The sequence below is a fragment of the Sus scrofa genome, chromosome 7 (assembly GCF_054392235.1).
Source record: "Sus scrofa isolate SSC_HxYL_T2T_F1_AM1 chromosome 7, Sscrofa_HxYL_maternal_Yorkshire_Landrace_v2.0, whole genome shotgun sequence".
Taxonomy (NCBI): Eukaryota; Metazoa; Chordata; class Mammalia; order Artiodactyla; family Suidae; genus Sus; species Sus scrofa.
Genome location: NC_139389.1, coordinates 131297121 through 131437457, shown reverse-complemented (window position 1 = coordinate 131437457; position 140337 = coordinate 131297121). Strand labels below are relative to the sequence as shown.

Below are 140337 nucleotides of genomic sequence, written 5' to 3'. Positions count from 1 at the left end.
GCACAGGGCCCAGCGGCAGGGGAGGGGGGGGGAAGCAGGGAGCCCAGCGAGAGGCGGCCTGGGGTGGGGGTGGGGGAGTGACAGAAGCAGCAGACAGTGGAGGGCAAAGCTCGGAAAGACACGAAATCCCCCGGCCTCTTCCTCTGCCCGCCCCCCCATCCTCAACTGGGGTTTCCCATTGGCTGGACCCAACAGGAAGGGAGGGCAGGGGCAGGACAGACGGAGAGGATCGGAGAAGGGATGGGGGGTGGGGGGTGGTGCCTGGAGGGTGGTCTGCGGAGTTGGTCACCTACCCTCCCGCTGGCTCTGCGCCCTGGCTGCCAATGCCAGAGCGCCAGGAAAAGCCCTGTCCCCTATCCACAACATTCCTGGTAGTTCAGGAAGCCTCTAGAAAGAGAGAGCCCCTTGCCTGCCAGCATCTGGCGAGGGGGGTGGGGGGTGTTGTGTGAGGACCCTGCCAAGCTGGGAGCAGCCCTTGGGAAGCCAGGCCCCAGCCCGGTTGCAAATGCAGCGATGATGGAATCCCGAGCTCAGAGCGGGTGGGGAGGCGAGGCCGGTTGCGTCCCCTGAGATCGGAGGCCTGCGTGGTGCAGTCTCTTGGGCCCCAGGTAGAAGGCACCTCTCACATGCCTGTCTCGAGGATTAAGATGAGTAATAAAACACTGATCCTGTGTTTACAGTGAGCTATGGGCAGTTTTCAATGCTGTTAATTTATTCATAAACATGCACAAACACCTGTCATGCAATAGGAGTCAGTTTTTCCAGCGTGATCCTTGCCATCCGGTGATGCTTTATGTGCTAAGGATGACCCCAGACAGCCTGTACCATCTAAAGGGAAAGAGCCCCCGTCCCCATCTGGACCCTCACCTGTGCCGCGGCTGCCCTGCCCGGCCCCCAAAGAGACCCTGTTTCATGGACAACATCAAGGGCCCTCTTGCTCAGCAGCCATGGGCTCTGAGGCTCCCAGGGTGGGGCTGACTGGCCCAGGGCCTGCCAGCCTGCAGGCACAGCCAAGCTGACCCCCTCCGTCCTGGGCTTCCCTTCGCCCGATGGCTCGGTTCCCGCCGTGTGACCAGCACAGCTGTCGTTTCTGGGGCCAGTGGTGGACTCTGGATGATCATTTACAGACCTAGAGGGGGAGATAAGGCTGGCATTGGTGCCAGTTTATGTGCCCTTTATGGGTCATAAAGAGATGGCACCGCCGGGGGCCGCATTCCTGTGCCAGCCTCCCCCTCACTGTCTCTCTCTGCCTACCTTTTATTGTCCACTCTTATCTTTCTCCCTCCCCAGGCCCCACCCTGGTGCAGATCCCAAGACCATAACCTTCTTCAAACTGCTGCTGGCTTTGCCTGACCTTCTGCCCCAGGCACTGAAGGTAACTTTATTAGCAGGGCTGGTGAGGGCTTGGCTGGGGCCAGAGAGGGGGCAATTCTACCAGCACAGCAGGGACCCAGAGCTGCCCTGCTTTGTGGAGAAAGGGATTAAGGAATCCGATCCAGACTACCACCATCCTGTTTAACTGCAGTGTATTTTCCCCTGTCCTCAGCCCCTGCCCCTCGAAGGCAGGGGTGGGAGTTGAATTCCATCCCTTTCTCTCCCTGCGTAACAACAGCTCCCTGACGACAACAGCGCTGATCAGAGAGAGAGCAAGGCCACTGATAGCGACAGGTGCCCCCATGTCGCCAGGGGCCATTAGGGACTATTTAGTCTCTGTTTTTATGCCTGAAAATGGATTCAGACCCTGGTTCTTTTTTCTTTCCTTCCTTCCTTCTCTCCTCTTTCTTTCTCCTCCTCCTCTTCTTTTTTTGTTTTTATTTTTGTTTTTTACATGTGCACTCATGGTTTATGGAGGTTCCCAGGCTAGGGGGTCAAATCAGAGCTACAGCTGCTGGCCTACATCGCAACCATAGCAACGCCAGATCTGAGCCACGTCTGTGACCTACACCACAGCCCAAGGCAACACTGGATCCTTAACCCACTGAGTGAGGTCTGGGATGGAACTCACGCCTTTGTGGATCCTAATTGGGTTTGTTACACCTGAGCCATGATGGGAACTCCAGACCCTGGTTCTGGGTCCACACCTTCTCATGATGGTGACAAGAGGGGTTACCCATGGATGTGGGCAGCCACCCTCAGTCCCAGAGGAAGTAAGAGGACATGGAATCAAATACTTCAAGCAGAACCCACTCCTCCTTCACTAGGGGACCGAGCCTCTGGGTCTTCACCTGCCAGTGGAGTCATGATCCCTACCTCACAGCCTCCATGAGTGGGATCGTGTTTGCTGAGAGGGCTGCCCATGTTTAGTGGAGCGGAAAGGGGACAGCTTCCGAGTCGAGAGACTTGGGTTCAGATCTCGGTGTCGCCATTGGGCAAGTCCACCTCTCCGCGGTCCAGTTTCCTATCTGCCAAATAGGGACAGGGAAGCCCACGTCTTCAGTGTTGTGAGAATTGAAGTCAATGATGTCCTTGGAGGTGGTAAACTCTCGGCAATGGCAGCAGATGGTACTGATGCTCAGAGGAGAGGCTGGTGTCCCCATTTCACAGGCGAGGAAACTGGGGCTCCAGGAGGATGCTCAGATACATGGTGGAGCTCGGTCAGCACCAGCCCTGTCCAATGCACACAAATTGGACTGACCCCTCCCTCCTTGACTGAACCCAGGAGAAGTGCTTACTTCTGGAGCTGGCCCAGCCGTCCTCGCAGTTTGGCTACAGGCTAGGGGTGACCATGACCAGTGTGGCATCTGCTGTCTTTCCCTGCATCTGCAGTGACAAGCCGACAGCTGTTCCCAGGGGGTCGTGCATCCCGTTGCCAGCAAGGGAGAGATGTTGATGACATCCTGGGGCCTAGGCCTGGGGCTAGGCCTGATCTCCCGGCATCCGGACCAGCTCTGTGGGCTTGGGGCATTGGGAGGGCACAGCGAGGGTTGGGGGGTGAGCTGGCTCCCTCCAGTCTTGGATCCCTGGAATCACTCGACTCTGGTGCCCAACCCATGTTTGTTTTGTCTTTCTGGGTTTCAGCCCTTTGGCCAGCGGGAGGTTAAAGATTACTGAGGCAGCTGACAATAAAAGTGCCCGGCGCACTGGCCTTTGACCGTCCATTAGAAGGTGGTGGGATCACATTCTACACAACCGTCAACGGCGAAAGTGGCGAGGGTGTGGGCGAGGGGCACGCCCTTCTTGTATTAATATTAAGAGGACAGTCGCTCTTGCCTGGGCAATCGGGCCAAGTTTCTCTTTCATCTGAAGCCAGGGCCACAATGTGGCATTGTTCTCTGTCTCAAAGGCCACCGTGTGGCCCCAGAGTGGACCCAGATGGACTCCACCTGGCAGAGTAAACACCCACCCAGGGGCAGCTGCTGGCAGTGAGGACAGGAGCTTTTTTCTTCTCCTGGAGGAGAAATTTTCAAGTGAACCTGGAAATCAGGGACCTCACGATATTCCTAAACTCCCCTTCTGGGCCTCAGTTTCCTCATCTGGACCTGGTGGCTAGCACACACGCCACATCCCAAGTTCCTAATCCTTTCTGTGTCCTGGAGCTGGGGAAGCAGAAGGACCCCTGTCTCAGGAACATTTTTTTTCCTTTTCTTTTTTTTTTTTAGGGTCGCCCCCACTGCATATGGAAGTTCCCAGGCTAGGGGTCAGATCTAAGCTGCAGCTGCCCACAGCCACAGCCACACCAGATCCAAGCCGTGTCTGTGACCTACATCACAGCTCATGGTAATACCAGATCCTTAACCCACTGAGCGAAGCTAGGGATGGAACCTGCATCCTCATGGATGCTAGTCAGATTCATTTCTGCTGAGCCATAATGGGAACTTCCTTTTTTTTTTTTTTTTTTTTTTGTCTTTTTTCCTTTTCTAGGGCCACTCCCACGGCATATGGAGGTTCCCAGGCTAGGGGTCTAATCGGAGCTGTAGCTGCCGGCCTACGCCAGAGCCACAGCAATGTGGGATCAGAGCCGTGTCTGTGACCTACACCACAGCTCACGGCAATGCCAGATCCTTAACCCACTGATCGAGGCCAGGGATCAAACCTGCAACTTCATGGTTCCTAGTCAGGTTCGTTAACCACTAAGCCACGATGGGAACTCCGGAACTCCCTTTTTAAAAATTTTGAAATAATGACTTACAAGAAATTGCAAAAACAGGGAGGAGGAGGGAGTGAGATGGACGGGGCGTTTGGGGTTCATAGATGCAAACTGTTCCATTTATTATTATTTTTTTGTCTTTTTGCCATTTCTTGGGCCGCTCCCTCGGCATATGGAGGTTCCCAGGCTAGGGGTGGAATCAGAGCTGTAGCTGCCAGCCTACGCCAGAGTCACAGCAACGCGGGCTCTGAGCTGCGTCTGCAACCTACACCACAGCTCACAGCAACACCGGATCCTTAACCCATGAGCAAGGGCAGGGATGGAACCCACAACCTCACGGTTCCTAGGCGGATTCGTTAACCACTGCGCCATGACGGGAACTCCAAACTATTCCATTTAGAACGGATAAGCAATGAGGTCCTGCTGTCCAGCACAGGGAACTCTATCCAGTCTCTTGGGATAGACTGTGATGGAAGATAATAGGAGAAAAAGAATGTATGTATAGGTATGACTGGGTCCCTTTGCTGTATAGCAGAAATTGGCATAACATTGTAAATCCACCATACTTTAATAAAAAAATTAAAAGAAAAGAAATGGCAAAAACAAGAGCTATCCCATTTACCCATCACACAGCTTCCTCCAGGCGTGAAATGGAGGAATTCTGTCCGTTATCAGAACCAGGAAATTTGCTGAACTAGGCTGCAAACCTGAACTCAGATCTCACCACATTTGCACATGCTGGGCTTTCGGGCTTGGTTTTGTGTGTGATCCTGTGACATTTTATCACATGAATAGATTCATATCGACACATCAGAGTCAAGATGCAGGACTCTTCCTTTACGGCAAAGGAACCTCCTGGGCTGCCCCTTTATGGTCCTGCCCACACAGCCTTCCTCCCCGCTCCCTCCATCAATTTCTTCTCCCTCTTGTAAAAACAGTAGCGGCCAACACGCTCCAGATACTGATCAAGCACATTCCCACGCTCTAAAGAGGTGAAAACAGAGGCTCAGAGAGCTTGGGTAATTGTCTGAGGTCACTTAACAAATATCTGAAGGGGTGCTGCCTGCATCTGGGTCTTCCCCCTTTGGCTTCACCCACAAACCTCGCAGTATCCAGAAAAAATGCCTTGGATGCGAGCTGGGAAACCTGGGCTCATTTTCCATCTCCTGGCAGCTGTGTGATTTGGAGCATGTTCTTAACCTCTCTGGGCCTGGACGTCTGTGCTTAGAAGATGAGGGAAAGAAAGTGTGACAAGCTCACCGTGCCAAGGATGCCTGCGGGGTGAACCTGGAGAGGTGGGGACTTGCACTTTGGTGGAAACCTACTCATCTCCATCGTGTGTGTGGGGCGGGGGGGGGGGGGCGCTGGTGGTGGTGGGGATTCAGAGCCAAAGAATCTTGGAAAATCTCAGCATCCCCTTGTGCACACACAAAACACACATACAACACACACACACACACACACACACACACACACACACACACACACACACACACGATGCTTGATGGCCAGGTGGTCCCCACTTTTCCGTCATCTCACATGTCCCTTGACAGCCCGTGCACCTGGCCCCAGGTGCTGACAGTGAGAGGCCTCTGGAAGAAGAGCAGGTGGAGATGATATCTGGAAAATTTCTGTGCTACCAGTTGCCTGAGGAAATTGGTGGAAAACTGGCTGCATTTAGTCTACAAATGGTTGAATAAATAAATGAACGAGGGAACCAATATCCTCTAAGTAACACTGCGCAGAGTGTTCTGAATTCGTTGAAATCCTTTTGATTGCAAATGACAGAATTCCAACTCACCTTGGCTGAAGAGGTGGAAAAGAGTTCCTGTGAAGAGACTCCCTCCAGGGCAGGGTGCCGGTGACTTCAGGACACCTGGAGATGGGGGCTGGGACAACACTGTGGCTGGCTCTCTCCCCCCGCCCCCACATCTCCCTCTTTCTCCCCATCTTTTAGTCCTGGATCCCCCTCTGCATGCTGCCTTTGTGTGAGCAGAACAGACCAGGGAGGAATTTATGACCCCGGAGAGTTCTCGAATCATACTCTTCCAGCTAGTGCCTTGAGAGCAAAGACAACGCTTCTCCACTGGGTCCATCCAGGAGACGTTTGGGGAAGGACCCAACTGACCTTGCATCCCCCGACCGTGTCTGGACCTGACCAGTAGGCTCAGCCTGGATTGTGAGCTCATCCTATTGGCTACGGGAGGGGATCTGATCTCCAAACACCTAACTGAAGAGACGCTGGGCTGAAAAAGACAGCAACAAGGTGAAACTTGTCAGGAAAGTGGCTGGATGGGCAGGGAATGGCTTGGGAACATCCTGAGAAGCTCTTCAAGGACAAGACAGGAAATCAGGGGCAGTCAGTACGTCGCCACGGACAGCACGGGTCATTCAGGACCATCGAATGCATGCCTGGAAATGTTTATTGAAATTATTTAACTTTCCATCCACGTAAGTAGCTACAAACAAGTCCAGACGAAACTAGCAAAGACATATGATATGGCCACAATTCAAAGAGGTCAGGCCAACAGGCTTCCTTCATTCACTCCATCACGCACCCATTCATTCATCAAATGTTTGTTGAGTGCCTGGGATGTGCTGGGTGTCGGCTGTAGACTGACGAATGACACTGTTTCCCCAGTGTGCCTGATGGCGTCGCTCACAAACCTGCGAGGATGCCCCAGGGTAGAGTGGGAACTGCTCATCCCGGCCCTTGAGGCATCGCCCATCCAGCCCCAGCCTTGCTGTCTAACCGCAGTCTCACTGTCCTCAGGACAGACCCCCTTTGCAGGCCTCCGTGCTTCTGGTCACACTGCTGGCTCTGCCTGGAGTGCCCTCCGCTGGTCGCTGCCTCATCCCATCTGAAGCCCCCTCAAGGCTGGCTCCTATGCCGCCTCGTCTCTGAAGCTTGTGTCTCCACAGTCTCTGCTTGTAGGGGGGCAGGGTCACGGCACTGAGGTGCTGAGGATGAGTGGGGAACACAGAGGGTCCGTGTGGCCCAGAGCGACGGTCTTTCTTCCGCGTTGGATTCACTTGGAGCTGTGGCCTGTGTGTCCTCACTGCTTTCTCAGGCACTTGACTTTGGTTTCTTGCAACAGAATCATTGGTTTACTGATTATATTAAAACCCATTAGCTCATTGGGTTTTCCTGATAATCCCAGGAGGCACAGCTAGTAATCACTTTTGAAGACAGGAAAACTAAGGCCCAGGAATGTCCATTTCAGGCAACACTGGACCACGTAGACAATTCTCTTACTGGAAACAACTGAAAATCTTGGATGGCAAAAAAATCTTAGAAGTTCCTGTTGTGGCTCACTGGTAACGAACCCAACTGGTATCCACAAGGATAAAGGTTCAATCCCTGGCTCTGCTCAGTGGGTTAAGGATCTGGCATTACCATGAGCTGTGGTGGAGGTTGCAGATGCCGCTGGGACCTGGCGTTGCTACGGCTGTGGTGTAGGCCAGGAACTGTAACTCCAATTTGACCCCTAGCCTGGAAACTTCTGTATGCTGCAGGTGCGACCCTAGAAAGCAAAAAAAAAAAGAAAAAAAAATTAGATTTTGGAGTTCTGTCATGGTGCAGCAGAAATGAATCTGACTAGGAACTATGAGGTTGCAGTTTGCTCCCTGGCCTCACTCAGTGGGTTAAGGATCTGGCATTGCCATGAGCTGTGGTGTAGGTCACAGCTATTACTGCTGGCAGCTGTAGCTCCGATCCGACCCCTAGCCTGGGAACCTCTACATGCTGTGGGTGTGGCCCTAAAAAGACAAAAACCCAAAACCAAAAAAAAAAAAAAGAAAGAAAAATCAAGGCCTCTTCCTAAGACTGTGAAGAAAAATGCCTGTCTTAGACTGTGGGGCTGGGTGAGAGAAAAACAATGAAGCTTCCTCTGCGAATCTGAAACCAAGGAGAGTTTGTAGCCCAAATTCGCACAACGTAGGAGTCCAAAGAACTTCAAGCTGAGACTTCAGCTTCAAGTGGCCTCATGCTGGTAGTGATTCCAGGTACCTGACAGAACTGAACAGACATTCTCTCAGGAGGAATTGACTCTCATCCCGGGCTTTATAAACGTCCCCTAATTCCATGGAAAATGAGAAACGTCAATGTAAAAACCACTAGACAGACAATGCAACAGGAGAGAGAGTCTTGCAACAACTTTAGATATTAGTTTTCTATAAAGAATGCACACAATTATGTTTAACGTATTTAAGAAAGAAGAAGAAGTTTCAAATGTGTAGGAAGCAAGTAGACTAGGAAAATGAAGTCCTAGAAATGTAAAAAATAGTAAGAATTGAAGTTTAAAACTCAGTGGACAGATTTAATAACAGTTCAGAAAAAGCTTAATTAATGTCTGAAAAAGAAAAAAAAAACGTAATTTATTCACTTTGCTGTACACCTGAAATATTGTAAATCAACTATATTTTCAATGAAAAAGAATGAATACATTTGAAGAAAAAAATAAGGAATTTGTTATCTTTTTAGGTCTGCACTTGTGGCATATGGAGCTTCCCAGGCTAGGGGTTGAATTGGGGCTGTAGCTGCTGGCCTACACCACAGCCACAGCAACTTCGGATCTGAGCCAAGTCTGCAACCTACACCACAGCTCACAGCAACACCAGATCCTTAATCCACTGAGCAAGGCCAGGAATCAAACTTGCATCCTCATGAATGCTAATCAGATTCTTTTCTGCTGAGCCATGATGGGAACTTCTGGAAGCAGATTTTCTTTTTTCTTTTATAAGAAAAGAAAGATAATACATTAAGGAGGGGACAGGCTAATGGTTGACTTCTCAACAGAAACAGTAGAAGTCAGAAACAATGGAATGGTATCCTAAATATGCAGAGAAAAACAACAACAACGTGGAATTCTATACCCAGTAAAAGTATCTTCTAATAATGGGGATTAAATACAGGTTTTATTTAAGATAAACACTACCAGAAAATATGCCACCAGCAGCACTTCACTAAAAGAATTCTAAAGAATATATGTTAAGTAGATGGAAAATGATTCCAGGTGAAAGTGAGGGGCATGAAGGAAAGAACTAAGAAAGGGATAAAATGTGGGTAACAAATTGTTTTATATGGAGTCTGTCAAATGAAAGGAGCAACTTCCATGTAAAAATCACTAGACAGACAGGGCAACAGGAAAGAGAGAGAGAGGAGGGGAGAGAGAGAGAGAGGAAGCAAAATCAGATGCTGGCTATTCTGTCTCAGCAACAACTTAAATATTAGTTTTATGTAACGAATGCACAAAATCATGTTCAATGTATTTAAGAAAGACGCACCTGGTGTGTGCGCACTGAGTAGCTGCTCGGAAATGGTTGTCGCGTTGGTGATGGTGACAATGAGGAGGGGAGCGCAGGTTGCAGGAGGGTTTTACAGAAAGAGTGTAGGATTAATAGCAGCACAACTTAGGTCTGATTATTATACCTCCGTTTATTATCCGAATCAGTTGGAGAAAACATGTTTGAGAAAAACTCTCTGTAGTTTTGTAACATATGAGATAGGGATAAAAAATAGTGCTCCTAGGAGTTCCCGTCGTGGCGCAGTGGTTAACGAATCCCACTAGGAACCATGAGGTCGCGGGTTCGGTCCCTGCCCTTGCTCAGTGGGTCAAGGTTCCGGCGTTGCCGTGAGCTGTGGTGTAGGTTGCAGACACGGCTCGGATCCCGCGATCCCGCGTTGCTGTGGCTCTGGCATAGGCTGGAGGCTACAGCTCCGATTCAACCCCTGGCCTGGGAACCTCCATATGCCGCGGGAGAGGCCCAGTAAATGGCAAAAAAGACAAAAAAAAAAAAAAAAAAAAAAAAATAGTGCTCCTAGGGTTTTGGGGAGTAATTAGAGAATGCATATAAAACGTTAATCGCAGGGTTTGGCCCATGGTTGAAGTGTTGACCTCACTTTGAATCTCAATGGCTCAATGCATGGAAGTAGACAGATAAGTTTAAGGAGGGTGGGTAGGGAACCGATCACGTTTACATGTTAATAACAAGAGCTACCCCTGATTAAGCATCTGCTGTATACCTGGCACCACGCCATGACCTTTGTGTACATTTTCCTACTGCATCCTTACTGCGTGGCATGCTTAGTGTATTGAACACCTAAAGCCAATGATTTTTAACACTTTTCCTTCTCAGTATAGCACAACTAGTTTTAACAATGATCATACAGTAATCAGTAATAGTTGTTATGTTTTTATTTCCTTCTAAAAAATTAACAATTAAAAAAAGAAATACCGGGCGTTCCCATTGTGGCTCAACTGTAACGAACCTGACTAGTAACCATAAGGATGCAGTTTTAATCCCTGGCCTTGTTCAGGGGGTTAAGGATCCAGTGTTGCCATGAGCCGTGGTGTAGGTCGGAGACATAGCTCAGATCTGATGTTGCTGTGGCTGTGAGGTTGGCTGGCAGGTGCAGCTCTGATTCGACCCCTAGCCTGAGAACTTCCATGTGCCCCACATGCTGCCCAAAAAGACAAAAAGAAAAAAAAAAGAGAGAGAGAGAGAGAAAGAAAAAAAGAAATACCCATGTTAACTGTACTTAAATTCAGTAAAATATTTTATTTATGAACTAAAATTTGCACATGTCAAGCAAAAATTCCCACACCTCTCATTTTGCAAGCTTGCACAATTTCCAGCCATTATGAACTTGCTTTCCAAATGATCGCATGGAATTGAGTTCATTTGGGTGCATGCCAGTTAGCGGAAGTTCTTCAAATTCACTTCCATGTAGGATACAATATTTGATAAAAAGGTAAATAATAAAATGTGCTAATTTTGAAACTTGCCTGCCTATTCTTAAAACTCAGATGTACTGGCAGCAATTATTTAGAACGTAGATCCACAAAAGATTTTTTTCTAGGAGGAATATTTTATTACTAGCATTACTGAGCAAGGCCAGTGCATGATGTTAATAAAAAGCAAAAGCAACTCTTACTTAGTTTTATTATTGTTTTAAAATTAGGTATAGTCAATTGTCTGCAAACGGCAGGGCCTACTCTCATGGGGTCGTATACTTGATATTCCACGATATGCCAGTGACTTAGGTATTTCCTTAGAAAATTTTCATGCTTGGTTGGGACTCTCATTTTCGAATGTCAAATTGATTGTATCTCTGGCTTCATTCAAAACTATCAGTTTAACATCTATTTTTCTGTATCTATCCATCCATCTAAAATGTATGGGTATGTGTGTAAACATACAGCAGTTAAACGCATAATAAATAGATCATCCTAAAATTTACTATCATGTTTTATGGTACCTTTTTTTTTTTTTTTTTTTTTTTTTTTTTTTTTGTTATTTTCCCTTAAGGTGTCTTGAGGAGATGTTCAAATTAGTACATGTAGGGAAAGCTACCTCATTAAAAAAGGGTTACATGGCATTTTGCAGTGTGGAGGCACCATCATTTTAAAAGTAATTTAAAAATTGCAGTGGAACATACAGAGAACATACAGGCCTAATGGTATAAATTAACGAATTTCTGAAAAGCCAACCTGTTTGGGTAGCCGTCACATATATCAAGAAATAGAAAATTATCAGCACCCCAGCAGCCCCGTCATATCCACACGTTCAATGCTTTTCCTCACATGTCCCCCTCCATCCAGACGTCTGTCGCCATGGCTTATTTTGCTTGTTTTTTGAGCTTCCTGTGAAAGGACTCAGACAGGACGAAGCTGTTTGTATCTGGCTTCATGAGATTCATCCATAGCGACGCATATTTGAGGGGTTCCTTTCTTTTCTTATTGTTCTGTAGTATTCCATTTTAGGACCACACCACCGCTTATGCATCCGTTCTACTACGGACAGGCCCCAGGGTTGCTCCTAGTCGGGCGCTAAAATGAGTAAGGTGGCTCTGTGCCATCGCCAGCCTGTCTTTCGGTGCCCGCAGATTCCCATGTCCGTTGGGACTGGAGGAGAAGGAGCCCGACGTTCAGCTGGTCAACATTCTTGGCTTTTGCCCAACCTTGGGGGGAGGCAGTCAGTCTTTTTCCCATCAGGTATGTTAGCTATGGCGTTTTTGTTTGGTTTTGTCTTTTGTTTTTGTAGATACCCTTTATCAGGATAAGGAAGCTTCCTTTCCATTTGTGGTTTGATGAGTTTTTAATCATGAACGCGTGCTGAAATTATTCAAGTGCTTTTTCTGCATCCACTCAGATGATCATGTTCCTTCCCCATTTTTTTCTATTAAAATGGTACATGACATTGCTTGATTTTCAATTTTTTTTTCCCTGTCTTTTTGCCTTTTTCTAGGGCTGCTCCCGCGGCACATGGAGCTTCCCAGGCTAGGGGTCGAATTGGAGCTGCAGCCGCCGGCCTACGCCGGAGCCACAGCAATGCAGGATCCGAGCCGAGTCTGCGACCTACACCACAGCTCACAGCAACACTGGATCCTCAACCCACTGAGCACGGCCAGGGTTCGAACCCACAACCTCATGGTTCCTAGTCGGATTTGTTAACCACTGAGCCGTGATGGGAACTCCCCGATTTTCAAATCTTAAATTGACGTCTCATCGCTGGGATAAACTCTACTTGGTTATGATATATTATTATTTTTATATATTGCTAGAATTGATGGCTAATATTTATTAAGAAATCTGTTCAGTTTTTATAAGGGATTTGGTTTATAATTTCCTTTTCTCTAATGTCTTTATTGTAATGATTTTGTAACAAGGCCTCAGAAAATGAACTAGGGAGTATTTCTTCCTTCTCTATTTTCTGAAAGAGTTTATGTGGGACTGGTATTATTTATTTTTTAAATGTTTGATAGAAATCACCAGTGAAGTCATATTTGCCTGGCATTATTTTGTGTGTGTGTGTGTGTGAGAGAGAGAGAGAGAGAGAGGATTTTAAAATTACACATTCAATTTCTTTAATAGTTATTGGGTTATTTTTTTTCTTGTTCTTTTTGAGTTAGTGTTGGTAATGCGTGTCTTTCAAAAATTTATTTCACCCAGATTGTTGAACCTATTGGCATGAAGTTATTTACGGCATTTTGGTAAGAATTCGAGTGTTCCATTTTTGTGAGGGAAGTTAATGTATGGACCCAGCTCTTAAAATGTCACAGGAGTTGGTCGTGAATATCTCTAATTTCACATTCATGACATCACACCAAGAGCTTGAAAGCAGCAGTTATTGTGACAGTATTTACAATCTGGATAATTACTTTTTGCACACTTTTTGGATGTTCTCAGAATCAGAAGAGCCTGGCATAGGGGTTGAAGGGCATAGGCTCTCAGACAGATTCCTGGTTTTGAATTCTGGGCCTTTACCTTGTTAAAAACACATGTTCCAGAGTTCCTGTTGTGGCACAGTGGAAACAAATCCAGCTAGTATCCATGAGGATGCAGGTTCGATCCCTGGCCTCACTCAGTGAGTCGGGGATTTGGTGTTGCCGTGAGCTGTGGTGTAGCTCAGACCTGGAGTTGCTATGGCTGTGGCATAGGCCAGCAGCTGCAGCTCCAATTCGACCCCTAGGCTGGGAACTTCCATATGCCATGGGTGCAGCCCTAAAAAGCAAAAACCAAACAGCCAAGTTCCAGGACTCCACCTATGGAATCCCAGGTGAGCCTTATGATCCAGCAAATTTGAGCACAACAGCTCTAAAACAGAAGCGGAAAGTATGATGATAAATTGACCAGAGTTGCTAAAGCAAACAGCTGATTACAAATTTTCTGGGGAGGTAGCGAGGGAGGAGGGAAGGGGTATCTTTTCTGCCACCTTAATGCCCTTGGCTCCTATTGCCACTTTCCCAAGCTGTTCCCAAACTTTCTTGTGCTAGAAATCAGGTGTCCTTGGATCTCCTTCGCCCTCCAGTCCTGCCTACGAGGAAAAGCAGTGAATACACTCAGTGTATCTGGGGAGGTTTGACTCCGGGGTCCTGGGATTGTGGCTGCATCCTGGTGGGCTCTGGAGGCTGCTGGGATTAAGGACAACCACGTCTCAGGCATTTCTCCCGGGGCCACACCCACGGTGGTCTCCCTCCTACGGGGGTGGGAATAGACTCACTAAAGCCAAGGTGGGTGAACAGCTCAACAGAGCAAATTCCAGGGACAGGCTGCGGAGGGTACGCTCTTCAGTTTTTCCATTCATGTTTGCCTTCAAATATGAATCTTGAGGCCACACAAACTCTGCTTTTAGGCCAGCTTAACATTCATCCCCTCCCCCCACTAATTCATTCAACAAATATATATTTAAACACCACTCTGGGCAAAGGATGCATTTGAAGGTTTGTTGTTAAAATTCTGTGGCCATCACTGTCTTCGCTGCTGAGAACACAGCAGTGAACAAAATAGACCCAACTTTCTGCCCTCATGAGCTTATGTTCTGGTAAGTGAAGGAAGACAACAAAATTAGTAAAATTTGCTGCAGTGACATGTATACCTGCTCCCAAGGAAAATAAAGCACAAGGAGGAGATAGAAAGCGCCAGAAATGGTATTCCATGTACTCCATCAACTAACTATTTAACATAATTTCAGACTGACAGAAAAGTTGCAAGAATAGCACATAGAATTTTCCAACATTTCATCCAGCTCCTCACATGCTAATATTTTATTGCAGTTACTTTCTCTCTCTCTTCCTGTCTCTCGCTATCTCTACTTCTCTCTCCCTCTCATTTTTCTCTCTCTCCTGAATTATTTATTTCTTTTTTTTTGTCTTTTTGCCATTTCTTGGGCCGCTCTCATGGCACATGGAGGTTCGCAGGCTAGGGGTCGAATCAGAGCTGTAGCCACCGGCCTACGCCACAGCCACAGCAACGCGGGATCCAAGCCACGTCTGCGACCTACACCACAGCTCACGGCAACGCCGGATCCTTAACCCACTGAGCAAGGCCTGGGATCGAACCTGCAGCCTCATGGTTCCTAGTCGGATTCGTTAACCACTGTGCCACGACAGGAACGCCTCTCCTGAATTATTTAAGAGTAAGATGTTGATATATTACCTCTTTCTTTCTAAATATTTCAGGGTCTGTACTTCCTAAAAACAAGGAGTTCTCTTATATAACCAGAGTCCAGTCATCAAAGTCAGGAAAGTGATGTTTGTGCCAAGCTCTCATCTAAACCATTGTCCTTATTTATCTCGCCATTTGTCCCAAGAATGTTCTTTATACTAGAAGGAAACCCAAGGTCATCTGTTGGATGCATTTGTCTTGCCTTTTCAGTCTGTCTCCTAATTCATGACACTGACACTCTTGGGGAGCACAGGCCATTGTATTTTAGAATGATTTTTACTCTCTGCTTTTATTCTACTAATAGAATGGCTTATTATGATAATGATTATTAGTATTAGCAAGCGGTGATTTTCTAATGATGTTATTCCTTCTACCTATGTTAGTTGACTTTCTACTGGAAGGAAGAGTCTCCTCATCTATTTATGCCAGGATGAAGTCCTCGAGTCTTACTTTATGCCACAGGCTGTAATCATTTGCTGGCATTGTTTATTTCAATGCTTGCCTTGTCCGAGATTGACCCCGTGGAAGCCCTTTAGATCTGGCTCCTGTACCTTTGACGTGTCTCCATCATTTTTTGAAGGGTTTCCTTGCTTTTCGTTATGAGGCGATATTCCAAGTGCATCTTGCGCTTTCCCTGCCGCAGCCCTGGAATCAGCCGTCGGTTCCTTCGGTGGAGAGTCGGGGGGTCTTGTCTTGCTATGTGCTCATTGTTACTCAGTTCTGCTATCAGATAGAGCTGGGATTATTATTATTATTATTATTTTTTTCCTGGCCACCCTGAAGCATAGGGAGTTCCTGGGCCAGGGATCCGATCTCCAGCTTCAGCAACGCTGGATCCTTCAACCCACTGTGCTGGGCCGGATATCGAATCTGTATCCCGGTGCTGCAGAGATGATGCTGATCGCATTGCACCACAGCGGGAATGCCAAGAGCTGGGACATTTTGCACACACACACACACACACACACACACACACACACACACACACACACACGCACACACACACACACACACACGCACAGGCGTTTATATTTATTTCTGTATTTAGCTACCTATTCATGTGTTAAAAACTACACATTGACACGGATATAACCCCAATATCCAACAAAGCCTCACAGTCCCTTTTCTTCCCCTCTTTCCGCATTTGTAAATCTCTTCTCAACAGTGGGAAGCCTGGCTCCTATTACCAACAATTTATTCACTTATCGGTCCCATCCTAGAAGGTGCAGAGAGTAGTTTCAGAATTGCTAGCCCTGTTCATCTGCAAAAAGGAAGGCTACCAGTTAGAATTCATGTTTGTTTAAAGTTTCTTTTTTTTTAAATAATGATTTTTATTTTTTCCATTATAGCTGGTTTACCGTGTTCTGTCAATTTTCTACTGTACAGCGAGGTGACCCAGTCACACATACAGGTGTACATTCTTTTTTCTCACGTTATCCTGCTCCATCCTGAGTGACTAGATACAGTTCCCAGTGCCATACAGCAGGATCTCATGGCTTATCCACTCCAAAGGCAAGTGTTTGCATCTATTAAAGTTTCTTTTTTTCTATTGTCTGAGGGCAGATAATGCAAATCCTGTGTCACTTAGCTCTTTCCCTTCAGTGTGGTTATGCCATTTGAAATATGGCTTTTATTCGGTTTCTAATTTAGATGCCCTCCCCCCCCTTATTGAGTTTCTTCTTTTTTTTTTTTTTTTTCTGAGAACATGAAAGAACATGGTCAGGGTTATGGAAAATGCAGTCGGATAACTGTTCTTCCGTCTCCCATTCCCCTCCATTCTTCCCATCCGATTCTTACCCGAGCCCTGCAGGGAACTGCTCTGGACTGAGCTGTCCACCTTACAAATCCCTGTTCAAGTGCGAACCATCAGAGTGTGGCTGTGTTTGGAGACAGAGCCTTTGAAGCTGTACAGAAGGTAAAACGAGGGGATATGGACGGGTCCTAACCGGGGCGGGGGGGCGCTGGCATCCTTCTCCAAGAGGCGACGGAAACACAGACGCACACTGCGGGAAGGTGGCCGTGGACACGCCAAGGACAGAGGCCTCAGAAGACTCCAACCCTGCGGCCACCTCGATCTTGAACTTCTACCCTCTAGAACTGTGAGGAAATAGGTTTCAGTTTAAGGGCCCCTGTCTATGGTCCTTCGTATGGCAGGCCTAGAACGCTGACACAGTCAGCAGCCTCACCAGCCCTGGGTTGCTTACCTTTCTTTCTCTTTTTGTTCATCACACGAGCAGAGGCAGGCCTATTTTCTTATGTCTCCCATCCTTTGGTAGCACATGTAATAGGCTATAGCTACTCTTTTGCTTTTTTCACCTTGTGCTGTATCACTGCACACCAATGTGTCAGTCAAGCACATAGTCCCAGAATAAATCTCACTTGGTCATGATGTATTTTCCTCGTGCTACACGGTGGTACTAAAGTTTCCAACGATGTCTTTAGGATTTTCACTTCTGTGTTCATAAGCGATAAAGTCCTGTCATTTTCTTCTCTTGTAGTACCCTTGTGACATTTGTCCTTATAAAATGAATTAGTTTTGGAGTTCCTGTTGTGGCTCAGTGGTAATGAATCTGACAAGTATCCACGAGGACACAGGTTCAATCCCTGGCCTCTCTCAGTGGGTTAAGGATCCAGCATTGCCGGGGCCTGTGATGTAGGTCGCAGATGCAGCTCGGATCCAGTGTTGCTGTGGCTGTGGTGTAGGCCGGCAGCGGTAGCTCCGATTTGACCCCTAGCCTGGGAACCTCCATATGCCAGGGGAGTGGCCCTAAAAAAGAAAATAAAAGGGGGTGAGGTGCCTGTTAGGCTCCCTGTAAGGAGGTCAACCAGATGGTTGTGGAGACGGAGTCAGAGTTCAGGGGACGGAATACACGTTTGGGAATCACTGGTGTGTAGACAGCCTTTAAAGGACTTAGGAGGAGTTCCCACCGTGGCGCAGTGGTTAATGAGTCCGACTAGGAACCATGAAGTTGCGGGTTCAATCCCTGGCCTCGCTCAGTGGGTTAAGGATCTGCGTTGCCCTGAGCTGTGGTGTAGGTTGCACACGTGGCCTGGATCCCGAGTTGCTGTGGCTCTGGCGTAGGCCGGTGGCTGCGGCTCCGATTCAACCCCTGGCCTGGGAATCTCCATATGCCATGGGAGCGGCCCTAGAAAAAGCAAAAAAAAAGACAAAAAAAATAATAATAAAAAATAAAGGACTTAGGAGGTTGATGTCACCAAACGCCTGAGTGTAAATTGAGAAGCGGTCTAAGACGTGAGCCCCGGGACTGTCCTATGTCCAGAGGTCAAGAGCGGAGGAGGAACGAGAAGAGAGATTGCTCACTAGTGAGATGCAGGAGAAAAAAGCTAGAGGCACGTGGCCCCTTGGCAGCTCACAGAGGAGGAGGGAGCGAGCGGTCAGCTGGTCAGTAGGCTCCTGATATGTCTCGCACAGTGGGCACTGAGCGCCGACCATCGGGCAGCGAGGAGTCACTGGTGACCTTGATGAGAGCAGCTGGCTGGAGCTGGCTGAGCCAAGGCTGATGGAGTGTCTTCCGGAGGGGATGGGAGACAGGAATTCAGCTGAGAAAGTGTAGATAACTTTTTTCAAGAATCTGCTCTTCTCAGGGAGTTCCTGTCGTGGTGCAGCGGGAACCTGACTGGGATCTGTGAGGACACGGGTTCGATCCCTGGCCTCACTCAGTGGGTTCAGGATCCGGTGTTGCCATAAGCTGTGCTGTAGGTCGCAGACGCAGCTCAGATCTGGCGTGGCTGTGGCTGTGGTGCAGGCCAGAAGCCTAAGCTCTCATTTGACCCCAGGCCTGGTAACTTCCATATGCTGTGGGTGCAGGCCTAAAAAAAAAAAAAAAAATCTGCACTTCTCAGAGTTCCTGTTGTGGTTCAGTGGGCTAAGAACCCAATTAGTATCCATGAGGAGGCAGGTTTAATCCCTGGCCTCACTCAGTGGCTTGAAAATCCTGCGTTGCCACAAGCTGCTGTGTAGGTAGGTCACAGATGTGACTCGCATCTGGTATGGCTGTGAATGTGGCACAGGCTGGCAGTTGCAGCTTCGATTTGACCCCTAGCCCGGGAACCTCCATATGCCACAGGTGTGGCCCTAAAAAACAAACAAACAGACAAACAAAAAAACAAGAATCTACTCTTCTTGGAGAATTGGGGCGGTACCTGGAGAGAGATGGGAGATGAGAAAACTGCAGCCTGTGTTAATGACAGCCCCGGATACAGGAGCCATTTACTTCATGCCTAGGATGTGTCATTCGTGTGGGACTCTGGGGACTCAGAGGCAAAGAAGACACTGTCCCTGCCCCCATGCAGTTTAGCAACAGCGATTTACAGCCCAGTGAGGGACATGATATGATGATGGATGAAGCCCCAGGGCTGGTGGGAGCCCTGCAGAGGGGTCTGATCCAGCTGAGCAGTCACTGAGGTCTTCCTGGAGGAAGCGATGCTGGGCTGAGTCTCCCCCTCTGGGAAGTCTTCCCTGACCTGCCGAGTCAGAGTTTCCCTGCCTTTGTTTTCACACCACGTCCTCCATCTTCATCTCCTTGGAACTTGCTTCCTTCTGTTTGGTACTGGTTATTTATCCACATCCCATGTAGGGTGCTGGAACCTTCCCCACCCAGATGCTCAGTGTGGTACCTGCATTATCTCAGCGAGTCCTTAGAGGTCCTGCTCTGACTCCCACTTTACAGATGAGCAAACTGAGGCTCAGAGGGGTGAAGTACTTTGCCCAAGTTCAGCCTGCCAGGAAGTATCAGAGCTCTGATTTGAATTCAGTTTGGTCCCTACCCTGCCACTCTCGTCTTTCACCTCAGGGGCCTCTGCACATAGCAGGGGCTCAGGACAAGATTCTTTTGAGAGGACACAAAAACCAAGTGAGGGAGCTCCCACTGTGGCATGGGGAGTTAAGAATATGACTGCAGGAGTTCCCGTCGTGGCTCAGTGGTTAACAAATCTAACTAGGAACCATGAGGTTGCGGGTTCGATCCCTGGCCTTGCTCAGTGGGTTAAGGATCCTGTGTTGCCGTGAGCTGTGGTGTAGGTTGCAGACGCGGCTTGAATCCCGCGTTGCTGTGGCTCTGGCGTAGGCCGGTGGCTACAGCTCCGATTCGACCCCTAGCCTGGGAACCTCCATATGTCACAGGAGCGGCCCTAGAAATGGCAAAAAGACAAAAAAAAAAAAAAAAAAAAAAAAAAAAAAGAATATGATTGCAGGGGCTCAGGTTCTTGTGGAGCTACAGGTCCAATCCCTGGCCTGGCACAGTGGATTAAAGTATCCGGGCTTGGACCCAGGAAGTCTCTGGCTGGCTGGCTGCATAGATACAACCCAGAGAGGGTCTTGCGCCCCTGCCAGCCCAGCGCAGGACCTCCTGGCGGGGGCCGCACGGTTTCTACCTGGCCCCCTGGGCCACAAGGTAAACCACAGGGAGAACTGAGGCACAGCCCTTGCTGCAGGCTGACCGCAGGGGCCCACGTGACACCGAGTCCCCCTGGGCCCCACCTCTGCCCAGACCCTGTAAGGGACCCCTGAAAGTCAAGTTCAGTGAAATTAGCTGGTCACTTGTCACATCCCTTTCCAGTCTGTCCTTGCCCCCCTCCCTCAGCTCCTCCCTCTCCCCCTCCCCCTCTTTCTCCTCCTACCTGCCTCCCCTCTTCCTTCCTTCTCTCTCTGTCTCCTTTCTTTCCTTCTACCTGATTTTTTCTTTCTTCTTTTTTAGGACCGCACCCACGGCATATGGAGGTTCCCAGGCTAGGGGTTGAATCGGAGCTGCAGCTGCTAGCCTACACCACAGCCACAGCAATGCGGGATCCTTAACCCATTGAGCGAGGCCAGGGATCAAACTCGCATCCTCATGGATACCAGTTGGGTTCTTAACCTGCTGAGCCACAGCGGGAACTCCATCCCTGCCTTTTTAGTACCACCAGCCCTTTTTCTTCCTTCCTTTTTTTCCCCCTCTCTCTCTGCTCCTTTCCTTCTTTCCCTTGTATTAAAAATACCTTAAGAGTCCTGGGTTGCCAGTGGTTAGGGTCCAGGGTTGTCCCTGCTGTGGCTCGGGTCGCTGCTGTGGCATGGTTTCAGTCTTTGGCCTGGGAACTTCCACATGCCACAGGCACAGCCAAAAACAAATCATAAGATATTTTCTTTTATGTGTTTGTTTTGTTGAGATCATGCTGTGGCTCAGGTTTTGTGTTCTGGTGAGGAAGCAGGCTGCCTCCTTTCCAGCGAGGGCAGCACCTCAGTGGGTCACCCCGGGGTCCCCACTCCCATCATCACCCCCATTATCATGCTAGCACCCTCCTCCACCTGCCCTGCCCCCGGCTCCGTGCATTAACCCTGGGAGCCTCCTTGGGGTGGAGGCTGGTGACACACAGCTGAGTGAGCCGTGGTCTCTGCCTACAGTTAGTCGTGGACCAGGTGGGGGACAGCAGAGAACGGGGCTAAGTGAAGCGGAAGGGGGAGCACAGAGCCAGCGCCTGAGGGAGGGACCATGAGTTGCAGCCTCTGTCACCTGTTGCAGACACCGGGCCAGGAGGAAGGCTGGGCTTGGTTGCAGGGAGAAGGTAGCCTGGCAGGGGACAGGGCTTCCGTTTCCCCATCCATCACTGGATGTGGCTAAACTGCTCTCCTGGGGTTCCTTCAGCTCTCAGGGTTTACTGAGGATGCACGTCCATCCTGATCCATGGCCACCAGGTGTCCCCGGCAGAGGGCAGGGCTTGCTTTCCCATGTGGGGGGTGCTGGGCATCACCAACCATGAGAACGTGGCAGAGCCCTGAGACTCACCTCTGGGTGGTCTGTGGGCCAAGACGAGGCTCCTGGGAGAGGCCCCCAGCCCAACTGGGGTCCGGTCACACATCAGCATGTAGCCACGTATAAGTGGACAGTGCTCTTTGCCCCCCCCCCCCCCCCAGGCCCCGGGCCCTCCTGAGTCAGGCCTTGCTTCTTTAGGACCTGGAGGCCTTCCTGGAGGAAGAGTTCTTGTTGGAGGTGAGGGCTGGTCGGTCTGGCCGCAGCAGGACGCGGGTGGCACCCAGTGAGAACACGCGTGTGCAATGACGCAGGGAGGCTGGCAGCAGACGGCAGGGAGCTGGAGGGGACCGCTGTGCAGAGCTGCCCCTTCCCGCCTCCACGATGGCAGGCTCCCCCCACGCCCGCCATTTTCCTGTCACCGGGTGTCACCCTCGGTGACTGGGATTCATGAGCTTTTCCAAACCCCTGTCAGGCCTAATGGAAACAAAGTCCTGCAGGGCCTCCAGAGCTCCCTTCTCCTTTGTTGACTGACAGGTCAAAAGGGGATGCGGGGAAATCTGGGGCTGCAGCCATGGCCCGGGAGCCTGGGGCCGGGGGCCCATCCCAGGGCCCTGGCTCCCCCTTTGGGCGTGAGCCCCCTCCCCTGGCCTCAGGCTTCCTCCTGAGGTAGGTGGACAAGCATCATCGCTTGGCTCCTCCCAGTGTAAAAGCTCTCTGATCTAAATCCATCCATCAAACACTATTTTGAGGGTTTCGAAGGGAAGCCTGGGTGCTTCGTATCCACCCACACACCTGCTTCACACCCTCCAGAGTTCGAAAGTCTGGTTTGACTGACAGGTCCAATGGACACATTTCTGGACTGGAGGGGCTCCATCTGCGGGCCTCTTTTTCCAAGAAGGTGACCAGTCGCCTCTCCATCCTGCAGGTTTGTTTGCTTCTGATGGCAAACGCCACATGCAGAGTCTAACATTAAGACCTCCGTGGTACCCTGCAGGCCTACATGTCGGCACTGGGATGGGGGCAAGCAGAGGGAGCAGTGGATGAAGAAGCAGTGCCATCAGTAAATATCAGAGGATGGGGGGAAAAAAATCTCAACTGGCTCAGAATAAGAATCCTCGGTACAGTTATGTAACAAAGCAGTTATGTTATTACTGTCATGGCGCCATACTCTTTTGCCCCAAGTTGATTGGTACAGAAATTTCTAGTTAAGGCCCATGGTCCCTTTTAGTTGAGTACCCCACCCCCGCCCCCCGTTTCTGCACACGGTGGCCGAGAGGCACAGCGCTCCAACATCCCAGGTGCTGGTCCACGTTTCCCAGCCTCCCTTGCAGTTACGTTGGGTCACATGATGAGCTCTGGCCAATGGGCTGTGAGGAGAAGCGATGGGTGTGGCTTCTGGACTGAGGCAGTTAAGGGCCAAGGGGATGCTTTGCTGTCCCTCTTCCCCAGCCATGGCCCCGGCAGCCGTGAGGTGTGGCTACAGGGGCTCGAGTTCTGCTCACATGCAAAGCAAAGGACAGCAAGGACAGTGGGTGTCTTTGTGTAAAACTCGACTGTTTTAGAGTTGGTTTCTGCAGGACAGCCTGGTTGAGCTTGGCTCATGTGGGGATGGAGAAATGAATGGTCCCCACACAGGCGGAAAACCAGACTTTGGATCCTAACTCTGAGCAGCCCTGGGCAGGTGCAAAACCTGGTGTCCCCTCGTGTAAAATGCGATCTCCTGCGCTCTGACAAGGTGAGCGTGTGGGAAGAATCCATGTGAGCCGTCCACCATTGCTGGCGCATAGTAGGGGCACAGACGGTCTTGTCTGGCGCATAGTAGGGGCACAGACGGTGTCACGTCTTGTCTGGAAGCCCGGCCCTGTGGTTCCATCCCTCACAGCCTAACTGGAAGACAAGCTAAGTTAACATCCAGCTGCCAGTGGTGCCTGCGTTTGGTCAAAGCTGCAGGCGCCCTGCCTCTGGGTGTGAACCCAGCACTTCTCAGAAGTGTGACTTCTCCAGTTGGCTCCCCCCCGGCTGCGTGCACAGGCCGGAAGTGGCAGGGCCATCTGGAGCCAGTTCTGCCCAAGCTGGAGCTGTCTTAAGAGGGTACATGTCGGGGAGAAAGGTAAAGAGTTTTCTTTCTGATTTGGTACCTGTAGGAGCCGGGCTGGTTCTGTTTTCCAGGCGGATTCAGGGGCGTGTCTGGGGTGGGGAGGAGCGAAGAGAGTGTCTTCGCTCTATTTCACCCCAAAGAGTTTTGGGAAAACTCAAGAGACCCCACTTTTACCCAACTCCATTTCCCTTGCCCTGCGGGTCATCTGCTACCAGCAGTATGAAGCGGTCAGAGCTTTGTTGTTGCTTGCTTTTTTCTTCTTTGTTTGTTAAACCCCAAAATGAAAATGAAACCCAACCACAGGCCAAGCTAACACCTCAAGCAGCTGAAGGGTGTCAGAGGAGCTGGCTCATTTTGGAGTCAACCCTGTGTAGATACGGAGAGTGAGCTTACGGGGGAAGGGGTGGGATGGGGGGGTACTTGGGGGCTGATGGGAAGGCTCTTTGGCCCCCCAAGTCACCCCCTCCCCCCTGAAATTTTGCTTTTCCTCAAGTTCTGTCATTATAATTGGGGTTTGAAGTCTGTGCAGGTACCAACAGAGGACAAGAGGCTGGCGTGGGGTGTACGCGGGGTGCCAGGTGGAAGGAGGAACCTGCCATTGTCTTGACCTCAAGGCATCGCCAGTCCAGTTGTCACTGCTCTCTCTAGGGGAACAGGGAGGACCAGCCGAGCTTGTCAACATTCTCTTTGTGAATGTGCAATGCTGGGGAATCTTCTCACAGTTTCACTGCCTTGTAGGAAAGGCTTGTGGCTTCTGAGCCCCCGAGGGCAGTGTCCTTGCCCTCGTGGTCCAGCTCTGCTCCCTGTGCCCCCTCATGGCTTGGCACCCCATGGGACCACGTCTCAACTTCCTAGCACTATGGGAACCAAAGCATCACAAACAGGGGAGCTTAAAGCAACAGGCAGTTTTGGTCTCAGAGCTCTGGAGGCTGGAAGTCTAAGATCAGGGTGTCACAGGGACAAGGTACGAGGGATGCTTTCTCATCTCTTTCTAGCTTCACATGGATGCTGGGCTAATCTTTGTCCCCGGGGACATATGACCTTTTTCTCTGTCTTTCCCTCTGTGTGTCTCCTTCTTTTCTTTTCTCTTTTCTTCCTTCCTTTCTTTCCTTCTTTCTTTCTCTTTCTTTTCTTTCTTTCTTCCTTTCTTTCCTTCTTTCTTTCTTTCTCTTTCTTTCTTTCTCTCTTTCTTTTTCTTCTTCCTTCCCCCCCTTTGTTTTTGCTGCACCCACACCAACGGCATGCAGAAGTTTGAGCCAGGGATCAAACCCACATCACAGCAGTGACTTGAGCCACAGCTGCATCAACATCAGATCCTTAACCCACTGAGCCACCAGGGAACTCCCTCCTTGTAAAGACTCAAGTCATATTGGATTCAGGATTCTGGATTCTGGGAGACGCTCACCCTACCTAACGATACCTATAAAGACTTCCCAAATCAGGTTACATTTGCAGGTATAGCAGTTAGGATTGCCGTATTTTTTAGGGGGGGAGGCACAATTCAATTCATAACAGAGCACAATCCATACTTTCCCAAGAGAATGATCGGACATCATGGAAAACAGAGGGGGCACCGGAGAATGAGGAGGAGCTGGCCACAGAGAGGTGGGCTCTGCAATGAAGGTGTGTGGAAATCTCCAGACGTGGCCGTGTGATGAGTGAGAAAGGCTGGTGTTCAGCCAGCTCATCACTTTGCTGGGGCCCAGGGTCTTCCTCTTCTGAGGGCCACTGTGCACTTTTGCTCTTCATTCATTCATTCAGGGGAAAGAGGCCAGCCTCCGCGCTGAGTTCTGATGAGATGGAGAAGTAAAATGTCAGTTCCCAAGGAGCCCAGCCAAGCAGGGGTAATCTTGATCCCTTAGGCTGGTAGAGGCACATGTAGACTTCTAGGAGGGATTTGGGGAAAATGTGGCAGAGCAAGATTTTTTAAAACAACTGTTGTGGAGTTCCCATCATGGCTCAGTGGTTAACAAATCTGACTAGGAACCATAGGTTGCGGGTTTGATCCCTGGCCTCGCTCAGTGGGTTAAGGATCCGGCGTTGTCGTGAGCTGTGGTGTAGGTCGAAGACGTGGCTCAGATCCCACGTTGCTGTGGCTGTGGCGTAGGCTGACAGCTACAGCTCCTATTCAACCCCTAGCCTGGGAACCTCCGTGTGCCACGGGAGCAGCCCTAGAAAAGATAAAAAGACAAAAAAACCCCACAAAACTGTCATAAAAAAAAACCAAAAACAAAACAGCAGAGAGTTCCCTCTGTGGCTCGGGGGTAATGAGCCTGACTAGTATCAATGAAGATGCAGCTTCGATCCCTGGCCTCACTCAGTGAGTTAAGGATCCGGCGTTGCTGTGAGCTGTGGTGTAGATTGCAGATGCGGCTCGGATCTGGAACTGCTGTAGCTGTGACATAGGCCCGTGGCAATAGCTCCAATTTGATCCCTAGCCTGGGAACCTCCCTATGCTGCAGGTATGGCCCTAAAAAGACAGAACAAACAAACAAACAGGAACACAACTTTGATTTTATCCAAGTCAGGCCCCCCTGATCTGCAGGGAAAATCTGGGCGTCCTGACCGGGGCCAGGAGTTTCTCTACACATGCCAGGGCGTGGGTGCCTCTGACAAGAGCACGTCCCCTCGACAGCTCGAGGCTGGAAGCAGCAGCTCCTCAAACGCTGGTTGTGAAGTTCCCAGGGGAGTATGTCCTCCGCAGGAGGACTCAGAGCCACCCCATAGCCGTCCCCGTTCCAGAAGGCTCTGCGGTGAATACATAATTAGGCCTCTGTAATTACCAGTTTGAATCTGCCTAGGATCCTAGGGTTCCCACCCCCTAATTTACCTTATAAATTTATTCTGCTAAAAAAGTCGAAAATGTCAGTCTTCTGTGAAAGCTGCATAAATGAATTATCTCCCCGGATGACAGAAGGTGGGAAGGAGGGGGAAGCTTCGAGAGGACATTCTTTATTGTGCGTGTCTAAAAGTACCCCCCACTTAGCACGTACCCAGCGCCGGGCCCAGCCAGGCGGCTCCCCGCGGCGGATGGCCCCGTGGGAAGCAAAGAACGCTCGCTCCTCCACCGTGGCCCCTGCGGGTGCCGAGAGGGGGTGTTTAACATCTGCCCCTTTGGGTTTCAGAGAGTCTTGTCCGGCACACAGGTGATGGAGGCCCCCCAAACAGAAGGGAATGAAGGCAGCTTCTAGGGCTGCACCTGCCGCATATGGACGTTCGTTCCCAGGTGAGGCGTCGAATGAGAGCCACAGCTGCCGGCTTACACCACAGCCTCGGCAACACTGGACCTGGGCTGTGTCTGTGACCTACACAGCAGCTCACGATAATGCCTCATCGTTATCCCACTGAGCAAGGGCAGGGATCGAACCCGCATCCTCATGGATGCTAATCAGGTTCTTATCCTGCTGAGCCACAGCCAGAACTTCCCAGGCAGCTTCTTAACAAGGGTCCCATCCAACCTCGTCCCGCAGGGGCCCCTGCCCCCAGAATGGCCCCTGTGCCAGGACAGTGTCCTCCTGCCAGATGCCCCCACAGAGCTCTTCAGAGCCCAGTGACCACTCCTGTGATTCTGTTATAAAACTTTATTTAAAAATGCATGGCAAGTCTTTTATGACTTTTCAGAAGGTTTGGAAAATTAAGTTCTTTTAAAAGCCCCTCTAACCCCACCATCTTAACACAGTGGTGGCTGTCGTTTCTGTATTTCCCTCCAGTCTTTTTCTCATAGGTGGTCTGTTTATCTCCCCCCTCCCCTAACACGAAGTACAGCTGCCACAACTTTTAATTTTTAATTTCTTGTGGCTGGTTATAAAAGCCGTAAATGCCGACTGGGGGGGCTTTGGAGAGAAAGAGAAGGAAATGAAGGGTGAGCCTCTGGTCCCTGTCGCCGAGATGACGCTCGCAAACACCCCAAGGGGTGTCTTCTCAGCCTTGGTTCTGCAGGCTTGGCTTTTTCCGGGCCCCCGTGCAGATGTATTAGGTCTTGTTGTCTTGCTCCTTGATCACCTACTATGTGCCTGTCGCAGGCTGAGGAGAAAAGGCTGATTCCACTGTCTGCTTGGAGGAGCTCAGAGTCCAGCGATGTGCTCTAAACCTGCTTCCAGATAAAGATGTTTTCCTCTGGGTCTTCCCAGAGGGTAGCCTGGTCCCTGGCACACAGTAGGGGCTTCATCAACATGTGTTAAATGTGCTCATGAATTAAATCCAGGGAGAATCATGCCTTTCCCTCCTGAACTGAAAAGCTCAGGTATACTCCATAGATTGGGTTGGATACGAATCTCCTCTTGGCCTCAGCATCAGGCCTCCGCATGATGAGAATAATACTTATAATTTGTTACATTCCTACTACGTGCCTGGCCCTGTGTTGGGGCGGGGGCATGGCTTTCAGGTAGATTATCTGATGTAATCCTTGCCCGAGCCTTGGATGTAACGTAGGAGGACTGGGGATGCCGGGAAGGGAAGCAGCTCGCCTGAGGTCTCCCAGCAAACAGCCAGGGACTCGACCCCCGTGCCTCTGGGAGATGCTTGCACCTGCCCTGCACATCTCACAAGGCTGCGGGAAGGACAGACTCATGTCAGGGAAGGGAAAGAGCTAGGCCTTCTGCCACCAATCGTAGGGATTTTTCTGTCCTAAAATTTAGCCGGCAGGCCTTTCTGGCTACTCCCACCCCTTCTGTCTGCACTTCCAGCCCCTTCCTTCTGGTCAGGCCTTTCTGAGACTCAGCATCCCTGGATGTCTTTATCTTTGCCCCTTCCCCCCATTCCTCTCTGCCTGGATTATTTGGTTTCAGAGTCACGGTCATGCTTTCCTGGATTTCGCAGTCCCCACTGGGGGCAGGCAGCATCTCCTCCACTCACCCGATCCTTGCTTCTCTTCAACTTTTCTTTCTCCCTGGGTCCCCTGGGTCCCCAGGCTGCGCTCGCTTTGCTTTGCTGATCTAGAGCTACACGCGCTGCTCCTGGCGGGAGGGCTGGGACTCCTGGGTGGAGGCTGGTGGCGTGGTTGCGCCAGAAACAAACCTGGCAGTGGTTCTGGCCCTGCTTCAGCACTGCTGGCCTTGGGCTTCCTGGGGACGGAGGTCCTTTTCTCCTCGGGATTAGAGAAGATAAACCGAGTGAGCTTCTTTCTCTCTTTTAACTCAATGAATTTTATTATATTTATAGTTGTACAGCCACCGTCACAACTCAATTTTACAGCATTTCCATCCCAAGCCCCCTGCCCACCCCCACCTGTCTCCTTTGGTAACCATAAGTTTTTCAAAGTCTGTGAGTCAGTTCAGCAAAGAAGTTCTTTGTATCCTTTTTTTAGATTCCGCATCTAAGTGACAGCATATGACTTTTGTGTCTCACTGTCTGACTTACTTCACTTAGTACAATAATCTCTAGGTCCATCCATGTTGCCATAAATGCCATTATCTTATTCCTTTTTGGGGGCCGAATAATATTCCACTGTGTATAGGTACCACGTCTTCTTTATCCACCCCTCTGTCGATGGACAAGAGTGAGTCTCTCTCTGACTGAGCAGGCCTCGAGGTCTGGGAGGGATTCTGCGCTCTGTGACCAGGACCCCTGCCCCCTGCTCCTTTGTTCCTACAGCACGCAGGATGCACGGCCTCGAGTCTCTTCCGTGGGCTGTGTTACGCTACTGCAGTCCTGTAACTGCTGTACCGCACATGGTCCTTGGGGCAGGGGTGGTGTGGCAAAGCCAGGCTTGTCTGAACGAGGCAGCTGGGTATAACCCCACATAGAGCACCATCGTAGGACCCCGGTGCCCCATACTGTGCTTGGCACGTGGCAGGCACCCATCATTGTGTGTTGCTGAAATGACGAGTCACAGTGGTGCTTGTGGACTGAATGCTACCTGCCAGGGATTGCCTACCACGTTCCAAATGTCCCCTTTCCTCTGCTTAGCGGGTCAGCCCCCAGGTGCCCTGGAGCCCATGTGACAAGGGCGGTCACTGGGCTGAGATGGGAAAGCGCTCTCCCCTCTTCCCTCTTCCCGGACCACCCAGCCAGTGAGTGCCCAGTACACAGCAGACACCTCATGTCTGCACCCCTGGTTGCTCGAAGGGGCAGGAAAACACAGGGTGGGCGGGGTACGGGACTCGAGTTGGAGGCAGGAGGCCACCCTCTCCGCTGGCTGGGGGGGGAGCTGACAACTGGTCTGACCTTCCCTCTTGGCAGGCAGGATTTAGGGGGAGATGACTCATCTAGACCCAGCCTCATTTTTCTTTGGGAGGAAACCTTTGATGGGCGCTGGCGGCAGAGGCTAATTGCACTGCACTGGGAGCTAACGCAGCTGCTGTGATCCTTGTCACCTCTTGCAGCAACGCAGTGGGAGCTTCCGCCAGATGACGCAGGGTGATGGGGGGCTGTGCACATCCATGGCGGGTGTCAGAGGTGGGGCAGGGCATGGGGTGGGGGGTGGGGGCGCGGGCAGCCAGGGAAGCAGCGTCACCACGCCAGGTCTTTAATTAAAGGAGGACCTACGTGACCACTGCCAAGCCTAATAAGTTGTTTCCAGTTGCAGAGAAAGTTGCCGTTAAAGACCTTGATGAAAAGCAGCAACTGGGGACAGCCCAGCTTATCCCAGGAGAGACCGCCTTTCCTAACGGTTTCTGGGGGAGAAACTGCCACCTGCCCAGGGTATTCTAGCTTTGGGGGTCTCCCTGCGGCTCCCTCCTGGGAATCTGGGGGCCAGCTTGTGTTCACCCCTTACTTGGGAAGTGTAACCCTTCGGAGATCAGAAGCAACCTGAGAATAAGACAATTCAATAAAGTCACAATAAAACATCCAAAGCCTTTCATACTTTTCCACTTTCTTTAACTCAATTTATTTTTCATTTTGTGGACAGAGATTTAGTCTGGGTATTAGTTTATGATTTTTTTGCTGAAGGAATTACTCAACACACACACATATAAAAAGGAAATATTATTTTTATCATTTATTTTGTGCCATGTATACTATAGGAGAAAAAAACAGAGCGAAATCACTTCAGTACCGCTGTGTTTTTCATTACAAAGTTATTACATATAGAAATTACTCCAAATTATCTGAAATGAATGGAAATTATGAGGTTTAAATTCCCCAGGTTACTGCAGGCACAGCTCTGGAAATTTATTTTGTCATCTTGCTGAACATAATTGCTACAACAAAATTTCTTCCATTTTACAACTGCAGCATAACTTATTTATACCGGTGTAGCTGTAATTTTATATCAATAAGTTGCATGGGAAGGAATACACAGGTGGTAATTGAAAACAATAATTTGTGCAGAGGTCCAGGTGGAACGGTTGGCTGAGAAAAAGGCTTTGGTTACCGTCAGCAACGGCTTCGTGTCACGGTGGCCTCTCCCCATCCTGTGAGCTGACACCCATCAAACCATCCAAACACTCTCCATCTCATCCCCCGTGGCTGCCACGGTGAGAGCGGGGCTTGTCGGGCTTCTCTTGGTGGCCCCGTACATCTCGGTCCTGCAACGGAGGCCACGGGGTCCTGGGGGGCGCTCAGGGAGACCCGGGCCGCCTCTGTGCCGCTCTGGTCTTTGGTCTCCTGCTTTCCACCTTGCCTCTGGGTTGGGTGCCTTTAGGTACCCGGAGCTAATTAAGGTGTTTGATAGATTTCAACTGGAGTATGAGTTCTTGCCAGAAGCATTGACAATTCGATTCCCCAAACACAACGCGGGGTGTTAAATCCACTAATGCTTTATACATTACTGTGTTCCTTCCCAGCCGGAATGTGTGGTCTGGGTACAATACCGAAACGGTCCCCAAGCAGGCGTCCTCACTCTTCAGCTCTCTAATTGTTCCTGTTAAGCAGATAGAAATAATGAAACTGCAGATGCCTGTGCGACGTCCCAACAGCTGATGAATCTATGCGTTGGAATCCAGAGGTCCAAATTCGGATGTTAAAAAATCAACCATAGATCCGGCCTGTCTAGAGGGTGGATCATTGGAGACAGGTGTCTGTGCTCCTGGGCAGCGTTCCATTTCAGGACACAGGTGAGAGAGAGAGAGAGAGAGAGAGGGAGAGAGGGAGGGAGAGCTCGAGAGAAGCAGAGGGGCTTGGTCCCAAGTTCAAATGGGAAACGTTATTGCCACATCCATATTTTAGGAGCCATTGTTGTTTCAACAACCCCGAAAGGCTGAAAATAGTGCTGAAATATTTTTTTTTTAAAGGACCCGGATTGAGCTAATACCAGAAGGCAGGGCAATTCAGCATCTCAGTTTTCCCTGGGCAGCATTAATTATCTTTTGTTGTAGCAAGTTGTCTGCCTTGTAAGTCAAGCCTTGTAAATTGTCTGCCTTCAAGCAGATGCAGGGTTTTCGGATGCACGCAGTGGAAGAACTTGTATAACTTCCACGTACTGTACTCTGTTCCATTTCCGATACTGTGTCTGCAGTACAAACGCTGGCCGTGCACACTCGGAACCCTCCTCTGTTCAATAGCAGGAACGACCCTTCAGTGTTTTCTAGCATACACACTACCTCTGTTGTGAATTCACTGGAAAGCATATGCGGCTGTTTCTAAAACTACGGAACAACAGATGAGCTCTCCCAGATCCCCTTGTCTTTTCCAGCTCTGGAAGGCGTATCTGAAACAAGGCGTTGGCCAGTTTTTAGGTGTATTCTTTTTGGGGGGGGGGGTGGGGGTAAGCGCCCCCTTGCAGCAGCCTCATTGGCGGTGCCTTTGCTTTTCGGAGGGTTGTTGGCCTGACTCATGCCTCTTTCTCTCCTCTGTTCTTCCCTAAGCAAGTGCTTCCCCCTCACTTCCCTTTCACCATTTCCTTTGTCGCATCACAGCACAGGCAGGAGGTTTCAGAGCCTGCGATGGGGAGGGTGGGGGGGGGCAGAGCCCACAACTGAGTCAGATGCGTATACAACTCCAGCTTCGCGTTTGCGGAAACTTCCTCCTCCTTGAACTGCTTAAGGATACAAACTAATTAATCCTTGCAGCCTCATAAAACCCTTGTTAGGAAGGTGATGGCAAAAGCCTCCATCCCCGGCCTCTCCCCGTCTCCTATCAGCAGACACCTCACAGTAGCGCCAGTTCTGACGACAGCCGCCGACAGCCAGAGTTGGAACTGAACTGAAAATTCCCTTCTGAATTCCAGTTCTTTCCCCAAAGGAAGCATTTTAACTCCCTTTCTCGTCTGTGCTCTAAATCGGGTAGACTGACGGTCACTAGACCCCAGAATTCAACCTCGCCTGTGTGTGTGTGTGTTGGGGGGGGTGTATGTGTGTGTTTTGCAACTTCAGATGGACAATTTGGAGACTTGGTGACAAGATGTAAAGCAGGAGAGAGACCCCTTCTGTACAACACACACGGACACACACAGACACACACACACACACTCCTCACAGCACTCAGATCTCTGGGTATGTGGGGTGGGTGGGGGCATTTCGTGGAGACCGATCCTCTTCATGGACAATCTTTCCCCCAAGTCGACCAACTGGGTGATGCCAATTCCATACCAAATTTGAGTTGATGACTCAACTAAAGAATTAAAATTAGCAAGGCAAGAAAATTCCAAATGAGGTGAGAAAAGCTGTAGAAATAGTTCCAGATCCCCTCGTACTGAGCCATTCAATATCATCTCTGATGACAGGGACAAAGCTAGGAACATTCCATGTGGGTGTGAGTCTTTTTCATATACGGAGAGCTGGGTAAGTATTTTTTTTTTTTTTTTAAGGAAAATAATACATGAATCAGGAACAGTGACTTTGGTTTAACCCCTTGCAGGCTGCAGCTCTAAGACAGCAGGCAAAGATGCCTCTCAGATTTCCTAGAGCTAAAGGCTTCGGGTAGTTAAGCAATAGTCAGAACTCTCTTACCGTTATCAAGCCCAAGTGTTACTGCAGAAACAAATAAGGTGCCCATGATGTCATGTTTTAACAAAAGCAATGCTGCTAAATTCAGTACTTGGAAAGAATCAACCTAACACTTATTGGAAAGGCGAGTTTTGAGGTCCAGCCTCTGCTCTAAGGTGACAATGCAAAAAACGCCTCCAAATCTAGCAAAGCTTTAATTGAGAGCTTATGGCTCCTAGAAATTTGCTGTAATTTTCAGAAATGACATATAATAATTCTAGAAGATATGCCAGGAAGCTTAACATGCCTCTTTTGTCTTTTTAGGCTTCTGGATTTGACAGCGCCTGGAGGTTCTAGAAAAGGAAGGAAGGAGATAAGGGCCATCTTGGGAGCCTTATTAATATGTACATACACATGTTGAGCTTGGTATGTCCATAGCGGTTTCCTCGTGAAGGTTAAAACAAGTCAATCCACCCATCTGATGGATGTATTTCATTTATCCTCATCTTCATCGTCAATAGTGTTTATGGCTGCTGAGGAATAGAAATCAACAGACAGTTTGCTGTGAATGTGAAAAGGCTTGCCCTCTATTTGCCTGGATTTTTTTTTTTTTTTTTTTTTTTTTAAAGCACGGGAAAAGAAGCCCAAGCTAATTGGGGAAGATGTGTGGCTAATATTGTTACCGAGTTATTTGACTCCATTTTAGAGGGTGGATCAGCGTTTCAAGAGACAAATGAAAAGTCGGTTTTCTTTCTGCAGAAATATTGGAAGTTCCCATTTCTACTGATGCTGTTCATCTCGATTCTTTCCAATTTGGGGGGTAAAGACATAAAGTAAAACACAACAGCTCAGAAGGGAAAGATAACATTGCAGAATCTCGAAGAGAGCCTCACCTCAGCTAAGAGATAAGTCTTGAGAATTGTTCAGAGAATTTTAAGCAAGAAGCCTGGGTTGAGAGTCACATGTCTTGTGTAATCTGCCCCCACTACCTGGCATGTTCGGTGCAGCACACACAGGGAATCAGAGCCCCACACGAGGTTAATAAAAATGCACTCTGGCTTGATAAAATGATTTATGATTTCCGAACTATTCCTCAATAAAGAAATTTAAGGAGACTGAAAAATATAGAGATTATTTGCTGGAATGTACTACTGTGCAGCTAGAAAACCGGGGAAATAGTTGTGAGTTCAAAAAGCTTGTTGACTTTTTTTTTTTTTCAAAGATCGTACAGAAAATGTGGCATTCCTTTCCATCTGATTCCTGGCTCTGGGCTGGGCACATAGTAGGCCTGCAGCAGGTGCTGGAGAAGAGTCTGAAGTACTGGTGGCTTTTAGGACCACATTGTATTTGCACTTTCCCCTCATATTTGCATATGTTAAGCACTTGTACCCCCCCTTTGGGGGACAGGAGTGACTTTTATTCTAAACAAAGGCTTGATCAAGGAGTGGGGGTGTGTGTGTGTGTGTGTGTGTGTGTGTGTGTGTGTGTGTGTGTGTGTGTGTGTCTGTCCCTGCGCGCCTGCGCGCGCGCGCAGTAACCTTCTCAGAAGGGTCCTGGACAGCCTGCCTGCCAGGGGTCCTGAAGGAGGGTGTAGGGACGAGGCTCTGGCCCGAGATCCGCCACCCGGCTCCCACCCCGCCTGCCGGTTGTCTGGGCATCTAGAGAGTGGGGAAACATTAGTGTGGGCCAGCTGCCGGAGCCGGGAGGGGTCGAGGGAGAGGTCAAGGTCGGCGGAGAGGCGGCTATTGATCCGGCTTGGAACGCGAGACAGGGAGCACAGCAAGACTAAAGGGGGAGCTGTGAGACCAGACATTAACAGCTTTCAGCGCTAATGATGCCCGTGCCAGACGGGCAGAGGGAAAAAAAGGAGACTGGAGCGGCAGCTGGGATCGCTCGCTGCCTGCGCCTGGCCGCCACTCCCGAGAGGAGGAGGAGGAGGAGGAGGGCGAAGGGGCCAGCGCAGGGCTGGGCAGGGGCAGGGCAGCCTTTCCCCGGCTGCCGCGAGGTGGAGCGCGCCGGCGGGCGGCGGCTTGTCCAGCCCTGCGCCGGCCCGCCTGCGCGTCCCTGTTCCCGCCGTCGGGGCAGCGCGGGGCCAATGAGGAAGTGCTCCCCGGGTCAGTCGCGGCCCGCGCCGCCCCCTGCCCGCTACTTCCTGCTGGGGTGGGGCGGGGATGCCCCCTCTCCAGACCCCGCCGCCCGAACGCGCACAAGTTGGCAGCTGCAGCCAGGGCCCCCGAGCGCCCTGCGAAGTCCGTAGCGGGGCCCCCGTTCTAGAAGGGTCTGCCCTGTTCTCTCCGGCCACAGACCGGGTCCCCGGTCCTTGTTATCTACCCTGGGAGGGTGAGGGTCGCATGCCGGGATTTCGGAAGCCGGAGCGCAGGCGGCGCGGGGCGGCAGGCAAGCCGTGACGATTGGAGTCCAGACCTGAGCCCCCTGCGCTGTGTGACCTTGGGCAGGGCGCTAACCCTCTCTGGACTTCACATCGCCAGTTCCCAGAAAGAGAGTTACCCTCTCTCCCAAATTTAAGAATGTTGGGCGAGTTGGGCTGTCCGGTTTATGGTTTTCCTAAGAAGTTTATTAAAGGTGCGTGTGGCATTTTTTTCTTACTTAGGCCCCTTTCCTGGAAAGATTTTCGTGGTGGGGCTGGATGGGAGGAGAGGGCGGTGCTTCTACACTTTGGACCACGTGGAGGTGGGGTGTGGGTGGCGGGCGGTGGGCAGCAGCCTGCAGTCCGGGGTACGGGGTGTGTGTGTGTGGGGGGTGCCGACTCGCTCTCCGCCCGCCCTGCCGCACCTCCCACTCCGCCCCCTCCGCCCAGTCTCCAGCCCGCTCGCTCGTCTGCCGACCCTGCAGCCCGGTCCGCAAAACTGCATGCTAGGGCACATTTTATTGTTATTATTTTTGCGAGGGGTGGCTTGGGCAGGGAGCTCTTTCTGTCTCCTCTCACGGGCTCTGCGCTCTGTTAAGTTCTAGGTGCCGTCGCCCCACCCAAGACCCTGGGGGCGAACACCCTCCCCTTTGCTCCCCCCCCGGAAAAGGCCCCGAGGGAGACCGCGCGCCCGGAGGCGTCACGGCCCAGCCTTTCGCTCCCGCGAGGCCGCCGGAGCCCGGCCTGGGGGCGGGGTGGGGTGGGTGCAGCTGGGCTCGCGGGCGAAGCCCAGCCCTGAGCCAGGCCCCGACCCGCCCTGGCCGCCTCCCGGCCCAGACCCGGGAAACCCTGGGAAGGGCGAGGGGGCCGGCCGCGTGGCGCGCCCAGCTGGGAGGTCAGGTCGCGGAACCGATGAAGTTGGCCGCGGCCTGGGGAGAGACAGGGAGGGCGGGGGATGTCCACGCGGCCCGCGGCCTGGCCTTGTCCCCGGGCCACCGACAGGCCCCCACAACTCCTCTTGTCCTCGCCGGGAGATGAAACGGCTGACACGGCAGCTGCGTCCTTCCCAGTCTGACCGGCGATTTCAAGTCCTGCCCTGGGCGGAGGAGCTTTGGGGTTGGGGGGCGTTACATCCAGGTCGCACGCAGCGTTTGTCAGGAGGTGGGAGGGAACCGGGGGACCTGGGGGGGGTCACCCACACGAGTGTGTTCGAAGACCCAGCCAAACCTACTGTGGGGTCACCATGTTCAAGAATCTCTCCCACGTGGAGCACCCCTGCCCCCTCACCCCCGCGCTTGCCACAGACCTCGGCGTTGGGGGGTGGGGCCGGTGTTTGACCCCCAGGAGTTAGTGGGGGCGAGGTGGAGGGAACTCACAGATTCGGAGGAGCATTCCTTCCCAAGTGGGACTCACACAAGGTCTCACATCCCCCCCGCCCCCCCCATGTGCTCTTAATCTCCTCTTAGTCTCTTTTTATTTTGTCCACTTCGCTCTCCCAGAGTTTGGAATATCAGGATTTATATGGAGACACTTTTGCGAAGTTTAACCTCGACCCCTCAATGAAACAAAAGTAAAAACAACCAAGCCACTTTTCTAGGGAGATGAAGCAATGACCAACCCCCCCCCCAGTCCCCGTGGGGACCCCAACCCTCATTCACAGCCATCTACTCCTCCCCACCCAGTCCGAAAAGGCTTTCAGATGAGTGGGTGGGGACTTGTGTTAATTCCACTTACTTCCACGCACACCGCACTCCGCCCCCCTTCTCAGGGGGTCCTGCTCCCTGGAGGGGAGGAGGGATGGAGAGGATTTTCTTTTATTTAAAAATATCCTGCCCATCGTTCTCCCCCCCTTCCCTTTTGCGCTGTCAGTGCGCAGGGAGAAGAGCCACAAAAACGCTGCACGTGTGGCCGGCCTGGACAGCGGGTGTGCGCACGGGCGAGTGTGTGTGTGTGTGTGAGTGTGTGTGCGCGCGCGCGCGAGTGTGTGTGTGTGTGTGTGTGTGTATGTGCTTTCTTGTTCTCTTACAGGGTACAATGTTAAAAAGCCACCGCTAGTCGCCCCCAGTGCTCCGACTCTCTGGGTCTTTTTGTCTCTAGTGCAGATTAAACGTCACGTCCGCACTTGAACTTGAATTTTATCCCATTGTACAGAGGCAGCCCCAGCCATAGAGAGACCGAGAGCTCCCAGAGAACCCGGACTCCGCCATCTTCACGTTGCAATCTATAGCTCCCAGTCCGCGCCCGCACCGACCCAGGCGCACTGGGCAAGCGGCCCCTCAGCCCAGCTCCCCCCGGGCCCGCGGCGCCAGGGGAGCGCTGGGGAGCGCTCGCGGGGACCCGGCAGCCTCTCCGGCCGGCGCCAGCCTGCCAGGTGAACTGGGAAGGAGCAGCTCCTGGAGTCCCCCCAGAGCCTCGGAAGGGTCAGTCTCCGAGAAAAAAACAGGCGGCCCGCAGAAAACCCAGAAACAACCGAACCGGGGCAGTTCTACATTGCTTTGGGTTTTTTGAGGGGGCGGGGTGAGGGGGTACGAGACAAGTCCCCAAGTTTTCTTTGCTTTTTTCTTTTTCTTTTCTTCTTTTATTTTTTATTTGTTTGCATTTTTCCCCCTTCCCCCCCCCCCCTCCTGGTAGAAGTGCGCTCTCCACCTACCAGACCCTGAAAGAAAGTGTCAGGAGCCGGTGCAAAATCCGGTTTAAGTTCAAGAAGACATTTGGAAGTCCAGGAGGCCAAGCAGTTTGAAGAAGTGTAAGCGATTTTTTTTCCTTCAAAAGAATATATTTTTAAAGAAACCAGCCAGTCCGCGGCAAGCAACAGATTTTTTTTTTTTTTTTGCCTTTCTCCTATTTTAGATCGAGAGATTTTTCTTTTTCTTTTTTCTTCTTTTTCTTTTGGCAAACAAAACAAAAAACAGCATAGAAGAAAGAGCAAAATAAAGAAGAAGAAGAGAAGGAAGAGAGGGCAAGAGAGGAAGGGGAAAAAAAAAAAAAACCAAAACACCAACCGGGGCAGAGGAGGAGGCGCGGCGGCGGCGGCGGCGGCGGCGGCGGCAGCGGCGCGGCGGCAGCAGCGGCAGCAGCAGCGGCGGCGGCTCGGACCCCCTCCCCCGGCGCCCCCATCAGTGCAGCTCTCCGGGCGATGCCAGAATAGATGCCGGGGCAATGTCCCGCCGCAAACAGGGCAACCCGCAGCACTTGTCCCAGAGGGAGCTCATCACCCGTAAGTGTCTGCGGCGTGCGCGCGAGGGGCCGGAGGATGGGGCTCCGGGGCTGGGGACACGGAGCCGGGCGCCGCCGGGCCGGTGGCCCGGGCGGCTCGCAGAGGCAGCGGCGTCGGCCCAGAGCATGGTAGGAGGGGCGGGGGGCCCTAGGAAAGTTTCTTTGCAGCCGGGGGAGTCGGGGCGCCGTGCAGTCAGACGCGCCCTGGGCTCGGGGGCCTGCGGAGCGGGCTTCGGGCCGGGGAGGGGGCGCGCAGGCTGGAGGAGGTGTGTGTGTGCGCGCGGAGCCCGGCTGGACGCTCGCCCCTCCGAGCGGCGTGTGTGGCGGCGGCGGCGCTGGTGGCGGGGTTTGGAGAGGAGGGGGAGGGGGCTGGGGGAGCGGAGGGGGAGGGGGGAGCCGGGAAGTGGGGAAAAGTTGGCGAGCGCGTGGGTCCGCGCTGACGGCGCGGGCGGAGGAGAGCGGGGTGCGCTCAGGCCTGGGGGAGACGCGGGGCGAGGGGCGGCCGCCGGCTCCGAGTCCCGGTTGCTGCACCCGGCCAGGCAGGGCGCCGGCCACGCTGGTCCTAGGATTCCGCAGCCGCCTTTCTCTCCCCTCCTCTTGCTATTTGCAAAAGAATCCAGCTGCGCGGCTGTTTGCCGGGCTCCTGCACCCCCATCCCCCATTTCCCCACCTCCGTTCGTCTCCTGGGATGATCTTGTCTTCTTTCCCCCACTCCCCAAAAAAGGTGGGGGCATCGGGGGCTGGTGAAAAATCCCCAACACGGGGGAAAAAAGGGTTGTCAGCTAGAAGTGGGAAGAGGGATGTGCTTGGAAAACAGTGAAAGAAAAAAAAAAAAAAAGAGAGAAAGAAAAAAAAGGAAAAAGGAGAGAGACCTATCAATCTCTTCTTACCCATCTTCCTATCTCCGAGCTTTCATCTTCCCTGTCTAAATAAACAAGGCAGGTCGCCGTGGAAATCCACTGTCTGAAATCGTGTGGATTTCAAGCAAGTGGCGGGGCGGGCAAAGTCAGGCAGCGGGGCAGAGACGCAGCAGCCTCCAGCGCCCCAGTTGGGTTTATTTAGGCACGGGGAAGAAGCTGGCGAGAGCGGGCCAGGTACGGGGTTTGCAGGGGAGCTCGCCCGGGTGCCTGCACACTTGCACCGGCGAAGGTCGGCTCGCGGCGCTCCCCGCCCGCCGCAGCCCGCGGGGCCGCTGCCTCGCGGCGCGCAAACCTTTCCCCGCGGTCTTTTCTCTCGTGGTGCCTGGGTCGCCGTTCCTGTTTTTTTTTTTTTTTTTTAAATCTTCGAACCTTTCTTTCTTTTTAAAAATTGCAATAGAAATAAAACATCCTCTGGGTGCCATCGAAACCGCGGGCAGGTTGTGTGCCTTGCAATCCTTGGAGCACCTCGTCAGGCTGGGGCCGGGCTGCTGGTGGGGAGCTGGAGAGGGCTGCGCGCCCAGCCGCCGCCGAGGACTGGCGGCGGGGCGGCCGAGAGCCGAATATTTATGTTATATTTTAAAAAATTTAAATAAATAAATAAATATATAAAGGGGTTCTCCCCTCCCCTGAAAACCCAGCATAGGAGCCATCTGCTCGGAGCCTTTGCTGCTGCCATCTCTCCTTTGTTACAGCAGATACATTAGTAAGAATTTGTGGGTTTATTATTATTTTTTGGGGAGGGGAAGAGCTATTAAAGTGGGCTTGCCTTGGGAGAGGGGCTGCCTTTTTGGTGGGAGGGAAGAGGCCTTCGCTTTGATTTTGCACCCTTGTTAACATCAAAGAAGGTTCGCTGGTTGCATTTAAAACAAAATGTTTTGCAACCAGATCTGAGCCTGGTTTGATCAAGGTCCTTTTCACCAGTTGACATTTTGTCCTTTACCAAGCCTTAGCAATTGCTTATTCTACCACCCCCCCCCCCCCAGATGGTGGAGTGGCTGTTAGAATGTCTGTGCTTGCAGACGCCTAATTTCTCCAGGAGGCAATTTGCCCCACGTAGCCTCTGTATATTTGCAAGGGCTGTTTTTGAGGAGGGGGATGTTGGGGGGTGGGGGTGGTCCGGGAAGGGGGAGTTGTTGGGGGGGGGCTGCATTGCCAAGCTGGTACAGCAGCAAAGAAGCCAGGAGTGTTTGCAGTTGTGTGGAAGGGGGGAAAGAAGCAGGTAGGTTTGCTTTGCTTTTGCTCTCTCCTCTTCTGGCATATTCCTGGGACCTCAGGAGAAAGGCCTGGCCAGAAGGACTGGTGGCAGCTGGCCGTGGGGGGCGAGGGGTGTCACCTCCTTCCGTCCTTCATTTGTTCCACGCTCTCTCAGCCTTGCTCAGAGTGGTGCTGGAAAGCCGGCTGCCGCTGAAGCAGGGGCAGGGAAGGAGAGGTGGGGAGAAGGAGACCAGAGGGCCAGGGATATCCCGTCGCCTCCTCCTCGCAGGGGCACCCGGAGCCCAGGGCATGTGCAGGGGCTTAAGCAGGGAGAGTGGTCCAACCAGTTTTCAGACAAGGCTATTTATTATCCAACAGCAGCTGGCTTTTCTGTCTGTCCTGTGTCACCCGGGGATGGGGGTGCAGGCAGGGGAAAGGCAAGCTTTGGATGCACTTGAGGCTGCAGGGCCTCTTCACAAGGATGCAGGCGTCGTGGCCTTAGGGTGCTCTGGAGCCCTGGCCAGCAACATGGGTGCTGTCACAGCCCTGATGGGGGGGTGGGGGAGAGGGGGGAGGCAAGGCTCCCATTTTAGATTTTAAATGTGAAAGAAGAAAGCGGTTGTCTTCAGTTGGGTGGCAGCCCGCCGCCGGGCCTCAGGTTCTTTAAAGATGATGATGCAACTTAGGATAACTGACGGCCTGAGAAACACGCAGCGTGGATAATCTTGGAGGGGGAGTCAGAGAAGGGCGCCGTAATGAGCTGGTTAGATGTACAGACAGGGTCCGGGAGAAGAGGGAGCAGGGAGGTAGGGGGTGGGAGACAGCTGGGGATGAAGCCCTAGGCTTCTGGTTTGTTTCACAACGTTTGACCCAGATGGATCTGGCTTTTTAAAACCAGAGGACAGCCCCAGCTATGAATACAAACAAACACCACACAACACAGTGACACTTGTCAGGAGGGGAGGAAGAGGGGCAGTGGCTGGCCAGGCAGAGGCTGGGGCTGGGAGCCGGCTGAGCGCAGAGGCGAAGGATCTCTGGTCCACACGGGAGCTCTGAGGCTCTCGGAGGAGGAGAAGTGGAGCCGGTGGTAGATGACACAAGCCCATGGAGGTGCGTGTTCAGCCAGCCACCACCAAGTTTCCTTGGACGATTAGTGATCTTCCATCGGAATTCACGCTTTTGCAAAACAACCCGAGACCCAAGATTTGACGCGGAAGTTAGGCTAACTGTGTTAATTCCATGGTTGCCTTTTAAATTAGGTTTGGCCGTAGCTGGAGGTTTTGAAGGCCGCTGTGCTTAGCATTATGTGAACTCACCAGGGCCTCCCATAGCTCGGGTCTGCGTATCTTTCAAAACTGGGCCTCGGATAAATTTCCCAAGACCCCGGGCCCCTCTTTCTCCTTTGGTGGGGGGTGGGGGCGAGTGAAGTTTGTGTCCTTGTGCACAGAAGGGAACCCCGTATCATTAAAAGTGTGACAGAAGTCAGCTGCCTTGCTTCTGAGGGAGAATAAAGATGTGTTCATCAGAGGTGTTATCCAGGCTGATTTTATTCATTTGTAATTCACACCTGAGAGAAAACAGCCATGAGCATATTTTAACAACCCGGAAGATTTTTAAAGGGGTCGTCTTTCCTTTCCCAAATATTATGTGCAGATGCATATTCATTTTTGTTTGTTTGTTTTGAGGGCAGGAGATTGCTCTCTGTCCGTGCTTTGGCCTTGGCCATTTTTGTCTGGCCTTCCAAATATTTCACAACCGAAAACGAGTAATTTCTTAAGTGCTGGAGTGAATGCAGTTGCTTTGGTGAAGCCGGCCTTGGGAACGTGGAGAGAGGGGGAAATGGCTGGGTGGTGAGGCTTTGCTGAACGTGGTGCAGGACCCGAAGGGTCTTAGTGACCGAAGGAAGGGCCAGCTTCGGGTGCATTGGACAGTAATGAGATTTTTGTCTCAGGTGAGCTAGAAGCTCGCCAGAACCGTTTCCAGATCAGTTGCTGACTGCAGACCGAGCCCGCAGGTTGCTCGTGCCTTCTCTGCATCAAGCTCCTGGCGCTGTCTCTGGGCTTAGCACGCGGCTCACACCAGCCTTCCCTTGCCCCTTTTCATCTCTTTTCCCCGTCGCTTTGCATTCTCTGTTGCTTGTTGTGATAAAATACTTTCCAAAATAAACTTTCAGTTGAATTGGCTTTGGGTTGATGGCAAGGCTGCAACGCCCAGCCGCGCCTGGCACCACTTGGCAGCTAGGGGGAGCTCGGTGCCCGTGTCATCCGTGGAGCCGCCGTGCGAGGGGCCGGATCCGGCTTCCATCAGCCGCCAAAGCAGTTTACGTTGCTGCAAAATGTCTTAAGTGTGAAGTTGTAATATTGATTTTCCTGCAGAGATTCGAGCAGGACAGAATGAGAATATAAGTTTGAGAAATCTATTTTCAAGCTATGGGCATTGATTTACAAGCCCTCACGAGGCAGATGAGGGCAAGTTTCTTTTTCTTTCCTTTTCATTGTTTTAAAAAAATGAAACAATTAACAATTGTTAGTTTTGAACGGGTGTTTCCCCCCCCCCCTTAGTCTGTGGTCTTGACTTTCTGAAAATTCCACTTGGCCGTTGAGACACTCATGCTGGGGCGAGGGGGTCTGGGAAGAGGGCACCTCATTTTGCTGCTTCCTGGGGTGCATGTCACTGACCCAGGGCTCTGCCGAGAATCGCTGCTTTGGGAGAGTCATGTATCTAAAACAGCTTGATGAATGGCAATCCTTTCAGCTCAGATTTTATAACACTTGGATTTCTCCATTCCGTTTATTAGGTCATGTTCCTTCTGTACTAAGGGAAATAGCACCAGTCCCCAAAGAGATAAAATGCCAACTCGAATAACACGTGCAACTTGGTTTGGAAGGGGTATATGCTTGCTAGACCCAGCGTGGCTAATACCTTTCACCCCAAAGGGTGCCCTTACCCGATGGCTTTTAATGAGACCGTGTCTCCCCTAACCGTGTCATTTCGTGCGGGGGAATAGGTGTGCTTTTGATCACCAGATTTCTGCGTCTCTAACGTCTTCTTCTCCAAGTTCAAGAAATCTGCAGACAGCACAGTTAACCCTGAGTCTCACGCTTGAGTTCAGTATCTGGGCAGAGGAGGTTCCACGGCGACAGGAAAGGAGTGCTTTATTCTAACCTGAAAGAGAAATAAATTAGGTCAGACAAAAGCCTGGCGCTGTCATCAGCCCGAGAAGGAGCCTTCACTTCCCAGGACGGAGGGCCGGCCATTTATCTGATGATCTCTCTACTTCATTGACAGTTTGAATCGAGCCGGTGGTAAGCATACTGCAGCAGCGAGAGCGCGTTTGACAACTCAGAGAGGAAGCGTCCCTGTCACTTCGAAGCCTTGGGCTTGGGCAGTGGCCTCTGGCCTGCAGGAAACTGTTACACAGATTCATTTCAGAAATCCCCAATCCTTTGCCTTGGAACTTGGGGGAGTTTTACCAGCTGTGAGGGAACCACAGAGAGGGCAGTGTTTGAAGGAGAAAAAAAAAAAAAAAGGGCAGATACGGGGCAAAGATGGGGTCGAGGATGTGGTTCTTGACCTTTGGGCACAATCCCTTGCGTCTGCTCTGGGTTACAGAAGGCCCCTCTGGCTGTCCGGTTAGATCCACCTTTAGCTGAAACTCTCCAAGGACTTGGGACGAGGTTTCATGCTGTCATCACACCTGGGAGGACGAGGGAAAGTCAGTGCTCTTTGGGGACGGTGCCCTGTCCCGCCTCGTCTAGTTAGGGATGCCCGCCCAGCATCCTTCTCCGAAGATGGTGTCAGCTTTAGGCCGACTGGCATTTTTTTTTTCTCCCCCCTTGGGGAGCGGGCACAGAAGAATACCAGGAGTGAATGTTTGTGTCCCCCAGCTGCTCTGCGTCTGGCTTTGTCACTTTCCGGTGCTCTTTATTGACTCATGATGGGGCCTGGGGTGGGGGGTGTTGGGTCCCCCACCCCCTGCTTCCCATCCCACGAAGCTTTCTTCCTTCCCAGGGAACCAAGTCAGGGAGAACTTGAGAGTTTTTCCCTCCTCCTCAAGAAAAGGCATTTGTTGACCGCCCCCCTAGGAGCGGTCGTTTTCCCCAGGCGTGTATAAAAAGTGCCGCGAGCAGCGTATTTGGAGAGACATGAAAGCAGAGGGACATACTTCTTGCGTCTTCTGCACGAGCCAGGGAGGGGGGTGAGGGGGACAGCATCGTTTTTACGGGCAAAAGTGACACCAGATCGCGGTTTGATTAATGGTCCTACATTCACGGGGACTTGCGTCCGGCATTTTGACATATGCAAGTCTTTTGTGTAGTTGCTGAAATTCAAGAAATTCATTCTTTATTTCTTTTTTTCCCAGGCAGCTGATAATCTCCTCGGGTGTTGCATTAGCTAGCCTGGGCTCTTTTATGATAATGAAAACCCAGACCACACAAAATTAGGTAACTTGAAAGTTAGAAAAAAAAAAAATCCTCTGTTTTACACAACATTTTTATGACCCCCGTCGACTGAACCGCTGAAATACAAACCCATCTGAGAATGTTCTAACGAGTTCTCGACCAAAACAACATGCGGATAGGACTCAGGAAAGTTGAATGCCAGGGTTCTTGTGAGGAACGTGTACCTTAGAAATGGATGCACGCCTGAGATTTTTTTTCTTTTAAAGGGAGGGGACCATGTTTAAATGTCTACCCTGGAAATAAGATGTTGAAAGCAGCTTCGGTCCTTGCTAGTCTTCTGTCAGCCTCCGAGAAGCTCCTCCAGTTAAAGGCAGGCAGTTTGGAGTCCTGTTTGTGGGGTCCTTCTTTCCTTCTGTGTGGCACCTTTGCAAACGCACAGCATTAAATAAAACAAATCTCTTTGTGGAGCCTCAAAGGATGCTTTTATATCGCATCATTATGGGCCCCCTTGTGTCTCTGAAGCTTTAAGGCGTTTGCAGTTTTACAGAATCTTCTGAATGTGTTTAGAAGGATTTCTGGAGTGATAAATTTTTTCTTTAAAGAACTATTTTGTTTATCAAAACAGAGGTCACTCCATTCTTTGGGATCATGGGCCTGACCTTCTTTTTTCCTTAGAAACCCTGTCGTCATGGCTGGGCTCTGGGAATATACCTGAACGCTGCTTTTCTTCTTCCCTGGGTCTTGCTCCTGCTTCTCGTCTCCGGAGCTCAGTTTTGGGGGATCTGGAGAGATGGATGCCGTGGGGGAGCGGGGAGAGGGGGCTCACAGACTGTGAGCAAGTTGTGGTGTGTTTCAGGGAGCTGGTTTTGATCTGCCCAAGTATCCTGAAACCAGGCTGGGGGCGTGGAAGATGTGTGTGTCTCTGGGGGAGCTCGCCACAGCCTCGGAAGTCCCTGCCTGGAGCCTACTGGCTGGGTCTTGCCTGCACCCCAAACCTCTCCTTGGTCAGGAATCCCCACCTGCAGGCCCAGCCAGCCAGACCCCGGGTCCTTTTCATGGGAAGAAGCGAAATCCATGTTTCGCAGAAGTCCCCATACCCTTCTCTCGGCCCTGATGCCAGAGACCTTGCATATTTCATCTTGAGGTGTGTGCTGTGTCTGGCACCGAGCAGGCAGGGGCCTCGTGGGCTCCTGTCCCTCCGGCCCATTTGAGGGTGCTGGGGGGGTGGTCTTTCAGGGTCTCAGGGAGGCTCAGGGCCTGGACCTCCAGGGATGTGGCATCCGGAAGGGGCCGGAGTCCTCCCTCCGCCCCGTCTCCTTGGAGGGCAGCAAGTCTGGGAGGGGACGGAGGCAGGAGTTTGGTGGGCACATGGGGCCGGACCCGGGTTGTGGCCCCCACCCTTGGACACGCCCTGACTCTTCGCGGCCTGTGAGGGCCTCCCTGGGAACAAGTGCCCGGCCAGGCCGAGGCTCCCCCGTTACGTCTGACCGACCCCTCTGCCGGGCCCTGTGTGCAGAGAACTTCGTAAAGCCTCCTGTCGTGCTTGCAGCGTCATCTCGTCTAGATTATTTTCTCCACCAAGAATTGACCCCTCCTCTCTCCCGTCTCCCCCCTCCCACCCCCCTCTCCCCATGATGGTTATTTTCTCTTGGATCCAATAAATTAAAAATTGCTGGCAGCTCAGAAAGTGTTGTGCTCCGTCGGGTGCGTGTTTGGGTGGCGTTTAGGTGTCACAGGGGTCTCGGCCCCTCCCTCCCTCCCTGCGCGTTCACCGGGAGGAGAATGAGAAGATCCTTTTGCAGATTATTGGTGAGCCTGGACTGGCTGGCAAAGGCCCCGGCTTCGTAGCAAGCAGGTGTAAAAGTCTCCAGTCGGATGCAGAGCTCCGGCGTGTGGAAGCTTGCTGAACCTTTCTTGTAAACACGCGTACAAATAGCATGGTGGCTGTGACGTTGGTGGCACACGATTTGGAGAGCTTGGCACCCCTCCGCCCACATCCTTCCCCTACCCATCCCCCCCCACCACCCTCGGAGACCCTAATTGGACATCTCCTTCTCCTGGTCTGTGGCTTAGCCATTAAAGATAGGGATTGGGGTTTGAATCAGTGCCGGGTTACGGGGGCTGTGTGTTCAGCCGGACACACACGCTGTGCTCTGGGGACAGCAGGAGGCCGGCCCCTTGGCTGGAATGCCCCCAAGGGCAGGTGCAGGGGCAGTTGTTGGAGGAGGAGCCGGGGCGGGTGGGGCCCTTGGGACCCAGCGTGCGAGGAAATCGCTGGCCAGGTAAGGCTGCTAAGCCTTTGCAGCTGCTGGGGGCCTGTGGGCTGCTCGGCCGGGCCGGAGCTCATGGTGCCTTTTCCATTTCTGTCTTCTGCCCAAATTCCTTCCCAGCCAGGCTGAGGCTTGGAGGAGTTGGCGTCAGGATCAAGTGCTTCCCCAGCCACTTAACAACAGTGTCCATTATTATCTGTGAACCCTGATTTCATTGCTTCTAAATGCATTTAGCAGCCGGGAGGAGGCCTAGGCTTGTAAATTAAATGTGGTTTTGTTGTAAAAAGAACATGAACTCAGAGTCCGCGTGTGCATATGGGTAAATATACATTTGTCCACGTGCTTTGGGATTCCACGTGGCAGAAAGAACCCACCTCAGCCTGGCATCTGACATCGAAACAAGTTGTCTGTTGCCCTCATTCATTTTCCCTCTTAACGAGTCCAACATTTTAGCAGAAAGCCCTCTCCTTTCCTCGGCTCGGAATAGTGAAGGCAGCAGTGTTTTCCGGGGCTGCCTGACACTTGGGGAGTTTTTCACGAAAGCGGAAATCAGCGCAGGGGAAAAATACTGCCCCTTGGTCGTCTTCTTTTGAAGCCTGAGTGGGCCGGGCAAGGGCAGCCCCGGGGGCTGGTTGGTGGGATCTGGGAATTCCAAAGGCTGTTTTGTTTGTATGTGGCTTCTCCATCTCCTGGTGCTTTCTGTCTCTGGGTGGCAGTTTGGGCCATCCTGCCTGTCACCGCAGAGGCCCGGTTCTCTGAGGCTGTGCGGGGCTGCGGGGCCCTAGCCAGGTGGTCGCGGGACACAGGGAGGAGGGCTCTGGGGGGTGGGTGGGGGCAGGCCCATCTCACTGTGCCCATCTCTGAGCTTGGCCAGGTGGCTCTTTCTCCTTTTATTTCTTCCATCAGAGCTAGGGTTCTAAGAAGGGACGCGCACACACACACACTCAGACACATGCACGCGCACACCCCACACGCCCAGCTCGGTATCCGCCTGCCAGCGGAAATGAAACCACAGCCCGTCCTTGGGGGGTGTCTCCGACAGCCTTGAGAATGAGATTCAGTAAAGCTGTGTTGGTCCCCCCCACCCCTGGTCTGACCTAAAAGTTTGACAGTTTGGGGGTTCAGGGTGACCCTGCTGCCTGAACCCTGGGGAGGGGCGGGTGACGTTGCTCCCTTCCTGGCAAATGCCTCCAGCAGCAGCTCAGAGCTCCCCGCCCCCTGGGGCGGGAAGAGGAAGCCGAGCTCCTGGGCGTTGGGAGAATGTCCCCTGTCATCCTAGGGAGTCTGACTTTCAACACTGCAAGTGGGAGTGGGGAGAGGTTTTGGTGTGTCTTCTCCTCCTGAACATCCTTGGCGGAGGCAGCGAGCCGGGCCTGGGTCTGGAGAGGGGGTGGGGGGGCCCAGTTCAGGGCTGTCTGCCCATCCGGGCCCTCCGCAGAGGCCGGCTGCCCGGGCTGCTTGGCTGCGAGGGGGCTGGAGGCAGAAATCAGACCTGTGCTCAGTGAACGGCTTCGGATACTTTCAAACTCAATTACGGGGGCTCACAGGGCTTGCTGCACGAGGAAAGCGAAAAGGCAGGGACTGCCAAATAAAGGAAAGAATACCAGATGTTACCAAAAGAAGGGGGGGGGGGTGGAGGAAAAAGGAAAACGCGCTGGTACAGAGTCCTCAGCAAAAGATGGAAGAGAGGGAGGAACACTTGCGAACAGGCCTGCCTGTCCTTTGCTAATTTCTCCAGTAGCCTCTGTTCCTTTCGAGTGAGAAAATAAACTTGAAATGAGGTAGCTTCCAGCCCCCTAGCAAAGAGGAGCTGCTCCTGCATCGCAGAACTCCCACCGGGAAAAAAGGACGGACGAAGCCGGCTGAAAAAGTTAATGAAAAGCCAAACCAAAGGAAAACCAAACGAGGAAACCAAAGATGAAATTAGACGACGGCAAACACCTCCCTGCTCTCTGAAAGGATGATCCAGTTGGGATGTGGCTGGATGAGCTGTTGTCTTTGTTTATTTTTTTATCAGATGCCCTTACGGATGCAGCCAGGTGCCAGGCCCCCTCCGGAGGGCCGAGACCTCCGCCCTCCCTCTCACAGACTCACCCCGGTTTCATGTGAATTCTCGATTTCATTTTGTCCCTTTTTGCTTTTTAGCTCATTTCCTTTGTGCCCCTCTCTCTCGCGCGCTCTCTCTCTTTTTTAACAAAACAATATTTTGACATCCTCCTCCTATGTATTAGAGTTCCTTCTCTGGAAATGGCGTACAATACATCCTTATATTTCTAAAGAACTGTTTTCACAGCCCTCTCCTTTGGCTCTGAAATTATGTATATGTAATTGGTAATTAAAGGTGCGAGCTTTTCAATATAAACAGTATTGCTCAATGTTAGATCATTAAAGGGAAAAAGAGGCACCGAATAATTACCTTTTACGTTCTGACAAACCGTTCGCGGGAACCCAGTCCCCCCTAGAACCACTGTTGGGTGTGAGGGTTGTGATTACATTTGAAGGCCTGGCCAAGCATCTTTTCATAAAATAAATTGGTAAATTAATTATGTAGCATTGTCTTCCAACTCCGTTTTCAAGTCAACTCCGATTTTCTTTTTCAAGGGTAATGAATGGTTCCTCGGGCCGCCTTTGTGCCCACTGCTTCTCTTACCTTATAGGTTCTTTTTGTGAGAGGTACGCAGACGAGGGCTTTCGGATTTCCTCATCTGTGGGGTGTTTTTGTCCTGCCGCCTTTTCCACGCGGGCTACCAGGGCTCTGGTGGCTTTTCTGGGAGCACAGGGGGGATCTCAGATTGTCACGTCCCGTCTCCGCAAGACCTGCGCACCCACCCGCACACGCCCAGCTCACACACGTGTTGCACGTCCTGTGCCGTCTACCCCCCCCACCCAGTCTTAGGCGTGGACCCTCGCGGGCCTTGAAGAAGCTGGTGTTCAGAAACTACACAGCAGTGATTTCCATGTAGGATGGAAGATGCCACAGAATTTTTTCCTTAAATTATCTGTTCTTTGGCGCTGGCCCGTCCATAACTTCACTGCCAGGGAATGTGTTTGCCTCTGCCTCGGTTCTTCCCTCTGTTGTCCTGTGGTTTTCATTAGCCTTTCCTGAATGCCACACCACGTCAAGTGTACCTGCCTCCTCGGGTTTCAGACCTCTGGCTGGCCCCTCCGAAGACCCCGCCGCCCCTTGTGCTGCCTACACGGCTACCGACATTTGTTCTCGAAAAATTCCACCCGGAGTTGGCTCAGACCCGGAGGACAAGGCAGCCTCGCTGTCTGCTCCCCTTATGATGACACTTTCGGCGGCCGCGTCTCCCACTTTCCCCCCGAGGGGGTCGCTGCTTTTGGAGGCATTTATTCGCTTCAGAATATTTGGGTCCCCTGCCCCCTCCAAAAAACCAAAAAACCAAAAAACAGAAAGAAAGAAAGAAAGAAATATATGGGCTGCTAGAGAAATATGAACATGTACAGCCCATTGAAAGAGTGGTGTGTCATCTGCCAAGAAACGCTTGCGGCGTCTGAAGGATTATTTTCTCCTCTTTCTTTTTTCCGGGAGTTGAAAATAAAACCAACCAGCAAAAAATGGACCGGGGGGGAGTGGGCGAGTGTTGGAACATCTACAAAGCAGTGGCCGTCTGACCAGGAGCAGAGCGTGTGGCAGGAAAGCCAGCTCCCCCTTTCAGCCGGCCGGCCTGCTGCATCGCGTCTCTTCCCCGCGTTGTTGTTGTGGTTGTTGTTCTTTCCTTGGGTTTTTCTTTTTGAACCAACCCGTCACTTGTTGCTCTCGGAGCCTGTGGGCTTCTTTCTCTCGGAAGGCCTGGCCTGGCCCTCCCTCGGCTGCCCTCCCATCTGAGTTTCGGTTTCCTTGTCTGATGTGCCCACCAGGGCGCAGGTAGGGGAATGCGAGCAGGCCGCTCATGAATGGGGGAGGACGTGAATGAAAGGGGGAGGGACGGGGGAGGGCAGCTCGCAGGGAGAAACAGCTCTGGCTCACAGTTGTCAGCCTTGGCCGCCCAGCGGCATCACCTGGGAATCTTCAAAAAAAAAAAAAAAGCAGCCTGATGTGTGGCTCTCAATGTATTTGGTTTGGGGTGCTCCCTGGACGTCGAGGCGGGGGGTTCAGAGCTTCCCGGTGATACCCAGATGTCGCAGGGTCTCAGGGATATCTCCCTAGCTGAGCCTGCCAGGTTGGGCCAGAAACCAGGCTGTGTGTGGACATATGTGCACGTGGACGTGTGTGTGTGTCCCGCACGCCATGTTGAGAGTGAAATTGGCAAGAAATAAACTAGAGAGCCGTCAAGATCTGCACTGCTGAAGCCACAACCTCTGGGAGCTGCAGTGGGCTCCTGGGGCCTTGGTTTGCCCATCGGTGGCATGCAGGGGTCCTGGGAGGGACGTGGTGGTGACCTCTCGGCAGCGCGCGGCGGGGGCCCTGCCTCCTGGGGGGGACGGGTTGGAAGGAGCGACGGGTCCTGTGGCCGCCTAAGCCCATCTTGTCTTCTCTGCCCCCCTCCCCTCCCCCTTTCTCTCTCCAGCAGAACCTGACCATGTGGAGGCCGCCATCCTCGAAGAAGACGAGGGTCTGGAGATAGAAGAGCCCAGCGGCCTGGGGCTGATGGTGGCAGGCCCCGACCCTGACCTGCTCACCTGCGGACAGTGTCAGATGAACTTCCCCCTGGGGGACATCCTGGTTTTTATAGAGCACAAGAAGAAGCAGTGTGGCGGCAGCCTGGGTGCCTGCTATGACAAAGGCCTGGACAAGGGCAGTCCGCCGCCCTCCTCACGCTCCGAGCTCAGGAAGGTGTCCGAGCCGGTGGAGATCGGCATCCAGGTCACCCCCGACGAAGATGACCACCTGCTCTCGCCCACGAAAGGCATCTGCCCCAAGCAGGAGAACATGGCAGGTATGGAACGCGGGGCTCGCCCGGCCGCTGCCGAAGCCATCTCCCGGGTCCCACGCCCGCCTGGGCCCCTCGCTCTGCAGGGTGTCGGTGCTCGAAGGGCCCAAGGACCCCCCGGATGGGGCCACCAGGCGGGCTCGCCCTGGCCCAGGGGCCGCCATCCAGGTCTCAGGAGGAGACGGGCCGGAGTGGGGCTCAGAGCGGCCCCGCGGGCTGATGGTTGCTCTGTCGTTGGTCGTGGGCTCCCTTGTGGGGTGTGATCCAGGAATCCAGGGTGGGAGTTCGGAAAGCTAGTTGGCCTTCACTTTGCGGGTGTTCTCGGCTTGGTCTCTGGCTGTGGATCTGGACCGTCATGGCTTGGAATCTGTGCTTCACACCTTGGACAAGTCGGTTTCCCTGTCTGTGAGATGGAGCTGCTGAGACCCCCTGTCACCGGGGTTGGGGTCGTTGGGAGGCTTAATGAGACGTTGCATGTGGGTGGTGCCTGCTGGGAGCCCTCCCTGCCCCTCTGCTCTCTGGCCTCAGTTTCCCATCTGCACAAAGAGAGGCTAGGCCCCTGGTCTCCGAGGACCTTTCTGGTACTGCCTGATCTTAGGGCCGGCCTGGTCTCCGAGGACCCTTCTGGTACTGCCTGATCTTAGGGCCGGCCTGGGCAAGTCCCCAGGAGCCCCCACTCCCGGCCACCTGGATGCCTGGCTCCTACCTCCTGTGGAACAGGTGTAGGAGCTTGCCTCCTCCAGCCAGCTCTCCTCACCCCAGTGAGTTTCTCTCCAAGCCTTGGCCAAGGCCACGGCCACAGCCATGGCAGGCCGGAGCCTCTTCTAGGGAGCCCGCGCTCTGTGCAGCCCAGAGTATTTGCTTCCGGTTCACACTTCTGAGCTGTGGGCCTTGGTTGGCCTGTTTCCTGGAAGCGGCAGCCTGTCCTGCAGCCAGCCGCCATCAGAGCATGTGCAGGCCAGGGTTCAGATGCTGCTAGTGGACTGTGGCCCCTGCGGGGTCCCAGACTCGTTCCTTCTCGTGTTACCTGGAGCAGGGGCTCCATAAATGCTTTGTCAGGGGACCTTTTCTCCTGCGGGGTCCCTGCTGGTGCTGCCGGGGGGCCGGCTGGAAGACTCTGTATCCGTCTGCGCTGTGTTTTGGTTCTGGAAGCCAGTGGAGATGCTGGACAGGCTGAGGCTTTGGGCGGGTGGGCCTGAGGTCACCGGAGCACTGTCCCCACGTGTGGGACGGATGGGCTTGGACATATCCTCCCTATCACCCCAGGGGGTGGGGGGCTCACGCAGCCAGTCCAGCTGCCCTGCGGCAGCTGCCTGGCAGCTCCGTGACCTTGGGCCTCCATTTGCCCATCCGTACAGTGGGATTCATGAGCTCTCCCGCCTGTGGGGAGGCGGGAGTGGCAGGCAGATTCCTGCGGGCACCTGTCAGGGACAGGGGAAACCCCTTTGAACTGGACTGGCCCATGGGCCTGGCCTTCTGGTGGGGTCCTAGCGAGGACTCTCCCACAATCCTAAGCTGCCAAGGGCATCGAGAAAGGTGTCCGACCTGTGCAGGCTCAAGTCCCAGAGAGTCTGGTGTTTCAGGGTGCCGTGCAGAGCTGAAACATCCTTCCTTCCTGAGGGCCGGAGCCACGGGCAGGACAGGTGCCGCGCCCCTTCCGTCGGGGGCCCCCACCCCTTTCTTTGTCTGACGACGTTGGAGGGCTGGTTTTCCCCAGTTGGTCTACATGCCTGGCGTCCATCCGTGCACACAGACCTTTCGGGGGTGACGTCTGCCCCGGAGACGCGGGCCCTGCTCCTGTTTCAGTGGAAGGACTTTTTGCTTTCGCCCAAATCCATCCGAATCCTTGTGGCACATGAAAGGTGTTTTTGCCAATGCCAGGCTGCAGAGCAGTGTGGGGAGGTGTGTTTAAGAAGGCGACTAAATATGATTTCATAAAAGGCCAAGTGAATCTCCAGGGCAGCTCTGTCCTGACTCCCCCACCCCCTCCCCCCAGCCCCTGGCCCCTCCCCAGCCCCCTTTCCTCGGGTCGTAATACCGTATTTTTATTCTATGTGTGACGAAAGCTATTCTTGGCCTTTCACTGTGCAGCAACAGGACGAATGGATTTCTTCGTTCTCGAAGAAATATGTAAAATAATCCCTTAGAAGTCTAAAGAGATGTGTTTGTTCAAAGCATTTAAAATGTTATTTTAATCAAAGGCACAAAACCGTCTCCATGCTGTGTCAGCTGAAGACGGCCCTTCCCTTTTAAAAGCCCATCCTGTCTTTCCTTCGCCGGCTCCCTTTTTGCTTTTTCCCCTCCCAACGTGGGCACTAACTTTTCTTTCTTTCTTTTTTTATTTAATAAAAAGGAAAGATTAAAGAAGAAAAACTTCAGTGGCTCAAATGTATAAAGTAATTTAATATGGTGGGAGCATTAATTATTTTAGCTTAATTGAATTCCGAGGACTGCAGTAGTTGCATTTTTGTAGACAAGCCCTGTTTATTATTTCTCTGTGTAGATTAACAGTAAAGGAAACACAGATAACTTTCAGTTATTTATTGTAAAATAAATGTGTCAATTCATGTGTAAAGCAAGCTGCTCAAAGATAATTGAGTCTTTATATTTTAAGAGGGGGACTAGGAATCACAGGCGCTTCTCCGCCCGGGCGTCCGGAAATCCGCACAGCTGCTGCCCAAGCCCCCTGGCACCGCTGGCCTTGCCCGGGCCTCTCCTGTCCCTGCTTCCTGGCCCTGCTGTGAGGGGATGTCCAGCTCTTCCATGGTTCTGTCGTCCCCAGGGCTGGCTCGCGTGGGTAGCTGGTGAGCGGGAAGCGGGGGCGCTGTTGAGTCTTGGGGCTTTGCTCTGGGCTTGGCAGTCTGAAGTGCGGTACCCAGGGGTTCCTGAGGGTCTCCCCTTCTTGGAGCCAGCAATCTGCATGTTGTCTAGACGGGTCCCCACTCTCCTCCTGCCAGGTGCTCCAAAGATGGATGCAGGGCTGGCCTGTAAATATGGGGGATGCCTTCCGTCGTTAAGGGCATCCCCAGGGTGAGACCCACATTGGAATTCTGCAGTCATTACGCCAGGGTGGGACGCTTTCCTTGGGCTGGTATTCTGGAAACAGGCGTGAAGGCAATAGTTAACTATTCCTTCTTTTTTTTTTTTTTTTTGCTTTTTAGGACCTCACCTGCAGCATATGGAGGTTCCCAGACTAGGGGGTCAAATGGGAACTTTTGCCTACACCACAACCACAGCAATGCAGGATCCGAGCTGCGTCTGTGACCTACACCACAGCTCACCGTAACGCTGGATCCTTAACCTACTGAGCAAGGCCAGGGATCGAACCTGCGACCTCATGGATGCTAGTCAGATTCTTTTCCATTGCACCAGGATGGGAACTCTTTTTTTTTTTTTCTTATAATGGTAGAGAAGTAGGAGAAATGGAAGGAGGACGTTTCTGAAGCCTCGTCTCCTAGAGGGCACTCATTCATTCATTTACGCGCTCAACACCTGAGCACCTACTGCCTCTCCCCCCCGACATCCTCACCTGAAAGAACCCCCAGGGGGTGGAAGGAAGGTAGGGGGCTGGCCATCCAGGCTGCTGCTCTGTCCGGCCTGGGGGACATGGGGACATGGCCAGAGTGTGAGCAGGTAGCCCTGCTGCCCCTGCTGTGTGCCCGTCTCGTCCTGGGCCCGGCTCCTCGACTGTGGGCGGAAGCAGTCCCTGGAGCTCATGTCCAGGGTCCCAAGAGCACGGGGTGCTGGCGTGGGTCAGAGGCAGGCATCTGAAATAGGTCCACCTGTGCGGGGTGCCTCATGTCCCTTCGGGTCCCGTGCAGGTGCCTTCTCCCTGCCTCTGCAGAGGCTTCTGATGGAGCTGGGAGGCCACCATCAAGGGGACTGGGAGCCGCCAGCCCATCAAGGGATGCAGGGCCAGGGCTTGTGAAGAGCCTGAGTCCCTGGGCTGTTTTCTGGGAAGGGCGTCCTGAGGCGGGGAGAGGAGGAGCGGGGTTGAGAGGTGTCTGGGTTTGCTGCCTGCCCTGGGGAGCCCAAGCCTCCTGCAGTGTGGCTTGACCTTCTGAGCTAGGGTTAGGGTTAGGGTTAGGGTTAGGGTTCCTCATCCGGGATCCTACCCCACAGCCATTGCGGCGTTTAAATGATGTGTGCCCGGCACAGGGGGCGCGTGCTGCAAATACGAGCGCCCTGCCCGTTCCCTCACGGGTGCAGGTGCCCTGCTCTCTCTGCTCCGTCAGCTCCTGGCATTGGAGTAATGAACGCACGTCTCCCGGGGACCAGGGAGAAATTGCCCGTTTGTTCTGAGGATGTCACCGCCAGAAACAACCTCAGGACCACGGTCACCTGTCCCATCCAGTGTGTCCCCTGGCCCACCTTCCCCTGTCTTCAGTCACATTAATGTCATATGGTGACAGCCCTGAGGGCTGGTTGCCCTGGGGTGGGGTGGCGTCTGGGCTTCTGCCCACCCTGGCAAGTCACTTCACTTTTCTGAGCTTCGGTGTCCCCGTCTGCACGTACTTTGTGACTTCATGCTCGGGACTAAATGAGATGAGACTTGTTAAGTGCCCTCTGCGCCCAGGGTCTGGCTAGACCCCTGAGCAGTGGAGGCATCTGGAAAGCTTTGAAAAGCACGGGGACCCTGCCTGGAAGCATGAGGTGTTTGCTTTTCTCAGCCCGACTCTTGAAAACCCACCCTGGACACAGCTCCCTCAGCCATGTCCTCCTGGCTTCTCCTTAGCGGTCCCATTTGATAGCCTCGGATCACATGTATTTCTTTTATTTTTTTTTATTTTTATTTTTTTTGCATCTTATCACACTGTCCATAACCAATGAAGCCCAAAGGGATAGGATGCATCGTCAGCTGTGGGCTCTTGCCTTTTGCCCTTCCTACCCCCAAACCCCAAGTGTCGGATTTCTGGAAAAGTGCTGGAGACAGGCAGCTGGTGACAGAAGATGGTGGGTCCCCCCCAGGGGGTGAGGTTTGGGGTCCCAGTGACCCCATGGCCAGGCAGACTGCATCGCAGAAAAGGGCTTCTGCTCAGCCAGAGGATTTACATGCTGCTCTGTGGATGTTCGTTTCAGACTTTAAAAAATAAATAAAATAAATGTGGGGAAAAAAAAAAGCATATTAGCTTGGCCAGTGGGAGAAGCTAAATAACTAGCTTGTGCTGGAAACTGGAGATAAACCCCACTTGCAGGTTGTCTTAAAAACTTGCATTTGATATATTTAGAGTTGTTATTTTCCCTTCAAATTAAGATTAGTTAAATCCATGTGTGTTGTGGCATGGATTATCTTTTTTTATTATTAAATCGTGACAGCTAATTATTAGTTCTGTCTGCACCAAGGAATAATTGAGTGTTCTGTCTGGGGGACACCGTCCTGGGCTTGGGCTGGGGTCCCGGGCATTGCAGGGCTGACCGCAGAGCTTGAGCAGGGACTGTGGGTGGTGGGGAAGAGGGGGCCAGCCTGGGCACCCCCGCCATGCCCGCTGCTTTTCTGGAGTTATCTCACCTTGAAATAGATGGCAGTCTTGCAACGGATACTGTCACCTCCACTTTGATGGCTGTTTCTAATTTGAGCTGGGACTCAGAGAGGTCAAGGAACTTGCCCAAGGTCACACAGCAAAGTGGGATCAGACTCAGGTCTGCCTGGCTTCCCTCACAGGGTTTGGAGAGTTAGCCTAGTTCTGCCTGGCGGGTGGAGCCATTGGTGACAGGCACAAGACCCCATTCAGGGCAGCCTTTGGAACCTGTTTCAGGCGGGACCCTTTGGAGAGCCGAATGGCAGAAGAGCAAGCAATCAAATGTGAATTGGACAGACCAGGGCTGGAATTTAGGTTTTGCCTTTGACTTGTTGTATGACCTTCGGCCAAGTGTTCACGTCTTTACATCTCGGTTTCCTATAAAATGGAGTTAATCCTGATCTTTCAGGCTTGTTATGAGGTTGGATTTCGACGACGTATGCATACAGTAGGTGCCTGTGGATGGTTAACTGTTAATAACAGAGTCACCGGTGGGGTGCACGGGGGAGGGGCCTCCTGGCCTGAGCTGGAAGGATGTCTTTGCCAGGCCCCCGTTCTCCACTGTGAAGGGACTTGTCTGAGCTGGTGTAACTGGTTGCTGGCAGGGCTGAGTCCAGACCCCGGTTATCTTGAGTGGGGACAGGGGACCTCTTGCCATAGCAGGCTGGCCAGCCCTGCGGCTAGAGGTGAGCCATTCCCCTGGCCAAGCCCTGGTTTCCTCACCTGTAAATGGGGGTGAGTGACCCCCTTCAGGCCTGCCGGCTTCCCAGGGAAGCAGTCGACGGCAGGTACTGTGCAACCTGTCCAAACCTCGGCAAAGAGTGTCAGCGGCTGGAGTTCCCATCGTGGCACCGCGGAAACGATTCTGACTAGGAATCATAAGGTTTGGGGTTCGTTCCCTGGCCTTGCTCAGTGGGTTAAGGATCTGGCGTTGCTGTGAACTGTGGTGTAGGTCGAAGACGAGGCTCAGATCTGGTGTTGCTGTGGCTGTGGTGTAGGCTGGCAGGTGCAGCTCCGATTCGACCCCTAGCCTGGGAATCTCCATATGCCGTGAGTACAGCCCTAAAAAACACAAAAAAAAACCAAAAAAAAAAAAAAAAAAAGAATGTCAGCAGCTACATGGCATGACTGTAGCACGGAGTTGTAGTTGAAAGTTGCATTGAATTCAAAAGGATGGAAATCCTATAAAATTGGATTGTGATGATCATTGTACAGCTACAAATGTAATAAATTCATTGAGTAATAAAGAAAATAAATAAATTGAGTTAAAAAAAAAAGAAGGCACAAAATACCAGTCAGCTAGAGGGTCCTTTTTATTTTGTTCTTTTTTAGGTTTGGGACCTTATTATCTGTGATTTGCATAGGTGGGTCCCGCTTCGAGCAGCAGGAAAGGGGAAGGAAGATAAAGGGAGAGAGTGAGAGAAAAAGGCGCCGGGCTTCCAAGCGGGGAAACTAACCAACATTCAGCCTCAATTCTTCTTCTTCTTCTTCTTCTTATGTGTTTTTATTTGACAGTAAATAGTTAGCAGTTGACTTGAGTTTTTTATTAGGCATTTGACAGCTCCCCCCATCTTCATGCCTGACTGATGCATAACCCCCAGTTCTAGAATCTCTTCAGAGTGGCTCTCTGTCGCTGAGCTGTATACATAAGGCAGCCTGGCTGTCACCCCTGTGCCCTTGGACTCCTCTTGTCTCTCAGGAGACAACACGATTGAGTTTTTCGCATTTGGATTTTTAACACATCTTTATTAGAGCGTACCATGTGCCAGTCGCTGTTTGAAGGGCTTTACGCGTGTGAACTGCTGTAACCCTCCGAGCAACCCCACTTTGAAGAAGAGGAAACTGAAGCCCAGAGACGTTAAGTCACTCGCCCAGGGTCACACAGCCAGCGAGCAGGGGCCCAGGGTGTAAACTCCGGTAGTTAGGCTCTTTCCTGTGGTGGTATTTCATGCCACATTCCCATCCACTGTCCCCGCCCCGCCAGGGCCCTAAATCAGACATTACTTTCATTTTGTAGATGAGGAAACCGAGTCATAGAGAGGTGAAGCGCCTTGCACAGCCTCCCTGGGAGGTGCTGAGCAGTGGTGCTTAGAAACGAGGCTCCTGGAGTTCCCGTCGTGGCACAGGGTGAATGAATCCGACTAGGAAGCGTGAGGTTGTGGGTTCGATCCCTGGCCTTGCTCAGTGAGTTAAGGATCCGGCGTTGCCGTGAGCTGTGGTGCAGGTCGCAGATGTGGCTTGGATCCCGCGTGGCTGTGGCTCCGGCCTAGGCCGGCGGCTACAGTTCCGATTCAACCCCTAGCCTGGGAACCTCCATGTGCCATGGGAGTGGCCCTAGAAAAGGCAAAAAGACAAAAAAAGGGAAAGAAACCCGGCTTCTGACTGCCAGCCAGTGACCTCCACAGGGTGGCATAGAGTCCTTACCGGTCATTGCCAGGGAGCCCCCCTCCCGGGGCTGACGGGATTGAGCAGGTCTTCAACTGTAGCTGGCACTGGCCCCTTCTGCTTCCAATTTCCACTCCAAGGTGGCACTTCGTGACAGGACGTTGGGTCTGGTGTGGGGTGAAGGAATCAGAACAGTGGGCCTCTCCCTGTCCTACCTGTCTGTGGATTTCCTGCCCACGCGTGTGCAAAACCCAACCTGTTAGGAGCTGATCCCCACCCAGGGCCGGAGTCGTAACAGGCAGGTGGGCTTGCTGGATGCAGCATGGGGAGGGCCAGGCGTGGTGGACTCTGGCCCCAGACCCGGGAGCGGACATGCTGTGTGACCTTGGGCAGACCCAAGCCCCTCTCTGGGCCTGAGTTTCCCTAGGTAGAATCTGAGCAGGAGCCACCAGTGGTTTCTAACAGCTGCAAGAGCCTGGTGTGTGTGTGTGTGGAAGGGGTCAGGGGCGCAGTAGACTCCTCCCTCCCACCCAGATCCCCTTCCTACCCAGCAGCCTTGGCGAACTTTCCGCATCTGTTACCTCGGGCTATAAGGAAGTCAGTTTTCTTTGAAGAAATTGGTGGCCGAGAATGAAAACTAGTACATATTAAAGGATAAACAGGACCTCTTTCTGCCCCAGACTGGAAATTCTTCTGGGTGGATTTGGTGCTTACTTGTGAGATTGTTGGAGTTTAGGCTCTGGGTCCCTTGGGTACTCGGGCCCCCTCTGGGCACTGTCGATGTCGTAGATGTGGTTTGGTGTGTGTTCTTTCTGCTAAGAGGACCCATCCCCCATTGTATAAACCTCAGGCCCCAGAAAACCTGGACCCATCCTGGCCCAGACACTGCTAGGTGGTAGCCAGTGACCTCAGGAGGCAGGGGTGTCAGCTTGGCTGGATGGAGCCCAGGGAGGTGCACCAGATGGCGGAGAGAGTCAGGACTTGGAGGCCTTGACCCGGACTCAGGGGTGGGTAGGCCTGTTTGGAGAAGGCAAGGCTTCTAGGCTTCCTTTTGGTTTTAAGTGGGTTTCCTTAGGGCCCTCCTCCTGGTCCCCTGGTTTTGATCTGGAGGGCCACCTGGGGGCTCAGGAAAAGAGTCTCTGCTGAGGGGGGTGGGCGTGGAGGGGGAGGCCTGGGAGGGAGAGGTGGGATCATTTGAGCGAGGGACAGGTCCAGGAGAGGGGCTGCCCACCGCCGCTGGGATAGCGAGGAAGCCGGGACCCCAGGCTCCTTTGTGTGGGAAAATAGCAGCACGATGGCTTTTTTTGGTGGGAGGTCAGAAAACCCCACTCCTGGTGTGGACAGGAGGGGGCAGTGATTTTCATGCACCAAGGATGGAGTGAAGCTTCCAGCCTGAAATAGCCAGCTAGTTCTCTAAGCCCAGGCAGCGTTTGATCTGGGCTGCCGACCCTGGCTGAGTACCCTGAGCCTCTTCCGTGGCCTTCATGTTGCAAGTGGGGACACAGCCTTAGGTGTAGACAGATGAATCCAGACTCCAAGATACAAACAGATGCTTGAGTCCTTGCCCACCCAAGACAAACCCATGCACGCAAAGCCCCGCGGCCTGACAGCCCCAGTGCCCGAGCTCCGATGGAGCTCACACAGCACCAACCCAGCAGTGCCCAGAAAACACGCTTCTATTCTCCTGACTTCAGGTACCAAAGGGATCCTTGCAAACGAGTGGAGAAAGCACTGGCCTTATTTCAGAGGCTTTGGGGGCCAGAGCACTGCATCTGGAGAGTATAGCCCCCCCCACCACCGCTAGGTTCCAGGGGGCCCTCCCTTGGGGCTGGGGGCCATGGGCTGCCTGTCCTGGGCTCAGTGTGACCACAGCCATCTAGAGCTCTTTCTCTCTTAAAGGAGAAACAGGACAAATCTTTGATGACCCCCCCTCCCATCAACTGGCTAAAACCAGGGAGGCTGTGAGACCCCACAAAACTAAGTTCACCAAGGGAGCCAGAGTGGATTCGTTCCCCCTCCCACCCCGAGTTCAAAGCCAGCCAATTAAGAAATCTAAACAGTGTGGGCTTCTCCCTGCATCACTGACATCACTGGCTTGTAAAACTTTCCCTGCAAAGGGGGCGAGGCGACTCGGTTCGCTGGGAAGAAGGATGTAATTTTCCTGACCTGGCCTTTGCTTTGGAGAGAAGGGGAGAGAGAAACAAAGGGGGCCTAAGACAGCCAAACAAGGGCCACACTCCGGCCTCGGGCGTCCTGCTGCTTGGAGCAGCCCGGGACACCCGCAGAACAGCGTGCTGTGAGGGAGCCTGATTCCTAGGCGGCCGCCGGCCTAACGCTATGGGGGAGGGCGGGAAGATGGACATAAAAAATCCTCCCAACGCTGAGACGCCTCTTCCCGCTCCCATGAAACCGGCACCACCTGCCTTTACCACTAATGCGGTTTCCCGGGTGCCCCGACGGTCGCAACGTGTAAGACTCCTCAGGCTCCGTCTCCGGATCTCCAGTGACCCCATCCCCCACCCCCAGCCTGGTCCCCAGCCGTCCCCTCGACGGCGCCCACCACCTGCAAGTCATCCCCTCCCCCGTGGGAGGGGGCAGGGACAGAGCTCCTCCTGCCACGCTGGCTGGGGACTTCAGGCCCCACCCTCTGGGGGTGGCTCCAAGGTTGGGGTCCATTAGTGTCCCTGCACTGCCCAGACCCGGCACACAATGGCCCTTCTCGGGGCGGGTGGTGCGCGCTCAGTCAGGGTCTCCGGCGGCCCGCCCTTCCCGACCCGGGATGGGTTAATGGGTGGACACTCGGGCAACTTAAGGACTGCTCCAGGGGCGTCCCCTGCGGTCGGGGCCTCTCCTCGGCCCGTCCCGGTCCCGCCGTGGGTGCCGAGGCGCTGCTCAGGGGCTTTGGGGCGCGTCTGGCCCCCGCTGGGCAGCCGGGCTCGCTGACTCGCCCGTGGCCTCTCCGGCCTGCGCCCCCCGGGCGCGCGGCTGTGCGACCATCGGCCACTCTCTCCGGGCCCCGGGCCGCCGTGCACGTAGATTGTGTCTTCCTGGGGCGGGAGAACCGAGGGGGCTCCAGGCCCATGCATAATTCGGGGGCTTAATGGGCCAGCTGCCGGAGCTGGGCGGCGAGGGGCGGGCGGAGGCGCAGCTGACCCTGCCTGCGTCTGGCCTCACCAGGAAGGCGCGCTCCTTTCTTCCTCCCGTGACAGTTCCCCTCCCCCTCTCGGCCCGGGTCCGAGGAAGGCGGGGGGGGGGGAGGGGGACAACGGGAGAGTCGTAGGGTTAGCCCAGGGGAGGGGGCTTCTTTCGCGCGTCCGTGCAACTTTTCTTTGGGCGGGGGTGGGGAAGCGTGCAGTGAATCGGAGACGCCCCAGGACCCGGCTCCCGAAGGAGTTGGAATGCAGGTTTCTTCTGAGCACTTTGCAGCCCTTGAGTCTTTTTTTTTTTTCCCGAGACCCTCCCCCAGGCCCCGGCCCCCCGCCCCCTGGCGGCCCCCTGGCGGCCCCCTGGCGGCCCCCTGCTCCGAAGCCGCCCGGCGAGCTCGCCCCTGGCCCCAGGCCAGCCCGGGTCCCTGGCAGCGCGCGGAGAGGGATGGGGGCGGAGACCCGAGGTCGAGGGCGGGGGTCCGCCGGCCCGGGGCCCTTTTGTGCGCACAGGGCCGCCCCTCCTCCTCCCGCCGCCCTCTCCCGGTCCCCCAGCGTGCGCCCGCGCTGGTGACCCTCCCGGGCGTGGGGAATTGCTTTTCAGGACCCCTGAAAACTCCTGCCAGTGGCCTCCCTCCCCGAAACCGCAGCGCGCGAGGGGCGGGGCTGCTCGCTGGGGTGGCATTCCTTCCCGGGCATTGGTCCCCGGCCTTGGGGGATCCCCTCTCCAACTGCTGCCCAGGCACGGGAGGGTCGGGCCGCCCTCGTCAACCCACCTTGGCCCGACAGAGCCCCGGCAGCCCCCTAGGTGCAGGTGAGGTCCGGTGAGAAGGTTGTGCCTTTAGAGCGTCCATCCAGGGCAGACAGCGCCGTCCCAAAGTGGTTTTCTTTGGAGTCTTGTTTTATTTTGTTTTGATTTTCGGGCAGGAGAGGGAGCCTGTTTTTCTAGAGGGAATTCCTGGGGCTGGGATTTTAAAACACTCACGAGCAGAAGTGTTTTCCCAAAGGTGTGGGACTGGAACCCTGCACTAGAGTGGGGCACAAAGCTTCCTGGAATCACAGGAAAGTCAAGGTCAGTCCTTCCCGCAGCCCCAACCTTCTCACTCCAATCCCCCCCCCCAGCCAAAGAGAAACTGAATGCAAATGGTCACCTCACTAGGAGTCTTTATGGCTCCCTGAAAATTGGCCCCCAATTGTTCAAAGCTCTCCAGTCGGCCCTCAAAGACCCAGAAAAGCAATGGTTGGAGGCCCAGGGTTATTTACCGCAAAGCTCTTAAGAGAATGTTCAAACATTTTCCCCAAAGCTGTTGCTCTGGAAATCAAAATGTATGCTGTTTGCCTATGGAAGATTAAAAGTTTACCTTCCCTGTGACGGCTTTTCTAGCGAGAATTGGAACCATGTCTCTATTTTCCATTATTCAGAAAGAGGTCTGAAGCAAACCAAACCTACTTGCTGCAACAAGAGTCAAGATAATTTCAAAAAAATGTGTATATCCCTAGATATTTCTGATTGGGGCTGACCCACATCATAACAATATTAATTCGGCACTTTCTGTGCGCTCAAAGGTGAAAGGATTTTGAGGAAGTGGCATTTTGAGGAAGAGCTGATCTTAAAACACCCCTCAGATGTCGCTAACTCGAACTTTGAGGGGCTAGCTTTTCTGCTGGAGGAATCTGGAGGCATTTGTCAATTTTTTTTTTTTTTTTTGAAAGGCCTACAGAAAAGGTAACAAATTCAGCACTTGGGAACTCAAGGCTGCTGCCAGCCCTGGACAGGAAGGTTTTCATATCTGCCTGAACTTGCTCGTTGATTTCTCAGACTTCCATTTATAACAGTTCTAACAAGATAGAATCTGCCTTTGAATATCTGTAAATACGGGTAAAATCACAATCCGGCGCTCGTAATGGTCCAAGACTGAAGAGGCAGATTCTCGTGTTTGATTAATATTTATGTTACCGGATTCCTTTACAGAAAGAAAGATGAAACACTAATTATGTGTGTGTGTTGGAGGGGCCCCATCGTAGGCCTCTAGAGTTCCTTTAGAGAGATGTACGTTTCAGGATTTTTGAGAAAAGGTGGGTGTGGGGGGTGGGTGGTGGGTAATGGTTTATATTTTGCTTGAAAGGCACATAAACGTGTGATGGCTGATGGAATGGTTATCACGAGGAGGAGGAGGCCACCTTAGCTCTGTTTTCTTTATTTTGGCGCCTCAACAGGGATAAAAATTACGAGTGATTTCTCCCTCTAGCTTGTGGTTAAGGCTTGGGGCAGAGTGGTGGAAGGTTCTGTGCAGCATCCTCGAAGAGAGCCTGCAGCCCCCCCCCCCCACCTCCCACCTCCTGCACGCCCCCGCCCCAGGTCCCCAAGGAAGGCACACACCTTTTGGTATCAGAATGGCAGGTGGGCTGCCTTTGTGGCGTGTTTTTCTGAGCCGTGGGACAGGTCTGCAGGGCACAGGTGACTAGCCTTGCTTGGTGCCGGGAGCCCCGTGTGGGAGAGTTGCTTGAGAATGAGGGGTTTTGTCAGCTGGATGGTGCTGAAATACCAGTGGAGTTGGTAGCCCAAGGGATCCTGGGGAGGCCGCCTTCAGGGATGCAGTGAAGCCTCATCAGCTTTATTACTTTGAGAAATCTAGATTTTTCCTCTAGGATTTTCTAGGAGCGAGGCCTCCCAGAGCAGCCTCTGAGCCTTGGTCGGACTTGAGATCAGTACTTGCTGTTGCTGGAACCCGGGCTGGGGGTGGGGGGTGGGGCTTGTTGAAAAGCGATGCCAGCCGTAGGCCTGTGGTTGCACATCTCAAAAAGGGTTTGTTCCTAAATGGCCCGGGGCCAGCCTGTTCGCTTCTTTGTTTCTTCATCTGTAAAATGGGGGTACCCAATTGTTGACGCCCGCCGTGTAGCCCTGAAAACAACCCCTTCTGTGAGAGTGAAGCAATTGCTGATTTGCAAAGACATCATCAGCGTGTAGCCTGCTAGGGTTCACCCCTGGGGGCAGGGTGACTAATTTGCAAAAGGGAAAGGAATCAAATAGCTCCTTATGCAGGGTGTCATTTTCAGCACGGGGGGGGGGGGTTGGGGGAGGGGATGACAAAGGCGAGTAAAGATTTTGGGGGAGCGCAAGGGGGCAGGATTTAAATGGTCAACTTAGGACCCTCCAACCAGTAGGAAGCCCCTCTCCCCATCCCCATTGATTTCAGGGCACTGCCCCCCTCTCCCTCAGCTCTTTGTTATTATTGGGGTCCATCATGTGATTCAGAATCTTAATACAGAGTTGTGGCCTCTGACAGGCATGCCCCAGGGCAAAGGACGGGTCAATTTGGGTTGGGGAGGAGTGCATCCAGCAGGCAGCCTTTAAGTGCACCGTCTTGCCACGTGCAGGTGAGCACCAGGAGCTCTGGCGCAGCCGGGGGAGGAAATTCTTGGTGTGCTCAAAGCTAACAAAAATGGGCATTTCTGCCCACCGAGCACGCAGCTGGCTGCACCGAAATGGGACCTTCACAGGGGAAACAGGAGGCCCCAAGTGTCCTGTTGGGGCTTCATCTTACATTTTTTGTTGTTGTTGATTTTCTTACTTTTTTTTTTTTTTTTTTTTTGGTTTGTTTTTCTTCTGAAGAGGCTTGGATCTTTTTTCCAGCAAACCCGAATCTGATTTTCAGTAGGACTCACCTCTAGTAGGGCCCCAGACCTCTGATGTAGTCCTGCTTGTTGGAAAATCCTGCTTTCTCAGTATATGTGGACAGGTCACCCAGGAGGCCCAAGACCCCAGGCTGGGGTGGGGTGGAGGGGGGCAGTGGGCCTTCTCCACGGCATTCTCCATGGAGCCCAGTTCCCTGGCATCGGCCTCGGAGCCAGAGTGGGGCGGAGGGGGCGAGGCAGATCCCTTAGTCTGGGTCGGGGCCGGCTTGGAGCCAGAAGCTGTCTGGTGTTCCTTAATTGAAGACAGATCGCAGTCAGTTCCACGTGGGCATGCAAGGGTGGCCGGGGAAGGCGGTGACATTTCCCCCTCTTCCCTGCATCTGGACTTGGAACCTTGGAGCACCCCCCCACCCCCCCAAAAAAACCTGGAGGGCCTCCTCTCCCGGTCTCCTGCACCCAGCCCACTTGGTTTGCAAAAGAGGAAGGCAAGTGACAAGTGGGGGACAGGATGGCGCAGCCCCATGTAAACATTGTATGAACTGGGTCTTCTATCTTTTGTTAGGGGCAGCTCGATAATTAACCAGCGCGTTACTGCTGCTTTCTTTTGACACATGCATGGGTTTGGGGGCAAAAGAGTCTTGTTCTCCTAAAACTCTGAACGGAAGCATTCAGAAAGTCCTCTCGGCCTGGGGCTGCCCCCTCTCCTCTCTGTCCCCTGCAGTGCCCCCTCCCCGCCTCCCCGCCTGTCCCCTCTTCCCCACCCTTCCTTCAGCCCAAGTGGGCTCCTAGTTGCGTGGAGGACAGACACGTTAAACACAGCTAAATAAATCATGTTTACGCTTGGCGTTCTTGGTAGTGAAAAATCTGTTGGCTGTTTTTACTTCCTTATTTCTCAGCATTTGCTTCCTACCTGTTTTTGAGCACATGCCCAGAAATAGTAGTTTTGTCAAACGAGGGGATAATGCCAGCCAGCCTTTCTCGCTGCCAAGGAAGCTGCTGGATTTTGCAAAACAGAGTGACGTTTTTTTAAGTGACACTAATGTTTTTTTTTTTTTTTTTTCCTTTCCCCCAAAGAAATTAGGAGGGAGAGTACGGGTATTAAAATGCACTTAGGGAAGAAGGGAAAAAAACCCACCCAGTCACCCCCACAGCGTGGGGACCTGCTGCGAGCAGGAGCGGGTTTAGAACCGGGTCTCACTTCTGTTTGCACTTGGCGGCTTCAAGGGCAGGAGGCAGCCGGCTGAGAAGAGGCTGTCTCGGCCCGAGAGCTGAGTCAGGGTCCCTTCTTTTCAGCCCCAGGACTTAATTTTCTCTGCCGTTTTGGATGATGTGGGGCAAAGTTGTTTTGTTTTGTTTTCTTTTCTCGGATTGGTTTATGTGTCTGTTTAGTTTCCGAGGCCTCCTGAGCAGTGCCTGCTGCAAACCTCCTCTGTGATGCTTGATTCTGGTCCAGGTTCGGGGGTTTGGAGCCTGTTGGGATCCTAGCTCCGCTTGTCATTGTTTTATCTGTACGAACAGCCAGGGAGGCCTCGCTGCCTCTGGCTTTTTGTGCAGGACGTTGTCTGGGGGCTATCTGAAAAGTCATTTTCATAATGTGATGTTGTTTGCTGAGCAGAGAATTACAGCTGAATAGAGACCGCAGATTTAAAAAAAAAAATTCTTTTTTTTTTTTTTTTTTAACAGTTTCACAAGCAAAACAATGGCACAGAAACGTGGGGCACTCCTGCCAGGGGGCGAGGCTGGTCTTATCAGGGAATCTTTGCAGTGAATACAGTTTGAGGTCCTGCACATCAGCTCCGTTTCAAAGACAGCCCAGGGAAAAAAAAATTACACAAAATCAAAGTCAGCGTGCTCTGATTTCCCCCCCTATTTCTAATGGGAATACTCTGCAATAGAAATGATATTTCCGTGGAGGACCGCACAACCGGTTTCTTTAATTACATTAAATAGCGGTATAAACCTCAGCTGAACGTAAACCCCTGTTCCAGCGGCACCGGGAACGCGGCTCGATTGAATTGTAAGGAGCAGTGTTAATGTGCTAACCGTCTTTATTAAATTAATCCCGCCAAGTGTTAATTTTTACAAATTTTGTTGGGCACACACTGTACGTCACTGTTGGTGTGGCAGGAGAGGAAAATGATTTCACGTCGAAAAATCAGTAAGAAGGTGGCTGTCGGATTTGCTCCCTTAGAAGAAAATTTGTGATTTTCGCCATCAAATGCTACCTTGTGCTGAAAGGAAGGCTCACAATATGTATATTAAATGCCATCTACGTACCGAAAACTCAGTTCAAGGAACTACTTTGTTGAAAGTAATTACAGGCCTGCTCCATGTTTTAGGCAGTGACATTTCAGACTTGGCTGAGAAACATAAAGAGACCATAGAAAGATTTTGTTCTTAGGTGATGCAAAGCATTGAACCTTGGTTTTCTCTGTGTCCATTAGCAAAAGGTAAAAAGAGAGGAAAAGGAAAGACTCAATCAGCCACACAATCTGGAGGAGAGCTGGGTTGGGTCTTTTTTTTGTTTTTTTTATTACAACAGTGGAAATCAATTGTATGTAATTCTAATAAATGCAACTAACCTTCCCCCCCAAAGCATTTAAACTATAGTTTTGGTTTTTTTTTTTAAATACAATTATTTGGTTTTTTTCTTTTTCTTTCCCTTCCTCCCTCCTTTTCTTCCTTTATTTTTTTAAACAGTTGACTCATGGAGTTAAATTTCTAGTCCCTCTAAAAGGGTGGACCCTGCTGGCCCTCGTGGTTACCCGTTTTCTTATTGCCCAGGTAGGATTTTCTGGGCTCACCTGAATGAAGGCGGGTGACGCCACCATCCCTCAAACCCAGGACTCCATCGGCCCCTGGAATGGCGTCCCTTGTCCCGCCTGCCCCCAGCTGGAGTCATCACAGTCACCTTGCTGGGCGCTCAGGTTCTTTTCATGGGCTGTGCTGCCTGGTTTTCCTTCTTAATTCCCTGGGAGTCTCCCGGTTCCGACTTTCCCCTTGTTATTCCCTTGTGCACCCTGCACGCGGCAAGGTCCATGCTGGCGTTTGTGCGACCTGTAGACCGTGCCCTCTTCTAAGCTACCCCGGTGTAAACAAGTGTCTGGATTCAGTGTTCCCCGGGCATCTCTTAGAGGCCAGGCACAGCGGATGCTGATGAGAAACAAAACATGGCGCTAATTGAAACCTCACTGTAGGTACCAAATCTGGAGAATCACCTCCGGGCTGCCCTTGTCATGCGACGCGAGACTTCTGTCTTGACGGTGGATCCCCCCTCTTCCCTCCAGCTTGAAACGAGGAGGGGCATGTCCAAGGCATGCCTGGCCTCTAAGGTCCATCTGGGGAAGGGTCCCGGGATCCTGACCCCATTCCCGAAAGATTTCCTCCTGCTTGAAATCCAAATGGTCTAACCAGCTTCTGACTTCCATTGATGGACTGAGCTTTTCGTCCAGGGGGGCTTCATGAAACACGGGTAATATTCTGTGTGTGGCTCTTCTCTTTTTCCAAGAGAACATTACTGGAGGATCTTGGATAAGTTGTGCTTTAGGGCAGAAACTGCTACAGGTTGAAGCTGCTACCCAGCTTCCACGCGGAGGGCAGGCCCAAAGCAGGGGCAAAGGGGAAATTCCTCTGCGAGGTGTGGGTTGGCTGTTTTTGCTGGTGAGATTCAGAGAATCTGTCAACTCCAGTTTGTCCTTGCCTCTCTACATCACAGTGGGATGCATGCAGACATTTTAACATGTCCACGTTGCTGATCTATGCACGCGTGCATGTGTGCGTGCATGTATGTATAATCTCTGTATAATAGATGAGCGTGCATACATTGTTCTAGCCAGTGAAACACACGGTTTCACCTTCTGCTGTCCCCAGACCTGCCCATGCCAGGATCGGAGGGACCCCCAGTTGGCCGACCCTTCCTGCTGAGGTCACGGCAGAGGACTCATACCTCTTTATCCAGGTGTCCCAGAGCCACAGTGCATAGGCCTCAAGTTCCGGCTGGAGGACAAATGATTGTGTTTGCTGGCACTCCAGCAGTTCAGAGAGCTCCAGGGATTTCCCCAAATGACAGCAAAAGGAGCGTCTGCACGCTTTCTCCTGCAGGTGCCACCCGGCTTGGCGTGGTCAGCCCTGAGCGTGGGGTCAGCCACCTCCGTCTTACCCCCATAGGTGACAGAATGTGCTTCCGCCACGCCCTGCCTCCCCAGCAGCGCCTGACTTTTCCTCCGCTCCCTCCCGGGGCCTTTGGGAAGGTTTTGGAATTTGTGACGTAACTTCACGGATCCTTGGCTCAGGGCACAGGAAAGGGGATCTGTTGCCCCGGAGTAGTTCAGCTGCTTGCATCTTGAGGAAATTGGGGTTGGCAGCCATGGAAACAGGTGCTTTTGGAGCTGGCCAGGGGGTGCGCCTCTGTGCCTGCTTCTAATTGCAGGACGTGGCTGCTGGGGAGGGTGTTCCCTTTCCGGGCCCTGCTGGAAGGAGGGAGACGGGTTTTGGTGGTGGTGTTTTTTGGGGGGGTGGGCACAGTTGTTCCTGGCCTGGCCTCTCCCTTCTCTGGGATGCATCAAACTTCCAGCACACCGGGGAGCAAAAATAGTTTGAGGGGTGATTCACCCTGCCAGGACTGCGTGAGGCAGCAGGCGCGCAGGCGCGTAGGGGAAGGCGGCCTGGTGGGTGCCAGGTGGCCTTCTTGGGAACAAGGGTGCTGGAAGATGGCCCTGGTCTTCACACAGGGCTCTGGGTGGTCCCTGGGTGGTCCCTGGGGGAGTGGCAGCAGACCCAGCCTTAAACCCAGAGATGTCATTTCGGGCCCGCCCCTGCCTCCCTGCTGCCCTGCCCCCCTGCCCCCCTCTAAGGCCAGACAGGACCGGGCTGCCATGAGGGAAGCCACGCAGCCCCTTCCCCTGCGCTGGGACCCCCACCCTCCCAGCCATGTGAGAGGGCTGCTGTTTGCAGTGTGAGGGCCGATCTCTCTTTTCATGTCTCCTGTGGAATGACCCCGAAGGATGCTTTAAACACAGCTGGGCAAACCCTGGGAGACCTGATTTCTCCTTTTCCTTGCTTCTCCTCTCACGGACCCTTGTGATGCACCCCCAAGCCCAAACCCACTGCAGCAGGGGACCCCCCCCCCCCCGATGGGTGCTCAGACTAAATGAGAATCCAAGGGTGCAGAGTGTGACCTGGGAAGTCCCAGGTCCCCATAGAGAATTTCTGGGTCCTTCCAAAGCTCTGGTGCAGGGACTGAGCCATGCCCGACACCCACTCACCCTCAGGGCCTGCCTTGGGGACCAGACGACCTGGGCCTGCAGGTTCTCATGGCAACTGGCTTACTGTATTCACTTAAAGCCTGGGATACCTTTTCTCTCTGCTTCGTCCCTCTCTCGCTCTCTCTCTCCCTCTTTATATACACATAAATATATACGTATGTGTGTATGTGTGTGTGTGTGTGTGTGTGTGTGTATAATAATGAACTGAAAAACAAGTTCTAGTCTTCGCTGGTTTCTTAGTTTGTAGTAATTAAAAACTAAGAAAAAGACACGCAATAATACCTGTAGAGGGAAGGAATTAATTTTTTGAGCGCTCCTCCCTCAAGACCCGCGTAGCCTGAAACCAACAAAGAAGACGCCGAAGAATCTTTCTTTTCCACTCCTGCTGTCTCAGCCGCTCCCCACTCCCTACCCACCCCCAGTCCCCCCAAAAGAGGGAGAGGGAGAAGGAGACAGATGAGGGGAAGGCGAGGGCTTGCTGGGTGAATACGCCCGGCCTGTCTCGTTTAAGGTAACACTCTGCTTCTTTCAAATAGGAAATTGCCAAAATGGATGTCCTCGGCTGCTAATTAGATGTATTTTAACTGCAGGATCGTTTTACCAGCTAATACTGTTATTATGCGCTTCAATGTGAAGCTGTGGTGGAGCTGTTAAAAGAGGAGCGTGTGGCCCCTGCACAACGCTCCTGGGGCCTGCGGGGTCTGTGGGGGTCCTTCCCTGGCATCGAAGAGGCCCAGGCCCGGCCCGTGTTGGAGCCCGAGGCCTCTCAGCATCTCAGGATGGACCATTTTGTCCCTGCGACTACCTTCCTAAGGTGTTCTGACCAGGGCCTGAGGGCAGAGGGCCCCTGAACGCTCTGGGCTGGGGACCCCCAGGGTCACGCCCCTCCCCGCTGGACCAGGCTGGAGGTCTCCCGCCTTTGGGCCCCTGGACCAGCCCCGAAGCAGCACCGTGCTGACCACGTGCCTCGGACATGCGGACCCAGGCCCAACCGCTGCCCCACACGGAGCCTCTGGCGCTGGGTTTGCAAATCTGAGCCCCTGTCCCCCCATCTTGTGTCTCTTGCAAACCGGAAAGACTCCCGATTTCCCGTCGGGGTGGGGGGGGGGCCAGGATCGGGGTAATGACTCTTAAATGTGAGCAGAGCATCTGACTTCCTGAGCTTCCTCCCCCCAGCCCACCTCCTCCCCTTTAATACATAGCATTTTTATCATCCTTAAGACAAAGTAGCTGGCAAAATATTTAAGCGATCCGAAAGAAATGTTTTTATTTGCCCGCGTGCGAATTGGGTTATCTGCCTATCTTGTTTATGAAATTTGGGGCTGCCTTTCCTGCAGTCTGTTCGCCTCTCAAATCTTTCCCAGCTCCCATTTCCATATTTCTGCGTGCATGTTCTTTGTTAATCACTTGGCAAGTGCTTATTTGAATATTAAAAATTTCTTTAATCATCAAAGGCAGGAGCACAGTCTCATGAATATTCATATTTTCCCCCTCCTCAGACTAGAGTCTAGTTCATTACCCTGCAGTAAAAGCCAAACAGCCATCAATCGTCCTCATTACAGGCTCTGGCGTTTTGATTGGCTGCCTGCTGCCCAGAGCTTTTTTATTTTTTATTTTTTCCTCTTCTCCTATGAGCTGTCTCATACCTGCCAACAACCCCCCCCACCGAAAAAAGTCAACAATGCAAGAATAAATTTCTCCCGTTGAAAAACAACTCTGCAAACTTGTCAAACAGTCCTCGTGGTTTGCTGCCACCAAAGCAGCCACCAGCACTACCTGCCCCCACCTGCAAAAAAAAAAAAAAGAAAAAAAGAAAAAAATGCACACACAAAACACCAACCCCCACCACACAAAAAAAAAAAACCAGGAAAAAAAAACGGGGGGGGGGAATTAAATAAATAAATAAAAAGGGAAGAAACTTGAGCCTCAGAGATGAATATTTGTCAAGAGAGTTGACGTAAGTCTCATTTGCATAATGACTTTGTACTTCTGCATTAATAAAATTTGCATATGAAGCCATGTTAATTACTCCTGATCATGCTTTTTGCATTCATGCATAGTAATTTTCTCCGACTTGTGAGAATTAATGTCTTGGCATGGGGGGAGGGGGCGCCGGGACTGTCAGGTCTCCTTGCCAGTGGCCCTCACTCACATGCGCTCGCTCCCTGTCTGTCTCTCTCCTTGATCTATGACTCATTTTTGCACTATCAGTAGGAGTTCTTGGCTTAAAAAATGTATCAATTGAAAGGCAGCAGTAGGGAGAAAAATATACATCTCCTGCACGCTGTATTCCAGAGCGCCTCTCGCCAGCTAGGAATCTGTATCCCCCCTCCCGTGTGGGTGGGGACGCGGAGGATGCAGCGCTGGGAAAGGCTCGCCTTCCCCTCGAAACCAGGCTGGGGCTTTTCCAGGGAGTTTTTTGTGTCTGCACGCCCGGGCGGTCGGGGTGGGCGTGTTGGCGGGGTAGTGCGCATGTGTGAGGAGGGAGGCAGGCGCCGCCGCAGGGCCCTTTCTAGAAGGGAGATGGGTCACAGACCCCCGCGGGGGAGGGAGGCTTGCAAAATGAGCCGGGGTGGAGCTTACGAAACGTGGTAGGGGTCTGAGTTTTGGACATTTTGTACCTCTTCGTGCCCCCGTGAGCTTTGTGGTCTTGGACCCCGAGCCTCTGTTTCCTTGTTTGTGGGAGGAGCGTCCTCGCACCTGCTGATAGGACGTCTGCTGGGCTTAAATGAGATGGTGTATTTATATATATATATATCTCGCGTCATTTATTTCTTTTTCCTTTAATGAAAGTGAACTTTCATGATAAGGAACGGAGCCAGCCGGGGTTTTATTTTTAAGCCACCTGGATCCTGGGTAAAGCTGAGATGGCGTCTCGGCGTCCCCCTGCCACATACCTCCCTGCACGTGTGTCTGTTTCAGTTCCAGGGGGGAGCCCGCCTTGACCGCAGAAGAAAGCGCTGCTTTAGAGGAGTGCCTTGCCTTGCAGGCCTGTGTAGAAGGCTTTCACCGCCCTGCTGTGGGGGGGGGGGGGGAAACTGGTCAGGAGGAGAGAAAGTTCCAGAATGGAAAATAAGAGAATACGAGTGACGGTTATTGAGTGTTTACTAGAAGCCTGGCTCTGGCCAGGCGTGTCCCGACCTTCCTATAAAGGCGAGGCTGAGAAGGTGACTCACCCTGGGTCACGTGGCCGAGAGATGGCAGAGGAGGCTGTGACCCAGGCCTCGAGGAGAGAGCGTGGCCTCTGTGCTCCCGGCTTCCTCCGCCTGTGTCAGGGCACAGTCGTGGCCCGGGGTCCCAGGTGCTCTGTCGTGTGCATCCTGGATTCCCTGGCTGTGCTTTTCCAGCTCCCGCGTGCTGGGAGGTGGCCTGGGACAGGTGCTGCGGCCAGAGACAGTCTCACAGTGAGCTTTCAAAACACAAGTTGATAGAAGATGCGTATGTTGTAAAATCCACCATTCGAAGGTGACATTTTACCGTTTGAAGGTGTGCGGTCGGTGGCCTTGTATATGTTCACGGTGTTGGACGGCCGTCGCCACTGCTGGTGCCAGATGTTTCCATCACCCCCAAAGAAGCCCTGTTCCCACCAGCCCTGACTCCCCCGTCCCTGGCAGCCATTCTTTCCGTGTCCGTGGACTTGCTTTTCTCGACGCTTCCTGGAATCCCAGGATAGGTGGCTCCTGGCATCACCTTTGTCTTTGCAGTTGCAGAGGAGCGTTTTTTGGACTTTGGCAGAGCTCTGGTTTAAGCTGCTCGGGATAGGATGGGGGACCTCTTCCCGAGAGAGAGGGTGCTCTGAGAGCCCCCCGAGGGCCCTCTGCGGGCAGCTTAAGCTTGGGAGTCCCTCACCCTTCTGCCCCCTCCCCTCCCTCCATCAGGCCAGCCCCTGGAGCAGGTGGGCTTCACTGAGGCCAGAATTTGACTGAAGCGTCTCCAGGGGGCGGCCCAGCCCCCATCCCTGCCTGAGGTGGGGGGCGACTTGACATTTCCAGACTCTGGCTTAACTGAGCCCCACCTTTCCAGGAGGAGAAGGCTGTGGCTGGACCTGCCCCTGCCCTTCCTCCCAGCCACCGACACGCAGGTTGTGTCCGTCCTGGCTTGGGACCGCAGTTATCTGGGCGCTCCAGCTGGGTTTCTCAGCCTTGGTGTTTGGGGGTGGCTGTGTCGTGGCCTCACTCAGAACCTTGGGGCCTGGAGTTGATTTTGGCCACTTCCGGAGGCCCGACCCAGTCCTAGGACCCTCAGGCTTCCTCCCTCCTCCCTTGCAACCCTTCCTCTCAGGATTAATGGGACATCTTGGTCACTCCACCCCAGCTGCAGCCCCCAAAAGAGACAGGGCATAGTCAGGCTTTGGAGACACACCTGGGTTCAAGTCCAGAGCTGCCAGAGCCTCCGTTCTCCCCTGAGGAATGGGGGTGGTCTTCCCTGCCCGGCAGGGCGTTTGTGATGAACTGCGCCCAGCGCCTTGTGGTTGGTGCTCACCTCCAGGCTGCTGTCACAGTTATGATGACCCGGAACCTTCCGTGGCCCGAAGGCTGGACTGATGTAGTAGACAAAGATGAACGCGCCGTGTGTCCAGTGCCGGTGGGGTTTGGGCGAGGACCGGCCGGCTGGGACGGGCTTCTGGGAGGAGGCTGGTGATGCTGGTATCAGGTGCTGAACTTTCTCGAGGGCCTGCGCTGAATCTGGGGCAGGACCCTCTCAGCGTCCGTGCCTGGGACTATACATGGGGTCTTGGCCACACCTGTCATGGGCTGTCATGGGCTCAGAAACGCCCCGGGCCCTGACTAGCCTGGTACAAGGTCTTCGCTGGCCCAGAGGGCCGAGGTGGTGGGGTGCTAGCTTTGGTCTCTTGGCAGGACACGTGCAGGTGTCCTCAGCTGCTCTAATGCCAGTCCTGGATCACACCTGTCTGGGAGAGACAGGGACACAGAGAAAGAGCCCTGTCTGGAACCAGGCAGCCAAGGTTTTGGCGGGGCTGCTGCTGCTGTCTGCAGTTTTCTGTGGTTATGTTGTCAGTTTCCTGGTCTGTGCAATGGGTCGGCGGAGCCCTGCCCCCAAGGGCGTGCTGGGAAGCTCATTCAAGATGAAGAGTGGCAGGCTGCTGGCTGTCAGTGGGCTTGTGGGGCCTCGTGGCTCTTCAGGACCCGGGGGCCCCTCATGGGGGCCACAGCGTGGGCAGATCCCCTCCCCTCCCCCCGCAGACCTGTGGGGGGCACTGAGCAGCATTGGGGGGGGTGTCCCTGGTAGAGCGGGCTGGGGGCCAAGGTGCCCGTCATCTTGGTGATGTTTTTCTTCTGTCTCTCTGATGCTTCCCCGCTCAATTATTTACCCAGGGAATTTGGGCTTCTTCACTTGTGGTTTTGGCAAGGGCTTCACACAAATGGTTTGCCCTGGTGGTCTCTTAGCCATTTAAGATAAACAGCCAAATCAAATGCAGGCCTTGCCGGGGAGCTCAGGCAGGCTGGGGGGCTGGGTGGAGACGGGCAGGCCCCTGGCCCTGCGTCGTGGAGGTCAGAGCTGGGAGGTGCGAGGAGGGATGCTGGGCAGTGCCAGGGCTTTGGGTGGGGGGGCAGTCAGAGCCTTCGGAAAGGCCTCGGTTGGGTGCTGCGTGTGGGTGTCCGTGTCGAGGAGGAGTGTGGGCTGAGAGAGACACCAGCTGGCGGTCCCCCGGGGCCGGAGGCTCAGCAGATCCTTGGCGCTGGGAGGTGGACTGGAGCTGTCCGAGGCCTGTACAGCCGGCCCATCCCCATGGCGCAGACTTCCTGGCTCTTCCGGAGGGGGTGGCTCAGATCTGGGGGAAGCAAATCCCCAAAGGGAGTGTGCTCCCGAAGCCCCCAACCTGGGGAGACCCTCCTGGGATCAGGGGGCCCCTCTTTGCCCCGGCCCCGTGCACTGGGCCTGCCTGGGATGGGAGTCTGATCTCGAGACAACCCAACCTGGCCGCTGTGAGCATAGGACCTCTCAGGCCCCGCCACTTCCCTGCCCCCACCCCTGCCTGAGTCCCCACTGCCCGCCGCCCCCCGCCCGGCACCCCGGGCCTCCCAGCCTGGAAGAATGGCCCGCAGCCCTCTGCCCCGGGCCCCGGTTCTGCACCCCCAACCCCTCGCCCCGTCCAGGGTCCGACTGACCAGCCTTTTCTATTGTTTTTTCTCCAGGGCCGTGCAGGCCTGCCCAGCCGCCAGCGATGGCCCCCATAGCTGCCTCCTCCTCCCACCCTCACACATCCGTGATCACTTCACCTCTGCGCGCCCTGGGCGCTCTGCCGTGCTGCAGCGCGCGCCCTGTCTCGGGTGACGGGACTCAGGGTGAGGGTCAGACGGAGGCTCCCTTTGGATGCCAGTGTCAGTTGTCAGGTAACCGACCACGACGGTGATGACGCGGTGGGGGGGGCGGGCTCCCGGGGATGGGGGGTGTGCCCCGCTGGCGGCCTGTCCCAGGCGGGCTGGGGCCAGGTGGGGACCAGGGGAGATGTGCGACGACGTGCGCCCCACAAGGCCTTTTTGGGGAGGTGCTGGGGAAACGGTGAAGGATGTCAGCAGAACTGTTCACCCGGGCCCTGGTCCCCATCCGTCAAGCGGTCCCCACCCACGCCGCCCCCCGTCCTGAGAGTGTCCCCCCCGCAATGCTTTCCCCAGCCTCCCGATGTCCCCTCTCTGGGCTGTTTAGCCAAAGCTTAATTGGATAACGCTTAACATCTGAGGTTTTCTTCTGCCCTCGTCACTGCCACCCCCCTCCCGCGACCCAGCCACTACCCCCCACCTCCCAGACGCTGCTAGGAGAAGATTCCTTGGTAGTCTGTGTACGTTGCCGGAACCGTCCAAAACGCTGAGTTTCTCTTTGTGAGAATGTGTTGCCCATTAACTTTGAGAAAGAAAAAAACAGAGTCACTCGGAAGGAGTCTTCTAGTGTTGGCCCTGGGAGGGAGCGAAGCCTGGCAGGGTGTGTGGGGGCAGGGCTGAGCGCCGGGCTGGGGTCCGGGGGGCTGCCCGTTCCATAGATGGGCGGACCGGGCCAGTGCGGCAACATCCCCTGTTCTCTGTGGCATCCTTTCTCTCTTCCCCAAACAAAACCCAAACCACTCCTGTGGGCTGGGGTCCCTGGAATTTGTAGGCAGGGACCTGCCACCCCAGCTGCTCCTGCCCAGGATCTTGGCAGGGCCTGATGCAAAGAGCACTGAGGCCACAGGAGCCTGGATGCTGACACAGATGCAGGTGGTGGTAAGGGCCCCGGGGTCTGGTTTCCAGGCAGGAGCCAGGAAAAGAGAGGGTGGGGGGAGAGCAGGGGCAGGTTCTGTTTGTCCCCAGGCATGTTGCAGGCTTTCTCTCGATGCGGATGGTGAAGGGAAAATGATTTTTATTGGGTAGGCTTTACTTTTAATTGAAGCTGCCCCAAAGGATGGTTCCTGTTGGAACCACGGCTCTGCAGAGGGCAGCCCAGCTCAGGGTCAAGAGCTGCTCGGGCCTTCCTGCTTGGTTGGGTGGCCTGCAGCCTGCCTCACCCCTCCCCATGACAGATGGTGACTTCATAAGTCCTGGGCTTGTGTCTTGAATGCACAAAGCAAAGACTACATCGCCTGGGAAGGAGTCTGCATGGCTTGCGAAGAAGCCGGCTCTCTGCCTCAGGCTGCCCCGGTGCCCATGGTGAATGGGGCTCCCATCCCAGCTCTGGGCTATGATCCCTGCTTGCTGGGTGGCTGCCTTGCTCCCATGGCTTCCTTTAAATCAGGCTGCAGCCTTACTGCTGCTCGGGGGCCGCACTATCAAAGCCCAGCCCGGGTGTTTACAACTGGACGTGGTCAAGTTCTGTGGTGCAGAAACATGACCTCTCTGGCAGTGACCGCCTGGGGGCTTGGCTTATCCTGCTGGTGGCTCAGGCTCGGCTTGGAAGCTGTGGTGCAGGGCGGAGCTGTTAACATCCCCGTTTTACAGATGGGGAAGCAAAGCCAGGGGTGCGTGGCTGGGCCCAGGTCCCAGAACAGGGAAGTGTCTTTAGGATACTTCCTGGCAAGGCCACCCCTCTTTCCACTGAGCCAGCTGCCTCCCTCCATCCAGGGTTCCTTCTCGCCCTGTCTAGGGGCCGTGTATCGAGTGCCTGCCGTGTGCTGCATATGTCGTGAATGTTCTTGAATTTAAGCCTCACCATCACCTTAGCAGGTAGGCTTGCTATCCCCACTTTACAGATGAGAAAACGAGGCTCAGGGACATGAGGTGTCATGGTTCCTGTTCATTCGATCACTGACTCATTCATTCATTCTCGGGCACTTAGTTTGCAGGCACTGTGCCAACCACAGTGCAGCCCAGCACGGCAGGTCCCTGCCCTCCAGCAGCTTGCAGTCTGGCGGGCAGGGTGGCACGGTGGGAATGGGGACCTGTGGGGAGGGGAGGGAGGAGCAGAGGTGGGGTTTGATCCTGGGCTGCTCCTTCCGCACCTGCTTCATCTTTGGCTTGGCCCACCTGGCTTAGAGGCCTTCTTGGATTTTAGAACTTGATGTCATGAAGGCTCAGCGCCCCTGGGCAGCCCCCAGGCTGGCTGGCAGTGTCTGGGAGGGTAGGGAGGCACAGTTTCAGTTCCTGGGGTCCCTGGACCAGCTCCCAATGTCCTCAGGAGCCAGCTCTCAGCCTCCGACGCTCTGCCTGGATCCCCAGCATGCTTGGGTCTGCAGTAGTTAGGCTGGGCCTGGTGGCACCATCATATTTTCAGATCACCTTCAATACCTGGAAGTATCCTGTGCCAGCGGTTTTTGTCCCTTTGTGGCTTCGGCCCCTGGCACTGGGCTGTTGGCTTAAGTGTTTTTAGTACCTGTTTAATTTGTAGTTGGAATGGAGTCATTGCATTCCCGGTAACCTGGTCGGAGGAACCAGTCCTCGGCAAAGATGGAACAGGGCCGCCGGCCTCACTCGCTTTGTTTTGTCCCTTTTCGGATCAGGATGTGCTGAACCTGTCTCTTCAAATTAACATGGAAAACTTCGGTGTAACCGTGTCATGCCTTTGAATGCCCTTGTGGTTAGGTATCGAATGTGGGGGAGACAGCGCACAGGTGTGTGTGTCTGTGTACCTTGCCTGCTGGCGGCATGCCAAACAGCCCTGCCTCCCAGGACCCCACCCCCAGATCGCCTTCTGATGGTCACAGTGGGAAGAAGGGACTAGGGGTCCCCTTTGCTTTTTGACTCCGTGGAAATAGTAGGGGCCTTTGAGTCTGAGTGTTCCTGGAAACTGACATTTCTTCCCTGAGAAATTCCAGGTAGGAACTTCTCCAAGGTGTCTGGGGAGTCAGAAGGCTGGGGCTGTGGTCCTGGCCCTTACTCCACCTGGCCTATGACCTTGAATAAGTCGTTTTACCTCTCTGGGCCTCAGTTTCCCCTTCTGTAAATATATATATTAACGCATGTATATATTTATGGTATACATGTAACATTTAAAAACAAGGCTTTGGAGTTCCCGTCGTGGCGCAGCGGAAACGAACCTGACTGGTAACCATGAGGACGCAGGTACGATCCTTGGCCTCGCTCAGTAGGTTAAGCATCTGGTGTTGCCGTGGGCTGTGGTGTAGGTCACAGATTCGGCTTGGATCCCATGTTGCTGTGGCTGTGGTGTAGGCTGGCAGCTACAGCTGTGATTTGACCCCTAGCCTGGAAACCTCCATATGCCACAGGTGCAGCCCTAAAAAAAAAAAAAAAAAAAAAAAAAAAAGCCCGTTGTGGCTCAGCGGGTCAAGAACCTGACATAGTCTTCATGAGGATGTGGGTTCGATCCCTGGCCTGGCTCCATGGGTGAAGAGTCTGATGTTGCCATGAGCTACGGTGTAGGTTGTAGATGTGGCTCAGATCTGGTGTTGCTGTGGCTGTGGCCTCAGCTGCAGCTCTGATTTGACCCCTAGTCCTGGAACCTCCATATGCTGAAGGTACGGCCGTAAAAAGAAACAAAATAATCAAAAAACCCTCCCCAAGCCTCGAGGCTCCTCATATTGATCTCTGAGACAGAACATTGATCAGTCGATGACTGAAATGCTGTGTCTGCCTGCGGGTGGGACTTGGCTAGGGTTCCCAGGGCAGGGGTGGGGTGTTCCGTTTGAGAACCGGGGGGCTGTGGATCCCCTGAACCCTTCCTTGTTCTGAGGTCTTCGCCATCGGGAGGCCGTCATCAGCGTATCAGACTGCGGAGTAAAGGCTGATGTGCCCTGGGTGACCTTGGACAGGTCATTTCCGCCCTCTTCCTCAGTTTCCCCACCTATAAAATGGGGGTAATTGAAGGATTGCTCTGAGGATTGAATGAGGTCATATGTGCCAGGTGCCGAGAACAATCCGTCTTGCCAAGCATGCCCTCCAGACATTCATGCCCCAGCAGGATGTCTCACCACCTCGTACCCCGACCTGCCGGGCACCATGTGGATGCCGACTTCAAGCTGGATCCCTGGTTCCCATCCTTAACGGCCGTTGGCCCCTTGACTGTCTCAGATCATGGTCAAGCTGGATCCCTAGTTTCCATTCTTAAAGGTATTTAGCCTCTTGGCTGGCTTCCTCCTTGGGAGGTTGGAACAGGAACCGAGAAACTTCATTGCATATTTAAGAGCCGCCAGTGGTCATCAGCCACAGTGATTAATACGCACGCTTGGTGAAGTTTAAGGTCTTGGGCAAGAACACACAGGATCCCGGCCCTGGGAAGCCAAGTGTTTGGATTTAATAGAAGGAGTCAGTTGCAGTCATTAGTATATGCTGAAATCACAGGGCAATCTTGTAAAGTTAAATTCAATTTACTTTTCTACTGAAATTGTACTTGCTGTGTTATTTAACTAGTCTGGGGTTTCTTGGCATGGGTTAAAGGGACAATAAAGATAAAAGAATACCTGTGCGTAAATAGTAGGTTTCACAGTAGAATCTGTCGTTTTCTCCTCCTTCAATTATATCCCAGTGTTCGTTTTGTGTTGGTTTTATCACCAGAACCTTCCAATGGGATCTGCTGTGTGTGGATCAGACCACCCTAGCTGTGGAAGCTTGATGCAATTAATACAGTCTGTCTGGAAAGTGGCCTTATTTCTGGAAGTTTTATGTTAATGATATGGTCTGTGCTTTGCACATTTCATACCAGAACAAGACGCACGCTGTAGTTTCACTTTGGACTGGGTTTGATTAACACCGGAGGATCCCTGGGCAGTCACAGGGCGATGTGGACTTATGTGGCCGTGCTCTCCAGGCCCCTGCTGGCCCTGCACCCCCATTCTGGGGCAGGGGGTGCAGAGGCGCCCTGGTGGGGCCTGGGGGCCTCCATGGAGACCTTGGAGGGAGGGGTGAGTACAGGGAGAAGAAGAGGAGTGAGTGTGGGTGAGCGTGCGTGGACCAGAAACACGGCGGCGTCGGGGAGGGTTCCAGACCCGCCCTCGCCATTCTCTCGATTCCATGAAGGTGCGTTCGTGGTGGGCTCTTTCCTTCGACCAGGTCCCAAGGTCGACGGGGCTCAGCTCATTGTGGAAAACGGGCTCCCGGGGGAGTTATTAAAAATTCAGAGAGTCATCTGTACGCCCTGCGCTGATGTCTGCTTCGCGAGAGGGGCTGGCGGTCCAGCTCATCAGGTTCCTGGCGTCTGCGCCAGTGTCTGCTGGCTTCTGGGGATCACATCACTGCCGAGGTTGCCCTTGACCGCTTGCCTCTGGAACCCAGACGCCTCCTTCCGAAACTGGAGGAAGTGCTGGGAGAGGCCACGGAGAGCTGCAAGGCCCCCAGTGCAGAGGGAGCCGCCTCTCCGGGCTGGCAGAGGTGGCCGAGGGTGGCAGGGCTTGAGTGGACTCCAGAAAAGTCCCCTGGTGGCCAGAGCTGCAAAGTGACATCTCCTCCAGCACTATGGGTGCCAGAGGAGCTGGGGATCGGGGTGGGGGGTGGGGGTGGGGCAGAAGCAGTGCAGAGCTGCCCAGTGGGGGGCAGGGCCACCTACCCTTGGGGCTGTCCTTGGATGAAAGGGGGTCCCAGCGATGTCCTGGAGCAGAGGTGCTGCAGCCTGGCCAGATTTCGTTTCCGTCTCCAAGCCAGCCCTTCAGACGTTCTGAAAGCAGAGCTAAATCAAAGAATTCTGTTCAAATCCGCACAAGATGTTGCTGTTTTTCTGCTCTGACAGGAGAGGCATTTGGAAGTGCCGTTTCTTTCTTTCTTTTCTTTTCTTTCTTTCTGTCTTTCTTTTTTTTTTTTTTTTTTTTTTATAGCTGTCTTAAAAAGGAGTTTGGCTGTTTAGCACAGCTGGTGCTCATTACATTATGCACTGGCAATAAAATAGCATGTGTAATTAATTTTTAATGCAGCGCTGGATGCAGCGCTTTAAAGCAGTTAGTGGATGTGAAGAACCAGCCCTGGCCACCGGCATCCGGGGTCTCAGAGCCAGGCGGCCACCGTCTGTAGCTTGAAAGGGAATCCGAAAGCGGGGATGGATGGTCCAGAAGCGGGTCCTCCACGGGTGACCTGAAGGCTTGAGTTAATTTTTAACGCTCTAGGATCAGAGATTATCATCTCACCCAACCCCTTCCTTACCTAGATGGGGACATGGAGGCAGAGTGGGGAAGAGGCCACAAGCTGTGGGCGGCAAGCTGCCTGGGACCGCGTCCCTCAGGCTCCTCCCACCGGGCCGTGCTGGCCCTGTTGCGTTCTGTTGAAAATGGAGGAGGAAATTCATCATCGGGCTGAAGCCACGTCGTAGCTTATAGACCTGGCAACAGAGAGAATATTTGCTTTGAGGTCCTCCGTAGCCTCTGGGACCCCTACTTTTGTCAGCTGCCGGGGGTCCCAGCTTTCTGTTGTGCTCTGATCGCTGGCTGCCCTGTCTCATCTCAGGCATCTCTTCCGGGCCATGGATTTAGGTTTGAAGTTATTTTTTTAAATTAAATTAAATTTTGTTTTTCTTTTTTGGTTGCCTCTTGGCCCGTGGAGTTCCCAGGCCAGGGATCAGGTCTGAGCTGCACTTGCGAAGTATGGTCGCAGATGTGGCAATGCTGGATCCTTAACTCGCGGTGCCGGGCCGGGGATTGAACCTGTGTCCCCGCACTGCAGAGATGCCGCTGATCCTATTGCACCACTGTGGGAACGCCTGTGCTTGAAATTAGATGCCATGGTGGACACGTGTAGGAGGAGGAGCTGCAGGCCTTGTGGGAGGCTCCAGAGATGCTTGGTCCTTATTCTTAAGGTGTCTGGGTGTGAATATGGGCCCCTGGGCAAGCCGCTTCCTTTCTCTAAGCCTCAGTCTCCTCACCTGGGAAATGGGGACACTAGCAATACCTGACCTTCATCCTGAGGTGGCCTTAGCTGGTTGCCTGCATGTGGGGAGGTCAAGGCAGAGGGACGTGGGGGAGGCAGGAAGGAGAAAGCCAGGCTGTTGAAAAGTACCCGGATGCTGACTTGGTTGCCATCTCTGAAAGTCCTGCCTGGGAGGTTTTCTTAGTTTCCGTGAAAGAGAAGAAAGGCTTGTGGCCACCACTGCTCCTGAGACTGGCTGCTGTATTTAAAGGGCCTACTGTGTGCAGCACTGTCCCGGGTGCTTTGCATACCTCGCTCAGGCACCTCTCCTCATAAATCCCATAAGGAAAAGCGGCCCCCTCCTTTTGCTCAGGAGAGTACCTGGGCTCAGAGAGGCCAAGCAACGTGCCGGGGGTCACACAGCACACAAACAGCAGAACCGAGACTGGAACTTGGGTCTGGCCAGCCCTGGAGTCATGTTCTCAGCTCTCCCTTCTGGCTTCGAGTTGGGCTACTTGGGAGCTCAGACGTGGGCAGCAGAAAAGCCACTGGCCTGTGGGAAACCACATGCAGACATGGTCCCTGCATTTTCCTTTCTTCCTTCCCCGGTCAGGCTGGTGCCTGATCTGGCCTTTTTTTTTTTTTTTTTTTTTTTTGTCTTTTTGATATTTCTTTGGGCCGCTCCTGCGGCATATGGAGGTTCCCAGGCTAGGGGTCCAATCGGAGCTGTAGCTGCCAGCCTACACCGGAGCCACAGCAACGTGGGATCCGAGCCGCGTCTGCAACCTACACCACAGCTCACGGCAACGCCGGATCATTAACCCACTGAGCAAGCGCAGGGATCGAACCCGCAACCTCATGGTTCCTAGTCGGATTCGTTAACCACTGCGCCACGACGGGAACTCCCTGATCTGGCCTTGATGTAGGGATCCAGAAGTGAGCTCCTGGGGCTGTCGGGGTAGGGGCGGGGGGTTGTCTCTGCCTCGAGATGCCTTTCTCTGCTTAAAGAAAATTAAACAACTGGGCTCACGGGAGCTGGGACGGCCCCGGTAGTCTACTGGGGAGAGGGCGAGGCCGGCCGTGGGGACCAGCTTCTTCCACAGTGTGGGCCAGTGACAGAGGTGGGTGTGGGCCTCTGCCACGAGGTCCCACTGACCCAGTGAGCCTTCTGTAGCCCCGGCTGGCCCCAAAGAGGTCCGGGTTGTTAGTGACTTAAGAGGACACAGCAGAATGGACTTCATACCGCCGGAGGGCAGCTTTGAGGTTGAAGAAGAGGCCAGGAGCATGGGACGAGATGTTGTCATCCAGCCACCCTCAAATTCCTTCCTCTACCAGGTCGGTGTAGATCCTCTCGGGTCTTCCCAGCGCTTGGCCGGGCCCTGCCTTCTGTGCTCAGGAAGTGCCGATGGAGGACAAGACCCAGACAAGGTGTGTTGCCGCCTGGGAACAAGCAGAAATGCAGGGAGTGATGTCACTTCCCTCCTTTTCTTCTTCTTCTTTTTTTTTTTTTTTGGTCTTTTTAGGGCCACACCCGAGGCACGTGGAAGTTCCCAGGCTAGGGGTTGAATTGGAGCTGCAGCTGGAGCCTATGTCACAGCCACAGCCACGCCAGATCCTTAACCCACTGATGGAGGCCAGGGATCAAACCTGCGTCCTCAGGGACACTAGTCGGGTTCGTGACCGCTGAGCCGCGATGGGAACGCCTTGTTCCCTCATTTTCCTACCCAGTTCCTTAGACGCAAGAGAAACCAACTTGCATCCTCCTTACAGCTGGAGGTGTTTTTGTTACTTTTTTTAATTTTAAAAAATTTTTTTCGGTGGTGGGGGCGAACTAGATGTACTTGACTTTCCAACCCGAGGGCCGGGCAGGGCGGAGGGGCTTCGTGCTGTATGTATTTCACAATCAAACCCCAAAAGTCTAAACCATGAAATAAAGTTTATCCAAACATAATCAAGGCTGGCCAATTTAATCCAAAAAGCAGTGGGAAGAAACCCTCGGCGGGCAGGGGTCCCTCTGCGTGGAGGTCTGCTGCCCGGAATTCTACCTGTGGGGGTTCGTAGCCCGCTCAACACTGCCACCGCCTCCTCGGGCGTTCTTCCATAATAGCGAGAGCCCGGGGGGTGGTGTGTGGTCGGGGTGGGGTGGGTGCCTTTGGCAGAATTTTCTTTATGATCAGAGTCATTGGTCCGCACCCCAGGTCATCATTCCTGCAACCCCGCTGTGTGTCAGGCTCTCTGCAGGGCTCTTCCCACACATTTGAGCTTCCTGGCAGCGTCTCTCTTAGGAAGGTAACATCTTCTGTAGTTCACAGGTGAGAAGTCTGTGACCAGAGAGGTGAGGTGACTTGCCTGAAATGGCACGGCTGGCAGAGGTGGGATTTGAACCCAGGTCCTCTTGGGTCTGGGGGGCCACGGCCTGCTCTTCTCCTTGCTTTCTGGCTTCCAGACTGCCCACCCGCGGGCCTTCTCCCTGGCACGTGTGAGGGCGAGGGGCACGCCAATAAATCATGGAGCTGCTCAGGGCTGGCCGAGCCCGGGATAATAAGAACGCCTGTGTTTTATGATTTCAGGGGGAGGGATCAGAGGGCGCGGGACTCCTGCAAGGAGGTTAATGCGAAAGCGGCGTCTCTACCTGCAGAGACGGGGTGGTAGGAGTCTTTGCATAAATCCAGCCATTTTTAATTATTGCCTTTGTTAATAAGAGGTGAGGAATGGCTGGGGGGACAAGGCCCCTCTGGGCCCGGGCGTTGGCCGTGGAGCTGTATTTAACGGGTCCTTTCTGATGCGGGCACCCTCTTCTAGAATCCCCTGGTGCTTTATTAACGAGCGCCTCATTTTATTCTTGATATCATAGTAAAGGGAATCTGTGCTCGAGGGCCTACTGTGTGCACGGGCTCTGTACACGCATTCTTTCGCATGATGGTGTGAGGCTCGGCCTGTTGGATTTTTTTTTTTTAATTGCGATAAACTGCACGGAGCATAAACGTCACCACTGTAACTGTAGCCCAGCGGCGTTAAGTCCTCTGACATTGTTCTGCAACCGTCCCCACCTTCCGTCTCTAGAACTTCGTTGTCGTCCCAAGTTGAAACTGTCCCCGTCAACACTGACCCCCCACCCCCCGCCTCCCAGCCCACAGCCACTCTTCCCCTTCTGTCTCCGTGACTTTGACCGCCCTGGGGGTCTCCTATGCGGGGCTCATCTCACGCAGCATCACATCCTTCACATAAGAGCCGGTGTCAGCATCGCCTCCGGGTTCGGGTTGAGTAAGAGTCGCTGTGTGGACGGGGCGCAGTCTATCCATTCATCGTGCGATGGACGCTGGTCGTTGCCACCTTTTGGCTGCCGTGAACAGTGCGGCTGTGAGTGGGTGGACGCCTCGTGGTTGGAGACCCTGCCTTCAGTTCTTTGGGGTGAATGGCCAGAGTGGAATTGCTGGATCGTACGGTAACTCTGGGTCTAACTCATTCGGGAACCGCCCACCCGTTTCCCGCGGTGCCTGCGCGGCTTTGCCTTCATTCCCACCAGCGGTGCTCAGGGGCCCTGTTTTTCCACCCCCGCCCTTGACCTCTGGAGTTTGTCGTTGGGGACCCCGAGCCTCAGGTGTAGGGATACCAATCGGCCCAAGTTATGTGGTTAATACACCTGAGAGCCTGGAGTGGGATCGGCCCCCACTGACCCCAGCCTTGGCGCCTGCGGCCGTGATCACGGGCCAGTGCCTCCAGGGTTCTCTGAGGGTCTCTGACATCAGCTCTCATCTCCCAGGATGCTGGTTTTCTGCAGTCAGCTAAACAGTTCACTAGCTTGAGAGTTGGGGGGGTGGCGGTGAGAAATTCTGCAGATGGACAGTTTTCACTTTCCTTTCTGCTGTGTCCTCAGGGCGTTGCTTTGGGTTCAGTTCAGCAGAAAGAGTGGGTGTTCAGAGTGGGGACACGTGGGGGCAGGGTAGCTGGCTGGTGTCCTGGGCCCTCTCCGTCCTCTCTGAGCATCTCCTGTCTGCCTGCTGTCACCACGCCAGCCTTGCCCACCCCGCTGGGCTGGGAGGAGTTGGAGGGCAGCCTTAGGTGGAGTACAGGGCGGCGTCCTGGGTCTGCCACTCTGGTTCGGAGCCCTGGGTGCTTTGCTGCAGGGAGAGGGCGAGGGGCTGCAGTGCGGGTTATTGCTGTGATTTCTCCCCGTGGCCCTGCCTTAGTTACTGGGGGTTGCAGTAGCAGCAACGAAAGTCGCTGTCTCACGGTTCTGGAGGCCACAAGTTCAAAAGCAAGGTGTCGGCTGGGCTGGGCTCCCTCTGAAGGGGAGAATCTGCTTCTGGTGGCTCAAGGCATTCGTTAGCCTGGGGCTGTGTCCTTCCTGCCTCTACCTCCCTGGTCAGCTGGCCTCCGCCTTGGTGTCAGTCTTCTCTCGTGGATGATTAAAATTAAAAGGACAGGAGTTCCTGGTGTGGCTCCACGGGTTAAGGACCTGATGTTGTCTCCACGAAGATGTGGGTTCGATCCCTGGCCTCGCTCAGTGGGTTGAGGATCCAGTGTTGCCATGAGGCTTGGTATAGGTTGCAGATGCGGCTCGGATCTGGTGTTGCTGTGGCTGTGGCATAGGTCAGCAGCTGCAGCTCTGATTTGACCCCTAGCCTGGGAGCCTCCATATGCCACAGGTGCACCCATAAAAAAGGGAACATAAAAAAAAAATAATTTAAAAGGGAGTTCCCGTTGTGGCTCAGCGGAAACGAATCCGACTAGGAACCATGAGGTTTCGGGTTCGATCCCTGGGCTCCATCAGTGGGTTAAAGATCCGGCGCTGCCGTGAGCTGTGGTATAGGTCGCAGACGCGGCTGGGATCTGGCGTTGCTGTGACTCTGGCATAGGCTGGTGGGTATAGCTCCGATTCGATCCCTAGCCTGGGAATCTCTGTATGCCGCGCGGGTGCGGCCCTAGAAAAGGCAAAAAGACAAAAAAAAAAAAAAAAAAAAAAACAAAAAACAAAAAACCCCCCCAAAAAACAAAAAACCTGGAAAGGACAATCGGCATTGGGTTTGGAGCCCCCGGGGGTAGAATGCAGAAGGGCCGTCATCGCTGCTCCTGAACCCGATTGTGTCTTCAGTGACCCTTTTCCCAAGTAAGGTCACAGTCACAGATTCTAAGGATGAGGGACATTTCATTTCGGCGTCTGCCCTTCACCCCGTGATGTACCCCTCCTGCACGGTGTGCCCTCCGGGGCAGGAACCCCAGGTGGGTGCCCTGCGGGAACTCCCAAGATCCCAGCAGTTTCAGGCACAGGCGAGGTGTCCCCCAAAGGTGGGTCAGGTTGAACTTGGAGCTGGTGTCCGATGGGACGGCCACGTGGTCCTCTCCCCAGGAACCGGGTGGCTCTCAGATGCTGTCACCTCTGGGCAGGACTCAGACCTCCACGGTGTGTGGAAGGTTGTGTCCCCTGCCCCCCAGCTCTGGCCCCATGCCACAGAACGCGGTTGTTACCAGAGAGGGGGGTAGCTTTAAAAAAAAGTCTGCAGTGATTATTATGAGAAAAATTAGTAGAGTTGCATAGGAGCTAAAAATAGCTGGACACATACTTGCCTATAATTTTTTTTTTTTTTAAGAAAATGTAATTATTTTGGGACATAGGCTCTGAGAAGCCAGGAGTATTTTCGTCTGCATCGTCTGAGACGTGGTGCGTCTTCTCAGGAAGATGCACGTGTGTGAGGCCCCAAGGCAGGTGGCCTGTGGAGCTGGGCGGGGACCGGGGTCAGGAGCCGGGTCCTGGCCCCCAGTTTGCTGTGCATGTCTTTGCGGGGAGGACAGTCCTTGAGTGACCTCACTGTGGCCACACTGGGCCCCCTGGGAGGGCTGAATCTGCTGCAGCTCTGGGACCAGGAGGCCCAGGGATTCCCTCTGGGTGGGGCCGCCCTGCCCCACCCTCCTGTGCTGACCCGGGTCTGAGTGGACCTACAAGAAATAACCAAGACTTGAGGGAGAACATTCCATGGCTTTTTCCTTTGGAGCCAAACGTTGCCTCATGTAATTTTCTCCCTGGTTTTTCCCATTGCCTCTGCCAGGGGCCTTGGGACTGGCACAGACCCCGTAATAAAAGGCCCTGTGTGTTTGTGCATTAATATCTCCGCATATGTTCATGTGTGTGTGTGCATATGTGTGTGCGAGTGTGTAGTTGTGCACGCATGTGTACGCACATGTATGTGCATGTATGTGATTGTGACCGTAGATGTGTGTTGATATGTGAGTGCGTGTGGTTGTGTGTGCGTGCGTGTGTGTACGCGTGTATGGAGGTGGGCACCCTGGTGTGTGTGCGTGCGTGGTGGTAGTGGCCTGTGGTGTGGGGGCGCTGTCAGCACAGAGCAGCTCCCCGCCCGCCCCGGCCCAGTGCCGGGTGTTTATGGTGGAGACACTTTGGATTATTTTTCCTCCCAGAACTTTGCCGTCTCCTGGATCGCTCTGTGTGCGATCAGGTTTCGGCGCTGAGGCCAAGTCTCCCTCTGGGGAGGGAGCTCGCCTTCTCTGGGGGTGAGCTCGCCTTCTCCGTCCCTTCTGGGGGAGACGGCGTCCCCCGTCCCACCCCAATCTCAGAGGGAGACTGCGGTTCCCAGGCCCGGAGCGTGTGGCCAGTCCTGAGTGCGCCCGCCCGGGAGGGTGTGCGGTGGGGGGAGATGGGGGGATGCCAACTTGGACGTGGACGCCTGGGGTCGAGTCCCGACCCTGATGGGGGCACTTTGCTAAACCCTTTCAGCGTTCCTCAGCCCAGCTCTGCAAGGGAGGCGCTGTTGTCCCCATTTTGCAGATGTGGAAACTGAGGCGAGTCTGACTTGAGAGCCCTGAACGGCTGGATTAGATTAGAACCTTCCCTGTTACACGCCCACCTCCAGCTGCCGCTGGTGTGTGGAGGAGGTGAGTAGGGGCAGGCATTACTCTACTGTTTTTATGGCTGTTATGGCTGTAGGTATTACCGCGATCCTCCTGGCATCTGCATGCCCCCCACCCCCGTGGCTCAGACCTGCCCCCTGACCTCTCTGGCTCCCAGGGGGACCATTTCGTCCTTCCCAGGCGATGGGCGTCCTTACCTCGCAGCCTTTGGCCCCCCCCTCGCCCTCCCCTCCCTTTTGGGTTTGTGTGTATATGAGGTCTGATTGTCTTTCTCCCCTAATTGAGATAATGAACACAGTGGTTCCAGAACCACTGCACTGAAAGTCAAGTGCAAAGTGATGGTTTTCATTTCTGGGTCTCTCTCTCTTAACATGCATCTCTTTAAGGAGGGATCGGCTGAAAGCAAACAGCTAATAACCTATGGATTTATGGAGCCCGTGCCAACCGGCCTAATAAGCTTTTATACCTGGAACCAGCGTTCTGCCCCTTTAAGTTGAAATTCTAACTTGCTTGGTATTTTACAGGGCCTGGTTTCATTTATGCTGGAGCCAGACTTACTATGTGAGAGCCGTCCGCATGCTGGAATTAGTCTTAAGCTTGCTTCTGTGGCGTTGCCAAATTCCATGTTTGTGTTTTATTTAGAATTCTTTTCACGGCCAGCCGATTCTGTTCCGGCACACACAGGCGCTGTTGCGCCCCACGGAGAAAATAAGCAAGCTTGCGTTTTCTTTGGCAGAGGCCGTGGCCACAATAGACTGCGGTCTCCGAAACATTTTTTAAAAGCTATTTTAACCCATAACAGATGCATAAAGTCGGCACAGGCATGCCAGTTTTCTTAGTTTTAATTAAAAAATAATTACAGTCTAATGGGATGTAAGTGACAAATTTGGAGGAACGGTAGACGACATTCTCTGCAACTTAGAAACGAGTGCCTCTCCCTGTGCCTCTCCCTTGGCCCGCGCCGCGGTGGGGAGCAGTTGGGGAGGGGACCTGGGAGGTCCTCTCCATCGCGGGGCGGGGGCAGGGGTGGCGGGCGCCGTCCTGGTCACTGTTGGGTCCTGTGGAAGCCTTGGTGAATGGTGTGCGGCCTGGTGACAGCTGCCAGGATGCCGCGATGAGCTTCGAAGGTTCCGTGTGATCTTGGAGCATCCGCTGTCCAGGCATGCTTGATGGGAAATTCTCACCTGCGGGCCGCTTCAGCGCTGTGATGCTGGTACTCGGTGCCGCGGCCTCAAGTGGGCTGGCTGATCCCCACTCCCCTTTAGGAACCAGAAGCGTGTGGGTGCTGGGGGTTATGTAAATAAGATACAGCCTGGAAGGTAAAGAGGCAGAAAACCAGTGGCTTGCCAGGTACTGCTGCTTGCAAAAAATCTGCACCCCAGATGCTCAACTTGGGTTCAGTTTTTATGTAAAACTCGACACTCTTTGGAACCTGGAACGGAGCGAGGCGGTCCTGAAGGTCCCTGGGAAGCAGGGTCTCTGTGGGGACGGACTCAGGGTCTGGACGCGGATTGTGGACGACGGACTGTGTCGGGAAGGAGGGGTCTGGGAAGGGATAGGCGTTTCTGGAACTTGCATGATGTCTCGTCACAGAGGTACGGAACCTCACCTCCACTCACGCGGCAGCTGGTGGGCGGTGGCAGGTTGTTCCGACCTCTGAGCCCTGGTTCCATCAGGCCTTGCTGGGTGTGCGGACCAGGCTCCAGCAGGAGGAGGAGTCAGCATCCTGAGGCGCCGTCTCCTGGGAGCTGATGGGAGGAGGACGCTGTGGCATCGGATGCTGAGATGGGTGCTGTGTCACACGGAGCCTTTGGGGATCAGGGGAAAGATGCCCTGTGCCCGTTGTGCTGGTGGGCAGCCTCACTTTCTACCCACACGGCCCACCATGCCAGGTGCCCCTGGGCGGTGTTGCCAGATGCCTCTGGGTGAGCAGGACCCGAGCAGCACCTTGGAAACAGGAAGGGACTGGTCCCTGGCCACCAAGCCACGTTAGGACCTGCCTGGTTGACCTTGGACTCCACCCTTTTCCCAGAGACATCGTGCTTTGTCCAGGCCCCCGCACCCCGCCCTGACCCTTGTGGCTGTGGTGCATTCTGGGAGACAAGGGACGGGCAGGGGCACCTTTATTTTTACTTCCGGAGGGGCGGTACTTCTTGTCATGGGGAGGGGTATAAGGACTGTTTCTTAGACAATGTTCCCCCAGAGCCCAGATTCCTCAGAAGTGAAAATTAAGTTCCTCTATTAAACCATGAGTCATCCCAGCCCAGATGAGAGTCGTTCTGGCGTTCCTCGAATTTTTGGAAGGAAAGCATCGCATTCATGTTAATCCTTTCAATTATACCTTATTGCCGAATAATCCGCCAGGCGTTTTGCATCGCGGCCTGCTGCCATCTGATTACGGTTGGGGCTTTGCACGCGGCACCTGAGAGGGCGCAAAGCCCGGGACTTTATTTCCCTTTATGTCGCACACCTAGGTTGGCGGAGCCGCGCGCCGTGCAGCGCTTCAGGGCTTCCTTCGCCCCTGGGCTAATGGGACTCCCTCTGCGAGGTCTCCGGGATCTAATTGCTGCGAATGATTAATGTCCAGTTGAAAAGGTTCCATATCTGTCTGCTCATGCGAATTGGAAGCAGATGGGAGTGGGGCGGAGGGGGCTCCCTGCTCCCTGCCTGGCCCTGGCACAGAATCCCAGGGCCCCGCTCCCCTGGTGGGTTTCCTGCTCAGGTGAGGATGCAGAGGCTGGGTTTCGTTCCCTCCTAGAAACTGGTCTCTAGAGTTGGTGTATCTTTCCCCGAAGCCTGCGATGCCCAAGTCCTAGACCAAGATAGGGAGGTGTCACTGGGGGAGGGGGGTAGACTCAGACCTTCTTACGTGGAGGCCGAGCATCCTGCTCGAGGGAGAGCAGCCCGGGCAGGCGGGGGAGGTTGGAGGACAGTGTCAGCCCCCTTGACTGTGTCCCACGCCTCCCCGCTCCCCTCGCCCTCTTGCCGTGGGCCTGGGCAACAGGAAGGCTGATCTTTGGCCCAGACACCGGAGCTGGGGGGCAGGGAGGCAGCAAGCGAGTGTCCTGGGAAGTCTCTATTGGGCCGGGAAGCTGCAGGGCTGCATTTTGAGGAAACATATGAGATCTGAGGTTCTGCACATGCAGCTGTCAGACCAACCAGGAATTACCTCCCTCGGCTTCAGGTGTGCCATTTGATTTTTGGAAATTTAGCCTTTTTTGGAGGGGGGAGTCCATTTTGCTTTTGCTTCTCTTTATCCCACAAGATGCTCTAACCTGCCCACCACTCAGGTGAATCCTTGAGCAGGAGAAGTGTGCTCAGGGCTGCATCTGAGAAAGATGGAAGGTGTGGGGGGAGGAGGGAACCTGTGGAAGTCGGCAGCCAGGGATATGGAAAGGCTTCTGCTTTGGCATCTGATACGGAGTGTGGTGTCTTGAGTGTGGAACTGTCAAGATGTGACATTTACCGCTACTAGGTGGAGTTGAAGTTTCCTCTTTTTTGAGGAAGAAGTGAAAGCCCATGCAGATCCTGAGAGGCACTGGCTGGAAAGGCAGCGTGTTTACCCGTTAAATTTCCGAGAAAATAAACAAAGGTTAAGAGCGGAGGACCCCGAGGTTGGGGACTCCGCAGGGTGGGTAAGAGTTTGAAGGGCACCTCTGGGTGGGAGAAGAGCCAGCATGTCAGAGCCTCTGGACGCGGTGGCAGCAGGTTCGCCTGTGTTAAGGAGGTCGCCCTGGGGAGAAAGGATGATGGACTTGACCTAGGCTTCCTTTGGGAGCCTGTTCCAGACCCAGAACAAAGGGCTGGAGCCGGGAGGTGGCTAGTGGAGCAGAGATCTATTCTCAGTTACTTCTCCCTGGAGAAAACCTTCTCAGTAAACACCTCTGTAGGCAAGATGGACTGGAAAACCTGTGGCCTTGTGTTTACTGTTGTTGGTAAATCCCAGAGATTTATGGACAGTCTGGGCAACTCTTCCTCCTCCCCTCCCTGTGCTGGGCCATTCTTTTGGACCCGCTGTACCAGCTTTCCTATTTTCTACCATCCTTGCTCCATCTGTGTTTGTTTGTTTCTTCCTGGTGGAATCGGATTCTGTTGTCCGGAGATGTGTTAGGGTCAGGCGTGTATATAGCATATGTACCTCCCCTGCCCCTTCCTGTACCCATCGCAGACATCACTAGTCGATCACAGCACCTGTCTCCTTTGAGCCTGGGGCTGAGCACCTCAAGTAATAGGTGAGGCAGCCACTAGTAATCGATCCCACTGGCTCAGAAGTTGAAACTGAATTTCCGTTCGGGTATGCCTTTGCTCTGAGGGCATGGTAGGAGAGCTTGCAGTGTCTCCTCAGCCTCGAGGGGAAGCCTGGGTTGTATGGGGCTTTCTGGGTTATTGGACAGTTGGGAGGTCTTGGCTTAAGCGCTGCCATTGGAAAGATGGTGGCTGCCCTGCTGAGGGGCTGGTGTGTGAGAGGCCAGTCGGACCCTCCGGGCAGACGATGTTGCCCAGTGTCGAAGTGGAGACGCGCAGAAGGTGAGGCCTGGCTGAGGTCACAGACTTAGAGGCGGGGAGGGTGGTTGACGCCACCTGTTCAGCCCCGGGGCTCTGACCCCTCCCCCGAGCCACAGGTGGGCTCTCTGGGGTCCTGCCCCAGCCCCACCCTCTGGGGTCTTGCTCTGGCCTGACCGCTTGGAGCAGTGGACTGCCCAGCCCCGAGGCTGCGGTTTCCCCGCCCACCTGGCACTGGGGACCTGGGTTCCCTGGTACCTGGTTGAGATCCCTGTGAGCCCTGGAGGCAGAGTGTGGGACTGTGGGTGCCCGCTTCTCTCCTCTGCTCATGCCAGGTGCTCCAGGCCGGGGAGGTCCCTGCACTGACCTGGTCCTGGCTTGGGACTCGGCTTGTTCCATCACATGGCCTCCGTGGTCTCCATGGGTTTCCACCCCAGAGCCGTGGCCTGCTCCTTAGTCGCCTGAGAATTACTGCTGATGTCAGCGCAGGCTGTGTGTTTTGATCAACAAAAAGCTGAGTTTGGGGGTCCAGCAGGAATGTGAGATGAGACACTGGGGCCCCGTGGGAGCCTGTGCTTCCCCCTTTACCTCCTGAATCCTCGTCACAGCTCCCTGACATGGGATGGCCACTCCCATCTCACAGATGGGGAACCGAGGCTCAGCAGGTCGAGGCTCTCCTATAGAACCGCGTGGCTGTAAAGAAGCTGCAGAAGGAGGCTCCTACCAGGTCTCCGAGGCCCCAGCCCTTCCTTCCCTCCCTCTAGGTGTGGTTTGAAGTCCAGGGTCTTCCTCGGGGGGCAGCTGTCTCTGTCCTCTGCCCTGGGACATGCTCCCCACACAGCGTCACTCCTTTCCTCCTCCTGGGTGCCCTGGCCTGGCTGCAGCGTGGGTGCCTGTCTGCCTGTCTCCCCTCTAGACAGGCCTTGGCTAAGGCAGGGGCCGCGTCTTGAGACCTCAGTATCTCTGATGTGAGCATCCTGCCCGGCTCACGGGAGGCACGTGATGACGTCTGGGGGATGGGTGCGTGGAAAGCCAGAGGGGTCCTTCCAGCAAACTCCCCTCATCGTGCCCTGGGCCAGGTGGGCCTCCACAAGTCTGGCTGAATTGGGGGCAGAAGTTCTGCTCCCGGCCTCCCCAGACAGCATGGAGACAGCTGGCGTGTCCTCTTCAGGTGTTAGTAGCCAGAGTCCTGCAGTCAAGCCAGAGAGGGCCTGAAAGCCCCTTTCCTTTTGTTAAACGCAGCCCCACACTTGGTTCTGCTTGCGTTAGTCTCCCATCGGTGGCGCATGGCCTTTTCTTAGGTCCACACTTCAGGAGACCTCGAGAAAGCAGGTGTAAATACGCACGCCTGCCAGCAGCCAGTGGCAGCAACCGCCTAATAAACTCCAAGTAAATAATGTGCTGATTAGCGGGATGGCGGCCCCGGAGACGCTGGCCTCTGTGGGGGCAGATCCCTGTCCACACCTGGGATCCAGGGCTCCACGAAGTCCCAGGGCCTGTGGCTGACGCCCTGGTGACACCTGGGCTTTTCCGTAGGGAGAAGGGGGTGGCGGACCTGGCTGAACTCAAGTTCAGGCAGTGCTGCTCAGGAGGACGAGGCACTCGACCCTTCAGCTCCTGCTTTTCAAGGTCAGGGCTCTGAGGCTCGCCCGGGGGGAAGGAGCTCCTCATTGCAGCCTCCACGGCCTCTGGACTCGCCTCTCAGTGCTGCCCCTGGGCCCCGCCGTCCCAACCAGGCCCCGTCGTAGCTTCCGTTGATGAAATACCGTCTCCGCGCCAGGCTGGTGCACCTGTTGTCTCCCGTCTTCCTACGGCTGCTGCGGCGCTGTGGGGGCGAGGACAGGGAGCATCTGTAGCTGGCTCGGGTCACCCAGCCCGCCTGCAGCTTGCTTGCCAGGTGTTGCTGTGGGACACTGCTGGGCCAGAACCGTGTTGTTGAGGGCTGGTGGTTGCTGGCAGGTGGCTGAGCTTGGCCTCCGGGGCTCCTTGCTGGGCCCTGGGTACCACTGCCCTTTGACCTGGCTGGACTCTGCCCAGCAAGCCCCTCGGTCACCCAGCAGCCTCTTTACTCCCAAAGAGCCCGCTCCCTGCCGCATCTCTGGTCCCTGCTCCCCCGGGCAGCACTTAGTACACACCCCTGGGCTGAGCCCATTACCTGTGTCCCTCCCCCCAGGGCATTGACTGTGCTTTGAGCTCTGTGCATCGGTCTCTGGCCTCAGCACCCAGGGCAAGGCCTTAGCACCCGGGAGGGTCTGGGGGAGAGAGGAATGTCCTGCCCACCAGAAGCAGGTGGGCACTGTCTGTGACCCGAGCGTGTGCCCAAAGCTCGCCCGGCTTCGTGCGGGAACCCCCAGTCCAGAGGGCTCAGCTGGAGGGAGTTGATTGGAAGGGAAGGGAAGGGGGAGCCCTTGCCCAGGTGAGTTCTGAGCGTGGGGGCTGCAGAGGCTTACGGTGCAGAGGGACCTCTGAGCTGGCGTGCTGTCTTCTTCTCTTGCTATTTTTCCCTTTATTATGTGTGCCATAACTGCCTCCACGAGAAAGGACTATACAATCTCTTACCTTGAGTGAACCAGTATCAGAAGCGTTAAAACGATGTTGAAAGGCTGGGAGTCAGACATTCAAGGGATGGAAAGGGTTGTTCTGGTAACCTGCACTGCAATGGAGCACAGAATTTAGCTCTGAACTTCCCGGCGGCCTTGGCAAAAAGGGAAACCTGGTGAATTTGGATTTGCATCTGAATACAAGCTGAATGGTTCAGGACAGAGATCAGCTTCAAGTCTAGGAGCGTCCATCCCATAGTTTGGGTTTTTTTTTTTTTTTTTTTTTTTTTGTCTTTTGTCTTTTTGTTGTTGTTGCCATTTCTTGGGCCGCTCCCGCGGCATATGGAGGTTCCCAGGTTAGGGGTCCAATCGGAGCTGTAGCCACCAGCCTACACCAGAGCCACAGCAACGCGGGATCTGAGCTGCGTCTGCAACCTACACCACAGCTCACGGCAACGCCGGATCGTTAACCCACTGAGCAAGGGCGGGGACCGAACCCGCAACCTCATGGTTCCTAGTCGGATTCGTTAACCACTGCGCCACGACAGGAACTCCATCCCATAGTTTTTTAGATCAGGCAGGGCTTCCTCTAAGATAAAAGGCCAGTTGGTAGCTATTTGAGGCTCTGTGGGCCCCTGTCCTCTCATTTGCAGCTACTCAGCTCCGCCATGGCAGGGCAAGAGTGTTCACAGACAGTGTGTACTGAGTGGGTGTGGCAGTGTCAATAAATCTTTATTTTTACAAAAACAGGCAGCCAGTCCAAGAACTGTCATTGTCGGGTCTCCAAGATGAGGAGCCGTGAGTGTCACGCGGACGCATCACGATGGCCTGTGGCATCCAAAAATGGAGACAGGTTTTCACATCGACCCGCGCAGAAAGTGAGACAGAACGTCAGAGAGAGGGGGTCTGGTCCTCTTATTCGGCACCCCCAGACCTCACTCTGCATCTTTTTCCCTGGAGAGGGAGAGGTTTGGTCACGGAAGCCAGCGGCATCGGCCTGGGGCAGATGGACCTCGCCAGCTTGGGTGCGCCCTTCCCGAAGCCCCGGCCTTGGCCCCGCAGGCTCCCTTCCTGCGTGACCTCACTGTACAGGCTGCCCCTGTGGGTTGACCTTGACCCTCTGTCACCAGCTTGTTCTGCCAAGGAAGGAAGGGTATTGGAAGCAGGGCGGTGTGGCTCCACAGTGGGTTAAGAGGTAGTTATCGTGGCATTTTGTTCTGATTGCTGGGGGTGGTATATAGGAAAAGGAAATTTCTGTGCGTTCTGCTCATTAGCAGTGACTTTCAGTTTGTTTATCTCCTTACTCCTGACCTCATTCCACAAAGGCTGGGAGGTGGGCAAGGCCTGCCAAGATGTGCTGAACATCTCAGCTGCTTTTCCTTTTCCAGAAAACAGAGGTTGCTGAAGCTCCCAGGGTGAGGCCGGGAGCTGCTGAGACTCGGCTGTCCCCTTTCCTAAGGGTCCAGGGTCACTGACACCTTGCCCTGCGTGGCTGCGTGTGTCTAATGTCCAGGGGGGGAGGCGGAGCCTTTGGGAAAATCTTTGAATTTTTCCAGGCGGTCTAGAACTGGGATGGGGCCCACAGTGTGGATTCAACTTCTCTGGGAGCCCAGCTGGCCCTGGCGTCTGAGGTAGGGTGGTCCCTGCGTGCTTGTTTTCAGGGTCTGGAGAACCACTGGCCACACCGCCTGGAAGAAACGGCTGAGGGTCGAGCCCCCCGAGTTACCAGCCCCAGAATTCTTTCTCCCCTTCCCCGGCCAGTCCTACCGTTCCTTCCACGACTGTTTTATTTTCATTCTCTCTTCCTATGGCTGCGAGAGACTGCGTTTCCATTAAGTAACGACCATTTCACCCTCCTTTTCAAAGTAATTTATGTTTTTATTCTTTCTTTCTTTCTTTATGTATTTTTTATTTTTGCTTTTTAGCATATGGAGGTTCCCAGGCTGGGGGTCGAATTGGAGCTGCAGCCGCTGACCTCACCACAGCTCGCGGCAACACCGGATCCTTAACCCACTGAGCGAGGCCAGGAATCGAACCTGCCTCCTCATGGATACTAGTTGGGTTTGTTTCCGCTGCACCACGATGGGAACTCCTTTTTATTTATTTTTTAAGACTGCATCTATGGCTTATGGAAGTCCCCAGGCTAGGGGTCAAATCAGAGCTCCAGCTGCTGGCCTGCACCACAGTCACAGCCACAGCCACAGCCACGCGGGATCTGAGCTGCATCTGCAACCTAAACCACAGCCCATGGCAACACTGGATCCTTAACCCCCTGAGTGAGCCCAGGAATCGAACCCGCATCCTCGTGGATACTAGTTGGGTTCGTTACCGCTGAACCACGATGGAAACTGCCTTTTCAAAGTAATTTAGTGACGCTGCATCTTCTGTACACCTGCCCACAGGTCTGGGACCTGGCCCACCTGTCCTGTCCCAGGTACCCTTTGATAAGAGGTCTTGTCAGCCCAGGTGGGCTTAAATTAGGACCCAAGCCAAGCAGTCGTGTTCACGTTGCCCATGTGGCCTTATTGTAGATAAATTCATGGGTTTCTTTAGATTTTGGCACGTTTAACATGTTTGAATAGAGAATGCCCTTCGCGACTACCTTCAGGGACCCAAGGCTGGAACTGAGATGCTGGTGCTCGGTTTAGTCTGAAGCATATGCCTTCCAGCCTTTGGGTGCAGGTTCCCCCTCTGCCTGGGTGCAGGGAAAGAGGGGGGTCACCTTTGAGGGAGAAGGTTCTGGACTCTTTGGAAGCACATGTCAATGTCCGGCTTCTTGCTGGCCAGCGCTCGCCCATCACTGATGCTCTGAGTGACTGCGGGGTGAGCAGAGGAGGGATCCCTGCCAGGCACTGCCTGGGGGAAGGGGTTGTCTGAGTGCCTTTGGGGTGCGGTGCCAGGGTGGGGGGCACAAGTTTCTGGCTCCCCCACCACCTGCCTCCCTCCCCACCATGCCCCCATCCCCCCCACCGAGGGCACGATGCCTCATCACTGCAGACAGGAGGCGCTCAGGGAGCTCAGTATCGGGTCCACAGGCCCTCAGCTTCTGCCCGATGCCAGGGAGTGGCTGGTCTCCAAGTTCACCAGGGGCCACCACACAGCTCGGGGGTGGATCCCGTCGGCAGCAACCGCCCACAGCGGTGACTGTCCCCCTTCAGCTGCACACCCCGTCATCACGCCCGGGCGGCCTTTTCCATTTCCAAGGTCAGCTCTGAGTGGGGTCCCAGAGGGTCCCCGCTCTGGGGGCTGCACAGAGCCTGGAAGTCTGGGGCAGGGGCAGACCCACGAGGAAGAAGCCTCTCCGACTGAAGCAGTCTTGGGAGGACAGGGGCCACCCAGCACCCAGGACCTCTCTGCGATGCCCATTGGCTCGAAGGTGGGGTGACAGGGGCTGGGGCGGGCGTATGGCAAAAGGATTCTTTAGACCTCAAGAAGCAAGGTGGCAGCTTCCTGCTGTGCTGGGCTGTAACGATGCCTTCAGGTGTGTGTGTTGGGGGGTCCCTTTTAGACCTGCATCCCCGTCAGCTCAGAGCCTGGGCACGTCTGCGTTGTTTCCACCCCGGTGGTGGCATTTACAGGCGTGGACTGAGCTCACTGTGGATGCTCTCGTGGGTCCTTGCTCACGTGGCACTTGACGCCCTTTCTGTCTGCTGAGGCCGCAGGGACGAGAAGGGGGCCGGCGGGCAGAGGAGCAGCTGCTGCCTTGGTGCTCGGTGGCTGGGAACCTTCTTCCCACGGCTAAGCCTCTGTTTCCTCCTCTGGGAAGTGGGGGGTTAACTGAGATAACGCGTGGAAGGGCCCAGCCTGGTGCCTGGGCATGCTGGACACCTGGAAAGGCAGCTGCCATTCATTCTGTCCAGGTGGGCTGTGGCATCAAACGGCTGAGGACAGGAATCAGGGGCCCCTCTGCGCGTCTCCACGGACAGAACCTTTCAGTGGCTGCCCCTGCCCCAAGTTCCCAGGGTTCTTGGTGGAGGGTGGGGGGGTCGTTTGGCCTAAGTCCCTCCCCAGCCAGAGACCCAGGCGCAGGCTGTTCGCTGTTCTAGGCAGCGGGATACAGAGATGAGGGCTCAGCCCCTGGAGGATGCCGGGCAAAGGGACTGGGAGCCGTGCGATGCCTTCAGGGACCATCGAGGGAGGCTGAGAGCTCTGGAAGGGGCCTGAGCCGGGACATGAAAGAGGCAAAGCCATTCCCCGTGGAGGATGGGAGGCCACTGGAGGCGGAGGGAGTGACGGCACTCGGGGTGTTCTGGGCCCTGCGAGTAGCCAGCTTGACGTCGGGAGCCTAGGACACGGTGCAGAGGGGGTGGAACAGGTCACCAGCAGCAGATCAAGGGGTGCACAGGTGCCAGGCTTGGGGGTCTGTTGTTTCTCCCTTGTCTTGGGAGATGGAGGGTTCCCAGCTGTGTGACTTAGGAAGAATCACTTCACCTCTCTGAGCCTTCCGTGGTCATCTGTAAACTGGGGAAGCTGGTGATGCTGATGGTTACGGGGCTCGAATAAGGGTCTAGACGTGCGCAGCCCTAGTGCACGGGAGCATTGCCCTGTCACCTTTTGTGCCCCCCCCCAACCCCAGGGTCTGATGTGTTAATTGTGTGTGACAGCTTTTCAACTAGTGATCACTCTTAAGCCGTTGATGGTCAATTTGTTTTTCAGGCTTTCTTTAAAATGAGTCTCGGTTTGGCTTCCAGGGGTAGGAATCCCTGGCTGGAGTTGCTTTTTCCTCTGTAGAAATATTTGCATGGGCCGCTGGCCACTTCTCCTGGGAAACTGGATGCTCTGTGGCATTGCTCCCGTCCTTAGGAGAATGCTGGGGGCCTGGAAAGTTGGACGATGTGTGTCCACTCTCTGACCCACCTCAAGGCCCAGGCCGCGCCTCCCCATGCCGGGCCGGGCTATGCCTGCTTCCCTAGGTCAGCAGAGTGTGGTCTGGGAGGCAGAAAGGCCCGAGGCAGCTGGCCCTGGGTGGGGAGGCCCAGCTCCCTTTGGCAGAGGGGAGGCTTCCCATTTAGTTTGGATCAGCAAATATTGATGGAGGGCCGGTCTGTGCCCAGCCTGGGGAAGGGCCCCCCAGGTGACCCCCATGCAGGCCCTGTCCTCAGTGAGCTCCCTGCTCCCGAGTTCCTTCTGGGTTGACCTGGAGGCGGCCGTGCCAGCCTCCTGCCGTGTGCTGGGGAGTCCAGAACCAGGAACCTGGCCTGAGGGGCGGGCCACACAGCACGGGTGGGGGCAGGAGGGGGAGAGGACACAGATGCCTCCCACCCCAGTGTCACGACCAAGGTGGCATCCCCAGGTACTGGGCTGAGAATCCTTCACCTTTGGGGGAGCAGACAAAGCGCCCTTGGCCTCCAGAGGAGGCCTGTCGAGGTTGGAGGGCTGCCAGCTGTGCGTTCTGGAGCCAAGTGCACGGCCTAGACCCCTGGCCCTGATGGCCGATGTGCCAGCATCTCGAGCCCTGGCACTGACCGTGCAGTGCAACCGGCCTTTCAGTGCTTGGCACCAGCTCAGCTGTGGGCTTCCTGAAACTGGGATGACAAAGCTCCAAACGGGATTTCAGCCGCCCCTGCCCACCCGAGTGGAACCCACCCTCCCAGCAGTCTGACCAGGCCTGGGCGCCGAGGCCGGGGCAGTGGGTGGGCTCGCCTGTCCGTGGTGTGGACCCCGCAGCAGCTCAGATCTCTGCACACTCGCGGGTGAGCCGGCGGGGGAGGGGGTTCACTGCTGTTCACCCACCCTGGGTTAATAAGATTGTTAAAAAAAAAAAAAGAAAAGAAAACTGAAACAAGACAGGAGTCCCTGTCCGTGGTGGAATTTGGTGCCTTTAGAAGCAGAGGGATGAAGTAAGGGGGAGCTCTTTCACAAGAAATAGACTCTCACATCTTGGGATTTGGGGAAACAGAACTGGCGAGGTGTTTTTTTCTTTTTTCCCTTCCCAGGCACTCTGTATTATTAAGACACTCTGTCTTATAAGGGATGTTGGATAATTAATCCTGCGGCGAGGCAATAGCAACAATCATTCGAATATATTTAAATAATGAGGAAGCTCTTTAATGTGGACCCGTAAAATAATTGTGGGCCGGTGGCGTGAAGGAGGGAGGATCTGGATTTATTGAAATGTTCTTTTCCCCTTCAGAAGATGGGGTTTCCTTTTGTGTACGTACACACACACACACACACACACGCGTGCACGCGCGCGCACACACACACACACACGCACAGAACATTTAGCCAGAACCCTGCTAAGTCTTTTTCCCTTTTCAGTCGAGAAGAATCAATTATGCCTTGTGGTCTCTTTCCAAAAACCACTTTTGATTGTGTGATTTTGTTTCAGTCGAGAGTGCTCCAATCAGCCCCTCAGAAACAGGCAGGGGGAATAAAACACACACACACACACACACACACACACACACACAACCCTCTCACCAAATATCTGGGCGTCCGCGTGGCGTCTCGGCAATTGAGAATATCGACAGCAATCACAATTCCACGGCTGTTGAAACTTCGCTTCTAATTGAACTGGGAAAGGTAAACCCAGATTCAGGGCTCTGCACGCTGTAATTGCAATAATTTAATTTAGCTATTTAACCTGTAATTCAGTGGTATTTATTAAGGAGCATGGGAGAAAATGAGGCCATTAGGAGCCAGAGATGAACACATTGAAATGAAAATGAACACTTCTAACTGCCAGTTGACCCTCGGTCTGTAGCAGTTTTTATTAGGCTGGTCACGGTAATTACCAGGACGTGAATCAGGGAGGAAAGTGAATAATTCCGTAATGAACATTTTTATTCATTATCTCGCATTTTCAGAAAGCGGACAAGGATCTCGCAAAAGTATCGGTGATGTGCTCGTCCTGTTTGTTTGGTTTTTTTAAATGATTGTGTGTGGACAATGGCCCCGATCCATGGGGAGCGGGCGTCTGGGGCGTCTGAGTCCGAGAGAGGCTCTCACTGGTGGGTCATCTGTCCAGGGCCTGCTTTCGGGGGGCGTGGGGGAGACGGCGGAACCACACAACAGGTTGTCAGCCTGGCAGGGACCAGGAGAGCACATGCCTGCCAACCCCGCTGGGGAAGGGTTTTTTTCCAAAATTACTGAGCAAACAAAATGCTTTCTTGACTTGCAGATCCACGGATAGTCCTGTGCCTTTTTAGGGTGAGTCGTAAAGCCGAGCGGTGTTTGGAGGGCTGGGGGGCCCGGCTGGGAACACGGGACAAGAGCCTTCCTAGCCTTGGACCCAGGAATTCTACTCCTGGGACGCCACCCTGACGACTCACCAGGGATGTGCCTGATAACACAGATGCATAAGCTGCGGGGTCCTTGTCGCAGTGGCAGGTTTTGAAAACACGTAGATTCCAAGAGGAGGAGGAGGGCTGCCTGAGCCGTGTCCCAGCCGTGGGATGGGACATGGCATAGCGATTACAAATCACGATTCCACGGCGTTTCTAGCGAGGTGGGAGGAGGGTCCCAATGTAGTATCGAGAGAGAAAAGCGCAGACCCAAACTGTATACAGTCAGAGCTCAATCAGTGCATGTCTGTGCGTGTGTGTCTAAGTCCCCGAAAAAGTGACCGGGAGGGAACACCAAGATGTTATGGGAAGTCACTTTGGTGGTTCCTACTTTCGTCTGTATCCCAGTCTCTAACCTGGTTCCTACTTTCTTCTGTATCCCAATCTCTAACCTGGCTCCTACTTTCTTCTGCATCCCAGTCTCTAACCTGGTTCCTACTTTCTTCTGTATCCCAATCTCTAACCTGGCTCCTACTTTCTTCTGCATCCCAGTCTCTAACCTGGCTCCTACTTTCTTCTGTATCCCAATCTCTAACCTGGTTCTTACTTTCTTCTGTACCCTAATCTCAATCCGCGACGTTTTCTCCGAGGAGAAGGTGTCCCTTTAAAAGTCAGAAGGGGCAGTAACTTTGGTTTAAAGTTGGGGTGACTTTGGCTGATGGGAAAGAGACGTTTCTAGCCGGGCTCCCTGCATGGGGCTCTGCCAAGCCTGTGGTTTCATTAGCTCCTCCCACTTCCCAGAAAACCATTCAGCCCTTAGATGGAACAGGGGGATAGGAGCTGAGAGCGCGTGTGTCAGTCCGGCGGTGATGGATAGCTTCCCAACCTGGGAGGCTCGGATCCCTGTGCATCGGGAGGCATTATTAGTTTTATCGGCATTATTTCCATGGCCTGCCTGCGGCCCCACATGGGGAGTCAGGGGCTCTTCTCCTCCGGGGCTGAGGCTGCGTGGTCCAGAAGTGGGGCCCTGTGATGAGGCCATGTGTTGAGTTGATGGGCTGTGGTCTCTGCCTCTTCTCCACTCCAGCCTCTGGCCACGGTCATTTCCATTCAGATAGAGATGCGAGACACACTCCTGTTTATTCACGCGGCTAAGCAGAGGGAGGTGTGGGGAGTGTGTGTGTATCTTAGTGTTGTCAGCGAATCGGATCAGATACTCGGGTGATATCCCCCCCCCCTTCATTTCCTCCCCTTACTCGCCCTCTGATACCCACAGGAACCTCCTGGAAAAAAAATGATTCTCTTTGCAATTTCCAATTTTCCAACGTCACTCATTTTCTTTAGTGAGTGCGCTCTGAATATTGGAGAGAAAGAAGGAAAATGACTGCTCTGCCCTGAATTCAGAGTATGTGGACTCTGCTTTGCCTCCTGACTTGAGCCGGCTGGTGGGAAGGGAACAGGGGGGTCTTTAGACCCCAGGGGTGGTGCCAGGCCCTCTGCGGAGGTGCACGTCTGCCCGCAGTCCTCTTCTCACTTGTCCGCTGGCTGCCGCCAGCATAATCCCACACAGCGCCCTAAAATGGGATGGCCACTAACAAAAGGCTCTGCCTGGGGAGGGTGCAGGGCGGGCGTGGGCGCATCACGCAGTGGGCTCCCAGGTGTGGATCTTGGGTCTCCGTATACTTGGCGGGTGAGAGTAAAGTTCATGGGAACGTGTATACAAATCCTTCTGGCCAAGCTCCTAGCCAGTTCCTTGCTCGTGGTACACGTTGCATGTCCCCCTCTGTCCCCGAGCCTCACTGTTAGCAGGATCAGCATGATAATCCCAATAGCCACCTACCCCGTGAGCAGCCAGTGTCACCTTGGGTGTGGGGACCCCCGGCTTGTGCCAGGTGCCCAGTGAAAGAGCCCTCGATGTGTCTAAAAGGGCCTTGAAAGCATTGACTCGTCAGGGTGGACAGCTGCACGTGCTCCCTGCTCACAGAGCGTCCGTTTGGTCGGTCAAGAAGCCCAGGATCCTTTTTCCGTCCCCCCTCTCATGTGGGTGCAGGGCATTCTCTTTGCAGGCACATATATGCCCGGGTGCCACTGACCTGGCTGAACCTCTGAGGCTCACCAGAATCTTGGGAGCATTTGTTAAAACAGCCGCAGAGGCAAAGAGTCAAGGAGGCTGGGCTGCTCTGAGGGAGGGTCTTTCTGGGAAGACTGTGGCCTGGGACCTTGCATCACATGCAGGTCCATCCGTAGCCATGGTTGTTGCTGGGGGGTCAGGACCTGTCTCCCTGCAAAGCCGGCCACTGGCCTGGCTTGGAGTGAAAGGGAAGACACTGGAGCCCCTCAGCGCCCCCCCCATTTTTTATGGTCCAAAAGAGGGTATCACGGCACTGCACCCCAGTAGCCACCCCGAGCAGAACGCAGCCCGCCGCGCGCCAGCGGAGGAACTCTGGAACCTTCCCTCCGCCTGGTTGCCTGGTTACAAGATCATCTGTCTCGAGTTCCCGAGGAGGGGGCTTGGCTGGGGGGACGCGGGAGGGGGCGTCGGGAGATAGTGTCTGCTGTTGGGAATGCAATGAGTACATTTGATCATATCTAATTCCCATTTATATTACGCTGGACAGCCCCACTGCCCAGCTGCCCTCTTGAAGCCTCGGACCGCTGGGGTTTTTTGATGCATGAATGAAGACTGGGAAGTGGGCCAGGACTTGGCTCATGGGCTTCTCCATCATTTATTAGCTCCTAGTTTTAATTGTTTCCCGACTTCTTTCCAGATATTTATCTAGGAAGGATTGTCAGTTCTTGCTGCGTCCTGCAGACGTGCGGGGCAGGCATCGGCTGCAGAATTTTTTTTTTTTTTCAGTCTTTTTTTTTAGGGCCGAACCCGAGGCATATGGAAGTTCCCAGGCTAGGGGTCGAATCAGAGCTGTAGCTGCCAGCCTACACCACAGCCATAGCAACACCAAATCTGAGCTGCATCTGCAACCTACATACACCACAGCTCGCCGCGACGCCAGATCCTTAACCCACTGAGCATGGCCAGGGATCAAATCCGCATCCTCATGGATACTAGTCAGGTTCGTTAATGCTGAGTCACAACAGGAACTCCTTAGCTGCAGAATCTTAATGGCTCTTTTGGGTGGCAGGTGGGTTTCGGTCCAGCAGGTGCTGACAGAACACCTACTATGTGTCAGATGCTGCCCAGTGATGAAGCCATTCAAAGATGGAGAGATCTGTTGTCGCTTGGGGGCGAGGTGGGAGTGCTGTTACTGGGAAATGGATTTCCATTTGGTTTTGAGTGCCACCTGGACTGCTGGCCCCTGGATGGGTTTGAGCTGTGTGACCTCAAGCAGATCGCTTTGCTTCTCTGAGCCTTGAATTCTCCATCTGAATCCAAGGCAACGACCCTAGTAGAAGTCAGCAAAGAAACGCTGGAAAATGTGGGCCATTGTTTTTGGGGTCCTGGGTCTTGGGGTGTGGGTGGGATGGGGTGATGAGGGGTGCTAAGCTGGGAAGTATAAGCTATGGGCATGCTGTTGCATTCGGCATTCGGTCTCTATGAAATGGGTGTGCTGGGGGACCCCTGGAGGAGATGGGGGGATTCATTGCTGGCTTCTCTTCCTTTTCTTCAGAGGGAGCCCTGGGTCAGGGCAGACCAGCCTCTGGGGCTGGGTTTGTCGAGGGCCCTTAGAGGCCAGGGTCAGGAATCCTGGTTGGCTTGCCAAGCACACGTGTGACTTGTGTGTGTGGGGGGGTCTTTCCTCCTCCGGGTACCATGGGGAGGGCTGGGCGGCCTTGCTTGTTGCCTGCCTTGACTTTCCACTTTGGGTGGCCGTGGGCAGACGTGAGTAAGTCCTCAGCCTCGGGCTCCTCCTCCGCAGACTGCCGCAAAAATACGTACCTTGTGGAATGAGACGAGGACCTGCTGACCCCGTGCCAGTTGGTCTGCCAGCTCCTGGGGCCCGCTGTCCCCAAGGGCTTTGGCCGCATGGTTAAGACAGGCTCTGGGGCCGTACTGTCCAGGCCTGGGGCTCTGTTCCTTCACTTCCTGTAGGACCTCAGGCTGGACACCTCAGCCCTTTGAGTAAGACAGAGATGCTCGCTTCCTCTTGAGGCCCTTTTGCAGACAAGGACTGTCACCCTGGATGACAGATTCAGAGGAGCTGAGCACCTTGCCTGGGGTCGCCCAGCTATCACCAGCTGAGACCAGAAGCCTGCGGAGTGTCTCGTCCTTTGCTCCCGGTGCAGGTGGCCGCACAGGACAGTGTCCTAAGTGGCCCAGAGGGCAGAAGCCTGCTGCCACTTGTCCGAAAGCCCCAGCTTCTTGGTGGGTGGGGGTCTCGGCCCTTCACGGACTGCTGCCTCTGTGGTTGGGGACATTCTGGGGCTGGGAGCGTTTGCTTTGTGCTCAGGCATAGAGGACAGCATGCCTGGTAGAGTGGTCCTGTGACCAGCCCCCGGCCTCCCAAGGTTGTTTCCACGCCATCGTGTTTGGGAGAAATATGGCGAAGGCCAGGTGGTTCGTGTGCCGGGGGACACACGCGTCCCTGAAGAAATGGGAACTCCTTGACTTTGCAGCCTGCTGTGGCGCCATATTGGTTGGCAGGAACCATCAAAAGCCACAGGGCCCTCATTGCCGTTGACAAGCATCCGGGCGCGTGGAATGGCTGGATTTCCTTGGCATAGAGAATTGATTTGAGTTGGCGGCAGGCAAAGGGGGGCAGAAAACTAAACCCTTCGATTGGTCAGCCTGCTTCTCGAACCTGGGTTCAAAATCCTCTTCAGATTTGAGGTTTTTAAAAAGACAGATCCCTTCCGAAATCTGGCCAAAATGAAATGATGCCAGACTTGATTAAAAAGTGGTGATATCAGACTCTCTTTGAGAACTGGACTAGAACTGCTGTTTATGGTGGAGTTTGTACGTGTGTGTGTGTGTGTGTGTGTGTGTGGCTATTGTTTCTTCACTCAGTTTCATGCATGATGTTAGATTTGGGGCTTCATTGTGTCTTTTATTTTTTAGAAGGGATGCGTTTTTTAACAGAAAAGAGTGGTGAGAGGAGGGGGGAAGGTCAGCCCTCTGCAGCCGGAATCGGAGTTCTCCAGCATGTTATGCCAAGTTGGTTGTTATTATTCCCCCAGAAAATAAGGTCCTTCTTTTTAAACTTGCTTTTAACATTCTGCCCTTGGCATCTGTTCCAGGCGTTGTGGACGAACGTAGACTGTGTTCTGACAATGGGTTAAAGCAAGCACTTATTGAAAAGCATTCTCTACTTAATTACATTTCCTTCTTCTGGAAGCTATTTTAATTTTTTTTTATAATCACATGTTAATTGTGTATTAGCGGGGCCTTTCTGATTAGTTGAAAACATAATGAAACCTTTGTAAACAACACAGAGAGAAAGAAAGAGGAATGTGTGAAGCAGAGACAGTGGTGATGAGCCAGTTCTAAGAGGCTGAAATAACTACATTGCTTGATGCCAAGGAGGGAACGAAATGGTACCTGGAAGTCCCTTTCTGAGTGATGACTCCCGTGATGGGGGTGAGGAACCAGGGCTACTGACTAGTGGACGGAGAGGGTCGGGCTCATGAGCGCCCCCTCTCTTCCCCTTTCGTCCCAGCGCCTTCTGCTGTCATCCGTGCATCCCTTCACTCATTCATTCACTCATTCCTTCACTCAGTTATTTGTTTACTCCTTTATTAACTCATTTATTCACTCTCTTAATCATTCATTCACTTTATTCTCTCATTGGCTCTTTCATTCACTCATTCATTCATTTATTCACTCATTTATTCATTTACTTATTCATTCACTCATTGCTTCACTCATTCATTCATTTGCTCACTCGTGTATCACTCCTTTGTTCACTCTCTTGTTCATTCCCTTTATTCACCCATTTGTTCACTCATTCATTCACTCATTCCCATTCTTACCCATGCACAGCCTCCTCTGTTGGGTACCGACCAGATGTAAGGTTCTTTACACCCGTATCCTGGATCCTCAATACGGGTCTTCACCCCATTTGTGGAGAAGGAAACTGAAGCTCACAGCTGAGGTTGCCCATTCACGTTCAGCCAAGGCTGCCAAGCAGGAGAATCAGACCAGTTAGGCCCAAGAACCCAGCCCCAACATGGTTTGGAACTGGCCGTCGTGTCCCTTGCCATCCAAACTTTAGCAGGTCCAGAGATAATCTGGTCTCTGGGCCAGAACTGAAGAGAAGGCAGAGTTATGGGAAGGGGTGTGCGTGTGCGTGTGTGTGTATATGGCAGGGGGTGAGGTGAAAAGTGGCCAGAACTGCTGGCATTGTTTTATTTTCCGCCTTTTAACAGCTTTATTGAAAGCACCAGCCCCAGTTTACAATCCCTATTGTGGCCAGAGGGGCCCCCCCAAGCCCGCCTCTGTTCCCCCTCTAAAGAGCTGGGCTTCCAGGGGGGTTGCAGTTCCCAGGCTGTTGTTAGGAAGCGTGGCTGGGGCGCTTCGGATGAAAGTGCTACTGTGTGTGAGCGCCAGGTTCCCGTGCGTGCTCCAAGGAAACGCTGCCAAGACAGCGTTGTGAGCAGCCGCCAAGCAAAACACACGCATTCCGTCCAGTGGAGCCGGCTCACTTCTGCAAATAGAGGAAAAATTGACTTTCTGATTTGGAGTATTTCTACAACTAAGAAGAATCACTCCAGTGATTGTTCTAAAAATATTCCAGAGGCAGCACGTTCTCCAAGGCCTCGGGATTCTGAGCGGTCCTTAATTGTACTTTTTATGTAATCTCTTTCTCTCGCTTTTTTTTTTAATGGCTTAAGCGTGCGTGGTCATCCTCCCCCCCTCCCCCATGCGTCAGTATTGCTGCCTTGTAAAAGAGTGGCGTGCGCAGCAGAAATTGTATTTTTATCTCTTTGACTTCAGGAAGTATATTTGGGTTTTCATCTCCTGCAGCCGCCGTTGCAAGTCTCACATCTGAGCAGCCGAATCTAGGGCAGCCCCTGACACCCCGGCACTGGTGGCCGAGCCCTGTTCTGCAGGGAGGCGTCTGTCACGATGAAGGCTTTTTTGGTGGCAGGGGCGGCGGGGGGGGTGTTATGTGTGCTGACACATCGATTGCCCCCGCCTGTTCAGGCTGGCAGTCCCCTTTCCAAGGCACAGAGCTCCCTAGGAGCCCGAATCCAAAGCTCCAGGCACCTCTGGAATTCAAATGATTTCCATAATGATGAAATTGATCTGGGGTGCCACAAGTTCATTTACTGCCAAAAGTCAACGATGAGGTCCCCCCCACCTCCTCTGCTCTGGCCTCTCAGAGTTTCTCCACCCCCCCTTCTCCCTCTCTGCTTTGTCCCCCGACTCCCACTTTCCTCTTGCAGAGCGGATAAATAGTCCTCAGTTCAGAACCACTGTTGGAGTGGGGTCCCCCCCCCAAACTGGCAGTCACTACAACCAGGAAAAGGAGTGGAGAATATTAGCATCTATTTTTAGGTTCACGCATAACCAATAATAACAGAGTGGACTCAAAGGCCTTGGCACCTAAGAATGAGTTCCCCCCGAAAAGTGTCTTTTAGAAAGAAGCCAAACGCTGTTCCCGGTTTCAGGGGCGACCCTGGTGTGTGGGGGACGTGGGATGACGAGCTGTCTGGCCCCGTGGTACCCACGGGACTTAGAATGGCCAGGTAGGGCCAGAGTCTGTACCTTCAAATAATCAAGACTTTTCCTTTAACAACAATGTTCCCAGGCTGAGCTTCTAAGACGGATCTGCTAGAATTAGGTAACCCATCGTCTTATTGGTAAATGGACAGATCTGAGGCATTTGCTGGTGCCTTTGGCAACATTCGCTAGGCCTTTTTCGGTGTCATTGCCTCTCCTTCCTCCCTCCCCCCGCCCTCCCCCGGAGCGGGCCCTGGCCTCTCACAGGCAGGATGATTTCTGTAACCATTTCCAGGAATCCTGTTCTGTGGCTTGAAACGTTGACTCCTTCGTGGGTCACCTGATGGGGCCAGGTGCCAGGTGCCAGGTTTCATTTCACCCATCAGCCACCCATCTTTGAGAAATCTAGAATTGGGCCGTCAGCGGGTTTTGTGCCCGGCTTTCTGAACACCGTGTGGCCAAGTGTGCATGTGACAGCGTGAGAGTGATTTCCTGGGCTCAGCCCAAACCCTTGCTTCCGCCGGCGCCGGCTTCTCCCTGCCAGCCGGCCGCCCCACCAGCCTTGAGGTGCTGGAGCCATTGGAACTCACGGGACTCCCCTCAAAGGGGGCCCAGGCACCTTGGCTTCAGATTCTCTAGGGCAGACCCCGACAGGACCCTTCAGGGGGCCGCCCTGGCTCCAGTCTGCAGGGACAGTTGGGGCTGTGGCTCCCCGGCCCCTCCCACTCCACCTCGGGCTTCCCTCACCTCCTCTGTCACCGGATGGCCTCCTCTGCCCCTGCATGGTTCCTCCTGCCCCTTGGCGTCGCTGCTGCCTTGCTCGCCCTCGCGGGTGGGTGGGCAGTGCTGTGACGACCAGCGGGCACAGCTCTCTGGGCCATGGGCAGAAGGCACATCTAGACGTGGTTAGGTCCCGTCATTAGGCCACCCAGCCACGTGTGTCATGTGGGGCGCTGGGGTTTGGAGAGGGGCCACATGGCGATCGTGGTGAAAACCTCTCCCGGCTCCCGTGTGTGTGTGTGTGTGTGTGTGTGTGTGTGTGTGACACACCCCTGCATTCCTTGCATTTTTGCACAGACCAGTGCGTGGGGGTGGGATGCTCGTTTCTCTTTCCCTACCCTCCCGTTTGGTACATCTCCGAATCCTCTGGTTTTCCATCACGCTGGCCGCTCCGCTGGGCACCGGGGCACCGGAAACGGGTGCTGTGAGCCGTGCCTGGCGAGGATGACCATCTCCCGGCTGCCCGCGGGTTGGAGGAAGCTGGCACCGCGGCAGAGGCAAAGCGCCGCAGAAGTGCCGCAGGTTTTTCATATGGAAATGTGAAATAATGGGGTGATTAAATAGAGCTGTATATTAAAGTACATCTGACATTAGAATTACCATAATGTGCTGTAGCCTTAGGCTGAGTACTTTATTTGCCATCTGCGTCGGCCCCAAATCCCCCGGGGAAGCGCTAAAATATTCTGAATAAACTCAGCTCGAGTTCTTATTGAGAGTAAAATACCATTTGTGGCACGTCGTATTGATTCGTCTTAATTGTGGTGCAGAAAAGAACATTCACTCGCTGATGACTTTTGTGCTCGGTGACAAGCTGGCTGGAGTTACTCTAACACTGCAGTTGGTTAACCTGGATGGGGCCAGGCGGGCACCTTGGCTCCAGCCGGAACGCTGCCCTGCCACGGGGTGGGGGGGGGGCACGCGGCTGGGGCTCCCCTCCAGCTTCCCCCCCTCCGCCCCCCGTCCTGCTCTCCTCCAGGGAGGGTGCTGGGGAGCGGGGCGACCACGTGGGGACAGAGGCCCCTCTGGATACCTGCCCTCTTCTCCCGTGACACCCGGGCAGGCACGGACCAGCTGGGTGCAGAGGTGGTCCTGGGAGTCATGACCCGGTCTCAGCTCGTGGCTGGCGCTGAGATGTACTAGGTATACTTGAGAAATCAAACATGAAAGAAAGAAAAGAATCCACCCATGCAGGCAAACCCTGGGTGGTTGCTGGTTATGGCGGTGGCATCTCCCAATGGTCCCTGCAGCCCTTTGGGTGGGGAGTGGCGTCGGGGTGGGAAGCGCGTATGCATTAAAGAGACACCGTCATCGGTGGGAAAACACTGGGTGATCCTGACAGCGCTCTCCCGTTCCTGAGGTCCAGTTTTCACCCTGTAATTGCCTATCATTATACACCATTTAAATATTCAAACCTCCTCCACAAACCTTGGGCTAGCATGTTTTTATTACAAATTCAGAACAAGGGAATAACCTTTAACTTCAGAGACAAATGAGACAAATTTACAAGTGCACGTCTGCTGTTTTCTTGTGTTTTATCAATCCCCGCGGACCCGAACACTTTTGCTCTAACGCCACTCAGAACAATATACATAGATTACTGCTTGTTTGGAGCGTGTGGCTATGAGTCCCTTTTGCATTCGCTAACCTATATAACTCGGCCGCCAGGCTCTCCATAACGTCAGTTATCTCCTCCCAGCTCCACGGACACTCCATTAAATCGAGATTTACTGCCCCTGCAATACTTCTTGGGGTGGAAGGGTGGAGATTTTTGTGGATTTCAGGAAAGGAGGGATGGGGGCCTGCCTCTCGAAGGAGGTTGTGTGTCGCTGGGAAAGGAGACGTCCCGGGTGGGCCAGCCAGAACGTGTGCGTGCGAGGTGCCCGGCGTGTGCCCACGTGTGTACACGGCGCTCGAGCGCGCATGCAGCTCACTGCTGGATTATTTTTGCCTGTTTATTTCTTAAGTCACTCTTGATTTTTCCATTAAATGATAAGGATGATTAGCTCTCTGCTTCCTCTTCGTGTTCTCTGTGAAATCCCTGTCCCCAGAGTTCCAGAATCCTTTCAGAAAAGCTCTGTCTTGTGGGATTGTGGGCGGGGGGGGGGGGTCCGTTCATCTATCAGCCCATCAGCACCCACTGGGCAAGCGGAGGGCCTTTTCAGAGACATCTATAGAAGGCACATTTCAGGGGACCCTAACAATGCATTTGTCTGTTTCAGGGAAGGTGTTATTTCCAGGGCATTTGAGTGCCATGTGCAAAGGGGGTCATCTGTATAAAGAGAGTCTTGAGGAATGTGCTGTACTTTTTTTTTTGTCTTTTTGCCATTTCTTGGGCCGCTCCTGCGGCATAGGGAGGTTCCCAGGCTAGGGGTCAAATCAGAGCTGTAGCCGCCAGCCTACACCAGAGCCACAGCAATGCAGGGTCCGAGCTGCATCTGCAACCTACACCACAGCTCATGGCAACGCCGGATCGTTAACCCACTGAGCAAGGGCAGGGACCGAACCCGCACCCTCATGGTTCCTAGTCGGATTCGTTAACCACTGAGCCACAACGGGAACTCCTGTGCTGTATTTTTTCAAAAACACTGTCAATGAGTTGCCACGTATAACACCACTCCAGTGTCCAGCCTCTGGTTCTTCCGCCTGACTAGCAAACCCCGCAGTTCTCAGCCTGCCCTGAGATACCCGCACGATCAGCAATGTCACTTGGGTTTGGGCCAGGGGGCTGTTTCCTGAGCCTGAACTGCACACCTGGTGTGACCACAGAATCGAGCAGTTGAAAGCGAGACTGTTCTGTGGAAATCTAGGGTGCATGGTGCCTGCAGCTGTGGCTCAGTTTGAATACGTCCCTGTACCACTGAGAAGCTGGACCACCCCGTTCCTGAAGGTGGCTTCACAGCCTTGGGTGTTTGGACAGGAGTTGTGCTAGCATGATAGGACTTCTTCTGGAGAAGGGGACTTAGACGCCAGCTTCCGTCGTTGGCTAGTGGTCCTCACTGATTGGATTTTAAATTTCCTCTTTTGTGTTTTCTCCTCTCCAGCTTCAATTCTTTGTTATCTAGTGTTTTCATAATTTGGAAGGAATGGGCCTGGTCTGAAGCAAAACTCTGCAAGGGGTTCACCTCCACCCCTTTGTTGTATCGAGATTCTGTTATACTGAACAATTTGTGATTCAAGTAGGCCTTGAGTGTGGCCTACATGTAAAAAGAAGAAGAAAAAAAAAATCAAAGTTTTCATTGTGATGGAATTCGCCGCCATGGCATTTGGTCTGTACCTGGTCCTGTTTCTTCGCATGTTTTCCGAGCCTTCTCGGATGGATCTCACCTCCCTTTTCAGCTCCACATCCAGGTCCTCCCATCGTGAATCCAGGATCCCACCTCCACGCCTCTGTGTGCGTGCAGTTTCCTCAGCCAGGCACACCCTTTAGACTCATTTTTCCTTCTGAGCTTGGCTCTGGGGTCCCCCGGGAGAAGTTTCCCCTGACCCTCCCAGGCTGTCAGTGTCTCCTCCTCTGGGTCCTGGACCACGTGGCACAGCCTTTCTTAGGGACCCAGTGGCCTGAGCCCTTCCTGGATGTCCATGGTGTCAGTAGCATCTTGCCCTGGACCGCGGGCTCCTTGAGGGCCTCCCTCTGCCCAGCGCGGGCCTGGCACACAGCAGACATGCGTCGAGATGGGCCTCTCATCTTTTGCTCCGACGATATGGTTTCTGGGGTGCCAGATGTGGTGTGACCTTGGGTGTGGTCCGGACAGGCTCCCTGGCTTTCTTAGGAGGATGGGAACGTGAGCCAGGTGTCCTCCTGGCAGGGTCTCTGAGCCTCGGTCTGGGTGATGAGGGTGGGCGGGTGTGGACGGCTCTGTCCTGGAAACCCTGCAGGATGAGCAGGGGATGGATCCAATGGCTGGAAGCACCCTTGCAGAGTTCTCCTCCCGTGCTAGCCTTTCTCAGCGCCTCTCCCAGCCCCCCTTCCCCACCTCCTTAGGTGGGAACAGAGGAGCTGCCTTCTCTTTGGTGCACACCCCCGCCCTGCCCTGCCTGCCCCTTCCCTGGAGGCTCTGAGGTCCCCCGGGCAGATCCTGCTGTGCCACAGAATCCTTTGTGCCCACAGCTTAACCCACCCCTGCTCCCTGCCCCCCCACCCGTGGCCCATGCCCCCAAGGAGTCCCTGTGTGTGTGCGGACTAGCACCGAGCACGCAATGACAACGGATGAGTGAATGGATGAGAAAGCGGGGATAAGACTCCTTTTCCTTGGGTCCTGTGACTTCCCCGGATGCTCTTTTGTTCGAAGCTAGATCCGTGGGTGTTTTTGTGCACCTGGCTGTCTAGGAGGACATAGGGGCCTCCGTTTGAGGCTGCAGTGAGGGCTGGAGGCCCAGTTCCTCAGACCAAGTTAACTCTGGGCAGCTGGAACACAACGCTGACCTCCGCTGCTCTCGGGGCAGGTGGACTGCTGCTGAGTGAGGTTTCTCACTTGTTAGGCCTCTTTCTGTTCAGCCAAGCTACGGGTGGCGTTTCCTGCCCAGAGCCTGCAGCTTGCTGGCGCTGGCCAGCTCGCTGGTGTGCGTGGTGCAGGAGCACTTTGCTGGGGCCGGTGACAGCAGTTTGCAGTCCTGGTGAACGGGCGGCCAGGTGTGTGTTGGCCACAGCACAGGCCCTGGGCTCAGACCTAGGTGTGAATCTGGGCTCTGTCACCCGGGAGCTATGTGACCTTGGGCCCCTTGCTTAACTTAATGAGACCGAGTTCCCCATTTAGTTAAAATCTGGATTAGAACTCACTTTCCAGAGTCATGAGCCCAAGTCCACCACTGGCACGTGCAGCTTGGATGGGAGTCCGGCCCACCAAAGTCCAGGGTGGATGATGCCAAGGTGTGTGTCGCCAGCGTCAAGTAGCTTTCCCAGAGGCTGTGGGAATTCGGGGGGGGGGGGCTCCCTTGGGCTGGGTCTCAGATGTCTTGCAGGGAGAGAAGGAAGGCAAGCCTTCCAGGCAGCAGAAACAGCAGGTGCAAAGAGGTGTAAAAAGCTCAGGCAAGGAGAGGACGGGAGGGTGTGTGGCCAGTGCGCAGGTGGCAGTGAGTCTGGCTGGATCCTGGAGGCGGAGTGCCCGGTGCTTCCTCCGGGCACAGGGAGGACGGCTGTCCCGCTCACCCGCTCTTCCCCGGGCGGCTTAGAGGTGGACAAGGGTGGTGGCGGAGCAGCTGGGCTCTGCTCAAGTCACCTGGCATCTCAGCGTGCCCGGTGGCTGGAACACAGCCAGCAGAGAGGCGTGGGCGTGCTGGGTGGGGCCCCAACCGGCGAGCCCGGGAAGCGGGGCGTTGCTGAGTCTGAGCTGCGCCCTGCTCCTGAGGCGGCCTCGCCCGGAGGGCAGACGGCACAGCCTGGGCAGGTTCACCCAGACCTGGGCAGACACTGGGGATGACGTGTCCTGCTGGTGATGACCCAGCGACGCCGGCCAGGGGGGCGCAAACAGAACACAGCACGGACACAGGCACTGGCGATTCTCAGGCACGGTGCGTTAGTCATCCTGCCGGCGGCCAGGGTCACGGCCGTGGACAAGATCAGCTAGGGTCCCGGTCTTGAGGGAGCCTGGAATCCGGCCCAGGTAATCCTTATTACATACATAACCCAAGGCCAGTCACGTGGCCTCGTGCAACTTACGTCCACTCTCTGAGCCTCCTTTATGGCTCCCGTAAGCCGTTATCATGATACTCATGTTGCAGGTTCTCACCCCACCTCCAGCCCTCGAACGCGTCTCTCTCCCGGGACCCTGAACGCCGCCCTGGCAGCGCCCGTGCTTTTCATGAAATCACCGAGGTTATTAGGTGCCCCCCCCCCCAATCTGAGCGCTACTGTCTCTCGGTAGCAGCAGATTCCTAGCGGATGAAGCGTCTCCAGTGCCCGCCCGTTCAATGAATGAATGAGAGGCAGGTGTAGTCACTGCTCCCAGCAGGACACACCCTGCCACCTCGTCCACTCAGCCCTGTCGGTCCTGGTCCCCCACGTCCTGGGCTCATGTGAGCTGGAATCCAGGAACCGCAGCGAGGCCGACACCCCCTCGGTGTGGTGGTGATGGCTGTCTGGGTCAGAGAGGATTCCGAGGCCCGGAGGGCAAGTGCGGGGAGGGATTGGGCATGCCTGGCACGGGCCCTGGTGGTGGGGCGTGGGCTCTGTTAGACAGAGGCTGGTTTAGGCCTTCATCACCAGGCACACTGGTTATTAGGAGCCGTTCTCTTACTACTTTCACCGCCCCCAGCAGCAGCAACACCCAGCCAAGCGCTTTTATTACCTTTCCATGAGATAATCGGCCTGATTTCACCAAGTTGTGGCAGTTCTAGTCAAGAACAACGCATCTCCACGTTTCGCTAGCTCGTGGTTGGAACGAAAGGTGAGGTACAGAGACACACAATGGGCCCGTCACCTCCCCCGGGTCCCTGGGCTTGGGAGCGGGAGGCGCCCAGGTCGGTGCCCTTTCCACTTTCCATTGGGGGTGTTTATCTGGAGCACATCTGGCTGTGTGGCCTTGAGCCAAACCCCTCTTCTCTTCCAGGCCTCACTCTCCTCCTCGGTAGAATGGTGCCCATGACAGTTCTTGACCTTGGGAGCTGTGGTGAGGACAGTTCTTCTTGGCTGTGGGCGGCTGATGTCGGGGGTTTAATAATGGTTTATTGTGACTGCTGTCATCATTCCCTTAGCTCCGCCGTCTGTCTTGGGGAGGCTGAGGTTTGTTTGAGAGGAAGCATTCAGAACAAGCAGGGACACGTATAGGTTTTGTCAATCAATGACCAGGCTCAGAAATAATCTGAACACAAAACTTAACCAAGACCAGTGGACATTTTCTTTCTGGGGTCACGAAAGGGGAAAAGGGGAGGCAGTCTTTAGCCCAATAAGTGGTCTCCTGATCGGGAGATAATGGTGATTTTTTTTTTTTTTTTTTTTGCTTTTTAGGGCTGCACCCGCGGCACATGGGGGTTCCCAGGCCAGGGATCGAATTGGAGCTGCAGCTGCTGGCCTACACCACCACCACAAACACCAGATCTGAGCCGCATCTGTGACCTACACCGCAGCTCACGGCAACGCAAGATCTTTAACGCACTGAACGAGGCCAGGGGTTGAACCTGCGTCCTCATGGATGCTAGTCAGCTTCCTTGACCGCTGAGCCACGACAGGACCTCCTAGAGACAATAGTGATCATAAATGCCATCACTTTGGGACGGAGGAGATGGCGTTGTTGGCAGGCATGGATTCTGGAGAAAGACTGGGTGGTTGACCAGTGAATCCGGCCCTCTTCTTGGACACTGGGCACCCCGAAATCCAGAAAGGGGAAGGGGCCTGCCCAGGGGCCCCTGGGTCCAGCAGCCAGCCTGCCCCTGGACGGGTCTGCCTGGCATCCCATGATCCCCCACCAGGTCCTGAGTGGCTCACCTGCTCCGTGAAACACGTCCCCGCCAAGACCAGGGACCCTGGTGGACCCGACTGTGGTCCATCAGTGGGAAATCTACGCCCGTCACGGGGAGGACACACATGGTGTGGCAGGAGGACCTCGGCCTTTCCATTGTGAAACAGGACCTGCCACATGTAAAGGGAACGCCCCATCTCTCAGGGGTGCTGGGGGCGGCTGGGATGGAGCGGGAAGCCTGAGCTGCTTCTCTGAGCTCCCGCTCATCACGCGCTGGCAGGCGTGTGGTCCTTGACCTGCCTCCCTCAGAGGTCACGTGAGGGATGCTGAAATGCCAAACCAACAGTCAAGAGCCCTGCAAACTGCAGAGTGCTCTGTGTAGAAGCCAAGACCCAGTTCTGACTTTCGTGTCCAAGTGTCAGGCTTCTCATTTCTGCCTCCAGCTTTTGGGGGAGAAAGACCTGGGCTGGCAATCCCCTGCTTGAACTGGGAGGTGGCGTCTGCTTGCCGCTCCCTCTTGAGCAGCCATGAACGACCACATTCCCCCCAGGCAGGAATCCCCTTCTATTTGCTATCGCTTAGCCTTAGGAGGGGCCTCTTAAACTCTGGCGCTCAATTACGGCCTTTTTATTGAATAATAACTCAGGTGTGCTTTTCATTGAGCATCCCTGATACCTTTATTGGTGTTATTTCAGGAACCCGAATAATAAGGATGAACAATTATTTAAATGCTCATTAAAGAAAAAAAACACACAAAACACCAAACAGCTCCTAGCAGAGGGAGAGTAGCCTTGCGTTGCAGGAGCCCAACTGCAGGTTGGTTCCCAAGAGTCACAATAAAAAATGATGTTTCCTCAGCGTTTGCATGTTTTGACTTCCCTGGCACCTCGACTGCATCAGGCAGGCTGCTTTAAAATTCCGCCGCGGTTTTATTACTGCCAGCCTTACGCAGGAAGGCTTCCCTGAACCAGCCACTGCCAGGTACAAGACGGATCATAAAAAAATGAAACATGCAGAGCCCAGCCGTAACACCTGCACGGTGATGCGCAGATTTTGTCGGGTGTGTCCACGTGCGGGATCTCGTTTGCTCCCTCGTCCCTCCTCGGAAGCAGGCGTGTTGTTCCCCCTCCACTGATGAGGAAACCGAGGCTCAGAGAGGTTAGGTACCTCGATTGATATCACTCTGCCGCAAATAAGGCAGAGGTAGGCACCCGGGCTGCTGTCCAGGGTTCTCGTAACTGAGAGGTTGCAGGGAGGATTTGGAATTTGAGAAAAACATACAGGTCTCCCTTTGGAGCGTGCAGAGCCAAGAAGGTCCAGTGGATTCTAATATGTCTGAGGAAGGAAGCGCGCAAGCAGACCAGGAAAACGTGGGCCCTGGATTCTGTGTCTCCAAGCCCGATGGAAGGATCCGAGTGCAGCTGACGTTTCTGGGTCTGTAGGCTGCATTGCTGGCTAGGTTGCTTCTGAATCTCTTCGGCATGGACCTATCCATTGGAACCCCAGCAGCCACAGTGGCAGCGTCTTGGGACATGGATCCTCTCTGGGCCGCCGGCGAAGGTGGATCTTCCAGCCCCCTCCCCCGGCAGGTGGCCTGGAGCTCCAGGACGGGGTGACAGCCCTGAGTCTGAAGCAGCCGGCTCCCAGGGGTCTTCTGCGTTTAAACACGAGCCGTCTGCGACCATGTGTGTGGGGGCTTTAAAATACTCAGCAAGGTGGCGAAGAGAAAAATAAAAAAAAATGTTCCAAGTGGCTCTTCTCTGACATGGTTCAGTTCTCAAAAAGCGAGCAGCCCCCGTGTTGAAGGCTACTTCCAGGCGAAAGATAACCAGGAGTGGTGACATGGAAAAGAACGTTTTATTTTCAAAGGAAATTCCAGGAGAGTAGAAAGAGCGTTGTTTAGGGAGCGCCTTTGAGGGCTGGGAGATTTAAAAAGTATTGGAAGCTGTCAGGTCCTGGGAAGTGAGTCACCTGCAATGAACATTGCCACCTGCAGTGGAGGGACGTGGGGGAACCAAGTTGGTTCAGGGGTGGGGGAAGAGGGGCCCTGGGATCCCATTCGATGGATACAACACAGAACGCTTCCCCACCTGATGGACAGGTAACCTCCTCCCCAGGCGGCTTCAGTTAGAATCTTAAAAGTATCTTTTGCTCTTTTTTTTTTTTTTTTTAATTTTAAACAAGAAATGGAAACATCCGAGTTCTTTAGAACATGCAACTACATGCTTCTCGGCAGCTGCCATTTGAGTTTTAAAAATACATATATATTTTAATGGGCCATTCTGGCTGCATTGCAGTCTTCATTCTTGGCCTGCCCGGGAGTTCTGCGCTGGCTTCTGATACCTGCATTCCTCAGGAGCCATAAAACTTTCTAGAAACTGTGTGGACATCAGAATAAGAAACAGGAAGTGCTCTGGAGACATGAAGGACATGAAGATGAGGACAAAGGCGACTGGGCCAAGGGAGGGGGCCCGACTTAAAAACACGAGGAGCCAAGCAGCCGTGGGCCGTCACTCGATTAATGAGAGTGGCTGCAGCCAGGGTACAGAGCTTCACGTGAAGGCCTATGACCTCGTGGAAGTGGCGCTTCATTTGTGTTTTTAGCGGCTGGTCAGAAAGGGAGTTTTTATTTATCTTCTTATGTATTACTTATTTATTGTGCCTTGCTCCAGAAAAAAGTTTGAGGGGGACTCTGCATACGATGGCTGCTGGCCAGTCCTCCTGTGAGCCTGTCTGAGGGGAGAGTTCTGCTCCCCACATCCATTAACCAATAAGCTAGGGAAGGAGCCGGTGCCGCCAAGAAGCAGGTGCTTTTCTGTGCCAGCGGTGTGGCACACAGCAAGGGGGGCTGGGGAGTGCAGCGGCCTGCCTGCTCCAGCCTAGGGCCTCCTGCCTGTTTTCGGGGGGGCAGCCCCCCTCGGAGGTGCCCACATGGGGAACCGAATCATGCAGATGTAACTGGGGGAAGGCAGGTACCCAGGCATCCTGGAGAAAGAGAATCGTCTCAGAATTTCTCTGGGAGCTGTGTGTGAGGTAAAGCTGAACTTAGAAGAAGAAGAACTTAGAAGAAGCTCTGAACTTTAGAGCTCTTTTTTCCTTTCTCCCCCCACCCCCCCACCGCCTATACCGGCTCCCCACACTGGTCTCAACCACCAAACATGCAGACCAAACAAGACACGAGTGTGCAGTGAGGCCCGCGTGCAGACACCGGGCTTGGGAGGCATGTCTTGGTTTCTGGCAGTAGGTGATCTGGCCCAGTTGGCTCTGTGTCTGGGAGACTCTCCACCCTGCCCCCCTGCCTGGTTTGCGGGGGTGCAGGCCCTTGGTACCTGTTGGGTCTAAACTGTACAGAACTCGGGGCATCTGGTCCCGGAGCCGCTTGGTTTTTACTGCTAAGGGTGAAGCCCTGGAGAAGCGTAGTTTGTGGGTGAATCTCCCGGGGAGATGGGGGTTGGCTTCCCCCCCCCCCCCCCCGACACACACACACACGGACCCAGCCTATGGTAAGGAACATGCCTGCAGCTACTGTACTTTATCAGCGTTCAAATCTCCCAGGTACAAGAAAGTCTGAAAAAACAAAAGGGGGTTTTCAAGATTGTGGCTGTGATGTCCTGTTCCCTTTTCCTTCCCTGGTCAGTGAGCAGATCTGATGGTGGGAGGCAGGGCCTGCCCACACCCGCCCCATCCACGGGAGGCATCAGGAGAGAGTCTGGCTGGAGACGCAGCCAGTTTCACCTGTAGGTCAAGGACAGCGGCCACAGGACCGGCTCTGGATGGAACATGCAGGCTCCATGCAGTGACTGCTCCAGTGAGGGACACAGACAGGGACGTGTTGGTTCTGTGCCACCAGTGTCCACTCGGATTTGCTCCTGATGCCACCAGTGCCAGTTTGTCACAAATCCCTGCTTGCTGCCATTCATCCTGACTGTCTTGTCAGATGTGACATTCCTTCACTCAGCATTTCTGGCACAGGACTTCATGACCTCACGTAGGCCAGTGGCCACCCCTGCCCCCGCCTGGCGTCTGTAGAGGCCAGGTTAGACACTACTGCTGGGGGGGAACTTGTGTGAGGCCATTCGAGCAATGCGGGTGGGAGCCATCACCCAGTCGTGATCTTTACAACATGCTGAATTTCCTCTGTCGCTACACATCCGTGTTGAAATTAGACAGTGCTTGGGCGGTCCCGTGGTGGCTCAGTGGAAACGAACCTGGCTAGTATCCATGAGGATTCGGGTTGGATCCCTGGCCTTGCTCAGTGGGTCGGGGATCCAGCGTTGCCGTGAGCTGTGGTGTGGGTCACAGACGTGGCTCGGATCCCACGTTGCTGCGGCTCTGACGTAGGCCAGCAGGTAGAACTCCGATTAGACCCCTAGCCTGGGAACCTCCATATGCCATGGGTGCGGCCCTAGAAAAGCCAAAAAAAAAAAAAAAAAAAAAAAAAAATCCTAAACGACACAGGGGTATCAGCTAGTTCCCTTAAAATGTTTACAAGGTGATTCAGTGTGTTTTTCAGAACCTCCTTGGATCATATTTTGCTGAGTGATGGGGGCCAGGGCAGTTTTGCCAGTCCCCCGCCCCCCCACATTTGGCAGTGCCTGGAGAGATTTTTGACCCTCATGACTGGGGAGCAGAGTGCTCCTGGCTTCTAGTAGGCAGAGGCTGGGGATGCGCCTGAACCCCCTGCAAGGCACAGGACAGCCCCCACGAGAATTCTTGCCCTCTGAACGCCCCCAGGGCCTTGCTTGACAATGCGGATCCAACTGTGGCTGGTGTGAGGAGGGCGCTGAATGCTCGACGTGTGCTCCGCCTTCTTTTCTGCCGTCCAGCTGTCCAGCCGGCCGATACTCCCTGCGCTTGGAATCAGGCATTCTCCCCAACACAGCTCCTCTGGCCTTTGAGATAATGGGTGTAAGGGACCCTGTATTTTAGGGGCATAAACCAAGGTCTAACTGGCTGAAGTCCATGCTCGATCTGGGCGTTGTCGACCACCTGCCCACAGAGCAGGTTCCCGGTCCCTCTGCCGGGGGTATGTCGCTCTCGCAGGCCTGGGCCTGTTCAGGAGGGGTCCGGCGGCCGCCGCGGACATCCGCGGATGCCCTCCAGGGCCAGTGGCCCTGCGGTGCGCGCGCCCTGGCCGCCTCTCACGCTTTCTCTCTGCCTTTCTGTCCGTGTGTCTCCCCAGGTAAAGATGAGCCTTCCAGCTACATTTGCACAACATGCAAGCAGCCCTTCAACAGCGCGTGGTTCCTGCTGCAGCACGCGCAGAACACGCACGGCTTCCGCATCTACCTGGAGCCCGGGCCGGCCAGCAGCTCGCTCACGCCGCGGCTCACCATCCCGCCGCCGCTGGGGCCCGAGGCCGTGGCCCAGTCCCCGCTCATGAATTTCCTGGGCGACAGCAACCCCTTCAACCTGCTGCGCATGACGGGCCCCATCCTGCGGGACCACCCGGGCTTCGGCGAGGGCCGCCTGCCCGGCACGCCGCCGCTCTTCAGCCCGCCGCCGCGCCACCACCTGGACCCGCACCGCCTCAGTGCCGAGGAGATGGGACTCGTCGCCCAGCACCCCAGTGCCTTCGACCGAGTCATGCGCCTGAACCCCATGGCCATCGACTCGCCCGCCATGGACTTCTCGCGGCGGCTCCGCGAGCTGGCGGGCAACAGCTCCACGCCGCCGCCTGTGTCGCCGGGCCGCGGCAACCCTATGCACCGGCTCCTGAACCCCTTCCAGCCCAGCCCCAAGTCCCCGTTCCTGAGCACGCCGCCGCTGCCGCCCATGCCCCCCGGCGGCACGCCGCCCCCGCAGCCGCCCGCCAAGAGCAAGTCGTGCGAGTTCTGCGGCAAGACCTTCAAGTTCCAGAGCAATCTCATCGTGCACCGGCGCAGCCACACGGGCGAGAAGCCCTACAAGTGCCAGCTGTGCGACCACGCGTGCTCGCAGGCGAGCAAGCTCAAGCGCCACATGAAGACGCACATGCACAAGGCCGGCTCGCTGGCCGGCCGCTCCGACGACGGGCTCTCGGCCGCCAGCTCCCCGGAGCCCGGCACCAGCGAGCTGGCCGGCGAGGGCCTCAAGGCGGCCGACGGCGACTTCCGCCACCACGAGAGTGACCCGTCGCTGGGCCACGAGCCCGAGGAGGAGGATGAAGAGGAGGAGGAGGAAGAGGAGGAGCTGCTGCTGGAGAACGAGAGCCGGCCCGAGTCGAGCTTCAGCATGGACTCGGAGCTGAGCCGCAACCGTGAGAACGGGGGCGGCGGCGGCGGCGTGGCCGGGGTGCCGGGCGCGGGCGGCGCGGCCAAGGCGCTGGCCGACGAGAAGGCGCTGGTGCTGGGCAAGGTCATGGAGAACGTGGGCCTGGGCGCGCTGCCGCAGTACGGCGAGCTGCTGGCCGACAAGCAGAAGCGCGGCGCCTTCCTGAAGCGCGCGGCGGGCGGCGACCCGGGCGACGACGACGACGCGGGCGGCTGCGGGGACGCGGGCCCGGGCGGCGCGGTCAACGGGCGCGGCGGCGGCTTCGCGCCGGGCGCCGAGCCCTTCCCGGGCCTCTTCCCGCGCAAGCCGGCGCCGCTGCCCAGCCCCGGGCTCAACAGCGCGGCCAAGCGCATCAAGGTGGAGAAGGACCTGGAGCTGCCGCCCGCCGCGCTCATCCCGTCCGAGAACGTGTACTCGCAGTGGCTCGTGGGCTACGCGGCGTCCCGGCACTTCATGAAGGACCCCTTCCTGGGCTTCACGGACGCGCGCCAGTCGCCCTTCGCCACGTCGTCCGAGCACTCGTCCGAGAACGGCAGCCTGCGCTTCTCCACGCCGCCCGGGGACCTGCTGGACGGCGGCCTGTCGGGCCGCAGCGGCACGGCCAGCGGGGGCAGCACGCCGCACCTGGGTGGCCCGGGCCCCGGGCGGCCGAGCTCCAAGGAGGGCCGGCGCAGCGACACGTGCGAGTACTGCGGCAAGGTGTTCAAGAACTGCAGCAACCTGACGGTGCACCGGCGGAGCCACACCGGCGAGCGGCCTTACAAGTGCGAGCTGTGCAACTACGCGTGCGCGCAGAGCAGCAAGCTCACGCGCCACATGAAGACGCACGGGCAGATCGGCAAGGAGGTGTACCGCTGCGACATCTGCCAGATGCCCTTCAGCGTCTACAGCACCCTGGAGAAACACATGAAAAAGTGGCACGGCGAGCACTTGCTGACTAACGACGTCAAAATCGAGCAGGCCGAGAGGAGCTAAGCGCGCGCGGCCCCGGGCCCCCGCGCACCTGTACAGTGGCCCCGTTGCCAAGCGAGAGAATGCTGACTTGCCGCCGCGTCGTCGTCGTCGTCACCGCCACTCGGCAGCCCGGGGGAGGCGGCCCCTCCAACCTAACCTGTGTCTGCGAAGTCCTATGGAAACCCGAGGGTTGATTAAGGCAGTAAAAATTGTGGAGCCTTTTAACTGTGCAATAATTTCTGTATTTATTGGGTTTTGTAATTTTTTTGGCATGTGCAGGTACTTTTTATTATTATTCTTTCTGTTGAAATTCCTTTAAGAGATTTTGTTGGGTAGCCATCCCTTCTTCAGTTTCTTCCTTTTTTGTTTTTTTTTAAACCCGGTAGTAGCCTGAGCAATGACTCCCAAGCTATCTAGAGGGGAAACATCTTTTAAATTATAATTTTGGGGGGGAGGGCGCTGCTTTTTTGAAATCTAAGCTAAGCATGTGTAATTTCTTGTGAAGAAGCCAACACTTAAATGACTTTGAAAGTTGTTTACTTTTTTAGTCCTTCTTTTTTCAGTCCTGAAATAAAAAGTGGCATGCTTTTTGTTTTTTTTTTTAAAGGGGGGGTGCAGATGTACAGCGATAACAATCTTTAAAGTTGTAGCACTTTGTTTCAGATTTGGAATATGGGGATGCAGCACTGATGTTGTCCCAAATAACAGAGGCCTTTTCTGTGTTGATTTCAACCCTACCGTACATGAGGAAACCTTTGCGTGGTGGTGGCGGCGTGGGGAGAGGCATCCCCACCCACCAAAAAACCTCAGCACTGCCAGAGACCCAGGGGTTTTTGAGGGAGATGGCCCAAGAGCGTTCTAAAACTGTGCATTTCTGGCCGATCTCCATTTCTTGGAATGTCGATGTGCCCTGAGATGCCCCCTTCGCTATTTGCGGTAGATTAGACTGCCTCCGATGGGCTGGGGATACTTTTGGGGGGTGGATGGTGGTGGCCCGCAGGAACTCCAAACACAAGAAACCAGCGGTGTCCTTTCAGGCGTCTCCTGGCTTGACTGCTTCTCTCTAGCTTTTTAATCACCCCCACCACAGAAATCCTAAGTCACATGTTGCTACAGGGGACAACCGATCGTTTCTCAAGCAGACAAGTGTCCTGATGGCAAAATGAGGGAAGTTCGCATTCTCTCTTGTCATGCATCCTGATGCCCTGGTGCAGACAGGCAGGGGGAAATCTCGTGAATTTCAGTTCCCTTTTTACCAGAAATCGGGAAGAGTTCCACCCGGAGGTACCCAGCGCTACTTCCCAGGTTTTTTTTGGTGTGTGTGTTTTTTGTTTGTTTGTTTGTTTGTTTTTCTGTCCCATTAGGTTGGAAAGTACTAAACATTGGACTGTTGAGATTAGACATTTGGATTCTGTTGACCCGCACTTTAAAGCTTTTGTTTGCATTTAAATTAAATGGCTTCTAAACAAGAAATTGCAGCATCTTCTTCATTTTGGCCCAGAGGTGGGTTAAACTGCAAGGGACCGCTGAGATTGAGTGTCAGTATTGCTAAGCGTGGCATTCACAATACTGGCACTATAAAGAACAAAATAAAATAATAATTTATTGGACAGTTTTTCTACTGCCATTCAATTTGATGTGAGTGCCTTGAAAACTGATCTTCCTATTTGAGTCTCTTGAGACAAATGCAAAACCTTTTTTTTTTTTTTTTGAAATGAAAAGACTTTTTAAAAAAGTAAAACGAGAAAAGTACATTTCTTTAGAAACAAACAAAGCCACATTTCCTTTAAATAAATTTTTAAAAATCCTGGTTGAAGACATGACAATGCCATAAGACCCAATCAAATGAAGAAATAAACCCAGCACAACCTTGGACATCACTAGCTGAATTATCCTCAGCCCCTTTTGTCTGTGGGACAACGCTGCTTACATGTGGAGTGGAGGTGATTTACTGCTGAATTAAAACTCAAGTGACACAAGTTACAAGTTGCTATCGTTGAATGAAAAAACAAAAACAATTCAGGAACAACGGCTAATTTTTTTCTAAAGTTAAATTTAGTGCACTCTGTCTTAAAAATACGTTTACAGTATTGGATACATACAAGGGTAAAAAAAAATTGTGTGTATGTGTGTTGGAGCGATCATTTTTTTTTTCAAAGTTTGCTTAATAGGTTACAAAAAAAATGCCACAACGGCTGCGTGTATATTGTTTTCTTTTGGTGACGGGGTTTTAGTATATATTATATATATTAAAATTTCTTGATTACTGTAAAAGTGGACCAGTATTTGTAATAATCGAGAATGCCTGGGCATTTGACAAAACAAGAAAAAAAAAAAAACCCTTTTCTTTTCCTTGAAAATGTTGCAGTAAAATTTAAATGGTGGGTCTCTAATAATTTGTTCTTGTCACAGTAACTGTAAAGTCGGAGTTTTAGTAAATTTTTTTCTGCCTTGGGTGTTGAATTTTTATTTCAAAAAAAAAATGTATAGAAACTTGTATTGGGGGATTAAAAGGGGATTGCTACACCATGTAGAAAAAGTATGTAGAAAAAAAAGTGCTTAATATTGTTATTGCTTTGCAGAGAAAAAAAAAAATCCACATTTCTGATCTGTACTTATTTTTCTCCTCCCACCTCCCTCTGGAATGGATATATTGGTTGGTTCATATAATGTAGGCACTTGCTGTATTTTTACTGGAGCTTGTAATTTTTTAACTGTAAGCTTGTCCTTTTAAAGGGATTTAATGTACCTTTTTGTTAGTGAATTTGGAAATAAAAAGAAAAAAAAAACAAAAACAAGCAGGCTGCCATAATATATTTTTTTAATTTGGCAGGATAAAATATTGCAAAAAAAAATTTGTATGTTAAGTCCTATTGTACAGGAGAAAAAAAAAAAAAAAAGGTTGTTTGACAACCTCTGAGGAAAAGAAACAAAAGGAAGTAGGTAAATGCTTTGGTTCACAAATCATTTTAGTTGTATATATTTTTGTCGGAATTGGCCTCGACAAAGGACTGTTGGAATAGATAGGGCTTCACTCTGAACGCCCCCAACCTTGCATCAAGGCTCCCTGGTGTGGCCACAGCAGACCAGACGGGAAATTCTGTATTCGTGTTGAGTGGAAAAATCAGTTTTTGTAAAGATGTCGGTAGCATTTCACTGTCCTCCCTTTCTCTCCGAGGCCATCGGTAAGGGTGGCAGCTGTGGAGGAAGAGAGGCCAAAAGCATCTTCCTCCTCTGCTGTCACCACCGTGGCGTCGCCACCGCCACATCTCCCGCCCTTCAGAGCAGAAAGAAGTGCACACCGAGCTTTCTTTAGTCCTTGAGAAAACATTAAACAGAAAAATGTAATAAAGGGAGCTGGCGTATCAGGCGCAGGTGACGTGATCTGTGGCTGGGACCAGCGCAAATCAAATCGGAGTCCCTGTCACAACCAGGACCTTATATTCCATGGAGAGGGTTGGCCTGTTGTCTTTCTTACCTGCTTTGCTGCTTTTCTCTCTGAAACCTACATTCCGTCAGTTTCCGAATGCCTAGGGCCTGGGCTGAATTCGGTGCCTTTCCATAGCTCTTTCTCTTTGCTTCTTCTGCATTTCCTCTCCATCCTCCAGCCTCTGTCGGTCTTTGATTTGTCCTTTTCATTTTTATTTGATTTATTTCTCCCTTTCTGTCCCCCCCCCCTTTTTTTTTTGTAAAGCCAGGTAGCTTTAAGATAATAAACTGGTGGTTTTTTTGGATGAGGGAATAATACATTTTTTTAAAAAAAACCTATATCAGGAAGCCTTTTTTTTTTTTTTTTTTTTAATTTCAGGAACTCTAAGAAACCATTATTTCAGGTTATGAAAGTATAACCAAGCATCCTTTTGAGCAGTTCTTTACCAAATGCAGAAATCTTTCTTCTGGGCGCTCTTCTGTTCCACACGCCCTTTCCTTCTTGCCACTTACCTTTGCAAAGTGCAAAGAAAAGGGGAGGAAGTACGAGATAAAGCTGAGATGTCCCTGTCCTGCCTGCTTGTCCCCAAGACCCGGGGGCTACCCTGGATGCCCCGGGAAGGTCCCCGAGAGCCTCGGTCTTGATCCTCCCGTAGTTACCAATGCTAGCCAGCGCGTGCCAGCCCGTGCAAAGTCACCCCAATGCCAGGACTAAGCCATCCTAAAGCACAAAGATTGTGTCTCTGTCGATGACGAAGGCAGAGAAAAGAGTACGTGGCTTCTCTTTCATGTTTAAAAAGCCAACGCTGAAGCAGACGACTCCGTGAGAGAGAGGCCCGAGCCCCGGGGAGGGGTGGGGACCCAGCCGACCTCAGGCTGGTTTCCATGCTGCCACCACTTGATTCAAAGCTGCCCCAAATTGGAACCTGCCACTTGCCATTGGAGGGTCTTTCATGGGGAGAGGAGGAGGCTGAATTCCTCTAGGCAAAATGTGAAAAGTAGGGAAATGGGCCTTTTTGTCCCGGTCCTGAGTGACAGTCAAAGGCTTTTTGGAACACAGACAAACCCATGACTTTGGTGCTCTTTGTATCAGCCTTGTGAAGCAAAGTTACATTGAGTTAAGTATTTGCATTTGTACTGGCAAGGCGAAATATTTTTACTACCTTTTCTATTATTGTATGAGCTTTTGTTGTTTACCTGGAGGTTCTGTCTTTTACTACAAGTTTGGAACTATTTATTATTGCTTGGTATTTGTGCTCTGTTTAAGAAACAGGCACTTTTTTTTTTTATTATTATGGATAAAATGTTGAGATGACAGGAGGTCATTTCAATATGGCTTAGTAAAATATTTATTGTTCCTTTTATTCTCTGTACAAGATTTGGGGCCTCTTCTTTTTCCCCTTAATGTCACAATGTTGAGTTCAGCATGTCTGCCATTTCATTTGTACGCTTGTTCAAAACCAAGTTTGTTCTGGTTTCAAGTTATAAAAATAAATTGGACATTTAACTTGATCTCCAAACCTTGTCCTTTTCTGTGTCTTTCAAGGGTAGGGAAGGGACAGCTTATTTCCAACGGGGAATTGAAGGTCTTTCTCCGTTTTTCTCCTGACCCAAACCTTATTCCCACATCCAGGAAATAATGGCACGAGAGACCCATGCTCCTCTTCATTGACCCCAGTGAGGTTCTGGGGTACAGAAGAGTGGTTCTCGGTCCTGGTTAAATCTCAGAATCACACAGGAGGTGTTTTTTTTTTTTTTTTTTTTCTTAAAAAGTCCCCGTGTCCAGAATAGATCACCTGCAAGGACCTACTGTAGAGCACAGGAAACTATATTTCATATATTTGGTAATAACCCTTAAGGGAAAAGCATCTGAAAAAAAGTTTGTATGACTGAATCACTTTACTGTCCACCTGAAACGAACACAACATGGTCAATCAGCTATACTTTGATTCAAAAATTTAAAAAAATTAAAAAAAAAAAAATCTCCGTCCAGGCCCCATCCCAAGCCAGTTTCTATCAGTATCTCTGGAGGTGGGATCCGTGTGTCCGTATCTTTGAAAGTGATCTGGGAGACTCTCACCCAGCCAGGCTTGAGAACAGGTGGTTTAGAAGAAAAAGTCCTTGTCTGGGAATGATGAGGCTCGGGTCTAGGTTAATTCAGCTAACATTTCCTGAATTCCCAGGGAGAGCCATTGCATGAGGCATCGAGGGGTCAGACGTGAGCGGGACAGAGGCTCTGCTGCCCTGGGTCCTTGGTCTGGGCTTGTCCGCTTGGGTACCCGTCGGGAAGTGAGGGTATTGGACTGGAGAGCCCCTTCCAGCCACCTGTGAGTTCTAACACGATCACGCAGGAGGCCCACCTTCCCTTCCCGTGTGCCAAATGTTGATAGATTGGAGGAGAAAGCTCACAGATCCGGAGGCGGAGGAGGCAAGGTCTTTCAGAGGGAAATGGCTTCAGCTTGGTTTTTCCCAGGACCCCACCCTGAGCCACCAACAAGATGGAGGAGGAAGATGGCAGCCCTCCACTGGGTTTCAGCCACCCAGGCACCACAGAACCATTGCTTTCCTCCTCGTGAGTGAGAGTCAGAGCGCACTCCTGAACGAACACCAAAGACCCACCGGTTTCTTGACCCCTCCTCTGTTTCCTCCTCTTAAAAGCACAAGAACTTTCCGCTCAGGCGTCTTTCTGCAAACTCACTAGGCACCAGCTAGGAACCAGGTACCAAGGTAGGCGGCCTGAGAACCTTTGCCAGGAGACTTTGCAAAAAGTGAAAATAGGAGTTCCTGCTGTGGTGCCAGGGGTTAAGAACCTGACTCCAGCCACTTGGGTAGCTGCAGAGGCGCAATTCCCTTCCTGGCCCGGTGCAGTGGGTGAAAGGATCTGGTGTTGCCGCAGCTGTGGTTCCAATGGAAGCCCTGGCCCGGAACTTCCATATGCCATGGGTGCAGCCATGGGTGCAGCCATAGAAAAGAAAAGAAGAGGAAAGACCAGGGCCTGCTTGCTGAGATGCTGCATGGATGCTGCCCACAGAGAAGATAGGAGAAATGAAGGTGGCATGTTCCTTTGCGTCCTGTTTTCAAAAAGTCACTCTTTTCTCAAGGACCCATCGAACCACTGGATGCATCGAAGCAGGATTTAAACTCCAGCACCAAAAACGGAGTTGGTTATGCAGGAGAAGACCTGCCTACCTTTCCAGGGCTGCAGGCAGTACGAATTCCCAAAGAGCCAGTCTCTTCTTTTCTGCAGGTGCTGGGCTCCAAGTCTGGCTTTAAAACACAGGTCCTGGAGACTTAGTGATTTTTTTTCTGCCTGGAACACCGTGTAAATAGCAGCATTGAAATGCTCAGTTGCTTTCTGATTGGAATACACAGAGATGCTCATTTGTTTGAGGAAGAACTTGCGTCTTAGGGCTGAGAAACAAACACCTAAACCAAGTACAAAAAGGTTGCTGGGGATAAGGCGTTAACCCTTGTGAGCGCCTGTCGCTCACACTCACAGCCTGTCCCTTCCCTTGGCCCTCCCAGGGGGCCCCTACTGGAGATTACTAGCAGGGCAAAGGAAAAGCTCAACTCAGTTTTCATTGTCACATCAGTATCAGTGTGACCTTGGGCCAGTCCTTTCCCTTTTCTGGACCTCATTTCCCCATCTGTAAAATGGAGCCTTAAGGTGACCCGGAAGGACCTAATTTTTTTACATCCTTTTTTAAAAATATATATTATTTTCCATCATGGTCCATCCCCAAGAGACTGGATATAGTTTCCTGTGCTGGACAGCAGGACCTCTTTGCTTACCTGTTCTAAGTGGAATAGTTTGCACCTACGAACCCCAAACTCCCCCTCCCTCCCACTCCCTCCTGCTCCCCCTTGGCAACCACAAGTCTCTTCTCTATGTCTGTGAGTCTGTTTCTGTTTCGTACATAGGGTGCTTGTGCCATATTTTAGATTTCTCATATAGGTGCTATCTTGTGGTATTTGTCCTTCTCTTTCTGACTTTCTTCACTTAGTATGGTAACTTCTAGTTACATCCGCATTGCTACAAATGGCATTACTTTGTTCTTTTTGATGGCTGAGTAGTAGTCCGTTACATATACAATATATGTACCCCATTGGAAAAACCCGTTCTGCCTTCAGATAGTTGGACCCTGGTGAGCGTGCTGTGTGTGCCCAGGGTAACAAAATTTGATGGGAGGGTTACTGTAAAAAATGCTCCCTATTCAGATTATGGAAATCGAGAGGAGAATGGGTTCTTGAGAATAGAAACTTCCCATGTTTTTGCTGGTTGCACCCTGAGTCTACAGCTACCCTGTAAGTCATGGGTCTTTCTACTTTCTGAGCAGTTCAAAGCATGGTTAGGGCATCAGAGCAGGCTACTGGACCACTTGCTCTTGAACCTTAAGCTCAGTAATTAAAGCTAGAAAGCCTCTTCTGCTTTGGAGAGAAAACCAGATGAGCAGAGCTTTTTTTAAAAAGCTCTATTGTTAACATGATGAAATATATAATGAAACTCATGTAACTTTCAAGCCACAGAGGCCGAAATTCTGACTTTCTTGAGTTCAGGTAAAATCTTAGTCACTAATTGCCTGAACTGTCTAACCTTCAAAACAGCTTTAGAGGATGCTGGTTAAATACCATCTGGGATGCTCTAAAGAAGCCAAAGCAGGTTGAGCTCAAAAGTCTATTTAATTCCCAAAGCAAAGACTGAGCTGGATGTCAGGCCTGGGTGCACAGGGAGGTCTAGGGCCTGCTCTTTGCTCTCAAAGAGCTCCTCGTTTAGTGAGAGAAATGCGTTATGAAACAAGGCTGCAGGATGGGCCAATGTGGGCAGTGAGAGGAGCCTGGAAGAGGGAGCTGGGGAGAGGGAAGATTATGGAAATTGCGCTGCTCCTTGAAAGATGAGTAAGGATACACTAGGAAGATGAGGATGGGTGAAGGGGCAATGACATGCCTTGCAGAGGGTATGGCATAGGAAAATGCATGTTGGAAAAGCACAGTGAGGCCCATAGAGAAGCAAAACTTTACAGCTGACTGGGACTCTTGAAAGTCATCTAGTTCAAGCCCACCTAATGTAAGAATCTCTCCCAAACCCTAAAAGTACAGCATATCTATCCATCCACCCACCCACCCATCTGCCCATCCATCCATCCATCCACCCATCCATCCATTTGTCCATCCATCCATCCATCCCTCCCTCCCTCCATCCATCCATCCATCCATCCACCCATCCATCCATCCATCCATCCATTCATCCATCCACCCATTTTCCATCTATTCCATCCTTCCACCTATCCATTTACCCATCCATCCGTCCAACCATCCATAAGTTGTTCCCTTCATAAGCACTTATCAAAGATCTACGCTGTGTCATAGATTCCACTGGGAAGTTACAAACCATTAAGAGTCACTCCTGCCTTCCAAGACATTACCTTTCAGTGAGCAACGTGGGACATTCAGCCATCTATTCAGTTATTTATCCCCTTCACGTTCCTGGAGTTCTAAAGAGTACCCCACACTCCCAGACCCTGGAGATGCAGTCCACAGCCCGGGTGACTCCCAGTTAGCTGGAGAGGCAGGGACTGAACAGACAGTCAGGGTTCTGTCTTCTGTGTGGGAGCGCAGGGTCCAGCAGGAGGCTGCAGGATTACAGATCAGGGAACCCACTGTATCCCACCACAGTCCAAGGTGGCTTCCTTCTCTATGGTTTCTTTCTCACAGGCCATGACAAAAATACACTTGTGTGTCTGTGACCGTTCATAATCAAAGGTGTAAAAAATAAGAAATGTCCAGCTTAGGACACATCCAGGATGTGAACTCTGGCGTCCTGTCCAGAAGAAATGGGCGGACATTCTCCCTGTCCACATCCCAAGATACAATGCGATGCTGGCGTGTCATTCATGGGCCGAGGCCGTGTGAAACTTCTTTGGGTCAAAAGGATTGCAGGCTGATTTCCTGAGGGTAGGCAGGCTTTCCAGCAAAGCAAAGAGCGACTGAGGATCAAAGATGACATCTCCTTCCCTCTTTTTTTCTATGTACCTCCTCTTCTTCCCTTCCGTTAACAAGACAGGTCGCAGCATCTGCTCCGTGTCCCACAATACGGTGGGGAAGCAGTTGTGCAGAACCAAGGAGCCCGGTAAGTGAAAGGAAGAATGAGGCAGTAACCAGGTGCCACTCTCAGACCTCCAGTCACCTTTGGTGCTCCGTGTGACTCAGCTCTTTGGCCTGTGTTTGGTGGTGTGATTGAGGGTTCAGTTTTCTTATCTCTATCACGTTTCTCCCATGTTCATCTATTTGCTTTTGAAAGCTCTGGGGGTAGTGAATAGCAAAGGCCTCATGATATTTTGATTATTTGAGCTGGTCAGGTTATTCTCAGAAACCGTACTAAGTACCCTAGTTAGCATTGCCTGACGAGAAAGGGTTACATGCCTGCAGATGATCAACTCGACATTTCATTAAGTTCTTTTTTAGTAATTTGCATGCCTCCTTCCCTTCAGAAAGCTCTGAGGAGGCCGCTAGGAAATCTAATAAACTGTAAAGGAGTGATAAAACATCAAGACCAGAGAGATGAAAAGATAGAGTAAGGCAAATACACATATGTAAAAATACACCTTAGAGAAGCAGGCTACGCGTTGCTACCCTGAAATCATAAATCTGAGGCTAAGCT

At 53.5% G+C, this 140337-nt stretch overlaps 1 protein-coding gene and 1 long non-coding RNA gene across 5 annotated transcripts; both read left to right on the top strand.

Annotated features, from left to right (window-relative positions):
* Window positions 1-31778: 31778 nt before the first annotated feature.
* On the top strand, window positions 31779-34812 carry LOC146401917 (uncharacterized). The gene is made up of 2 exons (XR_014811507.1): window positions 31779-31880; window positions 34014-34812. It is a non-coding gene; the product is annotated as an uncharacterized LOC146401917 (long non-coding RNA).
* Window positions 34813-39072: 4260 nt separating this feature from the next.
* On the top strand, window positions 39073-133045 carry BCL11B (BCL11 transcription factor B). 4 transcript variants are annotated; one of them, XM_084966264.1, is made up of 4 exons: window positions 39073-39274; window positions 52596-52961; window positions 79061-79258; window positions 128227-133045. In XM_084966264.1, the coding sequence occupies exons 1-4, from the start codon at window positions 39217-39219 to the stop codon at window positions 130269-130271; spliced, it is 2667 nt and encodes an 888-aa protein (XP_084822390.1). In that variant the 5' UTR covers window positions 39073-39216; the 3' UTR covers window positions 130272-133045.
* Window positions 133046-140337: the final 7292 nt, after the last annotated feature.

What these genes read in the sequence shown, in the direction of transcription:
- BCL11B (XM_084966264.1), top strand. Translation starts at nt 39,217, where the DNA reads ATGTCCCGCCGCAAACAGGGCAACCCGCAGCACTTGTCCCAGAGGGAG. An exon ending in CAAGCAGGAGAACATGGCAG is followed by an intron (nt 52,962 to 79,060) that starts GTATGGAACGCG and finishes TTTTTTCTCCAG; the next exon opens with GGCCGTGCAGGCCTGCCCAG. An exon ending in ATGCCAGTGTCAGTTGTCAG is followed by an intron (nt 79,259 to 128,226) that starts GTAACCGACCAC and finishes GTGTCTCCCCAG; the next exon opens with GTAAAGATGAGCCTTCCAGC.